This window comes from Rhinatrema bivittatum, chromosome 1 (assembly GCF_901001135.1).
Source record: "Rhinatrema bivittatum chromosome 1, aRhiBiv1.1, whole genome shotgun sequence".
Lineage (NCBI taxonomy): Eukaryota > Metazoa > Chordata > Amphibia > Gymnophiona > Rhinatrematidae > Rhinatrema > Rhinatrema bivittatum.
In genome coordinates this window covers 386,581,260-386,716,192 of record NC_042615.1, presented here as the reverse complement: position 1 = coordinate 386,716,192, position 134,933 = coordinate 386,581,260, and the positions used below count along the sequence as shown (strand labels likewise).

The 134,933-nt window shown below is 44.9% G+C and overlaps 1 protein-coding gene and 1 long non-coding RNA gene across 2 annotated transcripts; one reads left to right on the top strand and one right to left on the bottom strand.

Annotated features, from left to right (window-relative positions):
• Positions 1–26,582: 26,582 nt before the first annotated feature.
• On the bottom strand, positions 26,583–130,920 carry PRAG1 (PEAK1 related, kinase-activating pseudokinase 1). The gene is made up of 6 exons (XM_029601415.1): positions 130,571–130,920; positions 113,137–113,572; positions 101,296–103,115; positions 43,545–43,696; positions 31,944–32,686; positions 26,583–28,083 (listed from the first exon to the last, which is right to left on the bottom strand). The coding sequence occupies exons 2-6, from the start codon at positions 113,476–113,478 to the stop codon at positions 27,046–27,048; spliced, it is 4,095 nt and encodes a 1,364-aa protein (XP_029457275.1). The 5' UTR covers positions 113,479–113,572; positions 130,571–130,920; the 3' UTR covers positions 26,583–27,045.
• LOC115091273 lies at positions 46,712–52,288 on the top strand. Its single transcript, XR_003856655.1, has 3 exons — positions 46,712–46,847; positions 50,747–50,896; positions 52,102–52,288. It is a non-coding gene; the product is annotated as an uncharacterized LOC115091273 (long non-coding RNA).
• Positions 130,921–134,933: the final 4,013 nt, after the last annotated feature.

Here is a 134,933-nt window from a genome sequence, read left to right as displayed (position 1 = left end):
TGAATTTCCTGAATTTTTGTCGAATTAACTAGAACTACTGGATTCACCATATTAAGTTGTTCTTGAGAGCCCTTAATTGTTGTCGTCAAGGAAATAATTGCTTTCTCAAGTAAAGATACAGTGTTCCATAAGGCATCTAAAGTTACAACTTCAGGTTTGTTTAACAATTTTATCTCTGGTATATTTACCGGTATGTTCTGTGTTGTATTTTCCAACTTTCTTTGATACATCTGACTCCTTCCCTGAGCGGTGATAAATGGCAGCGAACTGCCTACACCACTCAATGCACCGATATTCAACTCCTTCAAGGCGATTAAGGTCTCCTCGCCTTGGGTCTGCCCCATCGCTCCCGCAGCTAAGCCTGCCTGAACGCTTCCTCCACTTTATTATTTATTTATTTAAAGCTTTTTTATATCGACATTCGTTTGCACATCACATCGGTTTACATGGAACAAGTAGTAAAAGACATTAAACACGCATAGTAAAAAGTGAAAATACATCTCAATGCTTAAAGAAAGGAGTTACAAATTCAACAAAATGACTAAGTAAGAATAGAGTATAAAAACAAAGGGGGAAAAGACAAGCAACAAGAAGCAGGAGAAATGTCGAAAGTTAAACAAGAGACTTATATGAATTACTAAAGAATGGAGGATGAAAAGGGTGGGGAGGGGGAGGTATATAAAGGCCTGTTTGAAAAGCCAGGTTTTTAGTTTTGTTTTTTTTTAATTTCTATGTGCTGGGTTCCTGATGAAGGTCGGGGGGCAATGAGTTCCAGTTAGCAGGGCCTGCAGTAGATAGGGCTAGTTGAGGTGAGATGTGTAAGTTTAGGAGAGGGTATGTGTAAGGTTCCATTGTAGGCAGATCTGGTAGGTCTGTTAGGGGTTTGGAAGTGTAGGGAGTCATTTAGCCAGTGTATATTTTGGTTATGTAGTGTCTTGTAGAGAAGTGAATCGGTACTGGACTCGTTTCCAGTATCGGGTTCTGAACGCTTTTTCTTTCAGCTGTCCCAAGCCAAAAAAAATAAACCCCCACCCTGACCCTTTAAATCGAATTATTTAGAATCCCCCACCCTCCTGCCCCCCCCCCCAAAACCTTTCTAAAGTACCTGGTGGTCCAGCGGGGGTCCCGGGAGCGATCTCCTGCTCTCGGGCCATTGGCTGCCAGTAAACAAAATGGCGCCGATGGCCCTTTGCCCTTACCATGTGACAGGGGCTACCGGTGACATTGGCTGGCCCCTGTCACATGGTAGGAGCAATGGACGGCTGGCACCATCTTAAAAAATGGCCTTGAGTGTCACATGTATGATATTTTACCCGCCAGGGAGAAGTTGTACATGTGCGTCCGATGCAAAGAGCTCCTGTTAATTATTCCAGTGTACCCGAGCTCTTATTATACCAATCTTATATTAAGCATATTCCAAACATGATGTTCCTTCATTCCCACAAATTATAGTCCCAGACGTTATAATCCTGCATTGCAAAACACTTATCTCTTCATTCTCCCAACGAAGCCACGTTGAGTAGAGTTAATCATATTGGTTCAGTTACCAGTTGACTAAACTCTCTCAGAATGCTCCATGCACGTTCCGGTTTGCTTTGAAGGAAGAACAACCCCTGAGGAAAGACGAAGTCTGAAACGTGGCCTCATTGGGAGAATGAAGAGAAGTGTTTTGCGATGCAGGATTATAACATGTGGGACTATAATTTCTGGGAATTTCCCAGGAGGAGCCCGTAGGGACCCAGGTCTCTTGGTCTTAAGTGGATCCTATGCGACCAAGGATCAGAAGAGCAGCCTGCCGAGGTATCTGACGATGAGATGGCGCCCAGGAGGTCAGGAGAGACTTCACCCTTGGAAGCCCGCAGTCCTCCCGGGAGGAGCCCGTGAGGACCCGAGCCGCTGAGACTTAGGAGAAACCTCCAGGCAGGTGAAGAAGAAGTACCTGCGGCAATGGAGAGAGACGAAGTCAAAGTCCAGAACAAGCCAAGGTCGGGAGCCAGAAGTCAGATGTCGAATGCCAAAACAAAGGACGGAAGCTGAAGCCGGAGTTGAAGAAGGAAGCGAGGTCAGGAGCCAGGAATCAGATGTCGGATGCCAAAACCAGGGACGGAAGCTGAAGCCGGAGTCGAAGAATGAAGCAAGGTCAGGGGCCAGGAATCAGTCGTCAGGAACAAGCTGGGACCGGGAAGCAGGAAGCACAATTAGCTACTCCGAAGAGTGAACCTCGTTGCAAGGCGAGGGTTAGCTGTGATTGCCGGGTTTAAATAACCCGGCAGCGTCTGACGTCATCAGGAGGCTGTCTTCAGTTTTCCCATTCTGGCCCCTTTAAATCTAGAGCCCCTGCGCGCGTGCGCGCCTAGGGGGCGGGGCCAGCAGCAGATCGTCGGTGGCATCTCCCTCATAGGGAGAACACCGTGGTAGGCCGCATCTCGGGCCTGGACAGCCGCGTCTCGGACCTGGATGGCTGGAGGGGAGCTCCCACCGCTGGGGTGGGCCGCGTGGTGAGTGGGGATCCCGGGGCATGGCCTGGGATCACAACATAAAATACTGAATATTGTCGGGCTGCCAATTTATAAAGTACAAAATATGTTGCGCGTCCTGGCCTCGTTGGTGCCCGCGACCGGGCCCTGCTCATCTTGCACTCCCTTCCACCAGCTCCAGCTCCTCGTCTCTGGCCGCCATGGCCAGCTCCCACCGTCCGCGGCTCTCCCAGGCTTCCCCAGGTCTGTCGGGGTCTTCTGACTCTCAGCACTCCTCACACCGGGGCTCGGCGTCCTCCACAGCGTCGGACCCTCCCCTAGCCACGTGCGTGCAGACCGCACATTCCTTTAAAGGGTCCAGCGCGGGAACCCGGTCTGCGGCGCCTGATGATGACATCACATAGTTCCTGTATATAAGGCGAGGTTCCGTCCCCAGAACCTCGCCTTAGCAATCGGATCGACACTTCGGTGTAGCTAGTTTGCTGTTCCTTGTTCCTGTGATCTCCTGCTTCCTCGATCCAGTCTCGATTCAGTGTTCCTGCGTTCCTGTGTTCCTGTCGTGTTCCAGTGCTCCTGTGTTCCCGTGGTCCTCCTTGTGTCCAGCGCCTTTCCTGATCCCTGCTCTTCATTCCTCCTCCTGTCGTACCTGGCATCCCCCTCCCCACATATGGGCTCCCTCTCTCTGAAACCCACACTCAAGCATCCCCCCACCCACCCTCTCTTACCTCCTATGCTCTCTCTCACACCCTCCCCACCCACCTCTCACCAACCATGCTCTCTGTCACCCCCCTCTCTCACATACAAATTCTCTCTCACCGGCATCCTCCCCCCCCCATGCTCTCTCTCACAGCCTCCCCACCCTCCCGCTCACCAACCATGCTCTCTGCCACCCCCCCCCCCTCACACACACATTCTCTCTCACCGGCATCCCCCCCATGCTCTCTCTCACACCCTCCCTACCCCGCTCTCACCAACCATGCTCTCTGTCACCCCCCCTCACACACACATTCTCTCTCACCGGCATCCCCCCCATGCTCTCTCTCACACCCTCCCTACCCCCGCTCTCACCAACCATGCTCTCTGTCACCCCTCTCTCTCTCATGCACATTGTCTCTCACCAGCATCCCCCCCCCCCCATGCTCTGTTTCACACCCTCCTGCTCTCTCTCACCCTCCCATCCCCGACAAACATTATCTCTCACCAGCAAGCTGTGGGACCCGCGCTGTTCACGGCAAAGATGCAGGCCTGGCACGCTGTTCGCGGCGAAGATGAAGGCCCGGCGCGCCATTCGAGACAAACAGGGGCCTTCCATTTTTTGGCGTGATCAGAAAATAGCAGCGTAGATCAGAAAATAGCAGCGGAGACCCCTGCATGCTGCGAACGGAGTGTGTCCCACGGCACATGCTCCGTTCACAGCAAAGATGAAGGCCTGGGCGAGCCAATCACGGCACACGGGGGCCTTCCCTTTTCGCCATGAATGGCACTCCGGGCTTTCTTCCTCACCGTGAACGGAGCGTGTGCCATGGGACGCGCTCCGTTCGCTGCATGCCAGGGTCTCCTCTGCTATATTCTGCCTCTCCCGCGATGGCCGCTGTCCTTCCTACCTGTGCCGTGGTTGAGCCACCTGTGCCATCTATTGGCAGGCTGGGAAATTCAATGCCACTCGAAATTAGACTGCAGAGAAGCTTTAAACTTTTCAAAGTAAGTCTAAAAACCTGGCTTTTTAAACAGACTTTTTATAAGGAGAACAAAGAAAACAAATGGGCGCATAAGTAAGTACCAAGCAATCAGTTTTTAAAATTTTTCTTTTCTATCTCCTAATACATATTAGAGTGTTAAATTTATATAGGAACCATAAAGACGTTTTTTCAACCAATATATAAGCAAAATCAACACACAACTTTTTATATTATAAAAAACATGTTACCGTTCACTAATGGCACATGTATAATATGTAATCTATACCAATCAACTTTTAATACTATTTGTGCCTTTTTGTAAACCGTTGTGATGGTGAATTAACTTAACGACGGTATAGAAAAGATTTTAAATAAATAAATAAATAAAAATAAATAAATATAATAGCGCCATCTATCGGCGGGCTGCGGAACATCCGCGATCACTGACGGACACACTCCAAGCCCGATATATTATGGATGTCTTCCCTCGCTACTCTAAATAAAATAGCAACAAATCTTCCACAGTGAAAGGCAGAATAGGCTCTGTAAGCCAGCAAGTACTCTTAGACCTTGCAGTGGCCACACCCTTGCATGAGTTTCTGTGGTAACAGGAAGCCCTGCATATGGAAGAATTGGAGTTGCTATAGGACCCATGAGCCTGCACTGGCTTACAAGCCCCATACTGACCTGCATTATTAATGCTGTTGCCACTTCACGATCATTGTGGGGAGGCCAGTGGAGCTGTATATGGGCCAGTGGAGATTGTCACTGCCCCTCTCTCCATACCTACCACTGACCCTACCCAAGAGAGAAATGTTGCCCTTGTCATTAACCTGGCCTCTCTTCTCACCATTTATCATCTACCTCTGGCCTGGGGCCCAAAGGAAAATGTTGCTGCTGAACCTGGCCAGGGGGACTGGAGAAGGGAGGGATCAGACACACTAAGGGTGTGAGGGTTGGATCATCTGGAGGGGAACTGACTGAAGGCAATGAAAGCAGATCAACTGGGGGATATAGGAGTAAGAGGGGATCAGCTGTGGAAATGTGAGAAAAGGGCGAGAGGAGGTGAGGCTGGGAGGTGAGAGAGAGGGGCTGGAAGATGGAATGAGAAAGGGATAACAGAGAATCAGTTTGGGGTTATAAGAAGGAGGTTAGAGAAGATCAGGTGAGAGAATGCAAAAAGGGCTGGGGGTGAGATGGGAAGGTGAGAGGAGATGGGAGAGGTAAGGGGGATCAGCTGGAGGGGCAGAGGTGGAGGGGTACACTGCAGGGGATGGAGGATGAGAGAGAAGATTGACTAGAGAGGGTGGAAGTTGAGAGAGATCTACTGGACTGTGGGGAGGGTGATTGTTCGAGAAGGTCCACATCCCTGATAATTTGTTTTGGTCTTCCTCTGAGGTCATGTGAACTTTCAAATACCAAAATGGGGTCACAATGGCTAAAAGTTTGGGAAGCCCTGCTGTATAGAATGCTTTCCACTGAAAAAGGTTTGTTTCTTGAGCATTATACCTTTGAGGTATTTGAATGTTTCTATCATATTACTCCCAGCTCTCCTTTCCTATAGGGCAGGGAACCCCAACCTTTTTAAGGGAAGGGCCAGATAGGAAAGTTCACATTATTATTATGAGGGCTGTGGTGGTGGGGTGTCCCCCCCCCCCTCCTTGCAGTCTTCTGGGCAGGGGCTGGGGGAAGGGGAAGAGTCCACCTCCGCATTTGGTGAGCTGGAGTGGAGGGGACATATCTGGTCCTTTGGTTAATTTAAAATACCAGGAAAGGGAGGAAACAGGGTTCCCAGGACTGTGGCAGGTAACAGACTAGTAATGATATTTCCAGATTTCTTGGCAACCCTGCTCCCTAGCTTCTTGTTCTGCATCTGCTCCCCCCTAGAGGGGGTTGGAGATCATGTGTGTGTTTGTTTGTGTAGGGTGTTCCCCTCCCTTCACATTCCTTTCTACACACCCCTTTCATTCACTCCCTTCCCTGTCACTCACCCTACTCCCCTTTCTCATCTCATCCTCATCCCCTCCCTTCAGTCACTTGTCTCACTTACTCCCTTCCCTCTCATTCCCTCGCCTCTCTACTCTCCCACATCCTCCTCTCATTTCACACACCTCTCATTCTCTTCCTTCCTTCCTTCTCTCACCTCACTCTCTTCCCTCCCCTTCCTCATCCTTTTCATTTACTTCCCTCTCCTCTCACCCTATTTCCCTCATCTTCACTCATTCACTCCTTCCCTCATCCTACTATCCTCTCACCCCTTCCCTCACTCACCCCTCTGCTCTCAACCTATTCCCCTTCTTTTCCTCTCATCTCACTTCCCCTCTCCCTTCTCATTCATTTCCTTCCCTTCATCCCTCTTCTAGCTGTATTCCCCTCCATTCCTTCCCTACTTCACTCATATTTCTCATTCACTCCTTTCCCTTTCACGCACCCCGTTCTCTCACCCTATTCCCATTTCTTTCATTCACTCCTCATTCTCTCCTTTCCCTTCCCCTCGCCCCACTCTTCTCTCACTCTATTCCCCTCCATTCTTTCCCCTGACTTCACTCATACCTCTTATACACTCCTTTCCCTCACTCACTTCACAGTTCTCTACCCTATTCTCCATTTCTTCCCCTCACCCTTCTCATCCACTCCTTTCCCACTCAACCTGCTCTTCTCTCATTTATCCCACTCTCCTCTCTCCTCTCACCTCTCATTCCCTCCCTTCCTTTCCCTTCACTGTCTCACTCACCTTTCTTGTACTGGTGGGGCCTGGCCTCCCTGCCAGTTCTGGTGCTTCCATTAGGCAAATTAGGTGGTTGCCTAGAGTGCCAAGATTTTGGGGATGGCAAAATCCTACCAATATGAGGTCGAGAGGGGTGCTGTATCAGAGCCAGCCAATACTGTCAAAGAAGAGTGCTGTGATGGAGCCAGTTCCGCAAGTGGTTACGTTCGGGGAGGGGGTGAATAACCAATGCCTAGGGCATCAAATATTCTTGCCCCGACCCTGCTCCCTAACAGCAGTGTTCTTCACCACCATGGATCTTGGCACTTCTTGTCCCACTGACAGGGCCTTGTCTCGCCCAGTGATGTCCTCCATTGTGGCAGGTCCGGGCACCTTTTCCTCACTGGTGGGACATGGAAACCCCTGCCAGCCTTTCTACTGATCCTGCCGCTGCAGATTAAAAAATAAACTTCCTCCATGGGCCAAACTCAATCGCAGAAAGGAAAAGCATGGGTGGGGGCTGGCAAATGAGTTCTGTGGGCTGGATCTGGTTTGTGGGCTGTACTTTGGGGATCCCTGCTTTAGGGTATATATATATATATATATTTTGGTCTTATCTCATATGGCTTTTGATATAGATCTTGCATCATTTTGGTAGTCCTCTTCTGGCTCGCCTTTCTATAACCTTTTGCAGATATAACCTCCAGAGCTGAACATAATATTCTAGGCGAGGTTTCACCAACATCCTGTACAGAGAGAGTATTACCTCCTCTTTTCTACTAGTTATATCTCTCCCTATGCACCCTAGCATTCCTCTGGCTCTGGCCACCTCAACAAACTGTTTTGCTACTTTTAAATCATCAGACATGAACACACCAAAGTCGCCGTACATTTGTATCTCACTCCCCCCCATCGTGTACTGGGTCCTTGCATTTTTGCACTCTAAGGGGGGCAATGCAATATCGTACACTCAGGCTAGTGCACGGCTTAACTAGCAATTAGACGTGCGTTTTGGACGCACTAGGCTAACACCCGATGCAATAAGGGGATTAGTGCGTCCAAAACTTACATCCAAACTCACGCGTAGCTAATAGCGCTCATCATATGTAAATGCCATGTAGATGAGGCTGTTAGCTATTACCTCAATGCAAAAAATTGCAGTGCGCCCAATGTGCACCTTTTAACACGGCAAATTTTAACGTCAGACCCAGAGCTGGCGTTACTAAAGGGCTCACTAAAAAAACAAAAATCCTGCTGTGGTTCCTCCTACTTTTAGGATCATCGCGATACTAAGTAGGAGGAACCACAGAAAGCAGCAACATGAAAAAAAAAAGTCTTGATGGCGGCCGGCTTAGGAAAACGAACGCTCAATTTAACAACTTCTATTTTCCTAACCTGTGGCTGTGCGCACAGCCACGTCTCCTGGGCGCCCGATGCCAAGGACACGCTAAGGACGAACAATTAGTCCCTAGTGTGTCCTTTTTAATGCAGCACCTCATTATCATACTGCATCAGGCGCCCAGGAGTCGTGGCTGTGCATGCGTAAAAAAGAACAGATCCCCAGTTTGGACACCTGTTTTTGCATGAAGCTTATTGCATTGGCCCTAAATGCATTTTATTTTTTTATTGCATTGACCCTTATTAGCCAATCACTTGAACACGTCTCCTTTCGCATTCTGTTTACTTCCTCAGGGTGTCCACTTTGTTGCAGATCATCGAGTTATGCACGAAAGGCAAATTTAGTTACACAATTGCAAATATAGTCTTAAAAATATTTGAAGATGGGGTGATTGGTTTTTGGCAACAAACCAAAAGAGCGCAAAAATGATTCCCACTCAAAATGACTACTTCTTCCAAAAAGGAAATCAAAAAATGTATAAATCTCCCAATAGCCATTTATACATTTTTTGATTTCCTTTTTGGAAGAAGTAGTGATTGGTTTTTGACCTTAAGTAATTTCAAATCCACAGAAAGAGAGAATTTTCTGAAATGCAAGCATACTACCAGGGACTTGTGTCTCAATCTTCAGGGGAAAAAAAAGTTATCTCCTTGACAAAAAAACAATTTATAGGTAAAAATCAAAGTTTGTCATAAAGTACTGTTAGAGCCTTAACCAAGATAATACTACAACAGCACAGCAAAATGAATTTTTTAAGATTTACTGTACAAATGTAGTTCATGGGACAGGGCCTTTGTTTGCTATAATTTAAGGCTGTGATGTGCTGCCAATTTTTTATCAAGGGACTCATGCCAATTCTGCTTCACCTGCTGAGACACACTGTTTTTTTATTTTTAAGTAAAATAATTTATGAAGGGACTCCCAGGAGCCCCTGGCAATCCTCTCCAGCACATTACCAAACCAAGATTTGCTTTAATGGAGTTTGCTAAAAAGACTTGTGTAACAGATTCATTTTGTAAAGCTGCCATCATGTAAACATACAGTTCGTAGCATCGTTTTCTGATTTCTGCATGAGAAGGCTGAGAAATGCAACTACAGCATACTGTTAGCAGGACAATTGAAGTGTGGCAGGATGCAAGGCAGTCTGATTTGAAGGCAGGTCAGCTGCTCACATAACTGCAGGTTATTGTATCCCAGATTTTCTGGGAATCGCACTGAATGGTAGAGTGAATGTCTTCTTAGTACCATTCCTGGTTGCTGTTGGCATCACATGAAGCACTCGGTGGGAAAGAACAGCTATAGAGCACTTCTCTGTGTGAAGTTAATACCCCCTTCCCCTCCCACCTGCCACAAGTCTGCAAAAGCTAAATGAGTCTGAGGTCCTTTCTCAGGGATACGTCCATGTCAATCTTGCTTTAGGTGCTGTTTGGTATGGCCACTGGGGGGGGCAAGGCTGATAAACGTTCTTTTTGCTACCCCAGGTAATGATATGCGCTGCCTAAATGATAGCATTGGTCCTGTCTGAGAGCCATTATATTCTCCAAAGAACCAGGGGCATTGACCAAACTGAGGGCTTTCTGTAGCCAACTGCATGCAATGTTTGCTTAATGTGCAATTTTTCTAAAGTCACACAGGTTAAAATGGGGGTGTAAGGTTGAGGCCACATAGAAGAGAGGAAGGGGAAGTTTGGACATGTGCCACCCAGGAGACTTTGCACATATGACAGAGAACCATTTTAGAAACACATACACTGTTAACATTTAAGATAAGAAACTGCAAGGATTCCCCCTCTCTTCCCCAAAAGAAAAAAAATGTTTCAATAAACATTTCAAATTTTGCAGTTTCATTTTTGATGCAGGAAACAGAAATGATCTTTTAGCTCACACCAGCTGCTGCATTAGCTGTAAAGTTTGGGCAGATGCCTTCTTTGATACCCTATTCAGTCAGTACTAGAGGCTGATAAATAGGGCTGCATGGGACTTAGCCTAGAGAGTGAATCACTCAGGAATGTGTGTGGGTGTGGGAGGCAAGGAGAGGCAGAACAGCAGGGACTACCTTGAAAAGAAACACTGAGCAACAGCTAGGTAGCCACAGAGACACAAAAACAAAACAAGAAAACCCCCTTCTCTTTAAATGCAGTCAAGATGTAAAGGAGTGTTCCTGACTAGCCTCTAACACTTGCTCTGAATCCAGCCCCCGAAATGTCCTGGATGGAGCGTGCTGCTGGTTTTGTCATTATTACTCCCACAACCAGGGGCCTTTAGTAGCTGCTCCCCTCCTATTTATGTGTGTGTGTGTGTGTGTGTCTGTGTGTGTGTGTGTCCCACCCGTTCCTGCCAGGGAAGGGCTTTGTCTATGCACAGGAATTTGTATTCAGCTTCTGAAAGTCTTGCCCAGTAGATGGCTAAAACAAACATAGTAACATAGTTATGACAGCAGAAAAAGACCATCTAGTCTTCCCAGCAAGCTTCCCAAGGTAGTAACTGCCGCTTCATGCAGGTTACCCCCATGTTTCCCTTAAGGATAGTAACTGCTGCTTCATGCAGGTTACCCCCATGTTTCCCTTGAGGATAGTAACTGCCGCTTCATGCAGGTTACCCCCATGTTTCCCTTGAGGATAGTAACTGCCGCTCCGTGCAGGTTACCCCCATGTTTCCCTTGAGGATAGTAACTGCCGCTCCGTGCAGGTTACCCCCATGTTTCCCTTAAGGGTAGTAACTGCCGCTTCGTGCAGGTTACCCCCATGTTTCCCTTAAGGATAGTAACTGCCGCTCCGTGCAGGTTACCCCCATGTTTCCCTTGAGGATAGTAACTGCCGCTTCGTGCAGGTTACCCCCATGTTTCCCTTGAGGATAGTAACTGCCGCTCCGTGCAGGTTACCCCCATGTTTCCCTTGAGGATAGTAACTGCCGCTCCGTGCAGGTTACCCCCATGTTTCCCTTGAGGGTAGTAACTGCCGCTTCGTGCAGGTTACCCCCATGTTTCCCTTGAGGGTAGTAACTGCCGCTTCGTGCAGGTTACCCCCATGTTTCCCTTGAGGGTAGTAACTGCCGCTCCGTGCAGGTTACCCCCATGTTTCCCTTGAGGGTAGTAACTGCCGCTCCGTGCAGGTTACCCCCATGTTTCCCTTGAGGGTAGTAACTGCCGCTCCGTGCAGGTTACCCCCATGTTTCCCTTGAGGGTAGTAACTGCCGCTCCGTGCAGGTTACCCCCATGTTTCCCTTGAGGATAGTAACTGCCGCTCCGTGCAGGTTACCCCCATGTTTCCCTTGAGGGTAGTAACTGCCGCTTCGTGCAGGTTACCCCCATGTTTCCCTTGAGGGTAGTAACTGCCGCTTCGTGCAGGTTACCCCCATGTTTCCCTTAAGGGTAGTAACTGCTGATCTGTGCTGGTTAAGCTTTTTTATTTATTCCCATCCTCTAGCCTTTTAGGGATCCACAGGGGTAGATTTTCAAAGGGTTACGCGCATAAGATACGCGCGTAACCCCTGAAAACCTGAAAGTCTTGCCCAGTAGATGGCTAAAACAAACATAGTAACATAGTTATGACAGCAGAAAAAGACCATCTAGTCTTCCCAGCAAGCTTCCCAAGGTAGTAACTGCCGCTTCATGCAGGTTACCCCATGTTTCCCTTAAGGATAGTAACTGCCGCTTCATGCAGGTTACCCCCATGTTTCCCTTGAGGATAGTAACTGCCGCTTCATGCAGGTTACCCCCATGTTTCCCTTGAGGATAGTAACTGCCGCTCCGTGCAGGTTACCCCCATGTTTCCCTTGAGGATAGTAACTGCCGCTCCGTGCAGGTTACCCCCATGTTTCCCTTGAGGGTAGTAACTGCCGCTCCGTGCAGGTTACCCCCATGTTTCCCTTGAGGGTAGTAACTGCCGCTTCGTGCAGGTTACCCCCATGTTTCCCTTGAGGGTAGTAACTGCCGCTTCGTGCAGGTTACCCCCATGTTTCCCTTAAGGGTAGTAACTGCTGATCTGTGCTGGTTAAGCTTTTTTATTTATTCCCATCCTCTAGCCTTTTAGGGATCCACAGGGGTAGATTTTCAAAGGGTTACGCGCATAAGATACGCGCGTAACCCCTGAAAACCTACCTGACTCCCCCTGTGCACGCCGAGCCTATCTTGCATAGGCTCGGCGGCATGCGCAAGCCCCAGGACGCACGTTAAGTCCCGGGGCTTGAAAAAATGGGCATTCCGAGGGGGGGGGGGGCATGGACGGGGCACCTGCCCGGGGGTGTTCCAGGGGCGGGACCGAGGCCTCCGGAAAAGCCACTGGGCGGGGGGATGGAGAGCCGGCGCGCACAAATTATGCCTGCCCAGAGGCAGGCATAACTTCTTCAACAAAGGTCAGGGGGGGTTTTAGTTAGGGCTGGGGGGCGGGTTAGATAGGGGAAGGGAGGGGAAGGTGCGGGGGAGAGGAAGGAAAGTTCCCTCCAAGGCCGCTCCGTTTTCAGAGCGGCCTCAGAGGGAATGGAGGAAGGCTGCTTGGCTTGGCGCGCACAAGTTGCATAATTGTGCACCCCTTTGTGTGCGCCGACCCTGGATTTTATAACATGCGCGCGGCTGCCCCTTTGTGCCCCTTTGAAATCCTTCACAGTTTTAGTCTTCATCACTTCCTCCGGAAGGGCATTCCAGGCATCCACCACCCTCTCAGTGAAGAAATATTTCCTGACAAGATAAAATAAAATTTGGTTTGCTATTTCGAATTTTGGATTACATAATAAAAATGTTTTAAAATGTTGGCAGGAAATACGTGTTATGGTGAACATTATGTTATTCTGCCTTTCAGCACTTCAAAGTGAATAACATTCAGGTACTGCAGGTTTCTCCCTATCCCCAGAGGGCTCACAATCGAAGTTTGCACCTGAGGCATTTATTTATTTATTGCTTTTGTATACCGTCATTCCATATTCAATCATAATGATTTACAAGAAATAAAATAATAAAATCAATAAATCATAAAATGAAATTAAAATTACAATAAATATCTTAGTAAAAAAATAATTAAGAACATAAGAACATGCCATACTGGGTCAGACCAAGGGTCCATCAAGCCCAGCATCCTGTTTCCAACAGTGGCCAATCCAGGCCATAAGAACCTGGCAAGTACCCAAAAACTAAGTCTCTATCCTATGCTACTGATGCCTGTAATAGCAGTGGCTATTTTCTAAGTCAATTTAATTAATAGCAGGTAATGGACTTCTCCAAGAAATTATCCAATCCTTTTTTAAACACAGCTATACTAACTGCACTAACCACATCTTCTGGCAACAAATTCCAGAGTTTAATTGTGCGTTGAGTGAAAAAGAACATTCTCCGATTAGTTTTAAATGTGCCACATGCTAACTTCATGGAGTGCCCCCTAGTCTTTCTATTATCCGAAAGAGTAAAAAACCGATTCACATCTACCAGTTCTAGACCTCTCATGATTTTAAACACCTCTATCATATCCCCCCTCAGCCGCCTCTTCTCCAAGCTGAAAAGTCCTAACCTCTTTAGTCTTTCCTCATAGGGGAGCTGTTCCATTCCCTTTATCATTTTGGTCGCCCTTCTCTGTACCTTCTCCATTGCAATTATATCTTTTTTGAGATGCGGCGACCAGAATTGTACACAGTATTCAAGGTGCGGTCTCACCATGTAGCGAAACAGAGGCATTATGACATTTTCCATTTTATTCACCATTCCCTTTCTAATAATTCCCAACATTCTGTTTGCTTTTTTGACTGTCGCAGCACACTGAACAGACGATTTCAATGTGTTATCCACTATGACGCCTAGATCTTTTTCTTGGGTAGTAGCACCTAATATGGAACCTAACATTGTGTAACTATAGCGTGGGTTATTTTTCCCTATATGCATCACCTTGCACTTGTCCACATTAAATTTCATCTGCCATTTTGATGCCCAATTTTCCAGCCTCACAAGGTCTTCCTGCAATTTATCACAATCTGCTTGTGATTTAACTACTCTGAACAATTTTGTATCATCTGCAAATTTGATTACCTCACTTGTCATATTTCTTTCCAGATCATTTATAAATATACAGATCATTTTATATAAATATACAGATCATTTATAAATATTCCAGATCATTTACAAATAAGCAGAAACTTACTTTTCTGCTTATTTGCTCTGTTCTCCAGTTAGAAATTGTTTAACCTATCCTTTTCTCTAACAACCAAGTTCCACATTCCCTGTTATAATGTAATTTCTTGCTTTCATTGTTAATTGGTTTTCCCCCCTAGTTCATTGTAAACCGGTACGATAAGACCTGGTCTTGAGCATCGGTATATTAAAAGAATTTAAATAAATAAATAAAATAAATATTGAAAAGTAAGGGTCCCAATACAGATCCCTGAGGCACTCCACTGTCCACTCCCTTCCACTGACAAAATTGTCCATTTAATCCTACTCTCTGTTTCCTGTATTTTAGCCAGTTTGCAATCCAAGGTCATAAGGGATTTGACCCCCAGTTTTCCTGGTTCATAGCCTGAGGCTCTAAACACTAGGCTACTCCTGGGAGTCTTTATAGCAATGGCCTGGATATTGACCTGTAATTGCTGGCGACTGCATGGCACTCTTGGAAGGATGACAGCCCTACTCCCACCCCATCCTGGTGATGCTCCTCCTGCTCCTTCCACATCCCTAGATGATTCTCTTCTTCACCTACCCAACAGTGACATTCATTCTCATCCTCCAGTGACCTGCCTCCTCTTCTGCAGTGCACAACAATACTTTTCCCTGCCCCAGTCATGGTTGCACTCCTCTCCTGCTTCCCAGGGATCTTTCTCCTCCACCCCATCCTGTTGATGATTCTCCTCTACTGTTCTCTCCCTTGCCCTTCCCCCGCCCAGTGATACATCTTGTTTTTCTCCCTCACATCCCAGTTATGTTCCTTCTCCTGCCTGAACACCAGCCCATCACCAGTGACCCAGCACCAGTATTCACTCTGCCCCCTTCCCCCCCACCCCACACTCAACAACCCCTTCACAGTGGTGATCCTACTCACCTCCCTCATGGTGCTACTTTCCACCTTTCGTGCAGTGATGTTTCTATTCACCCCCAATGACATCCCTCCTCAGTAAAGTGGCACTGACACATCCCCAGAATGCAGGACATCCCCTTGATAAAAGCCTTAGAAGAAATTACCACATTTAAAAGGTCAACCTTCTTCTTCCTCCCCTCCTCCCTGGTGGTCACATCAGTGGCAGTGACGGTAGGATGGCAGTATGGGTTCACCGTAACCACCTTTTCCCAGTCTCTATGGCGGCTCCTCCTTCTCCCCCAGGCCTGGATTTAGGAATAGACAACATAGGCAACTACCTAGGATGCTAAATTTTGAAAGTGCCAAATGCCCAGGCCTAAGAGGAGGCTTTTACCACTTACTGTAGGGCCATGTGCCACTGTGGCACTGGCCAAACAACTCTCCCCTGCTTTGCAGTCTCTGGTGGTGAAATCCCTGCTGTCCAAGGTCCAGGGGGGGATCCCTGATCTCGTTCTTTGGTACTGTCTATGGGCGCCAATCTCTGATTACAAAGGAAGTGCATATCATGGAGATATAGCAGCTGAGGGGAGATAAAGCACACAGTAACCATGTCCCATCCTGCTGGTCTTCTATGACTCTGTCCATGGTACTGTGCAGCAAGAAACTGAGATGAAACAGAAGAAGGGTGGGAAGGAACCTGGGAGTAGTGTAGTAGAAATCTGAGAAGAAAGAAGGAGATGGAAAGGAACCTGGAAGGAGCAGAAGGATTGGGGGAAAATAAAGAACAGGACAGTGAGAGTTGGAGAAGGGGGGATGATGACAATTCACAACACCAGCTGCACCCCCATTTGTAAGATCCTAGATCTGCCCAAGTGTCACGTATTAAATTCAATGAAATTTCTTTTTCTGCAAATGACCAGATTGATAAACAGGACAATTGTGTATTTTGTTCTTTTCTTTAAAAAAAAATGTAAAAACAAAATAGGACTGTACTAGACAGAGCAGGACATCTGGCCCTATGCCTTCTTGGTGATGTTCCTTCTTCTTCCCACATTAATGCTCCTCCTCTTCCCATCACTATGCTTTTATTACTCTGATCCCATTTAGACAGCTGCAACACTATCCAATCCAGCCTCATGCTGCTCCACATCCTCTCACCATTGTTTCCTCCCCCACAAGCCAACGTTCGCTCCTCCACATGTCCCAGGACATTTCTAATACCCACTGTTGCACTTCCTCCACATCTCTGTCCAGCAGGTCATGAGCTGCTTCTACGCCCCTCACTATCATTGTTCCTTTGTATCCCCTCTGGGAGGATCTCAGGAGATTACTAGGAAAGAGAGGATAGCTCTTTATCCCAAGCGCCCCTCCTTCCCCCCTCCATTATCAAATTCCTCATAATTCCTACACATCTTCCTCTCTTTGCTGATGTTCTTACATTTCCCTGTTTTCTCAAAGGTCTGTAATTTTCCATACACATTCCTTGCCACCAAAGGCTACTCTTCATACACTACCCTGCTGACCTCAACTCTTCTACAGCCTCTGCTCCTGCACACATTGTTGCGGTCCCGACCGCTTTCCCTCTGATCGGGCTCAGAACTGCCTACCTCCGCACCGGCACCCGCAGGTTCCCGCATGGCCCAGGTGCCGGAGCTCTCCCTGCTCGCCCATCTTCCATGTGGCGGACGCCATTGCTGACTCGTCCTTCGCCGGCCTCGCGCGCGCAAGGACGCCCGTCCTGAGCGTCCTGCTCCCGGAAGCCCGGCTCCGCCTACTCTGATGACCTCACGCCCAGCTCCCAATATAACCGGCACCCAGCCGTTACTCAAGCGCCTTGCAACGAGGTTCCCAACTGGTTAGTTGTTGCCAGTTGCGCTTCCTGATCGTCTCTCTGCGTTCTGCTGACTCCGGTTTGCTTCTGACTACGCTTCTGCCTGCTGCCCGCCAAGACTCCGGTTTGCCTCTGACTACGCTTCTGCTTGCTGCCCACCAAGACTCCGGTTTGCCTCTGACTACGCTTCTGCCTGATGCCCGCCAAGACTCCGGTTTGCCTCTGACTACGTCTCTGCCTGCTGCCCGCCTAGACCCCGGCTTTCCTCTTACTACTCCCCAGCTTGCCAGCCCTTTAACCAGGCCACCTGGGTCGCAATCCATTTCGGGCCTTTCTTCAGTGACTCTCTGACTTTCCTGGTAGGCTTCCGGGCGGTTACTGGACTTATATCTCTACTCCTCACTGCAGCTCCTAAGTCCCAAGGGTTCGGGACCCAACGGGCTCCTCCCGGGGGGGGGGGGGGGTCCCGGGCTCCGGGCTCCGGGTGAAACCTAGCCTGCTACTGTCTCTGCCTTCCGGCCTGCCCAGCCATTGGTAGGCCAGCCCAAGGGTCCACCTTCTACCTTCCAACCTGCCTAAACCGGAACACACATAGACACACCCAAATCATGTAGTATAAACAACATGTAATTTTACATTTGACAACTTGAACCTAAACAACCTAGAACAGAACTGGGTATCTCCATGGTATTATGTATTAACTTGATCAATGGTCGCACGTTGGTAGTGATATGAAAAAATGAAGGGGAGATAAAGGAAAGATGAACTACCGACCCTACAGACCACGGGAATGCAGGGTTGGAACCAGTAGGCTACAAGTCCCCAAAACCTACAGTGTCAAAAGTGACTGAATGTTCAGGCAATAGACTCACTCGCTTTGGAAACTGTTCAGAGTTCTACAAAGCTTGGTGTTAAGACATAGAGGGCTGGGTAGTGGATTAATTATGGGAATCAGTCCAGGATGGTAATAAACTAATGAAGAAAACAACCAAACTGACTTGGATAAGAAGTGATATCTTATAAGCCAGGGGTGGTCAACTCCTGTCCTTGAGAGCCACAAATAGGCCAGGTTTTCATGATATCCACAATGAATATGCATGAGATAGATTTGCATATAATGGAAGCAGTGCATGCAAATCTATTTTTGTTATGACGGTCGCTGCCTGACATCTCCACTCCGCCCTCCTTACCTCTCTGGCGACTCCTCCCGCGGTTGACGGATGTTTGGCTGCCGCGGCGTCTGCCTGCCGTCCTTTCAGGCGTCCCTGGTCCGGCTTGGGCGCTGCCTCCCGCCATGCTGTCCAGCTGCCTTAGGGTGTGCACGCCGCGTGGCCCTGCTTCAAATACTTTCTTTGGCACGAACCTCAGGGGCGTCCCCCTGTGATGATGTCATGCATCCCGGATACAAAAAGCCTATACTACTGCTAGCTAATCGAGTTAGCAAGGTCAGGTATTCGTACTGGTGAACTCCTTACGGATGGGATTTGCTCTCCGTACCTAGCTACTCTGCCTCTCCATTATTGGACTTACTCTATTTGGGGTACCCGCTCCTCGGTGGGGCTCTCTCTTCTCTTTCAGGTCGCTGTCTGGAACCAGTACTCGCTCCTCGAGGGCCCATGTTCCTGGACTCGCTGCCTGGACTTCGCTTCTGCCTGGAAAATACCGCTGCCTACACCATCAGTGAGTTACCATCTACTTCTCTCAGAGCTGTTCCGTGGAACCAGGTACTCGCTCCTCAAGGGCCTGCCTTTCCTTCAGCTCCTGTGTTCCCTACCGAGAGAAACCGCTGTGAGTACCCAACCAACAAGGCTCTGTTCCAGAACCCTGCATATACTTCATTGTACTCACTATCTCAGTTTCTCTTCACTACAGCACAGCCATTGTGGGATCGCTGTTCCAGAGCCCTGAGAGACTACAAGCCCAGCCGGGCTTCATCTCTGCTCACTACTGCCACCGCTGGTGGCTCCTCAATACTGTTAATAAAAGATCTATCTGTGTTGTGTGCCCTAAGCTGAGCCTGACCTGTGGCTTCCCCCCGTGGGCGTGGTCAGCAGCCACAGTGTCCAAGGGTCCACCCAAAACCTTACAAACAATAACAATCTTAAACATATTCAATGTGGGTATCCTGAAAACCTGGCCTTTTTGTGGCTCTCGAGGACAAGAGTTGGTCACCACTGTTATAAGCAGTCAGTCAAGCTTATACAGCTGGCAGTTGGGATGCATCCTTTGTGCTGTAGACAAGATTAGGTAGACTAGATGAGCCCACTAGTCTTTATCTACCATTATCTACTACTAATAGTAAAAGTTCAGCCAAAATCAGGGAAATACTGTGAAGAATAGAAAGTGCATAACTGAGATGGGTGGTAGTAGAAAGTGCAGACTGAATGTAGTTGTACTGTGTGGTAACAGAGAGGGGAGACTAGACAATTCACAGAGAGAAAGGGCAGAGCTGGAGAGTACAGCTAGCGAAAGGGGTGGAGCTCAAATTCAATATGTGGTAGTAGATAGAGATGTGAATCGTGTGATCGATCGTCTTAACGATCGATTTCGGCTGGGAGGGGGAGGGAATCGGATCGTCGCAGTTTGGGTTTTTTAAATATCGTGTAAATCGAAAACTGGCACACTAAAACATCCCTAAAACCCACCCCGACCCTTTAAAATAAATCCCTCACCCTCCCTCACCCCCCCAAAATGCCTTAAATTACCTGGGGTCCAGTGGGGGGTGGGGGTGGGAAAACCGGCACACTAAAACAACCCTAAAACCCACCCTGACCCTTTAAAATAAATCCCCCACCCTCCCGAACCCCCCCAAATGCCTTAAATTACCTGGGGTCCAGAGGAAGGGTCCCGGTGTGATCTTTTACTCTCGGTCCTCCGTGCGTTGTAGAAATGGCGCCGGCGCTACCTTTGACCTGTCATATGACAGGTCAAAGGTAGCGCCGGCGCCATTTTGTTTTTTTGTCCCCCGATGTCAGGAGCGTAGGAGATCGCTCCCGGACCCCCGCTGGACCCCCAGGGACTTTTGGCCAGCTTGGGGGGGCCTCCTGACCCCCACAAGACTTGCCAAAAGTCCAGCGGGGGTCCGGAACGACCTCCTGCAGTCGAATCGTGTTGCCGTACGGCCGGCGCCATTTTGCGCAAAATGGCGCCGGCCGTACGGCAACACGATTCGACTGCAGGAGGTCGTTCCGGACCCCCGCTGGACTTTTGGCAAGTCTTGTGGGGGTCAGGAGGCCCCCCCAAGCTGGCCAAAAGTCCCTGGGGGTCCAGCGGGGGTCCGGGAGCGATCTCCTACGCTCCTGACATCGGGGGACAAAAAAACAAAATGGCGCCGGCGCTACCTTTGACCTGTCATATGACAGGTCAAAGGTAGCGCCGGCGCCATTTCTACAACGCACGGAGGACCGAGAGTAAAAGATCACACCGGGACCCTTCCTCTGGACCCCAGGTAATTTAAGGCATTTTGGGGGTTTCGGGAGGGTGGGGGATTTATTTTAAAGGGTCGGGGTTGGTTTTAGGGGTGTTTTAGTGTGCCGGTTTTCCCGCCCTCCCCCCCCGATTTACGATTTTTTTACGATAAATCGGGGGAATTGTTATTGTATCGCGGCTCTAACGATTTTTGACGATTTAAAATATATCGGACGATATTTTAAATCGTCAAAAAACGATTCACATCCCTAGTAGTAGACACTAGACAGTGGATTAGACCAGTGCTTCTTAACCCAGTCCTTGGGGCATACCTAGCTAGTCAAGTTTTCAAGATATCCACAATGAATATGAATGAGCTAGATCTGCATACAGTGGAAGCAGTGCATGCAACTCTATCTCATGCATATTCATTGTGGATATCCGGAAAATCTGACTGGTTAGGTGTGACCTGAGGACTGGGTTGAGAAGCACTGGATTAGACAATAGAGAGGGGTAGAGTTGGAGAGTGGGGCAGAGCTGAAGAGTACAGGGAGAGAGGGGACGGAGCTCAATTCCCATACAGAGAGAGAGGGATCGAACTGAACAGTGGGACAGAGCTGGAGAGTATGAGGAGGGAGGGAGCAAACAGTTTGCAAACCAGCAATGCAGATCACATGCAAGCATATGATGATGTAATCTCTTCCTCCTTACTTTCTTCATGTCCCCTCCCCTTGTTCTACCTTCCCCCCCTGAACCCCTATTCTTCTGAGTGTGCTGCAATGGTTTATCTTCTTTTTTGGTGATAGATCTCATAGAGTTATAGGCTTAGATTCTTAGGCTTAGTTTAATCACCTCTGCTAATCAATACCTAGCTCTAGTCTATTGATAGATTAATACATTAGCAAAGTGTAAAATGTCAACCATGTGCTGACTATTTTCAAGTATACCAGTAACTTGGACAAAATCATGATAAGGGTGTGGTGACATTGCACTTCCATTAAAAATAATATCTTGGAATGGCTAGGCTGTAATAAATTAAAACTTAACCTTAAGAAAACTGAGGTCCATGAGTCCATAAGAATACCACATTGGTTCTGATTCCTCAGATTCTGTTAGAGGAGGCAGAACTCCCAGTAAAGGATGAGAATAGAATTGGGGGGGTAGGGGGTCAAGTTGAACAGTGAATTGATTATGCAAGCACAAATTTTCAGTATGGTTAAAGCTTGTTTATTTTTCCAGCTACAGCAGACCTGAAATTTAAGCCCTTATTTAACTCACGATGATCTGGCTTTTTAATTCATGCTGTAATCACTACATGCTTAGATTATTGTAATTCTTGATTTGCTGGTCTAGCAAAAACCCAACTAGCCAGATTACAGCATATTCAGAATACTACCACCCAGTCACTGTTAGGACTAAAGGCTAGGGACCACATTATACCAGCATTGGAGACTCTTCATTAGCTGCCAATAGCTTTAGAGTACAATCTTATATATGTAAAAAAAAAAATAAATATATATATATATATATAATGCACTTAGGAGGAAGCAGTGTCTTTCTGTAGCACAGGACTGGAAGGCTCATCTGCATATTTTCCCATTGATTCCCAGCACAGGACACTGCAAGCTGTTTATGCTTCATAGCCTCACACTGTTTCGGGTGGCAAAGAATTGGAAAGCTCATTTGCATACTTTCCCCAGCAGCCCCAGCAGAGAACTCCAAAGGACACTGCAAGCCGTTTCAGTTTTCACAGTCCCTGCACTCTTTCTACTAGAAGACCTGAAGGTTCATTTACATACCTTTCCCAGTAGAGGGCACTGTGAACCATCTACTACGTTCTAGTTTTTATAGTCCCCTACATTCTTTCTAGTAGCAGAGGTCCTAATTTATATACTTCCCCCAGCAGAAGATTCCAGAGAGTGCTATAAGCTGCCTAAGCTTCAGTTTATACAGTCCATATATTCGGGCCGATGCAATACAGTGCGCGCTCAGGCCAGCACGCTGGTTAACCTGTGATTGGACGCGTGATTTGGATGAGTGGCAACAAACCTTTATGCTATAAGGGGATTAGCGCAGCCAAAATGCACGTCCAATAACCCGCGAACTAATAGCGCTCATCACATGCAAATGCATGTTGATGAGGCTATTAGCTATTCTCCCCAGATTAAAAAAAAAAAAAGTGCACCCGACACACGCATTTTTACCCTCAGAAATTATCGCTTGCCTAGAGCAGGCGTTAATTTTTGAGCAGCCCAAAAAAGTGTACAAAAAAGCAGAAAATACTGCTTTTCTGTACTTCCTCCGACCTAATATCATGGCGACATTAAGTCGGAGGAACAAAAAGGAGGACAACCTTTAAAACAATTTTTTTTTTTTAAATGTGTCAGCATTCAGGTTACGAAAAGGGATGCTCAATTAATGAGGGGCCTCTGGGGAATTTCCACAGGTGTCAACTAGTTTAAGGAGTTGTCCTTGGTGTTTATATGCTATAAGAGATTATACACTTTGAGTAACTGCTCTCTTCCTTCTTCTGAAGAGGCCTTTCTCTGTTTTCCAATAGTAAAGGAGGCTAAATTAGAACAGCTCAGAAGGAATGCATTGCGCCTACTCTATGGAATGCCTATGGAGTTAAGAATTATGCAGGATTATTTAGGTTTCTAAAAACAAAGTAAATTTGTTATCTTTAGCATATTATCGATACTTTTTTCTGGACTTATTTGCTGTCGTGATATTGTGCTTTTGGCTAGCTTTTATCATTTTTTGTTTGGTGTTTGTATCTTAACTATAGATATGTATGATATTATAGATGTAGATATGTATATGTATAGGTATGTATGTTATTAATTGTGTACTATTTGATTGCTATGTTATTTAATTTTGGTTGCATTTTTTGTTTTTGCTCTGCTCTGTACTTTGCCCAGAGCTGTGTTGGATGAGCAGATCATAAATCTAATAAATAAATAAATGTCAGCACCACACCTCTGATATATGATATTCATTTATTCTTTTTCTTTTCTGTTTCCATCCATTCTCTCTCATTTTCCTTTATTTTTAATACATTTTTCTTTCTCCTACTATACATCTCTCCTTTCCTCCAGTCTCTTAACTATCCCTTGCTCAGCCTCTCTTTTCTCCCTCCCTTGTGCATTTTTCCACCTTTTACTCTCACTCCCCTCCAGTTACCTTTCCTAGTGCTCCTTGTGGCAGCTCATGCCTTCAGCCCTGGCAGAGGATCCTTAGTTGTGACGTGATGGGAAAGTCAGAGATCAATTGTGGTCTATGTCCAGAAAGTAAACTGGACAGCCAAGATGGACCTTATTTGCCATCATATTCTGTTTCTGTGTACTCATTATGGAGCCAATGTAATAAGCCGCAATGAGCCTACCCTGGGTTTTTGTTCCAATTTTAGCAAAGGTTTTTCAGTGTTAAGCTAACTCTGGCATGTAATATTGATTTTAGCAGCAAAAAAACCCATGCCAAGAAACCGGCAGTAAACAAAGCTACAAATCTATTAGCTATTAAAAAGCAATGTAGAGACAATTTAGTGCATGCTTTTTATTAATGCTGGAAATTTAACAACAGGTTCAGGATAGTCACATTTCTGGTGGCAATTTTAGTCTATTGTGTTCAGTCTATAGGTGCTTCTCTGTGCTAAACATGGATTATGTATGTTGTTTTTATTTTTATTGTTTGGTACATTTTGTGGGTTAGCCGAAGATTTACAGCAGCAGAAGCTTTAGAGCAAAGAAGAGAAGGATGAGAAGGAAAGAAGACATTTTAGCACTGAAGAAGAAAGGAGAATCCGAGAGGAGCAGGCTGTCCTGGTTAAAGCTGTTCGCAGAAGGGCACACAGGCAATGGATATTTCAGCCCACCCTCTCAACAGCCCAAGCCCAGGCACTGTAGGCACCACGTCAACAGATATTGACTCTTGCCAAATGGTAATCATACATGTGGCATTCAATGCAAGAGACTGTATAGCCCCCTCTCTCCTTACAGGGCCATTTTATTCAGGTGTTAGCACTTTAAAATTTCTAAGGGATGTTCAAACTAATCTAAAGTACTTTTAATCTATTGCTTTATGTTATATTTGTCTATCAGTGATCCTCCAGAGACTACAATGAATCTACTTCTACCTACTCAGTTACAGACCTCATTGACATTGCTTTTGAACTAATTCCGTTATTGTAGGAAATAAATAAGTCTGGCATTTTAGCACATGCCTTCTAATATGGTGTTGCTCAGGATGTGGAAGCTGGGCTGTGGTTGCTGAAGTCTAGAAGGTTTGCAGTGTCTTACTATATTACTTAACATTGCTATAGTGCTCTAGAGTCTGCTGCTAGGAGAATTACAGATGAGTCTTCAGGTCCTAAAGCTGCTAAAAATAGTGGAGGGGCTGTGAAAGCTATAACCAAGATGGCTCACATTGTTCTCTGGAGTCCTCTGCTGGGAGAAGTAAACAAATAAGCCTTCAGGTTTGCTGCTGCTACAAAGGGGCCGATGCAATACAATGCGCTCACATGAAACCCGCTGTCAGACACGGGTTAAATAGGCAATAGGGGTATTAGCGCCTATTTAACCCGCGTCTAACGCGGAGTGAATGAGATAACATTTGCATGTGATGAGCGCTATTTCTCATTCACTCCGCATGCAATAAATGTGCGTGTCAGGCGTTAATAGCCGAGTGCATGTAAAAGAAGTACAGAAAAGCAGAAAAAACTGCTTTTCTGTACTTCTTCAGTAAAAAAAACCAAAACAAAAATACCTCGGCAGACCGCCGAGTTATGAAGACCGACGCCGGTAAACTCGGCATCAGTTTTCATAACCGGCCGTCTGCCAGTAATGAAAACGGAAACTGATAAACTCGGCGTCTGTCTTCATAACTGGCAGCCGCCGCGGGGGGGGGGGGGGGGGGGGGCGGTGTGTGTCGCATCAGCAATGAGATGTTAAGGTTGCGCAAGCGACCCTAGCGCCTCCTTGCTAGCGCGACCCCCTAAATTGCCTATTGCATGGCACCACCCCTTGTGGGCGCCAGGCGTGCGTTAAGAAAGCGGGCGCTGAAAAGTCAGCGCCCGCTTTCCGCGAAAATTATTGCATCGGCCCCAAAGAGCACAAGGGCTGTGAAAGCTGAAACCTAGATGGCTTGCATTGTCCTCTGGAGTTCGCTGCTAGGAAAATTATGCAAAGGCTTCCACAGTTCTCTGCTGTTGGAAGCTGAAGCCTGAACAGCTCACAGTGGTTGGCATCTTCTGCTGAGGCAAGTATGCAGATGTGGCTTCCGGTCCTCTACTGCAGACAGACACTTCTTCTTCCTCCTAAACACAATTATATATACAGAATGGGCATATTTAAATCAGACAGAATAGTAAGTAAAGCATGGGCAAGATTTCTGGGCTTCTTGTTCCAATTTTAAGGTAACATGATGGTGGGTTTCTTCCACCCATTCCAGATGTTGGTGAGTAACTACATAAAGGGAAAAGAGATAATGAGGGTCCAGTATCATATAACAAACCTGATAATGCAGTAGATTTGATTCTGGCAGGGACCTATCTAAAGACTTATATAAAGAAGGTATATTCAGTTTCCTCAAGATATACAAAGCCTCAGAGTTGTGTGCCTTTTGGACATAGCTCTTTTGAAAAAGCCCAAACACCTATATACTGTATATAATTTTAACTTACATTTTGGATCAGGCCTTTGTCCAAATGCCTGACCCAAAATTCATGCAAGTTAAAATAAGTGCATACAAAAATAATATGCACTGCTTATAAGAAAAAAAACAACATTGTTTTTAGTATATTAGTGCGTTTGATCCAGGGGTGTAGGCTTCCGAAAGATCTGCAGTCTCAGGACCAAGAACCTAGCAAGCTCCTATAAGAGGAAGCAGAGATTCTGACGCATGCTAACCCTTAAAAATTTTTAAGAAAATAACTATATAAAAATTACTGTATTTTCTTCTGCAAAAGAGGTACAGTATAATACAGGATTTTAGTTCTGTAAGTCTACAACCCTAGCAACCTCAGGAAGCTGACATGTTGCTTTATGAAAGACAGAACCAAGAGACTTTGGTATAAAAACACAAATGCAACACTGGGCCTTTCATTCTTTATTGTTAGCAGTACCTGACTGGCATATTATTTGTAGCATATCTGCTGCTAGTTTCACACATACTGTATGAACTCTGAAATTTCAGAGGAACTTTCTTTCCATTAAACAAAAACACTAAAGTTTTTGGCAGAAAAAGCAAAAACCTTTACGGCTGTAAGTTAGCAAAAATACAATTCTGTTCACATTTAACAGTGCTCACAGTGATACCAAGACATCTACAGAGTTTCATCTTTTTCTTGAACTCAGAATTGGATTTAGTTTTGTTCTTCACCACACTTTCTTTTAAGATTACGTGTATGTGGGTTATTTTTTTTTAGGACCTATGAAAATTGTAGTAGCCTAGATTTCTTGCGAGAAGAAGAGTGTGGAGCAGAGAAGCTGCAATTTCAGTGGTAATATATTGTTCTCAGTTTCTGCAAGCCTCATTTGAGGCCTGCAGTGACAGGTCACAATAACTGAAGCACTCTAAGCGTGTGGTACAGGAAGCATGGGTCTGCAGAAGCTAAATACTGACAGCATAGCCAGTCCTCCAGCTCAATGCCCCGCTCAGGGTCTAGGGCTCTTTCAGCAAACTTCATCATCAGCAATGCCCGTTTCACATCAATCCAGTTCTGCAGGGCATTGTGGAGAGCTTCCTCATGACAAAAGGGCTGACTGGCTAAGTCTTTCCTAGGACCCCAGAGAAGGCACTGCAGGATCCTTTTTGCCTCTGTGATCCGGATGCGTTTGATTGGGTCTGCCTCCAGCAGCAGGTGGGCGAGTTGCTGGAGGCCCTGGGAGTAGATGGAAAGGTTGGGTAGAAGAGGGAGATCTTCGCGACTATACTCCTGCTCTCTGAGGTGGGTTCTCACCTCGAATGGGTTAGGCTGATGGAGGAGTTCATAGATGAGGATACCCGTTTGAAATTCATCAAACTTTTTGTACTGGGAGGCAGACACAATCTCCGGAGCCAGCCGGGCCTGATCCTTTTTCAGCCTGGAGTCAGTGGTACCAGACCTCTGCTTGGCTTTGGAAAAATTGCTGATGATGAGCCTCGGCAAGTGCTTTTCGACCTTGGGCTTACTACAGGCAGCAGAAGGCTTGCCGTGAATGAGCAGCAAGTTTTCGAGGCAGAGGTCCCGGTGTATAATGCCATGTTCCTTCAGGTGCTCCAGGCCATTGCAGAGCTGCAGCAACAGAAGGCACACTCGCCGCTCATACATCTCCGGCAGGGCACCATGGCCTGACGCGGAGTCCTTTACATAATCTGCTGTGGTCTGATATGGTACCTCACGAGTGATGACCACCACACACTCATGTTCGTTGGTGGGGAAAGAAGGGAGAGCGCTGCCCGTAGTCGAAGTGCTTCTTAGTATTTCAGGTGACTGGAGCATGCTGGAGGGCACGGATGCTAAAAAATGCCCACAGTCCTGCTGGATGTTAAAGTGAATCGGCAAGGAGAGGCTGCAGTAGGAAGGTGTTTTGGATTCTTGCATTTTACAAATCTGTTTAACAAAATATGAAAACAAAAAAAAAGACAAAATACATGATTCCAATATCCATGGAAGGAAATATATAACATATAAGAGAATGGTACTTAAACAACTGAAACAGGACTAGTTTTTCATAGCAGAGGGTCCTAAGCACAAAAGTTAGCTTGCAAAGATAGTTTGTGTAGAGTAGAGCTTCTGACAGTCAGGCTCAAATGTGTTCTCTGTTTACTACTTAACTCAGTATGAAAAAAGTGATTTATCACAGAATGGGAAAACAGAATCTGAAGCTGGAGATTTGTTCTGTCTGGAGTGGATGTCATTGATCAATAGGAGAGTCATCATCTAATGATGTTGACAATTTTCTGGTGATATCACGTCCAGAAAAAAAACAAAACAAAAAAAAAGTTGCATTGTATTCACTGTTCAAAAACAAATATAGAAAAACAAATATAGAAAAAGAGCTATTTTAACTAGTAAATGGAGCAAATATGAGGTAGGAGTCCTAAAGAGTGAGTCAAAGGTCACATAGGATCTCTCAGTTTTCTCATACACAGTTTCACCAGATGGAACATTAATATTTCTTAGGGTTCACTGGCCTCTTGCTGATGGGACCTCTAACAACAGGTTTCATCTCATACTAAAGTAGTTTTGATCTCAAAGAATTTGTCAAACCAATGTCATTTCCATTTCAAGAAATATTTTGGATATACTGTGAAAGTTTAATAGAATTGTAAAAATGAATTTGACAAAATTTCTCCAGACAGAGGTCCAGAGGGAGGTGAAAATGCGTTAGCTAAGTTTGGTTTTGACCGCTGCTGTGCAGAGGCTCTGCAACCATACGGGTGGCTCAGAAACACGGATTCCTTGCTGTGCAGAACATTTTTCTTGTTGGGGCTGAGAAAAGACAGCACAGGAAATGGGATAATGCAATGAAACAACATAGCCTTCGGCATCTTGCTCACAGAGCTCTCCTGGTTTTAAACTGATATTGCCCCAGTGTCGTTCCTCTCACCACCACATCACTATTCTATAATACGTTTATGGCTGATTAATTTATGGCATATTAAAAAAGTCACTGCTTTAAGTCTGAACTTTGATTTTAGTCCTAGTTTTGCAGTTCATATTGTCATTTTCTGGGAGGGGGCAGAGGAATGGTATATTTCCTTTCTTGGTCATTAGTCTTGGCTGTTATCACAAAGGGCCATATTTAAAGCCTGAGTCACAAGCATGGCAAAAACAATGAAAAGAGCCTGCAAGCCTGCTTCCTGGTAGTTTTAAAATGACATCTTTTGTCCTAGCCAATGGTGCAAATTCCACCCAAGCAGTCCCTGTGGTGTGTGTATGTGGGAGGGGGCCTGGAGGCTGGCTGCCATGGAACTGCTGACCGGGGCCAGCAGATATTTTCAGGCAGTGGTGTGATAGCAAGGAAGAGGCAAAATCAACATGGTGGCCTATCAGAGCAGACTGGATGAGCCAGATGGCTCTTTTCTGCTATTTACTATCAGATTGATACAGTAAAGTGCGGCCGCGGTTACCCTGCTCCTAACTCGCCTTCTACTCACTTTCCGGCCGCGTTAGGCCTTCCCGCGATACACTATCCCCTTTAACTCATCCCTACCGCCTCTTAAAATCCCCGGGTAACCCCTTCCGCCCACGGCATGTTTATTAAATGTAAACGAGCGAATTAGCTATTCCCTCCCATACAGTAACGCGCGCCCCGACTATCGCTTTTTTACCCTGCCGTTTTGCCGCGCGTTTAACCTGCTAACTTACCACCTACCCTTACCCCTGCGTTAGAGGCAGGGGTAAGGGTAGGCGGCAAACTTTCCCCCAGCCCCCGCTCACCTGCCCTGGCGCGTCCGGTCTCCGGTGCAGCCCCAGTCCTGTCCCCTCCTCCCCGAAAAAAAAGTAGCAAGAGAGCGAGGGGAGAGACGGGCAATCCTACGCTCGGGCCTGCCAGTCCCTTGTCCTCTCCTCCCAAAGCAGGGCGCGAAAAGCAGCCTTGCTCTGGGAGGGGGGGGGGGGCAGTTTAAAGCGACGAAGCGACTTACTTTTGCAGGAGGGGGGCTCCGGACATCGGCGACGACCTCGGCTCCTGCCTCCAGCCGTCAGACAGACGCATCGCACGTGGGAAAGTGGCCCCTATGCGTGCAATTGGCTGCTCAAGACGTGACGTCACATGCCGTGACGCCAAACGTCGTGACGTCATGTCTTGAGCAGCCAATTGCACGCATTGGGGCCGCTTTCCCACGTGCGATGCGTCTGTCTGACAGCTGGAGGCTGGAGGCAGGAGCCGCGGTCGTCGCCGATGTCCGGAGGGGGGGGCTGCAAAAGTAAGTCACTTCATCGCTTTAAACTCCCCCCCCTCCTCCCGGAGCAAGGCTGCTTTTCGTGCCCTGCTTCGGGAGGAGAGACGGGACTAGCAGGCCAGAGCGTAGGATTGCCCGTCTCTCCCCTCGCTCTCTTGCTACTTTTTTTTCGGGGGTTTTTTTTTTTGCTTCGGGAGGAGGGGACAGGACTGGGGCTGCACCGGAGACCGGACGTGGCCAGGGCAGGTGAGCGGGGGCTGGGGGAAAGTTTGCCGAGCATCGGAGAACATAACTGTCCACTTCCTGGTATCTGTCATTTCAAATGTCATTTGAAATGACATTTGAAATGACAGATACCAGCGTGGCCATGAAGCGTTAGGCCCGCACACCCAGGATACTGTATAGGCGCTCTATACAGTAAAATGGGTTGCGCGGGCCTAACCTTCGCCTAACGCTTCGCAGACGCGGCATGCATTTGCATGCAATTTGAAGAGAGTATCGAGCGGTAGGTGAAGAGAACTGTGCGTGCGGGGAACGAGGGTGCGCCTGGCACTGCCACACTCTAACGCGGCATAACTGTATCAACCTTTTTTGTGTACTCACAACCCTGCCCCCACTCCTCCTGCACAGACCTCCTGCTACCAGGGAGAGCTGTGCGAGGGGCAGGCCTACTTTAGGTCTCCCTTCCCTATGCTATTGTGCTTTTTCCTCCTCTTGCAGCTGCCACTTGGCACAGGACTAGCCAAATGAAGTAAGCCAAGGTGAGGGGAGGGCAAAGAACCCAGGACGAGCCTTGCAGCAAGGGGAGGGGGGGGGCATGCTAGGAACTATCACATGAATGGTTGCAGTCCTTTTAAAAGGGAGTCTGATGGGATGATCCCACCTTTAAAAAAAAAAAAAAAAAAAGAGGCAGGCTGTCCAAACACTGACAAGAAGAGCTGGATCTTTGAAGGGGATCCCCTATCCAGATTCCCTGGGAATGAGCTTGTGGGCCCAGAATTTGAACTTAAGTCATGGGTATAAGCATTTACATTTCTTGCAATTCAGGAAGGGGAAACAAAATCCTACAGAGAAAAAAATAGTTCAAGCAAAAGTTACTGCTAAAAGCCCTATGGGACTTCTCTTCATCCTTAGAGCTTAAAGGCAAAGGTTCCACAGCATTTTTTACAGAAATTTGTGTACAATTTTTGAAGATTATTTTCCCGTTCCAGAAGTCGAAGAAACTTAAATCACTAGGTAAAAATATTATTTATAAACTGCAAGAAAATTAACTGGAGGTTTTTTTGCTCTTTATTTGGCTGAAATTTAAATCTAGTCCAAAGTCTTTTTTATACACTGTGAGTGGGCAATCTCTACAAGACCACTTGTATGCGGTTGTGTGCGTTACTCATGATGTACTAACAAAAAAAAAAAAAAAAACAGAGCCAGGTATACTAAGTGGTATTGCCCATTTTGGGAAAAACACATTTATAGAGATGATTCATGGAATCTAACCGTAATTAATCTCCAGCTGCTAAAGTCTAAACATGAAACACAATAAAATAGTGAACCTTGCGTACATACCTTGACAGCATAGTTGTTGTGGGGGTCCTTGGCACAGGTTGCACAGTAATAAACGGCATCTCCGGAGTCACAGCAGGGCTTGTTGCAGGTTAGCTTAAAGAGCGACCAGTTGGTTTCATCAAAATGCAGCTCAGTTTTCTGGTCACGCATGAAACAGTCCTCACACTTGGCCACCAGCCGGCGCATGGACTCAGCATACAAGCCCCCCAGTTTGGCATACACCCCTTCCTTGCTGTCAATGTTGCTGAGGAGATGGTGGAGCTGTAGGCTGGAGCCGGAAGTGATGTGGCTGGACACGCTGAGCTGAGAGGATGAGAGGGAGGGCGCACCTCTGTTCTGGAGGCAGGCTCTGGTCCTGTGTCCTGGTCCTCGACAGCTTTTCTCCAAGGATTCACAGGAGGAGAACAGGGGGTGATTATCTCCTGGGCTTGAGGGACAGCTGAACTGAGAGGCTTCTTGGCCGTAGACATTGCTCTCAGAATGACTGGAGTTCAGCTTGGGGCTGCTGGCGTTGGCCGTTCTCCTTGCTGGAGAAGCCTGGCTCCAGAAGGAGTTGTCCGGTGCAGAAGCAGTTCGACTCACAGTCTTCTTCTGTGGTAAAGGAGGAGGCAGCTGGGTCCGACCCTGTTCTGCATCTTCACTGGAAACCGTGGGGAAAGATGCAGAAGGGGAGAGTTTCCTCATGCTGTGAAGAGGAGGAGGAGGGGTAGGAGTGGGTGAACGAACCACTTCACAGGTCAGTCCTGAAAAAAACCATGAACATTTGGGTTAGAAACTCCAGAACTGCCTGAGTCCAGGCACCAAGTATTCAATCAGCCCAAGATGGCTCACCACACATGCACCCACAATTCAATAATCGCAACAAAATACAGGTTTTCAAGAAGTAGGCTGTAAAAAGTCCAGAGATCAGTAACTTGCTCAAATGCTAGATGTCAACATACCCAAGGCCATCTCTGCATAAAAGGTGGAAACAAGTAGATGGCAAAGTCAGGGACATGTGGAAAGAATAACTTCTTAAAGCAGGGCTTCCCAAACTGTGTGTCAGGACCCCAACTGGGGTCACAAGTGCCTCACATAGCTCATGAAACGTTTCATGAGCTTGAGCAGCAGCATTAGCAGTGAAAGTCAGCATGGGACTGTGAGCCAGCATGCATTCACAATTCCTGCAGTGGCATGGCCCTTGCATGAGTTTATGTGGTAACCGGAATCCCTGGATGAAAAGGAACCAGAGTTGAGACAGTGCCCATGAGCTTGCATTATCATACAGGCCTTGTGCTGAGGGGAAGAGAGGGCAGAGCATGCATGGTTGGTGGAAATTGCCACTACTTCTCTCTTATAACCCACCACCTATCCTATCCAAAAGAAAAATGTTGGCCTTATCGGCCTAACAATTGTCAACCACTTTCAACCCAGGACCCAAAGGAAAATGTTGCTGCTGACCATGGCCAGAAGGGGCTATTTAAAGAGAGGGATGAGAAAGAGGAGGGGGTTTTGCGGGTTGAATAAGGTGGAGAGAGATTTGCCATGGAGGGTGAGGGCGGGGAATGACAAGATCAACTGGGAAATGTAAGAGGAGGTGAAGGGCAAGAGGGAATCAACTGAGGGGAAAATGTAAGGAGGGGAGGAGAGAGGAAGGGGACAACAAAGGATCAGTTGGGGGATTATAAGACAGGCTTGGGGTGAGAGGGTCAGCTGAGGGATATGAAAAGGGTTGGAGAGTGTGACAGAGAGGGGATTGTTTGGGAAGGTAAGAAGAGCAGAGGGTCTGCTGGAGGGAAGGAGGTTCAGAGAGGATGTCCTTTGGTAGGGGTGGAGGTTGAGAGAGGGGATCAGCTGGAGTGTGGGGAGTGGGACTGCATCCCCTGCTATTCTGGGGTCATGTGAATTTGAAAGTGCTTAATTGGGGTCACACTGGCTCAAGGTTTGGGAAGCCCTGTGCTAAACTCTCAGCACAATGGCCTGTGAAAGTAGGGGTAAAATTATATGTGTTTTTGTAAACAATTGTGGAATTAATCTTGGGTGTTTACAGGCTAAGCACTTACTGGCGTCAAAAGGTACTGGAATAAAACAGCAACACATCACTGCGGGAAAGCACTTACAATGTTCCTGTCAAGTGCAGGTCCTGTGCAAGCAGAAAAAGCACCAGTAGGGGAGGACAGGCAGGGGAAAGAGACTAGCTGTGAAAAATGTGCTGCACATACCTTTCCAGCATGGTGGATCTTTTCAAAAAGAACAATAAAAATGATTGATCCTATCTACCTGAACTCACAAGTATCAAAATAAATCTTAAATTATCACTAGTTTCACTGCCGGGGCAGGGGCGTTGAAATTCTATGAAACATTTTAAAAATGGAAGTATAAAACTTGTAACATAGGTGATGGTTACCACTTGTATATGGAAATGTAGACTGCGGGGTGTTAAGGTTTTAGGGACATCCGCAATGATGCCTGTAAAATACTCTGCAGGAGTGTTTCTATCATTAAAGAGAAAAAAAGGGTCCTGCACAGCTGTGCATTTACTTTCTGTGATACTAAAGTAATCATAAAAAAGCTAGAAAACTAAAAAAAAAATAAATATATATATATATATATATATATATATAAAAAAACTCTAGACTAATGACTCTATTTGGTCTCTAAATCACCCTGACGGAATGCTAATAATCTGATAAGGTTTTATCACTTAGCTTGTCACTCTTCCATAGAGTATAAAGTGAATGCCAGTGGAACACCTGGGTAATAACTCCACGTCTAGCCTATCTCAGAAACTGTCCTGAGTTCATGAGAGATGAGAGGTATGAGTCACTAGCATTACTGAGCGTTCATGCAACCATTCAGACTTTCATTTTAACAGATGTCTGCCCTGAAAAAAGGGGACAGGAATACTATTAGTTTGAAAATATTTGGTTTGAATGGGTCTAGCAGGGGAATGTAAGAGGAGGTGCAGAGCCAGCATGCCACTTTCACCGTCCTTGCCTCCCAAGATTGTGTCTTGGTCCCTCGTGATACAGGATTTGTAGCGTGCTTTTGGCATGTTTCTGCCCCTGTAGAAACTGTGCTCATCACTGTGGCAACGCTGAGGCTTTGACATGTCCTTCCTTTCAACTCCTGATTATTGATTCTTTGGCTTCTTTGTGAGGGTGATTGTATTTCCATTAAGTATGGGGTGTTCATTTTGGGGGCTGGATGGTATGTTGCTCCCTTATTCTATTCACTCCCCCGTCCCAGTTTCAATCTCAGGCCCTGCAGGGACAATTCTGCACTCAGTGGTCAAAGACTGTGGCCTCCTCTGCAGCCTGCCTGTCACCCTGAGGACCTAGAGCCCGAAATAAGTGTCAGGCTCAAGACCCCCTTCACAGTAGCATGGAAAGATGTCACAGGACTACCTAACAGATTCCTGGCTAGCTAAATGTTGAAGCACTAATATTTCCCCAAACATGTTTTTTTACACTGCTAACACCAGCAATCACTATTTTGTTAATTTTGAAAGGTCTTTAAAGTAGTGATGGATTTTTCGAAGCACATAACACAGGGCCAAATGTACTGAAGGCTTTTCGCCATGTTGCATCTATGCAAAGAAAAAAAAAGCTTAGTTCAGCTGACCCAGTCATAATGTACTGAATTGTTCTAAATGTTTAGGGCTTCCACTTAATTTCTCTCTCTGAATATGCAGGTTAGTTACTTCAGGCCTGAATTAACCTGCAAAAAAATAAAAAATAAGTTTGTTCCAAAGGCTTGTTCAACTATGCCTCTTTAGTTCTTTGGGGGGGGGGGGGGGGGGGGGTGTCTACCGCTACATGAGACAATTTAAATAGATCACATGATAGACAATTATATAAAGCACGAAAGCAATCTAGAGCCAGGATTAAAAAAAAAAAAAAAAAAGGTAAAAGGGAGAACATTGGTCCCCAGCTGCTGCAGGATAAAACTGCGCTCTAAGGACAGAGACCCCCCCCTCCCCAGTTCACTGTGCTGGGCTAACAAAGCTGTACATTCAGCTACGCTAGCATATCCATAGGTTTCCATGCTACAGGAGGAGAGCTGCTGATCTGCAGAGAAGAAAAGCACCCGCTGAAGCTAGGAGGATTTAACCTATTACAATGTGGTTTTAGCATCTGCTTCCTCAATCATCCCTAATCTAGGAAGGTTATTTTATCTTAACACAAATGTCCATGAGGTAGAGTCAGGGCTGATTACAGTCTGACCTCAAGACTGGTTAGCAATGAATGAAAGAGCAAGCAGAGAAAACACTTGGCAGAGAAGGAACAATAACCTAGAGAGTGAAACGGAAAAACGAGGAGACTAAGACAAGGGCAAGGAACAGCCTTAAAGTAGCAGTACCAGCCAATAGGTTTTTCAAATAATTTGTCTTATGTTATTGTATATAGTGTGTCATGTTATTGTTTTTATTGTGAAATACTATAGATGTATTACAATTATTTTGAAAATCCTACTCCACCTTGGGATTTTGATTGGATAGTCAGAAGCCGATATTCAAAAAGGTCTTAGCTGGATAAGTCTGACATATCTGGCCAAAAGGCATCACTGAATATCCAGCTACGGTCAGTGTTTGCCACTTACAGCTCGATCCAGTATCGTCCGCTCGAGGATTGCCCGTCTGTAACGTGCTCGTAGCGCACAATTCGGGCGCGCAAGGCAGTTTGGCGATACAGTGTCCAGTTTCACGCGTCCGTATCGCTTCTGAAAACAGACGCATAACCCTTTCCGCACCCGGCATGTAAATGAACGAAAAAGCTGTATAATGAAGGAATTAGCTATTCCCCTGCGATACTGTAACGGGCGCTGATATTATCTCCTCCGTAACCCGCTGTTCTGCCGCGGCCTTAACCTGCTAGTTTACCGCCTCCCCCTAGTAGGAGTTAGTGTAGTGTAGTGTAGGGTAAAAACATTGCTTACCCGCCCTGCAGCCCCGTCCGGACCGGACGGGGCTGCAGGAGACCGGACGGGACCAGGGCAAAAAAAAACAAACGAAAAAGTAGCAAGGCTCGGGCCTGCTATGGTAAGTGTAAAAAGTGTAAAAAACAAAAAAACCTGTGTGTTATATAAAAAAATAAAACAATTTTAAATACCTGTCGGAGGGCCGTGGGTCCAGGCGGCCGGTGGGCAGCCATCAGCGGCATCCGGTAGTCCCTTCTCCCTTCCTCCCTCCCTCCCCTGCCTGGATGAGCGCCAAAATCGCACGGGCGGGTCGGCAGCGGGGGGGGTGGGGGCGGCAGCAGGATCCGGGAGCGGCGGGTAGGCAGCAGCGGGGTCCAGGGGGTCCGGGGCAAGCGGCAGCGGGGGGGGGGGGGGGGGGGGCGGCAGCGGGGGGGCGGCAGCAGGATCCGGGAGCGGCGGGTAGGCAGCAGCGGGTCCGGGGGTGGCAGCGAGATCCGGGGAGCCAGCAGCGGCAGCATGTTCGATCGCGCAGGCAGGTAGGTGGCAAAGTAAAGATGGCCGCCTGCACGGGAAAATCGTGCAATTGGCCGCTGAAGACGTGACGTCACGACGTTTGGCGTCACGGGGTGTGACGTCACGTCTTCAGCGGCCAATTGCACGATTTTCCCGTGCTGGCGGCCATCTTTACTTTGCCACCTACCTGCCTGCGCGATCGAACATGCTGCCGCTGCTGGCTCCCCGGATCTCGCTGCCACCCCCGGACCCCGCTGCTGCCTACCCGCCGCTCCCGGATCCTGCTGCCGCCCCCCTGCTGCTGCCCCCCCCCCCCGCTGCCGCTGCCCCTGCCCCCCGGACCCCGCTGCTGCCTACCCGCCGCTCCCAGATCCTGCTGCCGCCCCCCCCCCCCCGCTGCCGACCCGCCCGTGCGATTTTGGCGCTCATCCAGGCAGGGGAGGGAGGGAGGGAGGAAGGGAGAAGGGACTACCGGATGCCGCTGATGGCTGCCCGCCGCCCACCGGCCGCCTGGACCCACGGCCCTCCGACAGGTATTTAAAATTGTTTTATTTTTTTATATAACACACAGGTTTTTTGTTTTTTACACTTTTTAAACTTTTTTACACTTCCTGGTGCCTGTCATTTCAAATGTCATTTGAAATGACAGGTACCAGCGCACCCAGGTTACTGTATAGGCGCTGTTACAGCGCCTATACAGTAAAATGGGTTGCGCGGGCATAACCCTTCCCTAACGCTTCACAGCCGCGGCATGCATTTGCATGCGATTAGAGGAGAGTATCGGGGAGTTAGTGAAGAGAACTGTGCGTGCGGGGAGGAAGGGTGCGCCTGACACTACCTCACTGTTTTTACCGCGGCCTTACTGGATCGAGCCGTTAGACAGCTAAGTATTTAGAAAGATAACTCAGGGGCTGGGAATGGGTGGATCGGGGAGCAGTCGAGTTAGCCAGATATCTTATTCAGCCCATACATCTGTCCTAAAGATAGCCTGATAAGTTTATCTGGATATATTCAGTGCTGTGGCTGCACCACTGAATATACAACACTAGTTAGCTGGATTACCATCTTTTGTTTGTTCTCTCTTTTAAAATTTCATTTCCCAAGAGAAATGTTTATAAACACTGCCCCCAGTAATCCACTCTCAGAATTATAAAGTATTATTACAATAATAAAGTTTGGCAGATAAGACTGGTGGGAGGGGGCTGTATTAGATTAAGTTTGGGAACTTGTATGCCCACCAGCCCAGGACGGTAGGGAACCAAAGAGGACAACAGCAAAAGGTGACTTTGTGAAGGAGTGAAAGAAAGCCTTCTAGAGCTGGTTGCTGGTAGCAGTGTAGACCAGAGTAACTGGGCAGACTGGATAGGTCAATTGGTCTTTTTCTGCCATCATCTACTATGTTACCATGTTGCTTTATTGGTAAATCAGGAAGAGTTTATGCACTGATCCTTACCAGAGCCCCATGGACACATTGCACTGATACCTGTAAAGTATGAATACAGCATCAATAGCTGGAGAACTATTTGGGGATGGACATTTATTTGGATTTAACTCCAGCCTTTCGTTGGTAGCTCAAGGCGAGCTACATCCAGGTACGTAGGTATTTCCCTGTCCCCAGAGGGCTTATAATCTGTACCTGAAGCAATGGAGGCTGTATAGAGTTGCCCAAGGTCACTGGGATTTGAACCCTGGCTTTGCTAATTAGAACATAAGATTTGCCTACTGGGTCAAGACCGAGGGTCCATCAACAGTATCCTGTTTCCAAGAGTGGCCAAGCCAGGTCACAAATACTTGCCACAATCCCAAACAGTAAATAGATCCCATGCTGCTAACACCCAATAACTTGGTTAGCAACGGTCACTGCCCTAACCACATCTTCTGGCAATGAATTTTCTCCAATTTTGTCTTAAATGTGCTACTTTCTAATTTCATTGCATGCCCCTTAGTCTTTGTATTTTTTGAGAGTAAATAACTGATTCACATTTATCCTTTCTATTCCACTCATGATTTTATAGGCCTCTATCATATCTCCCCTCAGCTGTCTCTTGTCCAAGCTGAAGAGTCCTAACTTCTTTAACCTTTCCTCATATGGTAGCTGTTTCATTCCTTTTATCCTTTTGTTGCCCTTTTCTGTACCTTTTATAATTCGATAATATCTTTTTTGAGAGGTGGTGACTAGAAATGTGCATAGGTGTGGTCTCACTATGGAGAGATACAGAGATATTCTGCTATTCTCCATTTTATTCTTCATTCCTTTCCTAACAATTCTTAACATTTTGTTTGCTTTTTTTTTTTCTTTTCTGCTACTGCACACTGAGCTGAGGATTTAAAAGTATTGCCCATGACGACGCTTAGATCTTTTTCCTGAGTGGTGACTCTTAATTATGAAATCTAATATTGTGGAACTACAGTGTGAGATCTAAGATTGCTGCTCTAAAAAAACAAACAAACCCAAAAACAACACACACAGTGAAACAGGGGATGTAGCCATAATACAAAATTTTATAAAATACATCCAAAAATATCAGGAACTACTAGTGGAAAATAGACTAGAGAAAAAAAAAAAGACCCAGAAAGGAACAGAACCACAACAGAAGAAAATGATACTCTGGCAGCCGAGGAGAAATGATAGAGGTCTATAAAATCATGAGGGGACTAGAACGGGTAAATGTGATTTGGTTATTTACTCTTTCAGATAATAGAAAGACTAGGGGGCACTCCATGAAGTTAGCAAATAGCACAGTTAAAACAAATTGGAGCAAATTTATTTCATCTAATCACAATTAAAGTTCTAGAAATTGTTGCCAGGATTGTGGTTAGGGCAGTTAGTGTAGCTGGGTTTAAAAAAGGTTTGGATAACTTCCTGGAGGAGAAGTCCATTAACTGCTATTAATCAAGTTGACTTGGGGAAAAGCCACTGCTATTACTGGCATCAGTAGCATGGGATCTAGTTAATGTTCTTGCCAAGTACTTGTAACTTGGATTGGCCACGGTTGGAAATCAGATGCTGGGCTTGATGGACCCTCAGTCTGACCCAGTATGGCAACTTGTGTTCAATGCTAGCATGCACTAGTATCTTAATGCTGCAGTGATTTTATGCCTGACGTCAAAAAACACAAATTTGTATTAAATAACTGCCAGCTTTACTTTTTCCTTCTCTGAAAACTTATCATGCTTTCCAAGATCCTACTGGATGTAAATTCTGATTTTTCAGCAAGTATGAAGCCCAATTTTTTATTTTTGTTTGTTCTTTTGCTTCTTCTCCCTCTCTTCAGACAGCATGGCCTGGTAGAATAAGCTACATTTTACCAGCCTGAGAGGTACCTCCTCTTTATTCTTACTTGATTAATAGCAATTATTACAAATGTAATTATTACAAATGTAAAACAAAGTACATGTTCCTCAGTCAGTAGAGGAAGTCACCCAAGGACCAACTGTCCTCCCTCTTCAAGGCTCAGCGCAACACCTCTGCATAGGGTCAGCTTTTGAAATGTGCAACCTATGCAGTCACACAGGGCACTAAGCAGTAGGGGGGAGTTAGTGCCCCTCCTAATGCAGCCACTGGGCCAGAGACTGGTCGCTTTCCTTCCAACAGTATCCGTGGGGGCCCAACACCTCCCCCACCCCCCCACTAGCATGGGGCAAACATTTCCCCAGTGCCTATGGGGCCAAAATGCTGCTTCCTTCCCCACCTCCCCAAATGACAGCAGCACTGGGGAATGCAGCATTTATAAATGCCTCCTCCTGCCTCTGGCGACTCTCCCCCCCCCCCCCACACACACACCATGGCTTGAACCGCACCGTGAAAGAGGAAAAGGCAGCAGGAGGAACATTTAGAAGCACCAGGGCTGGGCCGTGGGGACAGGGATGGAAGGTAAAGGAAACAAGTCCAGGTCCTGTCCAACTCCTTTCATCTGTATAGGACTTTCCCCCTCTGTTGTCAGGCACCTGCCTCATACATTGTGCTCCGATTGTAAACTCCCCACTGCACACCCAGATTTCAAACTACCAAGGTCAGCCTGCTCTTTCTGCCCTTTGCTGCCTAATATCTGGAAAGTTACTTGAGGTTTTTTGCAGGCTGTTTTAGGCTAAGAATAACTTGCACTTAAAGAGTTTTAAGCGAGTTATTTAGGCAACTTTAATTCATCATCAGTTTTTTTAAATTCTTTGTTTTTTGAAGGGGGTGGGTCAAAAATGGAAGCTGAGGGAGAGGTGTGGGGGATGGGTGCCAGTTTGGGTTTTTGCACAGGGTACAACGTTGTATTAACAAACAGCACATCTGATATGCTAGCTCAGGGGGTCCCCAAACAATGGTCCACAGGCAGGACTGGATTTATATATTGAGCCCTCATACGCAGCGGGGGAGGAGGGGGAAGGAGGCTCCGACTCTCACCCCCACCCCGAACTCATCAGCAGCATGGGAGGTTTGAAGGGGAGGGGGCGAGGGACCTCTGATTGCCCCTATTTCCTCATCTCTCTGGTCTGTCCCCCACCTCCGAGTTTCAGTGGTGCTTCTGCTTCAGCAGTTGCAGTAATGCAATTATAAAAAGAAAATTCAGCATGCTGGTCCTGCTCTCAAGGCTTTCCTGCCCCCTCCTCCTTCCACATGGGCTTCCTGTTACTATGGAAACCTGTGCGAGGGGCAGGGCGACCACATTGTAGGCATTAGCATTGCTCACTCAGGCAGAGCCACTTCAGCTGAAGGCAGGGAGAGAAGAGTTTTCAGTCGTTGTGGTGCAGCCCACAGGGCGGAAGGCAATAGCTTTACCAAGCTGTGGGTTCTGAGGAACTGCCAGGGAATCCCAGGTTAAGGATGGTGGTTCCTGGAGCTCTCGACCACGTTGCAACCTCTTCAGAGCTGGGGGGGGGGGGGGGCATGCATATCATCCCCTAAAAATGCCAGCTTTGGAGGTGCAGAAATATTCATTATGATTACCCATATACCGAGTCCGAGCATCTCTTCCTGGGCTGGGGTCTGCAGAGTGGATTGTTTTGCTCACACTATGAACCTAGCTTGTTGCAAAAGATGATAGGAAAGAGAAGGGGAAGGGACGAAGAGGAAAGAAAAGAGGGAGAGCAATCATTTAAGTGGAGGGGTAAGAGCAAGAGAGGGTGAACCACGCACACAAACACCCCCCATTCATCCATCCCACCGGTCTGGGGGGAGGCAGGGTTGCCAACTTTGGAGAAATTTAGAAATATTATTAGTGACACACCATCTGCTGCAGCCCTCCCCCTTTCCCTAGCATTTCAAATCACTGAAAGAGCCAGACATAGTTCACCCCCTTCAAACCATTTTCAGCTAACAACTCTGGAAAGAGCTCTGCCTCTTCCCCGAGCCTCAGCTCAGCAAACTCCAGATGGGGACCCATCCCAACAGTCTCAGGGATTTCAAAATGTCCTATGAGGCCCTTCTCTTGAAAATTCTGGGCACCCCTTATGCTAGCTGGAAGGAAAGTATACTTAGTTTATTCGTTTTACAGCTTATACGTTTCAAATTTGCAAGAACACTCAGATTTCTTTTTCAGGCTCTTCATGGTATTGGCAATACCTATCCAGCTTCCTCACCTAAGCAGGTCCCCTGAAGTAAGCTACTGCAGTGTGGTTAGAAATGTTATTGCATTTTACTTACAGCATGCATGTGATGAAGAGCTCTAGTTTTTGTTCCCAGCTAGTGTTGCTGTTCTTTCAGCAAGGCGGGTGTGCGAATGCTTCTGAACGTACGCTCAACTCTCCCAGAGGGCAAGAAAGGAAGGAGCATGCACAGTGCTACAGCCCTGCGAACATCTAGCAACAGGGCCAAAGTGCAGCACAAGAGACAGCTCAGAGGGCATCACTAGCCTCCTTCCCCAGACCTAGGAGAGTGTCGCCAGTAGAAAGTACGGGCTGAGCAGGAGGATTTCTTCATGGAAGCTGGATGAGGAAGTGTACGGAGAGAATGAAAAACCTTGTGGGAGAAGGTTTGAAAAATAAATAGAGGGGGGAAAGATTTTGTGCATCAGAAAATAAGCCACAATGAACGCTTAACTTGTGTCAAGCAGCCTTATTAGCACTGAGCAGAGTATCAGCAAGTTATCTTCTAACGTTAACCTTAAAACAGAACTACTAGCCCCATTCTGTTCGGTAAGAGAGCCTCGCCTGGCTCTGGGCCTCTGCAAGAGATCTGGAAGCGGAGTGCAGCGTTCTCACCTCCCTCGGTCCTCGTGTCGGAGGTCAGGCTGTCTGTAGAGCCGGCCGTGAAGTGAACAGTGGTTGTTCTGGAGGGCGAAGTCAGGCTCTCGGTAGAGGCGTGACTGAATTTCTCCAACTCTGAGCTGCTCTTGTTCATTTTTAAGAAATGCCTGAAGAAAACGAAAACAAAACATCAACTAAATACATTTCCCTTTGTTGTAACAGGACACATCCAGGTAAGATCCTCATTGCTAGAAAGGCCTGGTTTCAGACTCAAATTATTATAGTACAGAATTTATTTTGCAGTGTTTCAATTGATGACAGAACTGAACAATGAGGAATTTTTTCAGATTCTCTGATATAATGCAACATTCCTCTTAGTCTCCAACCTACCACACTACCAAGTGCACACTGACATAAGCACAGGCAAATTAAAGAAGCTAAAAACACACACTTCTCTGACAGACCCAAATCCAATAATCAGTTCATGCTGAAAGAATCCACAAAAAGAACACAGAAGCACCACTGGAGAAGAAAGGAACTATGCTTTAGATGAATATTTCAGCAGATTCAGTTCTAATGCAGACATGAAGGAGCTGTAGCCCTCTTGGCAGAGAAAGAAGAAATCCCAGATTCCAGCTTCTGATTGTAACTCATATTTCCGGAGAATAATCAGAAATTATTATTTAATTTCTTGCAACTTGCACTGCTTGATTTCCTCAGTCCAAGCTGTAATGTTTCCAGTGTCTGATGCTATTCATCAATGTTGTTACACAAAGTAGGTGGGAGGTGTAAACTGAAGTTACTCCAAGAAAGGGATTCCCAAGAGAACCTGTTCTGGAGCTGGAATAATGCTGGCTCCCATGATCTTGCTAATTGTACAAGATACATTTTGATGCATTTTTTGCACGCTGGCTTTTATTCCATGTGTTTGCCATTATTGCTACTACTGCTATTTATGCCATTTGCAATGACTTTTGATAAAATGAGTATTTTAATGAATCATTAGCCCACCTTTTTGTACAAATAGCCTCATTTTTTTTTTAACATGGCATCTATGTACTAATTGGTATTGGGCATATTCTTTTAAGGCATTTTCATTGAAGAACAAACCACGAGTAAAGTAAAGTAAAAGATTAGTTATAAAAACTACATGAACATTTATTACTTCACAGGGTTTTTTCCCTCCACCAAAGATTATCATCCTTTATTGTACCAAAAGCAATGTGATGACATCTTCTCTTAACCTGTTTCTAACAATTATTCTGCACCAGAGATAAATGCTCTTATAATTTAAGTCTACTTATTAATTATGTTTATCTTTTATACATCTGTGGACATCTCTGTCCATGCTAGGACTGTCCGTGTAGTATAATTTTCCTAAGTTCATTGTATAATGTGTTAGATATGTCACTGGTTCCAACCTGCAGCATACTAGATAGTAGGTTCATTTTGGGCACACCAAAGTTAATACAATTTAATAATTAAAAAAAATGAAATGAAGAATAAAAAAAACCCACCAAAAATCTAGAAACAAATTACAAAGTATATTAGAAATAATGAATTGATTTTCAACCATAAAAATAGAAGATTTACTTTAAAAAAACACTGATTATTTATTCTTACCAAGTTAATGAGAGATCTGTGCCTTATCTCCAGTTTTTCAATCCAAAATCGAATGGTTGATAAGTAGGACTCAAAAGCAGCTTACTTTCAATATTAGTTTTGATCTATTCTTTGAATTAATTGCTCCTCCCCCATTCCCATCAGCACACATGCAGACTGTAGAAGACACATGGCGAAGCAGAAAACTCTTGCAGCCTTCTGCAGATCCCTCCCACCTGTTCCTTGCACACTATCTAAAGGTGAGGGGCTGAAAAAGGAAGCAGAACCTGCCAATGAACAACACACCTGCACTTCTGCCAAGGCACTTGGGTGGAGCAACCTTGCTATAAAAGCAGCTTCTGTGAGGTCATGGACACCTGAATTAAAGACTCTTCCTACCAGAAATAGCGTGTGCAAATATAAAAACTAAATTTTACTGGTGAAACAGGATCTACGCCAGTAGGCAATTTCAGTCCTAGAGTGCCACAATGGATGGGCATGAGATATATTTAGATAAACTGTCTATCATATGCAAATATATGTCATGCCCACTCATTGTAGATACCCTGAAACCCAGACTGGTTAGTACTTCAGGACAGGAGCTGCCTACCCCACTCGTGGGGAACCGTTCCCAAATGGCTTTCAGAAAGAAGAGACGTAAGACACCCAGCAAGAGAAAAACAATTTTTTTTTTTTTAGGACAACAGCTTTGAAGAAGATATCAAAGTTTTGCTCCTGTGTAAAAACTGCACCAGTATTTCTTCCCCCCCGCCCCCAGTTCATGCAAAACTAAAAAGAAGGGGATTTTTTTCATTAACAGATTTGGAGCAAATTTTTGGTACATCTGCCCCTTTCTTGGCCTCTGGCAAAAACGTTTTCCTCGTTGCTGTTCCACACGTGCTAGAATTTAATTGCTGATTCCTGGTGCTTGGGGATATGGAAGATTAGTTTTATGCATTTATCATTAACCAGTTATTATTTGCCACTTGTGAACAGGATTCGTCAGCTGCTGAGACTTTGCTCCAGCCTGGTGCAGATACTCTGCCGCTTAGCTGCGGCAAAGGACTTCGCTAAATCAGTGTAAATCATTTGAGAAACAAATCCTGAAACTGATACCCTCCTTGAAGTTAGTCCTCCTCTTCTCCCAGCCACGTGTACCAATGAACCGTTGTCAGCCTGGCCAAGAAGAGGAAAGAAATGAGATACTAATGGCTTAACTACCCTCTGATTGGGAGGCCAATTAACCAGAACCCGAGGATGGGAAGACGGAGTAGTGAATTACTTTAGTGCCTCACGGGCGCGACCACCTCACAAATTACCTTGGGTACCAACTGGCCACTATAAAAATGTCTTTATGTGCCTAGTTAAAAGCACGCGATTTGGAGAAGTTCGAGAGGGTGAAACATACACAGTGGTAACAGCAAAATCAGCAGAAGCGCGCGTGCGGTTAAAGTTCATTGGTGGGTTCTGCTTCCTGCTTCAGCCCCTCCCCTCCGGGCAGTTTGCAAGGATTAGGGGGGCGGAGCCTGCATAAAGCAGAACGAGTTGTCTGCTTCGCTATGGCTGCTCCAGTTTTACCTCTTTTCCTGACAAACAGATTGCGTGTGCACTGATGGGAGTACTTACATCAAAGAGTAAATAAAAACTAATATTAGAAGGGAACATTTTTGGATTGAAAACTGGGGAGCAAATGAGGCCCAAAATCTCACTGACTTGGTAAGAATAAACAATCTGTATTGGTTGAAAATCAATGTATTTCTAATATTTTGTAACTCTTTTCTAGCTTTTGTGATTCTTAATTTCATTTTTTTAAATTATTAATATATTAATTTGGTGTGCCCAAAATGAACCCACCATCAAGAATGCTGCAGCATGGAAAAGAATGGGAGTCAGTGACATCCAACACAGAGTGACTTTAGGAAGATTATACTACACTGACAGTCCTAGAATGGATAGAGATGTGTGCAAAAGATAAACAATAAGCAGACTATCGTCCTTAGTAGTGACAGGTTTAGGATTTTGCCACTTCTAGGCACTTGGTGCTGTCCACACACCCCCACCCCTGCAAGGGGCTGTAATGTACTTATCCTGAATAGAAACATGGGGTAACCTGCATGGCACAGTAGAAACTTGCTGGGCAGACTGGATGGACCAGTTGGTCCTTTTCTGTGATTATTATTGTGTAACGCAGCGTAAAAGGTCTAAGGTACAGCCTCATAGTTTATAATAGTAGCTCAGAGAGAGATTCTGTGGGAAGATAAATTGAAAATTCTAAAAGTACACTGATTCCCAACCGCACAGGCCACTCTCCTGTGCGCGCGATTCAGGAGGGAACAACATGCAAATGAGGGCCCGCGATAAAGGGAGGCGCTAGGGACATTAGTGCGTCCCTAGTGCCTCCTTTTTGTCAGAAGCGGCAGCTGTCAGCGGGTTTGAAAGCCGATGCTCAATTTTACCGGCGTCAGTTCTCGAACTGATGCCGGTATTAAGTCAGAGGGTGTACAGAAAAGCAGTTTTTACTGCTTTTCTGTACACTTTCCCGGTGGCAGGCGTTAATTTCTGAAAGTAAAATGTGCGGCTTGCCTGTACATTTTACTTTCTGTATTGTGCGGGAATAACTAATAGGGCCATCAACATGCACTTGCATGTTGTGGGTGCTATTAGTTTTTTTTTGGGGGGGGGGTTGGCAGCGTGTTTACGATGCGCTATTACCCCTAAAATAGCGCGTCGTAAATGCGTGGCCAAACGCGGGCTAACAGTGCGCTCTGCTGGAGCGTACTGTACTGTATAGGCATGTAGGTGAGGAAAAGTGATCAAGTATCAGTATGAGGGGATCTCAGGGATTTATTTATTTATTTTTATATACATTCGATCTGAGATATCACATATGTTTACATTCAGGTACTGTAGGTATTTCCCTATCCCCAGAGGGCTTACAATCTAAGTTTGTACCTGAGACAATGGAGGGCAAATTGACTTGCCCAAGGTCACAAGGAGCGACAGCAGGACTCGAACCCTGGTCTCCTGGTTCATAGCCCACTGCTCTAACCAGAATTGGAGATGAGGATGCGAGAAGGTAATCAGGATTTTGAGGAGGGCTTCAGGATCTGGGGAGAAGGGAGAGGTGGGAAGGAGGTTCCAGGATCTGGAGGGATATAATCCAAGATCAAAGGAGTGAGAATCTGATGTAATTGGGGGAAGGAGTAGTAAAGAGATCGGTGTTCCTACTATACTGCTGTCCCCTTGCATCGCCTCTCTAATGTCCCACCGATCTTGTAGAAACACATGCTTCCTCTTTCACCCTGCAGTTCCCCTTTCATCCTCCAGATTTCTTCACTCCCCACTCAGCCTCTCTTACCCTCCAAAATGGAGTTTGCTTTTGGCTCAAATGGCTTCCCCCCCCCCCCCCTCTCTTCATGCTGCTGGGGGGGCTGGATCATGAATCAAAGGGCTATTCTCTGAGTTAGAATTAGCACAGCTGGAAGGCAGCTATTCTTTAGCCAGCCTCCTGCCCCCAGATTTTTGCTAACCTAGGTACAGGCCTAATGTTCCTACTTGACAAATCCAGGCCTGAAAAAATAAGCCTTCATTCCAAAACAGAATTAAAGCAGTGTGGTCGTCTTGCTTCCACTTCTCCATTCCCTCACCCCCACACCTTTTTATGTTTTCCATCCCAGCGAGAAGAGTTACATGTCATCTTGTAAATACCCATCATGGTGGGGGCTGCCTGATATGCAGAGCAGAAAAACTGCTGAAAACCTCTCTACAACTTGCCCAAGAGTGTGCACCCAGCACAGAGGCTAGGTTACTCATTGAGTGAGAGGAGATCTAGAAGCCTTCAAAATTATGAGTGGGGTGAAGCAGCTAAGTAGGTGATGGTTATTTACCCTTTCCAATAGTACTACAACTAGGGGACACTCCATACAGCTAATAGGTAGCACATTTGAAATAAATCTGAGTATTCATTCAGCGCACGAAATGTGGCATGTGCTGTCAGAGGATGTGGTGAAAGCAGTTAACACAGCTGGGTTTAAAAGGGACAAATAATGGTTTGTGGGCTTTCCCAGAGGAAAGTCCACAAACCATTAGCCATGTATAGTAGACATGCAAAAACCACTGCTTATTCCTTGTTATGAGCAAGAAGTACTGGATCTATTATTTGGGATCTGCTGGGTACTTGTGACCTGGACTGGTCGCTGTTGGAGACAGGATGCTGGACTTGATGGACCCAGTATGATACTTAAGTTTTGTTGAGGGCTGGTTAAGAGCATATCTTTTCTCAAAAGCATTTGCCATCCCAGATGCTGATCTTTCATAACCTTATTATATGCAACATTTTCCATTTTGTACTCCAAATCTATGTGAAACTGACTTTCTTTTCCTATCTCTTGTTTGTAAAGTTAGATATTTATTTTAAAACATTTGTTTTATATAATTTGATTTTATTTTTTCTATTTTCATTTTTGTTTGCTTATGTATATTGTACACAGTTTTGATCAATATTTTATTGTTAGATGGTATATAAATAATTTTAAATAAATAGATAAACAGCTACACTGTCATTCAGTTCCTTGTGATCAGCTCTTTTGTAAAACCATTTTCAAAGGGTGGGGAGCAGTATGCAGACTACAGATCACTTCCTCGTTCTACAAACTACCTATTCAGAAATCCACCCACAAAAATGATGATCTCTGGTAGGCAAAGTAGCAATTTTAAAGCCACACTAAATATTTTGGGATTTGTTTCATTTTTTTATTCTCTTCATGAGAAAAGGATAGCCCTGGCACTTTGCTGTGAAACCATAATGAAGTACATCTACACCGATAAACCAGAACAAATGTCAGTCCTACTTCCTCAAGAACAGAAATAAATTTAAACTTAACTAGGTAGGGTCAGATTTAAGGTTTATGTAAAAACCCTGCAAGTCTATTTGCTTGCCCAATTTAAAGGAGACATAAAGGTTAGGAAACGAAGCCGTAGGGATACTGTTTTACTGGACTGACTTAATACATCTGTGACATGGTTTCCAGATCTAATGCCCCACAAGATTCATTCCCTGAAACAGAGATGAGAGCACAGAGCAGCCCCGCACACTCCTCCTCTCCCTGTGGAAATGCAAGGCAGCACCCGTGAGGACAGTCAGCATGCCTACCTTGTATCTCTGTCCTTCATGCCACTGCGCTGAGCTGCCTGTCCTTGCAGCTGACTGGCTGGGGAAGAAGGGAGCTCAGGGCTGCATGAGGTGGAAGTGATTTGGGAAGGGCAATGAGAGAGGGGGACACCGAGGGAGCAATGGAGGTAAAGAGATGCTGAGAGAAGGGAGGCATACGAAAGACAGAACAGTAACACGAGAGAGTAGATGTCGGGAGAGATGGAGAAAAGATGCTAGAGAAGATAAGACCAGATGAAAGCAGAACAGTAAAATGAGGGGGGAAAAATTTAATTTAAATTTTGCATTATGACAGCTTCACATCTTAAAATTGTATTATAAAAATTATTTAAAATCACTTACATTATATAGTTTATTTTAGTTTTTAATATATAGGCAGATCAACTGCTCTACTTTTTTGTTAGCACTGTGTTCTCTACTATTTGGCAATTTTTTTTTTTCCAAGGTTGGGATAGTTTTGTGTGCTTTAAATTATTGCTCTCCATCCCTGTGCTTGAAAATCCTCCAGTGGACAAGAAGTCATTGCCAATCGCTAGAACAGAGTGTTAGCAGTCAAGATGGAACCCTTCATAAAGGCAGAGAACCTAAAGAACAGGTGAGGGGGTTTCTGGCTTCAAGATACTTACTTACTTGAGGACAGACGTGGCTTGGCTAGATCATGGGCCCAAAACTTGTATCAGCCATGGGGGACATGGGGCTATGCATGCAGACTTGTCAACAGGGATCACTAGGAATAAGGATGCAGTTAGGCACACTCCCTGTGCTACCCATACCTTATCTAAGCATAGGCAACATAGGCATGTGCCCTGGGTACCAATGATGTCAAAAACTGGGACACCCTCTGCCACAGTCTGATTTTGGGGGGGGCAAAATCTCCGACCCCTGGTCTTCTGCCATAATCTTAAATCCTTCCCTGCGTGCTACAGCTAAAATGGATTAATTTTATTTGTTTATGAAGGTTTGATAGTCTGTTTGGTTTCCCAAACTTGGTCTCGAGGTGGATTACAATAAATCTAAGTTTACCATCCAATCAGAATATGCAATTAATGAAGCAATATATTCATACAACCCCCATATTTGTTCACACAAATATACTTACATGAGATCCCGATATTTTTTCTTTTCTTTTTTTCTGTGTTCAATTAGTTTTAACCCAATCACCACATGAAGTGGTTGGGTTAAAACTAATTGAACACAGAAAAAAATCGGGGATATTTGTGTGAACAAATATGGGGGTTTTATGACTATTTTGCAGTATTAAGTGGAACAACCCTTTCAGTGGAGATTTAAATAGAAGTGTTTGTTTATTAATGAAACAATGGCACCCCGCCCAGGAAGTCCTACTTGTGAATGGTCTCCAGGCCCAGTTGTGTCCCTGTTGGGTACAGCAGACCCTCAGGAGTTGAGGAAGCTGGCCTGAAGATGTGGGTCTTGGGGGGAAACCATGCCTTGGCTTTCTTCCTGAACTTATGGTTGCACATTTTCATTCCTTTTGCTGCTTACACACTGTTCTTTTATATATAAAGTTTTTAGCCAGGAATGCTGGAAGATACACAGGCAAATCTCAAGAAGGGAAAGAAAAAGTTAGCATCTCAAATTTTAATGGTGGGGGTGGATCTTAAAAAATGTGTTCAGTATAGTAGTAATTTTGGCAATGCTTTAAATTTTAAAAGGCAGGAGCGTTCCCATAGGTATTTTTGAACATAAGCTAAATATTTATAGATAGTCCTTCCCATTCTAGTGCAATATGTATTTATCATATCCTTCTGTAATCCTAAAGCTGTCTACCTTTTTGTACAGCAGCTATGGCCTCGACTGATCTGATCTCCCAGGACACCATTTAAGGGCTTCAGCGAGCCTCTGTTTACAACACAAAGCATTTGCAGAACCCCGGCTGCCCGGTGCTGGCATGGAGTCATGTACACACAGTATGTGGATCTGTCTGCTGTAAAACAGTACAGGACAAACAAAAATGCTGCTTTTTTAAAAAAATTAAAATAATCCACAGAGTACTTCTCTCAAATGTTAAAACACTCAGTGCTGCATTTAGGTGTCAGTTTCACACTGCTCTAAGGCAGGAGCCACATATGACATTGCAAGTCACAGAGAGGGTCAGGAGAGGAGATGGGGGAAGGTCATCCTCATAGTTTAGTGAACTGGAGGTTGGGGGTGGGGGCAGGAAGTCCCTCTGAGTTGTCTTACTCCTGAGCACAAAAACTTAAAATTCTGCAAACTTTTTATTTTGGTCAAAATAACACAATTCACATGACAGTCTTATTAATTACATTGTAAATTAATACAAAAAAAGTTATTTTAAAATTCTGCATCTTTAAGTATTGTGAGCAGAATTGTCCTAGAAATTCACTGTAAGAGTGTCCCTTCCATTCACTCTCCCTACTCCCCTGGCCACTTTGCCCTCTCAAGCCCCAAGCCAATATCTCCCCCTTCCACTCTATCACCAGTCCCAGAGTTTGACCCCATTCTCAGTACTGCCCCTCACACAGGCTCCCTCTGTCCCTTTCTCTCACACACATGCTCCCTCTCTCTAGTGTGCACAGACACCCACATCCCCTCATACAGGGTCCCTCTCTCTTGCATACACACCCACACAAGCTCCCTTTCTCTCACACATACAACTTCTCACATGCTACCTATGTCTCTCTCAAGCACACACACATAAGAACATGCTATGCTGGGTCAGACCAAGGGTCCATCAAGCCCAGCATCCTGTTTCCAAGGTTGGGATAGCTATGGAAAATTCCCACTGCTATAAGTACCTGGCAACCCCAAAAACTAAGTCTATTCCATGTTACTGTTGCTAGTAATAGCAGTGGCTATTTTCTAAGTCAACTTAATTAATAGCAGGTAATGGACTTCTCCTCCAAGAACTTATCCAATCATTTTTTAAACACAGCTATACTAACTGCACTAACCACATCTTCTGGCAACAAATTCCAGAGTTTAATTGTGCTCGCTCTCTCTCACACACACCTCTACACACATTCACTCTCGCCGAGGTCTTAATCTTTGCCTCGAGTGGAGCACATCCTGCTGGGGCCTTTATCTTCGCCATGAAGGCGCGCCCTCTGGTCGCAGCCTGCCAGGGTCTCCTCTGCCATTTTCTGCGCAGAATTTGGCAATTCTGTACGGGGGCAGGGAATTCTATGTGCCGCAGTATTTCCCCCAGGACTATTGTTTGCTGAGAAGGGTTTGAGGAGGACTGTTTGGCCCTTTTAGTGACCTGAAATGCTGTGGGGAGTTAGGAGGAGGGGGGCAGAGTTCCCAGGGCTGTAAGGTTGTGGCAGATGAGTCAGTAATCTTTCTAGATTTCTCCACAGCTGACAGCACCTTGATGGAGAGCAGACTTCCCTAGGGTGTACAGCTTTGCCATTAACATTTCCTCAGGTATATAGAGTGGTACATTAGAGATCCCCAGAACAAGGGTGGTACTAGAGGCTGTACTTGTATGAAGACCCCCTCCACTAGTATGCTACTTACAATAGCCACAGCGTGTGGAGGAAGAAGGCTATTTTTTCATACGTTCTTCCAGCTGCTACTGTGGCTGCAGGGCCCACCACTTGGGCCAGTGCCATTACATGGGCCTCAATAGTTGCCCCTTCCATAGTTGGGCACCTGAGCCCATACTTCTGGGTTAGTCCATGAAAGGGGTAGGTAACATACCTTATTTGGGGAGGGGTCTTAATGCCTGAACCTGCCTGCTGTGATTTCCCTTCATTTCTCCTGGCAGAGCCACCAGCTGCTGCACCTGAAACAACCGCCACAGCATAATATCTAATTTGCAGCAGTTTGACTGCGAATGCTATAACGGGGGAGGAACTTGGACCCTGCTCTTTATCTTTTCTGTGCGCTGCTGCCACTGAGGTGTAGTGGTATTAGCAACAGCCGGGACACAGCTTGTTTCTCTGGCTGGCAGTGTAGCTACCTCAGGTGGAAAGAGGGGTCTTGCCAGTCAGAATGGTTGCCTCTGTGGATGGAGCTGAGGCAGCAATTGTTTTTGCAGCAGCTGACAAAGTGGTGCCAGCTATGGAACATTCCCACGAAAGATGGGTCTCTGCTCTAGTGGTTGACAGTGCTGGGGCAGGAGTAGTAACATGTCCAGCAGCAGCAGAGCTGGTGCTATTCTCAACTGCTGGAGTAGAACTTACCCTCTTGTGCTGCTGCAGCTTTAGGGGAGTCCACCAGAAGTTAGCAATGCTTGATTTAGGTATTGACTTCTAGCTGGCATCTCTCTCCCCCCCCACCCCCGAGCTTTCTTGGAGCCTGCTTAAGGCTGCCTCTTCCTTATTGCCCAGGCTATTTTTTTCTCTCTTGATCTTGAAGATTGGGGACTGGTTTTGAAGTAGCCTCTTAGATACTGAAAAAGGGAACTAGAGTCCCTTTTGAATGTCTTTGTTTTAATTTATGAAATATGACAGATGAAATCTGCACGACAATCTAAATGAAAAAGTGAATGCTCCATAGGGGAGTGAGTGTTTTAAAAAAGAAAATGAAACTCTCATTTAAAGTGTGCTTGTTCATTGGTTGCACAGGGAAGCGTGCAGCAGGTGTGGCTAGTAATTAGTGCAGTCTCTCAGAACTACAAGTCCCTACATGCAGGATCAGACCAACCTGTCCTGAAAATCTGGAACCAGTTGGCAACTCTACTTCAAGTCCTTAGAGCAGAGGTCCCCAAATTGTTGTTCTGACGGTTGGATGTGGCCCTGGGCTGTTTCATCTGGCTCCTGAAAGCAACAGCAGGAAAAGTTTGACCTGGCCCACAGCAGTGACGACAGGAGCCTGATCTGCAGTGCAAGGCGACGGCAGCAGGACTGCATTCTACTGCTACCGGCAACTTGGATAAGTGAAATCTGAAGTGCAAGTGGCAGAGTGGTGATGGCATGCCTGCACAAGGCCGCATCATGCATTGCTGGTGTTAGTACTGCTTGTGCAGGCAGAGCCACTTGGGCTGAAGTCTGGGAGGGAGGCTACAGCACTGCCATAAGAGTGTTCAGCTGCTGTGGAAGGCACTAACAGTACCAGGCCTTGGGTTCTGCAGGGCTGCCAGGAAAGCCAGCCGAGGCTAGTTCCTAGAGCTCCCAACCATGCCACCATCTCTTCAGAGGTACGCAGGAGGGGGCATGGACATCATCCCCTAAGGATGAAGAAAACCTCATAACTTTGATACCAAGCCAAATGCCTATCCCTGGGTTAGGGTCTCGAGGGGGTTGTTTTGCGCATACCACAAACCTGGCATGTTGGAAGTGATGAGCGAGGGGAGGAGAAAAGGGACAAGAAAGGAAACACATCTAGCATGCATGGGTTGGGAGTGTGAACCATACATACCTCTCTGCTGCCGCCTTCTCTAGGTGGGCAGACATTAGGGAAGGGAGGAGGCAGGGTGCAAAGATCCGGCCCACCAACTACCATCAGGGCTCCGAAGTATCAGAAACCCTAGCAGTTGCACTGTCTTCAGGTTTGATCCCAGGAACACCACCTCTCTTGGGTAGAGAAAATCCCCCAGCAAGTTTCCTTTTGGGGGAAATCCACCTACTGCTGCCATGGCTCAGGGGGACAAAAAATCCTTCTCCTAGCAGGTCCACTAAGCAAATCACATGCCCCTCTCTCCAACCACCACCAGCCACCTGCAGATCTCCAAATCTTGGGAGAGTGGAGGGGGAAAGCACCTCAGGGTTAGCACTTGGCCACAAACTGTGTAGTGTGTGGCTAAGAAATACTTTTTAAATGCATAAAAACTTTATGGGAGGAGCTTCTCGTGGTCAGTCAGAGTGACAAAGTGGCTGGATAGACCTCTCAGTCTGGCCGAGCTGTCTGATGGCCTGTAATAAGGTTCCCGTCTGGATGGGCTGACAATGGAATTCTATTGCCACTTCTAGACTGAGCTAGTGGGAACACTGAGAGGAGAGGATCACCTTGCTGGTGGCTGAAAGGAATCAGTAAGTTTTTGCTTGGGACATTGTCTTTTTTAAAAGTATTGGGGCAAAGTTAACTATTTGGGAATATTATTTAGTGTGTTTGTGCCTTTAATAGTCAGAAAGGCAGTGAATAAACAAGTTAGACTGTTTGTATTTTTAGTCAGTAAATAAGGTTGCAGTAGGTATTTGTTTATTTTTAAAAGTCTGCAGAACTGAGTGTTCTCCAGACTTTTAAAGAGTTGAGTGTTTGTATTTAATACTGAGTGCTTGTATTGGGGGGGAAAAAAAAAAAAAACCAACCCCAAAAAGTAGCCAGAAGCTAGAAATAAATTAGGAGCAGTGTATACCAAAGTAAAAAAGTTGAATAGTTCAGCTCAGTTACTCACCTTCCAAAGGTGTTGAGGTAGTGTGATTGGGTTTGAATAGGGACCAACATTTGTTAATCAAGGGAGCAGTGAGTCACTCAGGCTGACTAACTGAAGTTAGACTGTTTGTATTTCCCAACCCTCGCCCATCCCTTAATTTATAGGCAGGTGCCACTTTCACAAAAAAAAACAAAAAAACAAAAACTTTATTGAGAACTCAATCAGACCCTGGTAAGCCACTACCAGACACATAGTGAATTCACTAATACATTTAAAGGAAGTTAGACACATTCCTACTCCCATAGCAACCTAAAACTTAACTAGGAACTGATCAAAATTGAGATGAAGGCAGCAGAGGGGGGCTTCCCAGTCTTTTGCATCGAGTGTCACATGTATGATTTTTTACCCACCGGTGAGAAGTTGTACATGTGCATGCGATGCAAAGAGCTCCTGGCTCTCAGAGAACGAGTCCAATCTCTGGAGGCTAGAGTGGCAGACCTGGAGGAGCTGAGGCAGACAGAGAGGTATATAGATGAGACCTTCAGGGACATAGTAGTCAAGTCCCAACTTCAGACTGGCAGCCCTGGTGCTGCCTTGGAGGAAGAAGGTTCATGATGGGAGAGCACCAACCAGGTGTAGCAGGAAAGGATCCTGTAGCAAGGACCTGCTCTCAGGTGATGCATTATCCTTTCGCACTGAGGATATCTCCCCAAGGCCTACTGCCCAGGAGGGAAGGGTTAGGTCGGCCGTCATAGTTGGTGATTCGATTATTAGGAATGTAGATAGCTGGGTGGCTGCTGGACGTGAGGATCGCCTGGTAACATGCCTACCTGGTGCGAAGGTGGCGGACCTCACGCATCACCTAGATAGGATTTTAGACAGTGCTGGGGAGGAGCCGGCTGTCGTGGTACATGTGGGCACCAACGACATAGGAAAATGTGGGAGGGAGGTTCTGGAAGCCAAATTTAGGCTCTTAGGTAGAAAGCTTAAATCCAGAACCTCCAGGGTAGCATTCTCTGAAATGCTCCCTGTTCCACGCACAGGTCACCAGAGGCAGGCAGAGCTCCGGAGTCTCAATACGTGGATGAGACTATGGTGCAAGGAAGAGGGATTCAGTTTTGTTAGGAACTGGGGAACCTTTTGGGGAAGGGGGAGTCTCTTCCGAAGGGATGGGCTCCACCTTAACCAGGGTGGAACCAGACTGCTGGCGCTAACCTTTAAAAGGAGAGAGCAGCTTTTAAACTAGAACAAAGGGGAAAGCCGACAGTCACTCAGCAGCACATGGTTCGGAGAGAGGTATCTTTAAAGGATACTAATGATGCATTAGAATTAGGGCATCCCGACAGTGAGGTTCCAATAATTAGAAAAGTAGTCCAAGTGCCTGTAACTAAAAACTCACCTGAGCTAAAAAATTCTAACTTATCCCTATCAATTAAAAAGCAGAATGAAAATACAAACAAAAAACAAACTTTGAAATGTTTGTATGCTAATGCCAGAAGTCTAAGAAGTAAGATGGGAGAATTAGAATGTATAGCAGTAAATGATGACAGACTTAATTGGCATCTCAGAGACATGGTGGAAAGAGGATAACCAATGGGACAGTGCTATACCAGGGTACAAATTATATCGCAATGACAGAGAAGAGCACTCGGGAGGAGGTGTGGCGCTTTATGTCCGGGATGGCATAGAGTCCAACAGGATAAACATCCTGTTTGAGACTAAATACAAAATTGAATCTTTATGGGTAGAAATCCCTTGTGTGTCGGGGAAGACTATAGTGATAGGGGTATACTACCGTCCACCTGGTCAAGATGGTGAGACGGACAGTGAAATGCTAAGAGAAATTAGGGAAGCTAACCAAATTGGTAGTGCAGTAATAATGGGAGACTTCAATTACCCAGATAAACAGGTGCAGGAAAGAAAATAGGGTCCCATTCAAAATTCAAAAGTATATTTATTATATGTCCAAACAATCATAGTTCATTCAATAAGGCAACTCCTTCAGGTGAACAAAGGGTATTGTTTATAAATGTCCCCCGACACGGTCCGTGTTTCGTGTTAACTGCATCAGGAGGGACCACAGCATATTATAATCTACAATAGAACAACATTTATCAGGAATGGACCAAGTAAGGCTGCAAACAGACAAGTGTAGCATGACAAGTACATACCTTTGTAGTTAATCACAGGAGCGCAAGCGCCCTATAGCAGTGACAGCCATTTAAAAGGCAAAAAGGCGCGAAAGGGGAAACCACTCGCAAGATGCTGAAAACGACAGGAACACACAGCAACACACGTGGAATTAATGGCCAATTAATAAAATAGGTACCATTCTATCTCCTTGTTGAGGCCATTGGGGAAAACCGTATCCAAGGTAAAAATCCAGCGTTGCTCTTTTCGACCTAGTATCCCGGCAAAGTCTCCCCCCCGCCAGGGACATGAGACCACCTCCAGGACCAGGAAGGAAAGAGCACTGATGGGGTGGCCAGCCTGGAGCCAATGCGATACTAGGGGCTCATCTATTCTAGAAGATCTAATGTTACAGCAGTGCTCAATGATCCTTGTCTTAATCATATGCGAAGTTTTGCCCACGTATAACAAAGGGCAAGGACATTTAACCACATAGACCACTCCTCTGGTGGTACAGTCAGTTTCAGAAAAAGGTTTGAACACTCGTCCAGTCTTGGGGTGCGTGAATACTGTAGACTGTTCCGTATGCCGGCACATGGAACAGTGACCGCAAGGGGAATGATGACCTCTCATATCCGATCGTGAGTCATTGGATCGACTCGCTGTGTGAACCAGCCGGTCCCGTAAATTTGTCCCTCTTTTAAAAGTAAACCGGAGTGATCCGTGCATGAGTGTATTGAGGGAAAGGGCTGCCCAATGTCTTTTGATCATATTGGCTATAGTCCTACCAACAACAGAGAACGGAAGAATACAATTAAGGGACGTGTCCTCAGTAACCGTGGGTGATATAAAAAGCCATTCCCGGTGCGTGTATAATGCTCTCTTAAACGCCTTTTTAATAACCCTAGGTGGATAGCCCCTTTCTGCGAACCGAGCGGATAGAATTTGAGCCTGTGAGAGAAAATCAGCCCGATCGGAGCAAAGATGACGGAGTCTTAGAAATTGCCCCGTCGGGATATTCTCTCGAAGAGCCCGGGGATGACAGCTATTATAGGCAAGTAACATATTCCGGTCAGTGTCTTTACGATACAATGAAGTCTCAAAATGGTCCCCCATCCAAGAAATGGAAACGTCCAAAAAAGAAACGTGTGTGGGATGGATGTTAAAATTAAATTGAATGTGGGGGTTGAGGGAGTTCACCCAGTCAAAAAATACATAAAACTGCATATCAGTGCCCGTCCATATTATAAAGACATCATCTATATAGCGTAGCCATATATGGATGAATGAAGACCATTCCGAGGGGTAAATCTGGGATGTTTCATAATCATCCATATATAGGCACGCAAGACTCAGTGCCATCGTTGCCCCCATCGCAGTCCCCTTGTTTTGTTGATAGATTTGATCCTGAAATTGAAAAAATTCTTCGTCAATGCTATCTCCGCGAGTTGCACCAAAAAGGCGGTAGTATCATTAAAATCATCCATTGTACCTGAAGACTGGAGGATAGCAAATGTAACCCCAATATTTAAAAAGCGCTCCAGGGGCGATCCGGGAAACTACAGACTTGTTAGCCTGACTTCAGTGCCAGGAAAAATAGTGGAAAGTGTTCTAAACATCAAAATCACAGAACATAAAGAAAGATATGGTTTAATGGAGCAAAGTCAGCATGGCTTTACCCAGGGCAAGTCTTGCCTCACAAATCTGCTTCACTTTTTTGAAGGAGTTAATAAACATGTGGATAAAGGTGAACTGGTAGATATAGTATACTTGGATTTTCAGAAGGCGTTTGACAAAGTTCCTCATGAGAGGCTTCTAGGAAAAGTAAAAAGTCATGGGATAGGTGGCGATGTCCTTTTGTGGATTGCAAACTGGCTAAAAGACAGGAAACAGAGAGTAGGATTAAATGGGCAATTTTCTCAGTGGAAGGGAGTGGACAGTGGAGTGCCTCAGGGATCTGTATTGGGACCCTTTTCAATATATTTATAAATGAGCTGGAAAGAAATACGACGAGTGAGATAATCAAATTTGCAGATGACACAAAATTGTTCAGAGTAGTTAAATCACAAGCAGATTGTGATAAATTGCAGGAAGACCTTGTGAGACTGGAAAATTGGGCATCCAAATGGCAGATGAAAATTTTTTAATTTTTTTTTTTAATTTTTAATTTATCACTTTTACAAATTATAAACAAAGAATCCTTTGCTTTCAATCAAGAGGAATTACAAAAAAGAAAATTATTATTACATTATTAATTGCAGTTACATCACTACTTTATGTGCAGATTTATTTATCCTCATTTATTCTAGGAAATATTGGAAGAGAGGAAAAGAAAAGGAGGAGTATTAAAGAAAATCAGTTTAAACAAGACTCCCATTACAATTATCCATATCTATATGTTAATACGCGATCCAGATCTTCTAGGTTGCTGGGGTTTCTTTTCTGGCATCCAAGAATCCCCTTAATTGCTCAGGATTATAAAATACATAGGTATTCCCAGAGTACTTTACTACGCACCTAGCAGGGTAACGCAAAAGGGAACTTGCCCCTAAAGTTACTACTTCAGGGCGCATTATTAAAAAGGATTTCCTGCGTAGCTGTGTAACCCTGGAAAGATCAGGAAATATACGGATTAATCCACCCAAGTATGTAATATTTATAGCCTTAAAATAATATTTCATAATAAGGGCTCTATCAAATTCTGAAAACAAAGAGACAAAGAGGACAGATCTCTCAGCAATCTCAAGTCCAGAGCTTTCCAAGTATTCAGATTATTGAAATTTCCCATTTCCCCTACTGGGGATATCTGTATCTGGCTGTCTTTGCTTTAAATACAAGATCTTTTTTAACAGCTGGCATTTGTTCATCCGGAATCTGCAGGATTTCTTTCAAATATCTTTTAAATGTTAGTAGTGGTATCTCCCCCACTACTTTAGGAAAATTCAAAACCCTAAGGTTTAATTGTCTCAGATAGTTCTCAACAGATTCCAACCGTCTCATTAATATAACCTGATCTCTCACACATATGGCGTTAACATCAGACACTTGTTTTAAATCCACTTTAACCTGCTGTAATTCTTGTACTTGTTCTTCTCCCTTCAGCTGTAACTGATTTTCAACAGAGTCCATTTTATGGGAGATTTCCTCCGTTTTCAGGGTTTGTTCATTGAATGCCTTTGTTAACCCCACAATCAAGTCCCAAAGGGACTACATTATAATTACCGCCAGTCTTTTTATCTCTATGGGGTTTCTTGTTAGGTTACCTGTTACCTCTCTTCCTCCCATTGGTAATGCTGGTCCCTGTGGCGTCTCCTCTCTCCTTTCTCCATGCCGCTGCCGTCAGGGGACCTCTCCCAACTCGCAGCGCCTCCCGGCTGTCCACCCACTAGAGTCGCACCGGCGACTCCACTAGCCCGGCTGCGTTCGATGAGATAGCATTCGGCGGTTCTCGCAGTTCCGGAGGGGTCAACTATATTTCCCCAAGCGGAGAAGGGGGGACTCCTCCTGATCCGCTAGTGGGGCTCGTTACCCCGATTTGTGATATGGGGGATGCATATTGCAAAATTACACGCTGACCAGCGGGAAGTGAGAGCACGGGTGGATAAACCCTCACCTTCCCCTTTCTTTTGTGAGGCATTGGAAACACGAAGAAATCAAAAAAGGTAAAGCGAAATGCAGGAGCGTTTGAATATGCATCCGGTCAGGGAGCCATCTTGAATCCTCTCCCAAATGGCAGATGAAATTTAATGTGGATAAGTGCAAGGTGATGCATATAGGGAAAAATAACCCATGCTATAATTACACAATGTTGGGTTCCATATTAGGTGCTACAACCCAAGAAAGAGATCTAGGTGTCATAGTGGATAACACATTGAAATCGTCGGTACAGTGTGCTGCGGCAGTCAAAAAAGCAAACAATGTTGGGAATTATTAGAAAGGGAATGGTGAATAAAACGGAAAATGTCATAATGCCTCTGTATCGCTCCATGTTGAGACCACACCTTGAATACTGTATACAATTCTGGTCGCCGCATCTCAAAAAAGATATAGTTGCGATGGAGAAGGTACAGAGAAGGGCTACCAAAATGATAAGGGGAATGGAACAACTCCCCTATGAAGAAAGACTAGAGGTTAGGACTTTTCAGCTTGGAGAAGAGACGACTGAGGGGGGATATGATAGAGGTGTTTAAAATCATGAGAGGTCTAGAACGGGTCGATGTGAATCGGTTATTTACTCTTTCGGATAGTAGAAAGACTAGGGGGCACTCCATGAAGTTAGCATGGGGCACATTTAAAACCAATCGGAGAAAGTTCTTTTTTACTCAACGCACAATTAAACTCTGGAATTTGTTGCCAGAGGATGTGGTTAGTGCAGTTAGTATAGCTGTGTGTTAAAAAAGGATTGGATATGTTCTTGGAGGAGAAGTCCATTACCTGCTATTAAGTTCACTTAGAGAATAGCCACTGCCATTAGCAATAGTAACATGATATAGACTTAGTTTTTGGGTACTTGCCAGGTTCTTATGGCCTGGATTGGCCACTGTTGGAAACAGGATGCTGGGCTTGATGGACCCTTGGTCTGACCCAGTATGGCATTTTCTTATGTTCTTATGAGCTAGGGCCTGACCTTCTGCAGGTCATAGAAGAAGCCCTCAAGACCAGGCAGTTACCACTATCATGCCATTGCATAGTATTAACTCTAATACCTAAGAAGGAAGACCTGTGTGGCATGAAGAACTAGTGCCCAGTCTTGCTGCTCAGTACAGACTATAAAATCGTACAAAAACAATCTTGCTGAGGCTTAAGTCTGTGATAGCTAACAGGATTCATCCTGACCAGTCCTACACAATCTTGGGCCAGACCATAGTTTGATAAAATCTTCCTGGTCTGGGATATCATCCATCTCGCTTAAAGGACTAGTCTGCTGCTTGCTTGTCTTGTGCTAGATCAAGAGAAAGCATTCAACAGGGTGAATCACAGATACTTTATGGAAACCCTGCAGATGTGGGTTTCAGCCCATATTTCTTGGGTCTTCTCCTGTACACAGCTCTGCAGAGTTCCTCGTGAACGTCAGCTAGTCCTGTGTGGCACCTCTGGCATTCAGGCAAGAACACCTTGTTGGGGCAACTGTATGCACTGGCCATCGAACCTTTTCTGCATCTCCTAGGCAGAAGGTTCGCCTGGCTAGTGCTGCAGGAACCTGAAATGCAAGTGATCCTTTCAACAATGTGCTCCTCGTGGCCCAAGACTCAATTGATCTGGAGAGGATGCAGGTGTGCTAGCAGGTGCACTCTGATCCATCCTCAGCAAAGATCAACTGGGCTAAATGGTCTGGGCTCCTAGAAGGACAACAGGTGGACAAGCTCCCTGATACTTTCTGTAATCTAGTATGGAGTGGGAAGATGCTGAAATACCTAGGAGTCAACTTGTCAACTGCAGAGGCCATAGCCTCTAACTGGCATGAGCTGGAAGACAAGGTGGCTGCACGCCTGTGATTGTGGATGGGTTTCCTCAAGCTGCCATCTCTCAAGGGAAGAACGTTGGTGATCAACCAATTGGTGGCATGCATGCTCTGGCACCGGTTGATTGCCTTGAGTCCAATCCTAGAGTTCCTAGCCAGGAACTAGAAGGAAGTTGCTAGATTTCTTCTGGGCCTGGAAGCACTGGGTCTCTGCAGATGTTCTGAGCCTCCCTTAGAGAAAGGCAGATATATATATCCATACTTTCCCCCTCGAGACTCCGCAGAGTCTCTTCTACACAGATCCACCTCCGCATTGGTACATACTGGCTTGTTACTATCTTTGCCAGATGCACAATTCACAATATGACCAGTAGCTCTTCTGTATCAGAGGGGTTTTGGCAGAGACTTCTTGACATTGCCAGTCTACTATATGTATTGGGACCCTTACTTTTCAATATATTTATAAATGATCTGGAAAGAAATAAGACAAGTGAGGTAATCAAATTTGCAGATGATACAAAATTGTTCAGAGTAGTTAAATCACAAGCAGATTGTGATAAACTGCAGGAAGACCTTGTGAGGCTGGAAAATTGGGCATCAAAATGGCAGATGAAATTTAATGTGGACAAGTGCAAGGTGATGCATATAGCGAAAAATAACCCATGCTATAGTTACATAATGTTAGGTTCCATATTAGGTGCTACTACCCAAGAAAGAGATCTAGGCGTCATAGTGGATAACACATTGAAATAGTCTGTTCAGTGTGCTGCGGCAGTCAAAAGCAAACAGAATGTTTGGAATTATTAGAAAGGGAATGGTGAATAAAATGGAAAATGTCATAATGCCTCTGTATCGCTCCATGGTGAGACCGCACCTTGTGTACAATCTCTGGTACAGAGAAGGGCGACCAGAATGATAAAGGAAATGGAACAGCTCCCCTATGAGGAAAGACTAAAGAGGTTAGGACTTTTCAGCTTGGAGAAGAGATGGCTGAGGGAGGATATGATAGAGGTGTTTAAAAGCATGAGAGGTCTAGAACGGGTAGATGTGAATTGGTTATTTACTCTTTCGGATAATAGAAAGACTAGGGGGCACTCCATGAAGTAAGCATGTGGCACATTTAAAACTAATCGGGGAAAGTTCTCTTTCATTCAACGCACAATTCAACTCTGGAATTTGTTGCCAGAAGATGTGGTTAGTGCAGTTAGTATAGCTGTGTTTAAAAAAGGATTGGATAAGTTCTTGGAGGAGAAGTCCATTACCTGCTATTAATTAAGTTGACTTAAATAATAACCACCGCTATTACTAGCAATGGTAACATGGAATAGACTTCGTTTTTGGGTACTTGCCAGGTTCTTATGGCCTGGATTGGCCACTGTTGGAAACAGGATGCTGGGCTTGATGGACCCTTGGTCTGACCCAGTATGGCATGTTCTTAAGATCTGATTAGAGCATGGAACTTGATTGCCTCTGAGAGAAACCCCTTGCAACTGTAAGCACAAGCCTCTACTGTACAGTTCTTGCCTGGCTGTGAGCATGCTCAGATCCCCAGCAGTTTGCCGTCAACTCATCTTGGTTTGGATCACAGTGGTCAATGATCTTCTGGACTATTAGAGTCCCGGATGGGTGACCTCAGACCCTTGCAACCCTCTTGTATCACCTGTCACTTGCTTCAGGAGACCAGGCACACCATGTCTCCCGACCAATGCTCCTTCTTTGAGGGGGTTCTGCAGACCGAATGTCCCACCCAACCCAGAGCCCCGCTCGTCCGGATCTGCTCATCAGCTACAAGCCCTGCAACCTTCCTTGACCCCACCCTGACAACCGATCAATGTTGTCTGAATTCACCCAAGTTTCTGCACCGTGATAAGGAGTATGATCTCCTTATTTATGCTGCACACTATACACTTCCTCACCTGCATCTCCTGTCCAGACACCATATGGCTATTTGAGGGCAAGGAAGCCGGTGGATGTTCTTTTATTCCCAACAACATATGGCTATTTGAGGGCAAGGTAGCCAGTGGATGTTCTTTTATTCCCAGCACATCCTGAGTCCCACTGGTGACCTGGGCTTGGAGAATCCTGCATGGTGCTCTCAGGATGGGTGACCTTTTAGCCCAAGTCATGGATTTCTCATCTTACTCTTTGTGGGAGGACGGAGGCAGTTTTACCCCTTTTTCTCTTGTGCCAGGCAGCAGCTCATTTTTACTTTTGCTTAAAAACATGCTCCTGTGCTTCTGGTTGCACATGTTTATTCTTGGGTGCATCACGTCCAGGGCCCCAGTGAACAGGGCGAGGGTCCACCTGCTCAGCCTCCTCCTGGCTCTTGCCAAAATGTGTAGGAGAAAGCAACTGAATGGGGAGATATCCTTGGATGTGGGGTCCTGTTCTGAATGATGAACTCCTGCCTCCAAGGAGCAGGGCAGTACATTGTGGTATCTACTGGCTCAATGGGCACTGAATAGTATGCTCTATCCCCTACCCCCACTGGATTTTTTCTTCATTGCAGTATTTAATCATTTATCCCTGTCCACTGTTTTTCATTTTTGATTTACAGGCACATTTATACCAGTTTTCTTTCAAATTTAGTTCAGATTGGTTCTTTTCTTTTCCTTCCTGTTAAGGAGAGCCAAGTTCTATGTAGGCAGAACTAGATCAAAACAATCTAAAATAGATCTGATTTCCCTGTTGCATGTCCTAAAGAAAATTGACTACACGTCCCTGATTGCAGTGTCATAAAACCCAGAACTGGATCAACTTGTCCTGAAAATCTGGAGCCGGTTGGGAACCCTAACTTAAACAGGCAGGGCTCCAGTCAATAGAACTTCTGATTTGTGATTCTTCCATCTTGCTCAAGTCTCACAGATTTCAGGCCACAGCCAGTGGTTCTGGCCATCTTCCATCTTTATAATTCCTCACCTGCTTTCTCCAGCATTGAAGGGGCTGAGTGTCCTTTTTTTTTTTTTTTTTTTTTTTAAAGGTGGCACGGTTCTAACTGCCATGTGGGAGATCTGAGTTTGATTCCTGGGTCCAACTTCTGTTTCTTATGCTAGCAGGACTGGCAATGCTGTAGAGGCAGTGCTTATAGCCCTCTAGGAGGGGAGGGGAGATAAGTGGATGTGTGTGGAGGAGTGAGGACCCAAGAAAGTCCTAGCTACATCAGAATGGCAACACCCAGTAGCCAGATATAGAGTGCCCATTTACCAGCTTCAAAGGGAGACACAATTTGTTATGCCTGGCTGTTGCAATGGATGGGTTACACCAAAAGGCAGGATTTAAAAAAAAAAAAAAAAAAAAAAAAGGAAACAAGTTGGAAGATGGCTCAGGCTATTGTGACTGAGCTAGAATCCTAAAGCAGCAGAAAAAAAACTGTTGGGCCAAGAAGATAAAATAAAAATATGCACTGTACTAGCCAATTGGGTCCCTCAGCTACCCTGCCATTCAAGAACCAAACCCTAAGCCTCCTGCCTTTCACTGCACTTATCCAACAATCAACACCTAAATGCCTTGAATTATTTTATACTTCACATACCATGCGCAGGACGTGTCAGGCCACACTTTCATTTTACATGCAAGCACCCAAGTCGGGAAAAACTATACAGAACATTATGAGAAGGCCATTGATCATTAAGGTATGAATGCAGTGATTATGGCGCAGACGCTTGCGCTGTATGAAGAGTCAACAAATTGAGAGAGAGAAATCCATTACAATTTCAAGATGGCATAAGTAAATTTAGGGTTACCTGTTTTAATGGAAAAGAGAGCCATATTCGCCAGCACAGACAAGACAGCTACACAGATGAGGACCATGAATGATAATATCAGAACATTCCAGAGGCCAGGCCACCCAAAGCCTGATACGTACTCAAGGAGAGTCACTGCTGGCCCCAGGGAGAGTAGCCACTGCCACTGGGCCCAGGCCTGGGTTCAGAGTCCAATGAGGGCTGCCACCACCGAGCCCCGACCCAAGAAAAGTTATAACAGATGAGACTAAAGGGAAGACGCTGAAAGAAAGAAGAAGCTGGGGCAAAGGTAGAGCAGAGACAAGACTATAGGGGGGAAAAAATAAGCACAACGTTCTCTTCCCCCTCCAACATAAAATGATGGGGAAAAATATTAAAAAAAAAAAAAGAAAAAGTTAAAGGAAAAAAATGTCCCCAACTTAAATATACCTTTACCCATCCATCACCACGGGAGCGTCACTCAGGGTTTGGATGGAGCTGGCACATTTAGGGGCTTATCTGTTCCAAGATCCCCTCTACCTGGCCAGCACAGCTCTGAATAGGGGATGAGGGGAGAAAGAGGCCTACTAGGAGAAGGGAAGAGAGGAAAAGGTGCCATTAGAGAGGAGCAAGCCACAGGAAAGAGAAATACATAGATACAAAAGGAGAGAAACACTGGGGAAGGGGAGAGGCAGGGGAGCACAAAAAGAAGAAACACATTACATGGACCAAAACAACTTATAAGCAGGCAGGTCCCCACAATTCATTGAGAAATGAGCCTTTGATACCCTTCACTCCATCTACAATTAAGCCACTGCAACTAATTCAGAATACAGAAGCTCGAATGCTAACTGGTATTTCAATGAAACAACATATTACTCCTGTTCTGTATAAATTACATTGGTTACCAATCAAATATACAATACTGTCTCTAATACACGCTCTGCTAAATAACCAAGATTCCATTTGGCTGTGTACATCTCTGCGTCTCTACAAACCTGCAAGAGAACTTAGATCCACCAATATGAATCTTACAGATCCCTTCAATTCGACTAGCCAGACTGCATATAACAAAATAGAGGGCTTTTTCTGTAGCAGGTCCCATTTTATGGAACTCACTACCAAATGCTTTAAGACAAATTTCAAACAGTTAAAGAATTAAAAAAAAATCACAAAAACATGTCTTTTTACAGAGGCGTTTGGAATCACAGGCCAATAGGCTACATATTTAAACCAGAACGGAGAGGGCATTTTTGTTCTTAAATCTGTCTTAGGTTTTTCGATTCTTCGTTTTCTTTCTGTACTTGAATTATGTAAATTGTTAGGGTTTTTATTTTGCAATGTAATAACGTTAGATTAGTATATGGATTTGCAGTTTAATTGTATTTCTCTCTAACCTTTATTTTTGTTTTCATTTTTTTTTAATTTTTAGGTATTTATGTTTATGCATAGATTTAACTCTCAATCTATGCAATTTTATTTTTATTACTTTTATTTTTTTTTTACTTTGTAAACCGTTTTGGTCAATTACATAATTAAGATGGTATAGAAATATTTTAAATAAATAAACTAAGCCATAAACCAGCATTTCTCAATGCATATGTTAGGAATACTTCAGGCCAGCAAAATTTTTCCTCTCTCTACTTCCTGAGGATCCACTACTCCCTCTCTTTCTGATGTTTCCCCTCCCCAATCTTATTCCTTAATGGAAACATTGCAAGCATTAAGTCCACTGTCTACATTTTTCTCTCCTCAGCCATTCTGTCTTCCCTTTCTAAAGCTCTTGAGCCACACAATATTCTGTTGTGCAGCCTTCACCTCTCTTTCTGAGAGCGTCTTTATTCTCATCGCTTTCATCACACCTCCTGCTTCTCTCTGTACTCTTACTCCTCTTTCTTTCAGCTGATGATATCAATCCCAATCCTGGTCCTCCAAGGTAATCCTTACCTTATCTATGTACTTCTTTTCTATGTATTTCAGCCCATCACTCCTCCATCTTTTTATTCCTATCCCTTTTCTTTTCTCATGTTCCTCCTGGAATACCCACTCATTTCCTGTAAGCTCTTTCCCTTCATCTTCTTGCCTTGGCTTTTTCCTGAGGACTCTTCTTCTGTTGCTCTTTATCATGGAGGTTATTTCTCCCTTGGTGGCAGTATCCTGCTACTACTCATCCTCCTGTAGGTTTCAACCTCTTCCACCTCAAGCCCACTCTCACTCTGAATAGCTGTCATTGCCCCCCCCCCCCCCCCCCCCCCCCCGCCGCCCCCCCCCCCCCCAGACTTTTCTTTCTGATTTTGACTAATAGCTTTCCTTCTTCCTCAAAACATTTTTCCCCTACCATTATTCCTGGGAACTTTAATCTCCATGTTGATGACTCCTCCAATTCTGTTGCCTCCAAGTTCCTTTCCTTAATCTCTTCATTTGATTTCATTTTCTACTGCTTCCAGTCATCAGCATGGCCACTGACTTAACCCAGTCCTTTCTTCCAATCGCACACTCTCAGGCTTTTCCACTTCAATTCTTCTCCTCATCTGATAACTTTTTCAGTCTTAACCACCCTTCGGTCACCACCACCACCTTTAGGAATATCCAAACTACTGACCACAGCATCTTCTCCAGTACTGCCTTGCCTTTCCTCTTTCTCTCTCAAATTCTGTTGATGAGGCAGTTTCTTCTTAACACTATGCTCTCTTCTGCTTTACTCTCTTGCCCCCACCCATCCCTGTCCTGTAAGGCATGCCAAAGTTCACTTCCTACCTTCCCATGGCCTACTCTACAGAATGTCTTTGGCTGAAGTCCCATTCCTCTGACTTAATTCATTTCAAAATTCATGCTCACCTCCTTCCAGTCTGCTATTACTATAGTTGTCAAACAAAATTACTATGTTCATGTGATATACACCCTTTCCTCCAATCCCCACCGCCTTCATGCTCATCTCCCTCCTCAAACTGCCTCTTCCTCCCATTCCCACTTCACTCTGCCCAGACTGTAGCTAACTTCTTCCATGAAATAAGACAGAAAAGATTAACCGTGAATTCTCCTCTTGGAAAGCGGGCTCCTGCCATGCTTTCTTCCTTTTCTGGAATAATGTAAGGGGAATACCTATTGCCTCCTTCTCCAAATTCACTATTTGTACCTCTAGCCCCATTCTCACCCAGTCCTCAGTTCTACTTTGCCTGCAGTCATCACTCTTCCATCTGTTACATTCTCAATCAATCACTTGCCATTGCGACTGTCCCCTCTTTCTTCAAATGTGCTGTGATCCTGCCATTTCTCAAAAAAAAACCAAAACCTGCATAGGATCCTTCCTATCCTGCTATCATCCCATCTCCCTCCTCCCTTTTGCATCCAAACTATTTGAACATGCCATTTATCTTTGCTGTCTTGACTTTCTTTCATCTGAAGCCATTCTGGATCCACTGCAATGTGACTCTTGTCCTCCACATTCCACAGAAACTGCTCTTGCCAAAGTCTCCAATGACCTCTATGGCCAAGGTCCTTTACTTGATCCTCATCCTCCTTAACCTATCTGCTGCTTTTGACAACATTGATAAATCCACTCCTTGCCATGCTGTACTCGACTGGATTTCGGGACTCTATCCTGATTTTCTCTCTCCAATTGTATTTTTACTGTATCCTCTGGCTTTTCCTTCACCATCATTCAGCTATTAGAATGCCTCAAGGCTCTCTTTGGCCCTCTTCATTTTTCTGTGTCCAGCGGAGTTCCTCCCAAGGCTTTCAGTACCATTTTTTTTTATGCTGATGATTCCTAGATCTACCTCTGTCAGAAATTCAGTCCAGTGTTTCAGCCTGTTCATCTGATATTGCCACCTGAATGTTCCACTACCATCTTTAAAAACTTCATATGGCCAAAGGGGAACTTCTTGTCCTGTTCCCCAACCCCAAGCCTTCTCTTCTAGCCTTTTTTCTGTCTCTGTGGATCACACAGTCATCCTTCTCGTTCTTTCGGTTCATAACCTTGGGGTCATCTGATACCTTCTTCTCTGTGCACATCTGAAACTGCTAAAGTGTGCCAGTTCTTTCTTCTATACTACTGGTCTACTGCCAAAATGCTTCCAAAATGACTGTAGTCAAACTTTACTAAATTTTGGATTACTGAATGAAAATTGGCTTTAGTTTTCAAGATATGCTGCTGGGTCAGTATATATGATATTTGGCTTGGAGTTGCAGAGGATAAGTGAAATAACAAGGAAAATGATCTCAAATCAGCACTTGTTGAATCAAGAAAGACTTGACCACCACCCTTTCACATCAAACTTGATCTGATGAAGAACTTTGTCAAGGCCACGGACAAAACTAAAGCAGCCTTAAAGTACCTCTGTAGTAAATTTCCAATGTTAAGTGAAGTTTAAGACAAAAGAGGTGTTTTTGTGGGCCTCACATCAAAGAAATTCATGGATCTATTTAACCATGCAGTCATTGTGTGGCAAGGAGAAGATGGTGTGGAAAGCCTTCCACATAGTGTTAACAAATTTTCTTGGAAACAAGAAGGCAAACGGCTACAAGGAGTCGATATAAGATTTAAGAAATAAACGTGAGACGCAAGACCCAAATTAGGGTTTCACATGGCTCAGTAATAGCACAAATGGTTACAATTGCCCATTTAAAAGCTGAGTTTGCCCTGCACTGTGGAAGGTATTTATTTATTTATTTAACACTTTTTTATACCGACCTTCATAGTAAATAAACCATATCGGATCGGTTTACATAAAACAAGGGTATAACAGAAGCAATAAATAAAAGTAATTAACAAGAAAAGAGAATAAGATAAAGTTACATTTAACAAGGAGTAAAAAACTTGGGAAGCTTAAGAGCTGGAAGGAAGTTAAAGGCCAAAAATAATTAAAGAAGCATAGTCCAAACGGAATTTGGATTAATGCAAAAGATGCTTTATTCAGTAAGTGCCAGAGTTCGTCGTATGTAGGATGGATGTAGGACTTTAATCTTCTACGTCCAAGTGAGGAAAAAGAAGACTAAGGGTTGTCTGGAGGATCATCGAAGGTAGTATCCCCTGCATGGCTGCTGCTGTCAGAGATTGCTTTTTTAGCATCTGTTTATACACATGAAAATTTCTCTCCCCCCTTCGATCTTATGATTGTTTGAGTTTTTTGTTCCTCGGGGAACTGGGTAGTGGTAATTTTTTTTTTTTTTTTAACAATATACTATAATAGCTAACTAGAGAAACAGATGAATAGAGTGCACGACTTCTTTAAGGTCAAAGGTACATGGCATTTGTAATCGGGTCCCTGAGACTGTTTGCTCTGGATGTGGCTTACTGTTTGACAAAGTCTGAGCAACACTGCTGTTTAAGATTGCAAGTTTCCCTTCATAAAAAGCTGCCTTACAACAGCATTTATAAAATGCAGAGTCACAGGAGTACATAACTTCATGTTACAATTTTCGGAATATTGAGTAGCAAACTTAAAGTGATTAAACCATTTTTTGATGCTTTTGTCCCTGTTTTTTTGTTTGTGCTCCTCTCAAGCTTGGTTCTGTCTCATCTTCTTTGTCTTATACTTAGTTAAAGAATTTATTTTTTTATTCTATTCTTTCTCTACAAAATGTTGTGTGCTGTCCTCTTCCCACTGTGAGCCCATTTGTTCCTTTTCTGTTCTCATTCTCTACTACTATTCGTTATTTCCAAAGCACTACCTAGACATAGGTAGTGCTGCACTGATACACATAAGAGACCGTTCCTTCTCTGTGAGCTTACAATCTAGTTAAGGCAAAACGTACATGCCAAACAACAAGAATCTGTGGGAAGTATATTAATCATAGATAAGCCCTTGATTTAAAAGCAACTTCCAAAAGGTGAGTGTCAAGACTGGATCTGAATACAGATAGTGAGGGAACATTAAGTTAGGAAGTCTATTCCAGGCAATGGAAGGGCAAGATAAGTATGGTGTTAGGAGTCAGCAGAAGAGTACATGAGTGACTCGCTGGATGAATGGGAGTTCCCAAGAGAGGGTGGAGGGAGAGAGAGAAAAGACAGGTAATGAAGAGCTGCAGAGTGCATGCTCTTGCAGGTATATAAAAGAAGCTTGAACTATAGGCAGAAGTGGACAGGGAGCCAGTGTAGGAACTTGAAGTTACATGGGCATAGTTGAAGGAAGATAAGTCATGTAGCTGAATTTTGAATAGACTGCCATGGAGAAAGACACAGTTCAGCAGAGGCCCACACAGAACAAGTTATAGTACTCTAAGTGAGAGGTGATAAGAGAGTAGATGAGCATTTTGAGAGCATGCTCAGAAAGGAAGGGATGGATTTTAGTGATGTCCAAATGGAAAAAGTTGAAGACTACAGTGACTCTAACCAGGTGCAGTCGTCCTGCCACAATCATCCCAAAAGCAAAGTAGAAAATCATTCACCAAGTCAGAAAGAGCCCCAGACTAATATCTGAAGAGCTACAGCCCTCTTGCAGCAGTTGAGACAAGGGTTCATGTGTAAATCAAGAAAAACAAATTGGAATTTTGTTCATGGGAGGATAACTTGGAAGAAACCACTATGCGAAAAAGAATATTGCTACCTGCCTCAGGCTCACAAAGAGCATGTAGATAACTTTTTTGGTCACAATAACAAACATTTTGTTTGGTTTTCAAACACTTGCCTTCTAATGTAAGAACCTCATTCCTAATGTTAAACATGGTGGTGGAGATATCCATGGTGTGGGGCTTTTCTGCTACAGCAGGAGCTGACCAACTTGCCATCATTAATGGAACCATTTAATTCTGCTCTGTATCAGAAAATTCTAGAAGAGAATGTCAGGCCATCCATCTATGAGCTGAAACTGTCATGCAGCAAGACAATGTCCCCTAAACATTCAAATACATCAACTACAGAATGGCTAAAGAAGAAGAAGACATTTCATATTTAGATTAGGTTGGGACTTTTGCTTTAAACAAACACTACTGAAATATTGTGGCAAGACCTGACATGAGCTGTTCATGCAAGGAAAGCCAGAAAAGTCAGAGATGAAACGGTTCTATATGGAAGAATGGGCCAAAATTTGCTCAAGGGCGATGTGAGAAACCGATCAACAATTACAGGAAACATTCAGGTGAAGTTACTGTTGCTCAAGGAGGTGTCATCAGTTGCTGAATGAACTGTTCACATAATTTTTACACATCTCTTGTTGAATCATTTTGTTGCATAAATCAAAATTTATTTTGATTTATGTTAACAAACAAACAAAAGTTTGTTTGTTAACTTCTCCTTCATCTGCTCCCAATTTTAGGAACCTTCGTTCCTTGTAAATAGTTATCCAGTTTCTGTTTGCTGATGTTCTTCTTTTGTATGTAAAGTTTACTGTTCTATGTAATGGCAGTGCCAAAAGTTCTGTTTAATGACACTGTCAAAAAGTTTTAGTTTTCTGGAAACCGATACGATGTGCAAACGGCTATCGGTATATAAAATCATTTAAATAAAATAAATAAAAAAAATAAAATATATCCTTGTGGTCCAAGTTATTTATTCACTGATGGTGTTCCTTTCTCACTGATCAGGGTTTAGAATTAGGTTCTAATTAGTACAGTTTATTCTCCAAATCTAAAGTACAGATCATCCTAGAGCAGGGCTTCCCAAATGTTTAGCCAATGTGACCCCATTTTAGCACTTGAAAATTCACACGACTCCAGAGGGCAACCAAACCTAATTAGGGGGGGTGTAGGTCTCCTCCAACAATCCCTCCACTCACCATTCCTGCATTCTGATTCCCCAGTTCCTCTCACTCACCCACTCCGGCTTTTTACATCCTCCCCACTGAACCTCTCTCACCTCCAAGCCATTTTTGTAACCCTCAATTGATAATCTGTCATCCCCCTTCCTCTCTCTTTTCTCACATACTCACTTTCCACAACCAATCCCTCTCACACTGATCTAACCCTCAAACCCTGTATCTGATCCCTCCCTTCAAACATGTCCTTGACTAGGAACTGCAGCAACATTTTCCTTTGGGCCTCAGGAGATAAGTGGATGACAACTAATGGGAAGAGAAGGCAGGCTGATGACAGGGGCAACATTTTTCTCTTAGGTAAGTTCAGTGATGGGAGAGGATAGAGAAGAAGTGACAACCTGTGTACACTCTGCCCAATGCCTGATGCTGATCTGCAGCATTAATAATGAAAGTCAGCACAGGATCTGTGAGCCAGTAAAAGCTCACAGGCCCTGCAGTGGCCCTAGTCCCCTCTTCACACATGGCTTCCTGTTAATGTGGAAACTCAAGTGAGGGCTTGACCATTGCAGGACCAGAGAGTGCATGCTAGCTCAAACATCTCATGTTAATTTCCACTACTCCTGCTGCTGGTAATGTGTAGAGAGGACTACCTTTTGAGGCATTTGTGACCCCATTTGGGAAGCTCTGTCCTAGAGGCATCACAAACTTTCTCAGTGCTGTATTCTTGTAGCAAAAAGAGAATTCTGCAAAAAAGTGATTCCAGGTTTCACAGAATTCTTTAAGATCCTGCTCAGAAGGTTCACAAAACCTGGCATTATTGCAGTCTACAATGCTTGATTAAAGATATAGAAAATCCTTCAACGTAGTTAGAAAACTAGAGTAGATTAGATTCACAACCAAATAGACTGTAAATCCATCTACACAGACACCAAGAGATGTAAACAGGTTTTACACACATGACCAATTTCTGCATAGCAGCTGCTAGTTATTTTCAGCAGATGCCAATTCAAGATCCCATTTTTTATAAAGAAGCAGCTCAGATGCCTGCTATCCTCACAATGAATGGAAATAACCTTTAAGTCAGCTTTCCTGTTGAAAGCTGCTGCAAAAGTAGAGCAGTGACCACAAGAATTCAATGATTAGCAAATGCTGCAGGGCACAGGAATGCAGAGAATCCGAACCGAAGGCATGTTACCTTCCCTAGACAAGCTATCATTTGCAATTTCTCACATGAAAATTGCTTTCTCTGGGTCTCATAACTTCCCTGTCTTACGGAAGGCTGGTAAGCATCATTCAGCACAACCACATACCAGTGCTGGCAGACGGTGTATTCGCAATGATAAAGACAAATACAACTGAATAAAGAGCTGCACTGTCTTCTGAATGTACCTGGTGTTCTCTGATGAAATGTAAGGGGAATATTTTCAAGAATAACTGTCACTCCTTTAACTAACTATGCAAATGCTATTTTGCACCAGGCAAAACAGTCAACCTATATAGATAATCACCAGCAGCAACAGGACCAACAAAAGATGACTGAAGATACAGCCACACGTTCATTCTCCACCCCTATGCGCCAGTAAAATCTTAGTACATGTTTAATAAGTGATTCACTTCATGTTTAGAATGGGGAAAGAGTCTATGAAGGCATCCCTCCACCTCCCCCATCTTCACTAATCTCACAAGCTGATGCAATAAAGTGCACTCAGCCTAGCGCACAAGTTTTGGACGCATTAGACTAGCACCCGATGCAATAAGGAGATTAGTGTGTCCAAAACACATAGCTGATAGTGCTTATAACATGTAAATTCCATGTAGATGAGGCTGTTAGCTATTACCCCCGATGCAGAAAATTGCTGGGCCCCCAACGTGCATTCTTCTTAAAGTGGCAAATTTAAATCCAGCCCCGGAGCTGGCGTCAAATCAATCTGCAAGTCAAGGGCTCAGGAGAAATTAAAAAAAAAAGTGTCCTGTGTGGTTCCTACTTTTTATTCTTAAACACCTACTGCTTGCACTGTTTAAAGGTATAACATAATGGCATGATTTAAAAAAAAAAAATCTGGATGTATAATATACACATGCACGATAGAACGCTCCAGGCTGACTTCACCCCTTGCTATCGTGCATGCATATTGGGCATCCAGAAATCAACCTGGAGCAGGATAAAACGGATGCTCATACTGAGCACCTGTTGCAATTGTGGGCATACAGCCATGTTTCCTGGGCCCCTGATGCATTTGAGCGCTAGGGATGTATAATTCTTCCCTAGCGCTTCCTTTTTAATGCAGCAGCTCATTAAAATTATAGCATCGGGTGCCCAGGAGTTGTGGCTGTGCGCACGTTAGGAAAACGTATGCTCAATACCAGAGGCTGTTCTAACATGCGTGTTATTGCATCGGCCCCTCAAAGTAAGCAGGACTCAAACCAGGGCCGTCTCTAAGGCAAATGGCAGCCTGGGCAAATATTGTTGATGGTGTCCCCCCCCCTCCTCTCCATCCAGGCATTCTCCCCTTCTCCCTCCATCTATTCTCTCTCTCCCTGTAAGCATTGTCCCCAAATGTATTTATTTTATTTATTTTGAGTTCTTATATACCGACATTCCTGTATGAAATACAGATCACACCGGTTTACAGTACAACAGAACAGTCGCGGGTAGGCAAATACATTTAAACATTAAGTTAGGATAAGTTACATTAACTAAACATGAATTCATACAATAGAAACGATTGGGATAGCCATTAAACATACTAGCATTAAAACACTGGGGTATTAAACATTGGAACGATAAAACTTTAAAGCATTGATCATTAAACTTTAGAGACCATCACTGACTTCAGAGACGGGTTAAAAGGAATGAAAACAATGAAGAAATTATATGTGAAAAATGCGGGGTAAAAAACAGGGGGTCGGGACAAAAAAAAAATGTAATTGATAAGAGAGGTAGGCATGGGTAGGAGGTCATGAGATAATGGGTGAGAAGAACGGATGGAAGTAAACAATTAGGGGACCTCCTTGAGCCCTGGTTCAGTCTTTTGATCGGTGTCAGAGAGATCTTATGTTTCAGGAAAAGCTTGTCTGAAAAGCCACGTTTTTAGGTGTTTGTTAAATGTTTGATGGCAACGTTCTTGGCGTAGATCCGGTGGCAGAGTGTTCCAAAGAGTAGGCCCTGCAGTCGATAATGCCCGCTTTCTTAGAGTGGATTTGGCAGGAGGGGCATATAGGGAGCCTTTGTATGCTCTTCTAACTGGTCTGTCTGAAAAATGTGGACGTAATTGAGAGCTAAGTTTAAGTGGGGTGATGTTGTGTAAATCCTTGTGGATCATCATAAGGACTTTAAAAGAGATCCTCAATTTGATGTAGCCAGTGCAGGGAGTGAAGGATGGGAGTGATATGGTCTCTTTTATTTGAGTTGGTCAGTATCCTAGCAGCGGCATTCTGGACCATCTGTAGGGGTTTACTAGTTATCGCAGGGAGACCTAGTAAGAGCGAATTGCAATAGTCTAATTTAGCGAGGATAATAGACTGAAGTACCAAACGGAAATCTCTAAAATGCAAGAGTGGTTTCAGTTTTTTAAGAACTTGTAGTTTAAAGAAATTCCCCTTTCAGTGTTCTCTCTTCTCCCTCTCTTCATCCTGCCCATCTGCCTTGCTTCTTCTCAGTTGCAGCTGTGCTTCTCTGACCTAGATGCAGGGCTACTTTAACCACTTATGGGATTCTGGTCAAATGTTTCTGGGTCGTCCCCCTGCCCCATCTCATACTACCTACTCAAACCCTCAGACAATCTAACATTCCCTATTCAATCACAGTCTCCCCTCAATCCCTGCACATCCTCAAAGTCCCAGTTCTCCCCACTCTTCCTCCATAATCTAAGAGCTGTTCCTCTAACCCCCACCCAGTCCATGCCTCCAGTTTCCAAAGCTCCAATTTCACTCTCTTCAAGCAAGCCTCTTCATTTGCTTCTTATAAGTTTAAAAAAAAACCCAAACAAACAAACAAACTGTATTTTAATAGAAATGGCCACGTTAATGACTGTTCTGAAGATGCAGGGGTGTATAGGCCAGCAGCGATTTTAATGCATCTGACCCAGAATACCTGTGCCTTTTAAGAGGGTGGACACGCTGCAGCCAGCATTTGCTCGAGTTGCCTCTCCTGCATCTGGTCCATGTCCAGCCAGCACTGCTGTTGCCTGGTGTACTGGATGATCAACCCAACAGACAATGCAGATGGTGTTCATGTTGCCCCTCCGAGTCCCATAGAGGCAACCGTCAAGCTCCTCCTACCCAGAGGCCAGCCCTCACTCAAAATGTTCCCAGGTATGGTTAAAGTCTTGACAACCCACTCAGTGAGAGCATTTGATGGCTATTCACACTGATTGGTCAGTGTGACACCAGCAGAGCAGGCAGTGTTGCTAACTTTCAGCACCAGCACATAACACAAGTATATACAACATCCTCGCACACAATGTGCAATTTTTCAGAAAGCCAAATTTTCAGTACAAATCCTCACCAAGTGGAAAACTAGCTGAATTTTGTATATTGGGAAGCTTTAATAACTTGTTTTTTAATACTATAATTCTTTTTCTGAAGGAAAAAAAAAATCATCATGTGGAAAATGGACAATTTTGCTAGTCATAGTATTTGCCAAGTACTGCCCTAAACACTCAGAGACTCCAAGACTGGAAGGTGATTGGCTGAGCATTATGGGGCTAGTTCTGTAACTGTCAACGTAGATTCAAAATCAATTAGTCGCTGACTTTACACCACTCCTCAAAACAAAAGTATGCACATGCTTTCCCATTGAAAATTATCCCCCCCCCCCCCCCCAAAAAAAAAAAAAAAATTACTACTGCACACATTTACACCTGCTAAGAAGTGCAGTTAGCTGGAGGAAAAACACACACAATTTTGAAAATGCAAAAGCGTAAATGCAAGCCCTGCCCCAGGGATTGCCTCCACTCACTGTGGGGACATACTCACGTACACAGATCCTACATCCACATGTCTACCCAGAGAAAGGGCAAGAGGTTTTCTAAAAACCCATTTCTGCAAATAAAGCACAGGTTTGTCCACTGAAATGGCTCTGAAAATTATCCTCTCATTCAAAATTAACCTCCATGCTCATATCGCCATCACCCATGGAAACAAAATTAAGTGTTGCAAAGGAGTTGGAACTGTTTTGTAACAATTAATTTAACCTCCTTCAATTCAAGATGAGATACTTGTTTTGTAAATGAACTACACACAGGAAATCTACAGAAAATAGTTTCATTTTTTTTAAATTGAGCTTTGTAATTCATTAGCTGGAAAAGCTGACTCTTTATGAGACAGATTTAATGTGAAGAATCATCTCCTCTTTAATAGATCATAAGAACATAAGAAAATGCCATACTGGGTCAGGCCAAGGGTCCATCAAGCCCAGCATCCTGTTTCCAACAGTGGCCAATCCAAGTCACAAGTACCTGGCAGGATCCTAAGGATTAGATAGATTCCAAGCTGCTTATCCCAGGGATCAGAAGTGGATTTCTACAACTCCACCTTAATAATGGTTTATGGCCTTTTACCTCCAGGAACTGTCAAAATTGTTTTTAATTGCAGCTACACTAATAGCTTGCACCACATCCTCTGGCAACTAATTCCAGAGCTTAATTATGCATTGAATTAAAAAAAAAATTAGTTTTAAATGTACACCTTAGTAACTTAATTGCGTGTCCCCCCTCCAAAACTGTACTTCTCCTTTTCACCCACAACTATACCCCTCTCCTCCCTCTGTCCCCCCTCCCTCCTCCCCTTCTTCCCACTTACTCCACCAAGCACGAAGCCTAGGAGTCACCCTTGACTGCAACTTCAATTTCAAAAAATTTATTAACTCCACCCTGAAAGACTTATTATAAACTCCATGTCCTTAACATAAACGATTTCTGCACTGTCCTCCAAGCAGTAATCTTCTCCAAAATCATTACTGCAACGCAGTCCTTCTTGGCCTTCCTGCTGCCTCTCTCAAACATCTGCAGATGCTCCAAAACTCCACTGCCCGTATTCTCACTAATCTCGAAAACAAGATCACATCACTCCCATCCTAAAAAACCTACATTGGCTCCCCTAGAATTCAATACAAGACCCTCACCTTAATCCACAAAACCCTCCACAACCCAGACATGCAATGGCTAAACAAATCCTTATAATTCCACCAGTTTTTTTTCTAACAATTTTTCTCATTTTATCAAAGTTTCCCTTTTGAAAGTTTAGCACGAGAGCCCTGGATTTGCATACTGTTCCTCTTCCAGTCATTAATTCAAATTTCTTGATGGGGGAAGCTGGACTCTTCCAGATGTGTAAAGGCAGGCACACAGGAAAACAAACTGAGGGATGTGCCAGGAGGTAGTCTCCCTAGGTGCACAGTTTGTTAGTCCTGGAAATGTCTTGTCAAGCTGGAGAATACAACCTCTATCTTATTTTGACCCCACACAACTTTGTTTTGCTGCACTAGGTCATCCTGGAAGCTGAGATGTGTGTGTGTTCTGTGGAGCACTAAAGTTCTGGGTAAGGGCTTGTAATAAGTTAAATAAATAAATAACTTTTTTTTTAAATTTTAGTTTCCTTGATGCCATCCCCTTGTGGTCTTTATTTTTGGGAATCCCTTTTTAGTGGGCTAAACAGAACATAAGAACATGCCATACTGGGTCAGACCAAGGGTCCATCAAGCCCAGCTTCCTGTTTCCAACAGTGGCCAATCCAGGCCATAAGAACCTGGCAAGTACCCAAAAACTAAGTCTATTCCATGTTACTGTTGCTAGTAATAGCAGTGGATATTTTCTAAGTCAACTTAATTAATAGCAGGTAATGGACTTCTCCTCCAAGAAATTATTCAATCCTTTTTTAAACACAGCTATACTAACTGCACTAACCACATCCTCTGGCAACAAATTCCAGAGTTTAATTGTGCATTGAGTGAAGAAGAACTTTCTCCGATTAGTTTTAAATGTGCCACATGCTAACTTCATAGAGTAACCCCTAGTCTTTCTATTATCCGAAACAGTAAATAACTGATTCACATTTACCAGTTCTAGACCTCTCATGATTTTAAACACCTCTATCATATCCCCCCCCCTCAGCCGTCTCTTCTCCAAGCTGAAAAGTCCTAACCTCTTTAGTCTTTCCTCATAGGGGAGCTGTTCCATTCCCCTTATCATTTTGGTAGCCCTTCTCTGTACCTTCTCCATCGCAATTATCTTTTTTGAGATGCGGCGACCAGAATTGTACACAGTATTCAAGGTGCGGTCTCACCATGGAGCGATACAGAGGCATTATGACATTTTCCGTTTTATTCACCATTCCCTTTCTAATAATTCCCAACATTGCTTTTTTGACTGCCGCAGCACACTGAACTGACTATTTCAATGTGTTATCCACTATGACGCCTAGATCTTTCTTGGGTTGTAGCACCTAATATGGAACCTAACATTGTGTAACTATAGCATGGGTTATTTTTCCCTATATGCATCACCCTGCACTTATCCACATTAAATCTCATCTGCCATTTTGATGCCCAATTTTCCAGTCTCACAAGGTCTTCCTGCAATTTATCACCATCTGCTTGTGATTTAACTACTCTGAACAATTTTGTATCATCTGCAAATTTGATTCTCACTCGTCGTATTTGTTTCCAGATCATTTATAAATATATTGAAAAGTAAGGGTCCCAATACAGATCCCTGAGGCACTCCACTGCCCACTCCCTTCCACTGAGAACATTGTCCATTTAATCCTACTCTGTTTCCTGTCTTTTAGCCAGTTTGCAATCCACAAAAGGACATCGCCACCTATCCCATGACTTTTTACTTTTCCTAGAAGCCTCTCATGAGGAACTTTATCAAACGCCTTCTGAAAATCCAAGTACACTACATCTACCGGTTCACCTTTATCCACATGTTTATTAACTCCTTCAAAAAAGTGAAGCAGATTTGTGAGGCAAGACTTGCCTTGGGTAAAGCCATGCTGACTTTGTTCCATTAAACCATGTCTTTATGTTCTGTGATTTTGATGTTTAGAACACTTTCCACTATTTTTCCTGGCACTGAAGTCAGGCTAACCGATCTGTAGTTTCCTGGATCGCCCCTGGAGCCCTTTTAAAATATTGGGGTTACATTAGCTATCCTCCAGTCTTCAGGTACAATGGACAATTTTAATGATAGGTTACAAACTTTTACTAATAGGTCTGAAATTTCCTTTTTTAGTTCCTTCAGAACTCTGGGGTGTATACCATCCAGTCCAGGTGATTTACTACTCTTCAGTTTGTCAATCAGGTCTACCACATCTTCTAGGTTCACTGTGATTTGATTCAGTCCATCTCAATCATTACCCATGAAAACCTTCTCTAGTACGGATACCTCACCAACATCCTCTTCAGTAAACACCGAAGCAAAGAAATCATTTAATCTTTCCACGATGGCCTTAGAGAAGATAAGTGCCCCTTTAACCCCTCGATCATCTAACGGTCCAACTGACTCCCTCACAGGCTTTCTGCTTCGGATATATTTAAAAAAGTTTTTCTGAGTTTTTGCCTCTACGGCCAACTTCTTTTCAAATTCTCTTTTAGCCTGTCTTATCACTATCTTACATTTAACTTGCCAACATTTATGCATTATCCTATTTTCTTCTGTTGGATCCTTCTTCCAATTTTTGAATGAAGATCTTTTGGCTAAAATAGCTTCTTTCACCTCCCCTTTTAACCATGCCGGTAATCGTTCTGCCTTCTTTCCACCTTTCTTAATCTGTGGAATACATCTGGACTGTGCTTCTAGAATGGTATTTTTTAACAATGACCACGCCTCTTTGCACACTTTTTACTTTTGTAGCTGCTCCTTTCAGTTTTTTTTCTAACAATTTTTCTCATTTTATCAAAGTTTCCCTTTTTGAAAGTTTAGCACGAGAGCCGTGGATTTGCATGCTGTTCCTCTTCCCCGTCATTAATTCAAATTTGATCATATTATGATCACTATTGCCAAGCGGCCCCACCACCGTTACCTCTCTCACCAAATCCTGTGCTCCACTGAGAATTAGATCTAAAATTGCTCCCTCTCTCGTCTGTTCCTGAACCAATTGCTCCATAAAGCTATCATTTATTCCATCCAGGAACGTTATCTCTTTAGCATGTCCCGATGATACATTAACCCAGTCAATATTGGGGTACTTGAAGTCTCCCATTATTGCCGCACTACCCAATTTGGTTAGCGTCCCTAATTTCTCTTAGCATTTCACTGTCCGTCTCACCATCTTGACCAGGTGGACAGTAGTATACTCCTATCACTATAGTCTTCCCCGACACACAAGGGCTTTCTACCCATAAAGATTTAATTTTGCATTTAGTCTCATGCAGGATGTTTATCCAGTTAGACTCTATGCCATTCCGGACATAAAGCGCTACACCACGTCCCGGGTGCTCCTCTCTGTCATTGCGATATAATTTGTACCCCGGTATAGCACTGTCCCATTGGTTGTCCTCCTTCCACCATGTCTCTGAGATGCCAATTAAGTCTTTCATCATTCATTGCTATACATTCTAATTCTCCCATCTTACTTCTTAGACTTCTGGCATTAGCATACAAACATTTCAAAGTTTGTTTTTTGTTTGTATTTTCATTCAGCTTTTTAATTGATAAGGATAAGTTAGAATTTTTTAGCTCAGGTGAGTTTTTAGTTACAGGCACTTGGACTACTTTTCTTATTATTGGAACCTCACTGTCGGGATGCCCTAATTCTAATGCATCATTAGTATCCTTTGAAGATACCTCTCTCTGAACCATGCGTTGGCTTTCCCCTTTATTCTAGTTTAAAAGCTGCTCTATCTCCTTTTTAAAGGTTAGCGCCATTAGTCTGGTTCCACCCTGGTTAAGGTGGAGCCCATCCCGTCGGAAGAGACTCCCCCCTTCCCCAAAAGGTTCCCCGTTCCTAACAAAACTGAATCCCTCTTCCTTGCACAATTGTCTCATCCACGCATTGAGACTCCGGTGCTCTGCCTGCCTCTGGTGACCTGCGCATGGAACAGGGAGCATTTCAGAGAATGCTACCCTGGAGGTTCTGGATTTAAGCTTTCTACCTAAGAGCCTAAATTTGGCTTCCAGAACCTCCCTCCCACATTTTCCTATTTCGTTGGTGCCCACATGTACCACGACAGCCGGCTCCTCCCCAGCACTGTCTAAAATCCTATCTAGGTGACGCGTGAGGTCCGCCACCTTCGCACCAGGTAGGCAAGTTACCAGGCGATCCTCACGCCCACCAGCCACCCAGCTGCTTGTGCTGTAATGCATCTTTTTGTTTTCAAAATGTCTCGATATATTGTTCTTTAAAGGGCAGAATAACAAAAACCTAGACACAGGGTTAAGCTGAAAGAGTTGGGGAAAGCAGTCAGGATGGCAAAGGCAGGAGAGGAAGATAGCTAGAGGGTAAAGTGAAGCAGCAAGACTTTTTTTTTTTTTTCCAGGGATGTCAGTTGAAGGAGTAAAGGCAGAGCTGGGACTATCAAGATTGATGGGGAGGGGAAAAGAACCATGTGCCGATTTTTGGCAAAGATAGAAACAGTAGTGAGGTAGTTTCTGTGCCATTTGTGTGGGACTAGAAAATCATGGTGGTGAAAGCTACAGGGCCAGAGGGAGTCATTCTAGGACAGTGGTTACCAACCTTGTGTCATGGCACACCTGGCATTGTGTTCACTTCATCATGGTACACCATCTCCTTCCTTATTCTCCACCCCTCTAGCATCATCACTTTTCTTCCTTCCCTTCCCCCCCAACCTCCGGCATCATCACCTTTCTCGTCCCTCTTCCCCCCAACTCCCACCCTCTCACATTACCATCTTTTCCCCTCTCTTCCTTCACTCCACTGCAATCCTCTTCTCTCCATCATCATTTTCTTTTCCCATCCCTCTCCCACCCCACCACTTCTGGTACCATCACTTTCTCCTCCCATCCCTCTCTATCTCTGGCAACATCACCTTCTTTCCTTTTCTCCCCCCTCACTCCCTGGTATTCTTTTATTTTTTATTTTATTTAATAGATTTTTTTATACTGATGTTCATTTGGAACTAGCCGTCACAACGGTTTACAATAAAAACTAATTCATAGTATCTGTAAAATAGGTGAACATAAAAAGTAAATAAAATCATAGTAATCGGTAAGAGGAAGAAAATACATCATCAGTTGATAATCCTACTAAACAGATTTTCTAATAAAATAATTAAGTAAAACCTCAAGTAAAAGCTCTAAGCTTAAAAAATAGAACAATAAATAGAATGGATAGAAATAATCCATAAAAGACTTATAAACAGGTTGTGCAATGTAATTATGGTGATAGTTTATGGTAATGGTTTAACCAATGCCTGCTCGAATAGCCAGGTTTTTAGATGTTTTCTAAAGTACTTCAAATTAGCCTGTATCACCTTCCCCTCCCTTCTCTCTCCCTCTATCCTCCTGGCATCACCATTTCTTCCCCTTCCTATCCTCTATCTCCATCACAATCCCATTTTCCCTTTCCTACCCTCTCCTTCCACCCCTCCACCAATATCTCCAGCAACCTTACTCCTACCCTTTCACTCGATCACCTTCCCTTTCCCACCCTCCTTGGCATCAGTACTTTTTTCCTTCCTTTTCCCTCTCCCCACTACTTCCAGCAGCACTTACCTAGTGCTGCTCTTTTCTCCTCTGCCTGTTTCCCTCTATAATTGGAACTGCTTGGGGCCAGCAGGACTTGGGAGCCTACAGCGTCCCCCATGCCATTTCAGCTGCAGAGGGGGAAAGCAGCAGCTGAGCCCTGCTCTCTGACTCTCCCTGCTGGTGGGAGGATATCTTGCAGGCCAATGTTGGCAAAAGAGCAGCTGAAGACTGTCCTGGCACAGCGGTTGGGGAAACACTCTTCTAGAGGATATTAAGGGAGCTTATGAAGATATGGCAGACCTTCTGCAGGACCTGCTCAGAAGGTCTTTACAAAACGGGAGTGGCTGCACGGGACTGGAGAAGGGCAGATTTTGTTGTCCCTCTTTATAAAAGTGGTAACAGGGAGGAGGTTGGAAATTAAAGACCAGTTAGCCTGACTTCAGTGGTGGAAACTTAATGGAGACACCTCACATGCCAAGCACAGAGAAGCATCTTGAATGCAGCAAATTGTGTGATCCAAGGCAGCATAATTTTACAAAGGAGATCATGTCAGACATCTAATAGATTACTTTGACTGGATGATTAGAACGCTAGATCAGAGACGAGTGTTGGATGTGGTGTATTTAGATTTCAGCAAAGCTTTGTGATACTCTTTTTTGACTAGTATGCTCATAACTAAGCGGAGCAGTCTAGGAGCGGGACTTAAGGTGGCCCAGTGGATTAGAAACTCACATGACCCACGTTCTAAAACCTTTTTTTCCATGGAAAAATGTTTTGATTTTTGGAAGTCATTAATACCCTCTACTTAATGGCTCTCATAACTCAATCTTTCTTCTCCAGGATATAGAAATTAAGAGATTTTTAACCTCACTTCACGTGGCTTTATGCTTCAGAGCTTGCTCTCCTTTTAAGTCCCTCTAGAGATGCAGTCTCCAGCTGCCGCTCAGATGTTCTTTGATGGTGTGGAATATAAAGTTTATTAAATAAACTAGACTATGTTCAAGGGGACATTCCACCACTGACTTGTACAAAGTTTTTTTTACTACCTCCTTCTCTCTGCTGGTTATATATATCTCCCTATGTATCAGTATCCCAAGGCCATCTTTACATATTTTATTTTTAATAAACTTTTAAATACAGCTTCCCTGAGCAGCCAGAGCGGTGCACAAATTAGGCCAGTGGTTCCCCGATACGGGGTTCATTCATCATGGCTCACCACCACCTTCACTATCATCACCTTCTCTTCTCTTTCCTCTCCTCCCTACCCAGCACCATCACCTCTTCTCTTTCCTCTCCTCTCCTCTCCTCCCTACCCAGCACCATCACCTTCTCTTCTCTCTCCCTGTGGCACATATGCAGCTGCCCTCTCTCGCCTCCCTCCGTGTCCTGGAACTGTCAGAAGGCTGAGCGATGCTCACCTGGTGCTGCTGATGCTTTCTCCTCTGCCAGCTTCCCTCTGCAATCAGAACTGCAGGGAGCCAGCAGGTTTCGCAAGCCTACAGGGCTCTGTGCGGTTTCAGCAGCAGAGGGGAAGCAGCAACAACCCCTGAATGCTGCTCTTTGAACCCTCCTGCAGGCCAGGAAGGGAAGAGAAAACAAAGGCTGCAGCAGTGCCTTAACTCTTCCTATTCACAGGCTGGGAAACACTGCCCTAGACTTTGTACTCCTGCTAGGGACCTTATCGGGGGAGAAGCAGGAGCTGGCAGTGCCAGCACCGTGCCTAGGAGCAGCAAAATCCTAAAGTTGTCACCAATAACTTATTTAATTAATGTTTGTGTTAGATCAGGAAAAGAAAATCTAGTATTAAAACAATTTCTTTACAATCTAATCTAATCATTCAAGCCAGTAGTGGCAGAAAAGCCTCCATCCATATCATCTGCCTGGAAGCAAACTATTTCTTTTCCAACTAGACAAATGTCTGTAGCATAACACCTATCCCCTCTCCATCTTGAGATCACTGGATACGGTTCCACCTCCCACCAGGTCTTTCTCCTGTTTGGTGATCATTGGTATTTACCTCCCAGTTATGTGCTAATCTCCTCTGGGTTTCCCATCCCTAAAATGCCCAATGAATTTCACCTACCAAACCATTCCACTCTCCCTTCAGCGTGAACCCTGCCAACTGCACAAAGGCGCATCCCTCTGCCAGGAAAAAGGGTGCACCTAACTACGACACAGGCATAATAATAGGACACTCCTGCACCGGGTCAGCACGTGAGTTTTGGTCAGCCGTGCTGAAAGGCTCCTTTCAGTTCTTGGAGCTCAACATAGAAAGAGAGAAGCTCTTTTGCAGGGGCGCCACTGCCCCGCAGGCCCTTTTATTCTAGCGCTTTCTTCATGGATGGAAACTGTGCTGGAACTGCACTTTGTACTGAGACTTGTAAAAACTTCCTGTAACGAATCTGTGTTCAAACCACACAATCACTTCCTCTTTGCTTCTTAGACTGTTGGCTGGAGGTGGGGGTTTTTCTCCAGATTGTAAAATTAAAAATGAGATGAAGCTACCGTAAGTTCTTGTATTCTTTTTCCATCCTCCTTCTGGCTCGTCTAGCCAGGCAGCTCCAGACCAGGGGTAGACAATGTCTGTCCTGGAGGGCCACAGCCGGGTCTGGATTTCAGAATATCCACCATGAATATGCATGAGGTATATCTACATGCACTGCCTCCAACATATGCAAATATATCGGATGTATATTCACTGTGGCGCTCCAGGACCAGGGCTGCCTATCCCTGCTCTACACCCTTGCCGCTGCAGCCTACATGGCAATATTTATTTTGCTATGCTCGTCACAGCAGCAGCAGCAGCAAGCAGGAGCCTGTTCCCTTCTCAAGCCATTCAGCGTTCCACATTTCAACAGCACCATAAACCAGCGTGCTCTGCTCTATGATGAATTCCCTATAAAACAATGACTCCCTGCCCCAAACTTCTCCTGCAGGTTATGAATCTCCAGCACTCCCAGGACCTCTTGCATCCAAGGAGCAAAAGACAACTCTGAGCATGAACCTGAATTTCCTGCATGGGAGCAAGTAGCCCTCAGGAAGGTATCCACACAAGTAATACACCTTACAATAGCATTTTAACATAGCCAACCAAAGGTTTGGAGGAAAGCATAAATTCCTCCTTAGTTTTATTTGGCAGAGGTTTGTGGTGGTGTGTGGGTTTCTTTTTTTACAAAATAGTGTAAGAACATCAGCTGTTCTTGTAGACCATGCTTTACTTCTATAAAAGGTGCTGGTTCTCAGATACAAGGCTTTCCTTGAGGTGGGAAACAGAAGTATACAGAACCCCAGATTTTGGGGGTGCTGTACCCCTGTGGTAGCTCTGCTCCCCGTAAGCAGCTGTACAGCACAGATGCAGTGCAATCCTTTTCCACCACCACTGGCAGGAGACATAAGTGAGCTGTGCTCTTACCTGTCGGTGTCTCCTCTACTGCTGTCAGGGCATAAGAAAAACACCACTGGGGGAGGGAGGAGGAAAGCATCAATGTGGAAGGGGAAAAACACCTATGGTGCCCCTCTCTCTCAAACTCCCCCCACCAAAACCTTCCACTCTGGAACATCCCCCTCTCCATCTCTCTCCTGTACCCTGCTGGCAGTTGAGTTCCGAGTCCCAGGGGCACAGAGAGGTATGGGCCTGCTGCTGGGTCCACTCCAGCCACTGGCCGTGCCTCCTAGCAAGGGAGAAGGGAAATGACAGGAGAAGGTTGGGGAGCAGAGGACTGTTCTGAGTGAGATTTGGGGCACGGGCTCTCTGTGCCCATCCCGTGGCATGGAAACATAATTCTGTTGGCCTGTGTCGCAAATCTCATTAGCAGAGAAGAGCCCTCTGCTCCCTTTCCTCCCAGGCAGCTGCAGGGAACGAGGCGTTGGGGTAAGCTTGGAGGAGGCAGATAAGGCTCAAGAAGAGTTATTCAGCTCCCTAATCTAGCCCCTCCTTTCCTGTCATTTCCCAGGGGCTGATTCAGGAGAAAAAAGGTGCCAGTACTCAGGCCCAGCAGGACAAAAGAGCCTTGCTTGTGCCCTTCAACATGGCCAGCTATGAATGGAGTAGGTTGAACTGGTGTTCTGATATCAACAAGAAAACCAAACCAAAATGGAATAAAGAAAGCAGGGCTGGAAAAATAATTAGAAAATTGGCATTAGCCAAAAATGTTTAGAAGCTAGGGAAATTTTTTTTTCTTTTAATTTAGTTTTTGATTTTAAGTCTATATTTTTACTTATTTTTGTCTTTTTGTTTGTTTTTTTGCTTTTTATGTTCCTTTGCTTGCCCCTTCCTCCAGTTTCTTCTCATCTTCCCTTCAGCAGTGGCAGCTCCTCTGCCTAGGCCAGGGCCCAATAACAGCAGTGGCTCACTTTAAGCTGGGTGCAGTGGAGATTCTTCAGGGCTGGGCTGGTGCTAGGCACCAAGTTTCAGGTGACCTGGTGCCCATGAATTTTCCATCTATGAAGGAAAAAACTGTTTCTCTCCAAAATACAGTGAATTGTGCTGCTAAGGAATCTCTCGTGGAATACAAGTTACTTCTAAACCAAGTTGACCTATCTCATCCAGAAGCTGCCAAAGTGTTAATTTTCTTCTTTTAATTCATCTCCTAAATATAAGCAATACAAAGAACATAAGAAGTGCCAAGCTGGGTCAGGCAAAGGTCTTACTGAGCCCACAATCTTGCCTGTGATAGTGGCCAGTCTGGGTCACAAGTACCTGGCAATTCCCCCAACAGGTGATTTTTATTTCTTGTATCTCGCTCCCAGGATAAGCGCAGGCGTTCCCCCAAGTCTACCTGGCTATTAACTGTTTATGGACTTTTCCTTCAGGAACTTGTCCAATGGTCTTTTGAACCCCTTGATCACATCTGGCAACAGACGCCATAGCTTGATTGTGCCCTGCATGAAAAATACTTCCTGTGATTTGTTTTAAATCTGCCAGTTGCTAGTATCATAGAGTGTCCCCTAGTCCAAATGTTATTTGAAAGGGTGAATAACCATCCCTATTTACCCATTCCGTTCCAATCATGATTTTATAAATCTGTCACATCATCACTCTGTCATCTCTTTTCCAAGCTAAACAGCCCTAATCATTTTAGCCTTTCTCCGTAAGGAAGCTTTTCTGTTTCCTTTATCCTTTTTGTCACCCTTCTCTGTACATTTTCTATGTCGCTATGCCTCTTTTGAGATGGGGCGACCAGAACTGCACCCAATACTCAATGTGAGTCACTCTATGGAGCTATTCAAAGGCATTGTGATAGAGGATGAAACTGAGACTACTCCTCCTTTCCGAATAATTCCTAACGTTCTATTTGCCTCTTTGACTGATGCAACAGACTGAGCTGAAGATTTCAATGGATTGTGCCCAAGGGCTCAGAGGTCCTTTTCGACTCCTAACATGGAACCCAGCATGTATACTCTAATTGGGATTATTTTTCCCTACATGCATTACTGTGCACTTGTCCACATTAAAATGCATCTGCCATTTAGAAGCCAAGTCTCCTAGTCTCACAGGGTCCTTCTGCAGTTCCTCCCAACCTATTGCTATTTTTAAGGACTCTAAACAATTTGGTTACCTCACTCGGTGTTCCTTTCTCCAGATCATTTAGGAATATGTTAAATAGTACAGGTCCCAATACAAATCCCTGGGGCATTCCATTAACGATCTTTCTCCATTTGAAAAACTAACCATTTAGTCCTACCCTCTGTTTCCTGTCTTTTGTAATTTACTCTGCTCCATGGCACTGTAAGAACTTTGTAGTTAAAGAGAGCCACGGCCTGTGTTAGTCACTGGAGCAGACTGCTATAAACACAAGCAGTCTGCTTTTTACTCATCAGGGTTTACTAAGTAAGGGTAAAACAACAAAAAATACATCTTGGGATCTGTGGACAAGAGAGAACAAAAAATGATCCTTTTCTCAGCATCTACAATATCTTCTATTTTCAGTTCATGAATCCTATGGATTAACACAGGTAGACTATGCCAGTTACCTCTGGTTACCTCTGTATGTATCTCTCTTTACTACTCTAGAGGTATGAATATGGGTTCTGTATAAAAAAGCACAGGGCACAGTATATTATAAACATTCCTACATAATTTGAATAGATACAGATTAAATTGCACCTGTAACAAGAGCTACTTTTGCAACGTGGATCATGCAACTTTGAAAGGATGAACTTAAGCAGATTGAATTACCACGAATGCCCCTTGGTGGCCAAGGGTGCAAAACGCAGCTATGCCCCTTGGTCTTCATGCTTTAGTGTGTATTAGCATAGGAGACACAACTCCTAACTGTTGGGAGGGTGGGAAGAATGGTAGGTGGCCATAAACTAGTGGGGTGGTGCTGGCCTGGGCACCCAGTAGCCTAGGTCGAGTTGGTTAGTCAAAAGGTGGGGGCAGGTTAGTTTGAGCTATAAAAGTGCAAGAGTAGGGAGGAGGGTGCAGAAATTATTAGCAAAGGCAGCAGGAAAGGTTAAGAGCGTCAGAAGCCTGAAGTTCCCGGAAACAAGTTGTACAGCTGCAACAGGGGGAGAGAGGTACCCAGAAAGCTTCAGCCAGATCCTGGGCAAGCAATTTTAAATTGAGTCTGTAGTGAGCAAGGGGCTATAAAGAGGTAAGAAAAGGTACTGGTGGCTACATCGGTCCCATAGTCTGGATGCTCCATTAAGCATTTGGGGCCCTTGATCTGAAGGGTCCGTTTGTTGGGTACATCCCAATCATTGGGGAAAGAATTAGCACAGGTATATAATGTCTGGCGCTTCCACAAAAAAATTAATTTTTACTTTTCCCCTGGTCCCCCCCCCCCCTTCTCAGAGAACGCTTGCGAGCTGCCTACTGTACGAGAACTTTTCCGTTCTAACCCTTTGAGTATTTCTCCCAGCACAACCCGCCCCTCCCTCGACTGCTCCCACCTCAAGTTGCAACAGGCCCAGGACCCTGCTCCGCGCTTCAGTTCTGGTGGCCATCTTGTACAGGAAACCTCGTGGTCCCTCCTTCAGGATCAATTTGCAGGTCAGAGAGGTCACTTCCTGCAGCCACCTTGAGGTCTGCTTGGGGCTTTAAGGCAGACGTATTGTGTGTTCCTGGCCTATTTAATTCATTGTACATCTTGGGACTGGCTTTAAGTAAGTCGGAGTGCCCAAGTCAGTAAGCGGACTTCATTATAATGGCAGCAACCTCAGAAAATAGTTGTTCCTCCCCTCATGTGTCACGGAGGGGAGGATCCCACTGTACCTGCCCCCCCCCCCCCCCCCCCCGGCCTTAAAGAATGGGAGACAGAATAATAACGGAAGCAACTTCCACCACCACCCCCCCCCCCCCCTCGGCCAGGTGCTATAGTTCCCCATCACAGCTTTGCGGGGAGGGAGCAAGGAATGAGTATCGGCAAGGAATGAAGGTCATGCACAAGAAGAGATGTAGTGCCACTGATGCCAAATACAAGGGAGGAGAAGGGGGAAGCAGGATTCACCTCCTTGGCCTGGCCTGACCCCCCTCACCCCACATCCCTTTGCAGGATCAATGGAGCTTAGTTCAAGCAGCCTTCCCAACTGCAGCAGAGATTCTGGACTTGGCTGTAAGGAACCATGGGCCTGGGGGCACCACTCTAGGAGCAGTACCCACTTTCCAAGGGGAGCCTTCGTAGTCACTGCAGCCCCCATGGCTCCTGACCATTCCACTGCAGCTTCAGGGACAGCAAGGAGCAGCTATAGCACAGGCACGGACATCACCACATTGGATACCAACACAGGCATAAAGGCATAGCTGGACAGCTTCATCACGGCCATAGGATCCAGCAGGCCTCCACTGGGCCCAACAGTCAGAAGTAGCAATGTTGGCCACAACACCGAACCCCATGGGACAAGAAGCACCGAGAAGGATGGGGCTAGTAGCATCTCCGGAGTGGAGATGGAAGAAAAGGATGCTCCAGCCCCTGCACCGAAAAAAGAAAAGAGTAAAGCAGCGGAATTGCACAGACAAGGACTCTGGTAAGCGTTTACCAGAAAAAGAAAATTCCAAGAAGTATGGTAAAGAAAAAAACGAAAAAGTGGATGCAAGAAGGTCATGAGCAAAAAGGAGAAGAACCTCAAGCTGCCACGGACAACATGGGCGGCAATCCACTGCAGAGACTGGTATCCGGGGCAGGCCAGCAGCTCATGGACCTTATAAAACTATGGAGAGCCGCAGCAGCCGTTCACGGCACGGAATGGCTGCAAAGCCTCATTGCTGCTGCACCGAGGGCGCCACCAACCCTGCCATCCATGACTAGGGAGGCTGAGCAACCAGAGAGTACCCAGTCCAGAAGAAGGCTTAGAAGAAAACATGCGAGGGAGAACCCAACAGTGGAGTGAGAGCGAGTATTTCATTTTCTTTTTCTTCAGTAGCTCAAATATATCAAGATATTCATAGCTCGCTGGTCGTCCATACCAGTTCTGCCGTCTCCACTGACCTTTTTTCAACTGCTTCTTCGGAAACCGGTTCTTTACTTTCCCTTTCATTTGTCGCATGGCCCCTGCCTGTTTCTCCCCTTTTTCTACCTGTGCCTCCTCACCGCCTTCCTCAGCAGCTGTTGTGCTGCCTCAGCATTACTTTCCAACCCTTTGCTCTGCTCGCAATTGCTAAGCCCTCCTCCATCCTTCCCCACCCCCACCGGTGCCATCTGGGCTCTTCCTGCATTTCCAGATGTTGGCAGAACAATGAATAAACTGGCACAACACAGAGTCAGCCCCAGCTTGCCCTCTGCTACCCTGCCACTCCTCCGCCCCACCTGCTCCAATGACAGCTCATCCTCCCCTGCCTTAAACTTATCCCCTTCCCCTTAAATGCTCTCTCTCCAGGTGTTCTTGCATCTCCCGAATGTGTGGTACAGATTAATACACTTTTTTCTTTACAATCTAGTAAGGCACAAAAGCATGGTGATAAAGAGCATAGTGACTTGGTCGGCAGCATTCAGGGTAATGGCCAGTATCACAGAAGAACGCCACCCAGAAAAGTGCTGTGCCTTATTTAACTACATGGGCGTTATCAGTGAGGCATACAAGGTTTATGGAGGAAAGGCACGGCTAGATTATGACTAGCGTTTTAAATGCAATATGGCGGGTAAGAGCAACATAGACTGGGACAAAAAGGGCATAGATTTGTGGCTAGCAACAATGACAAGGCCAGCCCAGAAGCAATAGGGTTATGACTGGCATCAGGTGGACGGCACCCCACAGCATGGCAAGAAGAGTAGAGGTTATCAGTTTTTTTCAAGGCCCAGGAGTGGACACCTCACCAGGCAAATAGGGCAGGTGCCACAAGGGACTGGGATAGGCAGGTCATATAACACAGGTAGCTGCAGATTCAAGCATATCCGTGGTGAGTGTAATGGGAATCGCCCATAGGCAAACTGCTTTAGGAGAGCGCGTGGAGGAACAGGGACATTCTAAGCAAGAGTTGGAGGATAAAAATGCTAGCTATGAGAGAGTTCCTCCCCAATCTGCAGGGTCATTCATCAAAATGCATTATGGCATTAATGAACATGTTAACACCATAACACATGCGATAATGCAAGCGCAGAGAGAAAGTGCCTCTGGGTAGGCCCTCACAGTATGCAATTATTTATATGCCTATAGGAGGGCCATCTAATAGCTCGAAGTGAGGTGTTGGTGGTGGTTTAGGGGCCAGTTTTTCATGTAGAGTGAGATGTATGAACAGCACAGTACACCTCTGTGAAGATTTGACGTCATTTGGGGCGAGGAAAGTCTCACAAAGATGACATTTTATACTATGTTATCTCGTCCTAGCTTTGATACAGTTTACCAAGGTGTTCTGTGCTGTTCGTACGTCTCACTCTTCTTGTAAAACTGGCCCCTAAACCACCACCACCACCTTACGTTGAGCTATTAGAGGGCCCTCTTATAGAGAAATACTTGACTACTATGAAGGCCTTATAGAGAGACTATCTCTCAGTCCGAGATGCGAAATAGGAATTGTCGTGGGGTGTGAAAAGTTTACCGCACCACGAGATACTACCGATACAAAGCACTATTTTACCCCGTGCTGCTGTAATTCTAAAACTTCCATAAACACGCCCCTTCTTCTTAGCGTGGGCATTATTATGGCATTTGTGAGCCCAAGTATGGTATGGTAAAGCCATTCAGAATGAATTATGCATCTGAAATATTATAATCCTCTAATTCCTCCCGGAATCTAGCTATTTTAACCCTAGACTCATCAAAATGCCATAATAATGCATGGATAACGCCCATGCTAAGAAGAAGGGGCGTGTTTATGGAATTTCTAATTCAAAAGAGTAATGTCAAAGTGCCTGGAGGCTGCGGGTGAGAATCCCAAGTTATAAGGAACATCCTCATTTTAGGATTGGGGCTGCATTCCTGGCTGGGGATTTGGGTATGGAGGATAAACAGAGATAGCAAATTGGGCGTTGGACATCAAGCAGGTTTAAGGGATATGTTAGGGGGGGAAGTATTGGCAATGATTATCATCTGTATTCTTACCTTGTTGTGGCAGGATTATCATCTGTATTCTTACCTTGTTGTGGCAGGATTTATCCTGCCACAACAAGGGCAGAAAGATGGTGTGGATTGTAGGCCATTCATCTGTACATTGGGCAAGAAAGAGCAGCAAAGAAGCCAGGTGGAGAAAAGGCAGTGATAAGATGGTTGGGGAAAAGGGGTATGAAATGGGATCAGCTGATGTCCAGTCTACGGCAGGAGGCCAGGGCACACCCTAAGCCTGATATAATCATTATACACCTGGGGAGTAGTAATTTGGTGGCTCAAAAAAAGGGTCAACCTGATTATAGCAAAGAAAGATTTGACACTGATTACAGCAGAGTGGCAGAGCGTGATAATCGGCTGGTCCCAGATAATCCCTAGATTGGTGTGGAAGGGAACCAGGAGTAGACGAGGAATAGAAAAGAGCAGAAAATGTGAACAGAGAAGCAGGTTTATAGGTGAAGGAGCTAGGAGGATGGAAAACTCGGCACGAGGAATTGATAGCTCAATGTAAAGGTCTATTCTGACAGGATGGGGGTCTCCCTAATGGATATAGCATTGGACATTTTTAATTTAAACATTCAAACTGCAATAGAGGCCCAACTAGAATCCTAAAAGGGTTGGGGGTGGGGTCAGGCCTTAGTTCCTCCTGTGGCAGCAGCTCACCAGCCAAAAGGAAGACTAAATGGGGGCACCTAGGTGCCATTAGACAGAGGGACACTTGGGCTGGTGGTGGATATTAAACGTTTAGTATCTTGTGAATAGCCCCCAAGTAGGAAAGAACAATATAAAGGAATGAATAAATAACCCCAAGGCAGGAATCTGGCCAGCCTGGGGAGTGGTAGAATAATACAGATGGTGAGGACACCACAGTATGACTGTCCCAGCCCCGAACATGTTGCATAGTATGGCTTGATGAGGGGCAAGGTGGTGGATAAAATAAGTGAATAAAGATGGGAAAGGAAATGGTCAACAAAGTATCGCCGGTTGTGAGTGCTGCTTTATTGTAAGGTTGTTAGGTTATACTTTTATTTTATTTAAAAGCTGTGGCCTACATTTTCCACTGTGTGTTGGTTACAAGCTATGTTGGGGTCGATGCAATACCATGGGCTAGCCGCTGCGTGCAGCTTAACATGTGATTGGATGCGCATCCATACCCCCTGATCCAATACGGGGATTAGCGTGTCCAAATCACTGCTTAGCAGATAGCGCTCATCACGTGTAAAGTCATGTAGATGAGGCTATTAGCTATTCCCCACGATCCAATATGTTTTCTGCACGCCCAATGCACCCGGGGCTGGCATAAAAGATATGCCACAGTCAAGAGTGCATTGAAAAAAAACAAAACCTGCTTTCTGTGATTCCTCCTAATAGTTCGTCATGATACTCTGTAGGAGGAACCAAATAAAGCAGTATTTAGTTAATTTTTTTTTTTTTTTGGGGGGGACGACGACTCTGCACGCCCAATATATCTATAAGGTACACAGTCAAGGCCATGTATGTTGATAGCTTGAGCGTCCGTTTGCCCAGGCTGCTTGACAGCCACCTCTTCTGCGTGCCTGCTGCCGAGGAGGTGCTAGAGATGCATTTTATTCCCCTAGTGCCTCCTTTTTTAGCACGACCCCTCATTTAAATATTGAATTGCACAACCAGGAGAAATTGGCTGGGCATGCGTTAGGAAACGGGCACTCAACACAGAGTACCCGTTTTCTGCACCCAAATTGCATCAGCCCCTTGTGTTTGAAAGAATAAACTCTGGCTTTGGTTAGGGTGTCTCTGTGTTTACTGGAGGGAGAGGGAGTGTGGGGATTGCCTTTGGGTATGGGGAATGAGAGGTGCGGCGTGCCTGCGCTGTGTGTTTGAATGGAATTCACCTTGTGAATCTAGAATACGGTAACTCCATGATCTCTTCTAGAAGATGAAGACCCTTAAGCCATTTAAGACCTTCTTCAGAAGGGAGCCATTCCATTATCATTTTTGTTGCCCTTTTTCTGTAGCTTCATAAACTAAAAATAGAACAGTGAAAGGCAACAAAAATGATAAACGGGATGGAGCAGCTCACTTATGAAGAAAGACTAAATGTGTCTTCAGCTTTGAGAAGATGAGAACTAAAAGGTGATGTTCACTCTCTCATCTCTGCCTGCTTAGACTATTCCAACCTGTTCCTCACCGGTCTCCCGGCAAGTCATCTCTCTCCAATACAATCTGTCCTAAATTCAGCTGCATGACTTATCTTTCACCAAAGTCGCTATTCTCACATAACCCCTCTTCTGCAGTCACTGCATTGGCTCCCTATCCACTCCCACATACAGTTCAAGCTCCTCTTACTCAGCTACAAATGCCTTCACTCTGCAGCACCTCACTACCTCTCCTATCTCTCTCTACACGCCTCGGATAAGTCACTCCTATCTGTGCCCTTCTCCTCTACCACTGATTCCAGACTCCGTGCTTTCCACCTGGCTGCACAGAGTGCTTGGAATGGACTTCCTGCGCTGGCGCTTTGCTCCCTCTCACGCCATGTTTAATTTCCGTCTAAAAATCCCACCTTTTTTGAGGCTGCTTTTAAATCTTAAGCCTATTTGTCTGCCTTCAGCCTCATTAACTAATTTTAACAATTGTTTGTTGACCTGTCTGTCTTCATTAGAGTGTAAGCTTTATTGAGCAGGGAATGTCTCTTGTGTTTGCTGAGTAACACTATAGAAATGTTAAGTAGTAGTTTACAAAATCATAAGTGGGGTGGAACAGGTAAAAGGGAATAGTTATTTACCCTTTAAAATAGTACGATGCTTAGGAAACAATGAAAAAGGTGGTAGGTTTTTAAAAATCTGAAATTTTGTTTTTTCATTTATTCAATGCACAATCAAGCTGTGGAATTTGTTACTGTGCGATGTGGTCAAGGCATCTAAGCATAGCTTGCTTTAAAAGGAGTTTGAAGACGTTCCTGGCAGAAAAGTCCATAAACCATTATTAGCCAAGTAGCCCCCCCCTCCCCCCCACACCACACATTTTGGGCTCTGCCAGGAGTGTGTGACCTGGATTGAACACGGTCAGAGGGGGAATGGATGCTGGGCTCAGCACTGCATATCTTATGTTCTTTCATGGACAGCAAGTTAATGAAGCAGATATCACCAACATGTAGTTTTACACTAGAAAGAATAGAGTGAATAACAGAGTTAGCCAAACGCTATAAATATATATTGGGGAAATGATGAGAAGGGTGATAGAATGTGGGACAATTTATGATTCTTCCTATGCTTAAGGGTTACAGAGCCTCCTACTTCCTAGTCACCGCCCTATTTTCCAGATAGCCTTTGGAATCCTCCTCTTAGCTTTCCCTCCATCCTGCCCCAATGCAACTCAAATCTTCAACCTTGCAGCCAAGAGCCCAGTCCTGCTTTGATTCAGCCTCGCTGTTGCCCAGGCACAGCCACAGTCTAAGCCTTGCTTGCTATTACTGCCTAGGAGGAGTCGCATGTACACACAGGCACCCTTCTTCCTGTACAGCAGAAGCGGGAGACCCTAAGCTTGTTCTAGGATACCTACGGTTATGATATGCACATACCTGGACTGTTTCTTTGGAGGTGGTGGGGGAGGAGGTGCAAACTCTTCTGTTTTACTCCTGCCCTTGGTGAGCTCAGAGGGACAGGATGCAGATTTGCTCATCCCTACCCTGGCTTTACTCCCCTGCAGAAAGCTGCCCTCAGCATGGGGCTGGCTGGTGCTACTGAAAGTTAAAGCTGCTCCTTTCCCCTTGATTTGTGTCTTCGTCTGATGGGGAAATGTCTGCTCTTCCTCCTCCTCTTCGTCTATCCTGCATTGTCTTATCCATGCTGCAGCATGATACTTGTGCCTTCTGTCAGAAACCAAGGATGGGAGACACTTGTCAGTCTCCTCCACAGACCTGTTGGGAGCATGATTTGGTGAGCGAGGCATGCTACAAACACTGGCATCAGAACCCAGGCAGGTGGACCTTGTAGAGGATGGAGTGCCACTCATACCCTGGCTGGTACTGTCATGAAGGTCCGATACAGGAGAACTGACCAATGGCACCTGAGAGCCTTCACCAATGAGCTGGACGGGTTTGGACATCTTAGCGGGTGCCACTGGGCTTCTGATGGCTCTCTGGGTGTGAAAATCCTGGCCATCTTCACTCTGGCCCATTTCCTTGCTTGCTTGGCAGCCCTCTCCCCATGGGAAGGAAGGAGACAGGCTGCTACATTCTGGGTTAGCGGCAGGGCTCATGCAGGACCACTGGACACCAACCGCTGAGTCTGGGCTGCTCAGGTAAATTGTCCTATTGTCCTCCTCTGTGTGGGCTGCCATAACTGTGATTTTTGCAGCCACTTGTGTGGCCGAGTCCTGGGGCTCCCTCTCGCTGCCCCAGTGAGGCATGCTCAGTTCACAGCTGCCATGGACCGCCTCCTTACAAGGGCTGGACGGTGGAGGCCCATCAGCCTTTGCTGGTGTTGGGGCATTAGCTGTTGGCACTTTTTTCCTTTTTGTGCTCTCAGCATAAATTGGCTCGCCCTTGCTAGGCGAGCCCGGAGGAGCTAAGGGAGATCCAGTTACTGTGTCCTCTGCACAACCCCCTGCTCTTGCTCGAGGATGGCAGCCGGCTTCATGAGGGGAGGCGAGGGGGCTGTCCCTGCTGCCATCGTACGACAACGTGTCCGACAGGCTGCTCGATTCGGAGGCGAGAGATCCCTTCTTCCTATCCAAACACGCATTCTGTAAAGAGCGCTCCCCTGGAAAATTCAGCTCCAGGTTCATAAAGTTAATTTCCTCCTCACTGGGCTTCAGTGCCCTTCCCGTCTTTGCTCTTGAATTCACAGATGTGTCCTGGTTACAGAATACTGGCATGGAGCTGGCATTTCCACGTACGAGCGCTTTGGTCTCCCCTGATGCGGTGCCATGGAGGAGAGGTTCATTTGCGTAACACTTTGAGATCTGACAGTAATCGCCACCTTCGCCCTTAAGGCCAGGGGAGTGGCCATTGGTGCCACCTGGTGAAGCCACTGAGCCTTCTCTGTGCTGGACGTGAAGGCAGCCGACAGAATCCTTGCCGCAGCTGGCAAGGCCCAGGTCCTGGGGAAAACCCTCCTGAGGCACGGCTACCGTTTCCTTGCAAGGCAAAGCAGATCTGTTGTCCCGGCCGCCTGCCTCGCTTCCAAATCCCTTGCTGTGACAGGCGACGTTCCTCTCCATCCTATTTCCGGGACTCTGTGGTCCCATTGAGGAATGACCCAGGGAATAAGAAGAATCGCTGCTGCCATCAGCTGCACTGCGAGCATGAGACTCTCTTCTCTTCCCATTGCTGCAGTTCCTCGGTGAATCGGAGGACTTCAGAATGGAGTGTTTTAAGGCCGGCACTCTCCAGCTGACCTGTGCAAGCAGAAATAAAGAGAGCTCATTTTCAAGTCACAGTTGTAACAAGAAAGCAAAAATAAAAATCACAACCCAAACCACCCCAAAAACCTCTTCTGTATCAGAGGTGCACAATTGTGGTTTTCAACAGGGCTCCAGGCAGGACAGGACAAGCATTCTGTGCGCTCAAACAAAAGAAAAAGCCACTAATTGCAGCAGTGCCATGGTTGCTGCTGACTTCCTTCTCCTTTGCTAGTTGCCAGACCCGCTGACTCAGCTGTATAATCTCCACATTAGTAACTGTTTGGGGGGGGGGGGGGGAAGAAATACAGCAAATCACTGTATCCCAGATTTTCTGCATCCTTTCTTGCCTTTGGTTCTAACGAATCCAGATTCTCTCTCACTTGCAGGCCAATACAATATCCACGCACAGAAAACAGGCACTCATGATTGAGCGCCTGCTCTCCTAATGCGTGCCCATCAACCTCTCCGGGGTGCCTGATGCAATGTGCAAATGGACTGCCACGGTAAAAAGTAGGTGCTGGGGAAATTGTGCACCCCTAGCGCCTCCTCAGCAGCGGGCGCTCAGGAGAGGTTTTCCTAATCTTACTGCCGGCACACTTTTTTCTTTTTGGACAGTTATAGTTCCTCCAACTTAATATCACCACGTGGAAGTACATAAAAGCAGGCATTAATTTTGGAGAGTAAAAGTGTGCATCAGGGGCAATAGCTTATTAGCTATGCTCATTGGACGCACAAACCCCTGCTTTGCATTGCAGGTTATGGACGCACATCCACAACACGTGTTTTATTTGTATTTAGTTTTTTTATACCACCTTTTTAGGCACTTCAAAGTGCATATTATATTCAGATACTGTAGGTATTTCTCTATCCCCAGAGGGCTCACAATCCTAAATTTGAACCTGATGCAATGGAGGTCACAATGAGTGACAGTGGGACTTTGAGCCCTGGATCATAGCCCACTGTTCTAACCACTAGGCTACTCCTCCACTCCGTACTCCATCGGCCTCAAGGTGCATACTGGGAAATGAGAAATTGCTATTTACTGATAATTTCATTTTCTTTAGGACAGTCAGATGAATCCAGAACAAGTGGGTTATGCACCTCTACCAGCAGATGGAGATGGAGCAAACTGATGTCACAGTACATATATCACATGCAGTGACATCAGCCTGTCAGTATTGTCTTCAAAAGCAACTGTGGACAGACTAGCAAAATTCTTGATTTAAAAACAAGTAACCATTTCAATACTCAGCCAACAGGCAACACTGAGTTCAGAGAAGAATGTATAAACATAAATCTAGGGACTGGATTAACACTTACCAGTAATCCCTGTAACACAGTCACACGAGGTCAATAATGCAATCATTTAGCAGCCACGGGAGGGAAGATGGATTCATCTGACTGTCCTAAAGAAAAGTAAATTATCAGGTAAGTAGTTTCTCATTTCTTAGTGGCAAGTCAGATGAATCCAGAACAAGTGGGATGTACCCAAGCTACTCCTGAATAGGGCAGGAGGCTGCCCACAGTCCAGTCAAAACCGCATGTGCAAAGGCTGTGTCCTTCCGGGCCTGCACATCCAGATGATAATACCTGGAAAAGATGTGTAAGGTGGCCCATTTCAGGCAGCTCGGCAAATTTCAACAGGGGACCACAATCTAACTTCTGCCCATGACACTGCTTGAGCCCTAGTGGAATGAGCCCTAATCTGCTAAGGTAACTGCTTTCCTGTATCCACGTATGTAACCGTGACTACCTCCTTAATCTAGTTAGCTACTGTAGCCCGTGAGGCCGGCTCTCCCCGTCTAGTACCGCCGTGAAGAACAAACAAGCGATCCGTCTTTTCTGAACTCCAAGCCGCGTCATGCCCTGAGTCATTCCTTCAGGTGACTCCAGGAGAAGTACAGCTGCGTACCATTCCTTCCTTTTTACCGAAGGTGGTCTTAGAGTTTCACTTGAATCAGTCCATCTCCCTGCCATCTGTGGACAGAGAGAGAGACAGATGATATTCCTCTGCATCTCTCTCTCTCTGTCCACAGATGGCAGGGAGATGGACTGATTCAAGTGAAACTCTAAGACCACCTTCGGTAAAAAGGAAGGAATGGTACGCAGCTGTACTTCTCCTGGAGTCACCTGAAGGAATGACTCAGGGCATGACGCGGCTTGGAGTTCAGAAAACTTATGCGCAGAGCAAATTGCCACAAGAAACACAGTTTTCAAGGTCAGTAACCCAAAGGACAGGGTACGCAGTGGTCTAAATAGGGCCTGCCAAGAAATCCAATATCAAATTAAGACTCCAAAAGGGCATCAGAAACCGCAAGGGAGGACGAAGATGGTTCACTCCTTTCAGAAAACGGACCACATCAGGATGAGCTGACAAGGATCCACCATTTACCTGACCTCAAACAGGCAAGAACCGCTACTTGCACCTTCAAGGAACTGAGAGCCAAACCTTTATTCAAGCCATCCTGCAAAAAATTAAAAATGAGTGGAATCTTGACTAAGGAAAGAAGAGTACCTCAATCCTCACACCAGGCCTCAAACACTCTCTAAACCTGCACATAGGCCAAGCAAGTGGAGAGCTTTCTAGCTCTCAGTAAGAAGGACAACACCGCCACAAAGTATTCCTGCTTCAGCAAGCGAGCCCTTTCAAGGGCCATACTCTAAGACAAAATAGAGTCTGATCTTCGTGAAGGACAGGTCCCTGCCACAATAGGGTCCTGTGCACCGGAAATCGAAGAGGCGAATCCACAGAAGCCTCCGTTGATCCGCATACCATAGTCTCCTGGGCCAGTCTGGAACTATCAAAAGCACCATCCCTCTGTGACGCTTGATCTTCTGAACCAATCTGCCCAACATGGGCCATGTAAGAAAGGCATACAGTAGCTTGTCTTCCGGCCACTCCTGCGCTAGAGCATCAGTCACCGATGACTTTGGATTTCTCCTGCAGCTGAAGAACTGCAGAACTTTCGTACTGTGTGAAGTTGCTAAGTCTAGGAATGGAAGACCCCAGTGGTCCAGAATCAGCTGAAACACCTCATCTGACAACACAGACCCATCCTGGATCCAGCCTTTCCCTGCTGAGAAAGTCTGCCCTTACATTGTCTCTTCCTGCTATGTGTGAGGCTGAGATCATCTAGAGATGCACTTCTGCCAATTCAGTAAGATGATCTATTTCCAGAGACACTTGTTGGCTCTTGGTACCTCCCTGCTGATTGATGTAAGCCACAGTCATTGCATTGTCTGACATTATTGGGACTGATCAACCTTGCAGCATGTCGCTGAACTATAAACATGCCAACCAGACTGCCCTGGCTTCCAGCTGATTGATGTTCCAGAGAGACTTTTTGTATTCCAGCGCCCTTGCACCGTCAACTCCTGACAGTGAGCTCCCCAACCAAGGAGACTCACATCTATTGTCAGTACTAGCCAGTCCGGTGGTGCTAGGGAAACTCCCCTCCTTAGACTATCCACCTGCAGCCACCACTGCAGTTAGGAGACCTCCATCGGCAAGTGGAGCCAAATCGAATAGTCCTGAGACTGTAGGTTCCACCAAGACAGGGAGCACTGCAGAGGACGCATAGGCGCCCTTGACCACAGTATCACTTCCAGGGTTGCCGCTATTAAACCAAGTACCTGCAGGTAAGACCACTCAGTTGGGCACAGAGTGTTCATCAACAGACTGAGGTGCTTCAGCAACTTCCGAATTCGAGCTTCCAGCAGGAAAACCTTGACAGCTTCGTGTTGAACTGAACCCAGAGTTATTCCAACAACTGAGCAAGCTGAAGACTGCTTTTGGTCTGGTTCACTACCCAGCCGTGCTCCCACAACATGAAATCACCTTGTGAGTCACCAGGCAGCTCTCTTCCAGCGACTTGGTGTGAATCAGCCAGTCATCCAAATACAGGTGTAGCAGGATTCCATCTTTTCTCAACTCTGCCCCAACTACTACCACTACCTTGGAAAAGGTTCTCTGAGCAGTGGCCATACCAAAGGGCAGCACCCAAAACTGAAAATAGGGTCTGAGAACTGTGAACTGCAGGAAGAACTGATGATCTAGTTGTATGGGAATGTGGAGATGCTCCTAGACAGATCAGAAAGTCCCCTGACTACATGACCATTATCAACGAGTGCAATTTTTCCATGCGAAAATGCTTGACTCGCAGATGACAGTTGATGTCTTTGAATCCAGGATGGGACGAAAAGAGTCCTCCTTTTTTGGCACAATAAAATAAATGGAATATCGCCCCATATTTTCTTGAGACATAGGCATTTTGCCCACAGCCCTCAGCCTGAGGAGGCTTGCCAATGTACCTTCCACTGACTGCTTCTTCTGCGGGGAGTAGCAGGGATTCTCCATGATCATGTTCCAAGGAACACTGCAAAACTTCATCACAATTTTCTCGCATCACCTCCAGGACTCACTGATCTGATGTGATCTCAACCCACTTCTGATAAGAGAGAGAGAGAGAGAGAGGCATTCCCCTAGCTCCTATTCCCGGGGGTGGGTCTGCAAACCTTCACTGGGAGGCTCGGGAGGTTCCACTACCTGAGCCTGCACCTCTTCTGGGTTGTCAGGGACGAAAGGACTAAGACTTACCAAAGGGTCGAGCCTTCTGAAAGGTTGCTCCTCTACAGGGTCAAAAATGCTTGGATCCTGTAACACAACCTCTCATGTTAGAATGCTGAAACCTGCTTTTTTATCCTCCGGTAAACAAGGAACCAGAGATTCACCCCACTTACTGGCCAGTTTCCCCATCTTGCTGCTAAACAAAAATGAGCCTTTAAAGGGCAATTTGGTGAGGTTAGCCTTGAAGATCGCATCTGCCGACCAGTTTCTCAACCATAACTGATGCCCGGCTGCTACTATGGAAGCCACCCTTCTGGCTGAAGTGCACACCAAATCGCAGCCTGTATCTGCCAAGAAGGCAGCAGCTAGTTCCACAACTGCCCTGGAGTTTACCCCAGAGTCATCAACCTCCTGGGAGAGGAGCAAACAAGAGTGAGTCACCAAGGAACAACAAGTTAGGGGAGTTCCAAAATCAGGCACCCCACCTGAGTTGTCTTTACCCAGCCCCACATCCAGCTGGGAAGAACAAGGCTTAGTCAAATCAGAGAGAGACAATTCTCTCTGAGCCTCCAAATAGCCCTGGCCTAAATTAGCAGGCACTCCTAGCTGAGACAAATGAATATGACAAGCATTGCAAAGAGAGAGACTCTTGGGCTTCTTAGGTATAAGTGCCATTATGGCCAACAGTGAGCTAAGCAGCGGCCAGAGGAGTGCATCTAGTCTTTTTTTTTTTTTTTATTATTATTTTTTTTTTATATGCTCTCAACCTAGGCGCCCAAAAATTATGCATCCAACACTTAAGTGTTACACATGTAGGCACCCAAAAAACTTAAGCGCAAAGGAAAGTAAGCTGCCACTATGGCATTGCTTAACGTGGACGCACAGACTACAAGGCCCGACTGTGCCGCCAAAAATTAGGTGCACATGCTGGACCGACAATCCTGTAGAAGGTAGCCTTAGAAAGTGTGCAAAATGCTGTTGCGGCCTCCCTCACGGTGTGCAGGGCATAGCTTAAGGAGGCTGTTCAACCTGCTAAGCTGCCCACATCCCTCGACCTCCAATGGAGCAGGATGAACATTGGCCCACCGGGCCAAGTATGGAGAGCAGGGGAATGAAATTGTCTAATTCGTCCTGGTTCGGAGGACCCAAAAAACTATCAGAATTTTCTCTGAAATTTCGGAAAAAATATTTTTTCGGGTTAGCTTCCATTAGTGCACGCTAACCCGAAAATTGGGAGTCCCTGAAAAAACCGCGGTTAAAATGAAATTTCCTGTGGCAGGCCAAATCCGAAACTCGAAACGAATATTTTACCCAATGTACATCTCTAGGATTTATGCAGAAGTATGCATTTGAAGCCATACCCACACAAAGTTACACGTGCACCTTTGTGTTATGTATGCTGTGCTGGACTCTGTGCACCCCCACAAATTTTCAAAGCGGATTTAGGCACCTAAATCCACTTTGAAAATTCAAGCTAAAGTCTGCAGGTAAAGAAAGAACTCGCATGCTTTGGCCCTGTGGAGCCCGCTGAAAAATCACCTTCCCTGTGTACATCTTCGAGTGCATTCCTTCATACAAAGCCACAACCAGGATGGCAGTGCCTGGTGTCCTAACCTTCCCCCTCCTTTTAGTATATCTGGCCCACAGCGAATTATACCAGTGTCAGCTACCAGTTTTAACACCTACTGTAAAGAATATGTACAGATGCATTACTGATAAAGCATATCTTGCTCACAAAACATAGCAGAGGGACACAATTCCTGAAAAATGACCATTCACAAATCTACTTGGCCAAGGAAAACCATGAAAGTCAGCAGACAGTATCTGGAAGAGAAGAGGAACAATCAAAGTTGGAGAAGGACTTTCGAGAATTCAGGCAGAATGAAAATGAGGATACCTATAAGATACTGCTTAATACTAAAGTTCAGCAGTTTCTCCCCCCTCCCCCCATGCTTCTTTACTGGTTCACCAGAATCAGATTCACAATAGGTAAGGCCAGATTTGCAAAATGGAACACCACCTTTATGCCCATGGCTCCTGGCATATCCACTCGTTTTGCTGGAAACTACAGGCAATAGATTTCTTGCCGAGACTCCTCGAGTGCCAATACCAAGATGTTACAGGGGACACAGTTTTCGCAACCTCATTTCCTAGCTAACATTTCGTCCTTGACAGCAAACTCCCCCCCACAAAAAAAACCACTCATGAGAAGATAGGAAAAAGAATGAGAGCCAGCATACCAGCATGCATTCTCATTTCATCTAGCTTATTTTCACTGTTCCTTTAGGTTTCCTGCCCAGCCTGTGCTTTGGCCTTCACAGGGAGGTTGCAGTTGCCTGACCATGACATACAAGTTGCCTGTGTTTGTAAGGGGGATTTAAGGCCAGAGTCATTTTACTACCATCAAGCATGGCTTTGGTTCGGTTTCTCCCTCCTCTTTCCTCAACTTTGGAAACAAAGCAATGCCTCTGATTCCTCTCAAATAGTGTGTAATGCCATTCTTTGATCAGCCTGCAGGTGTCACACTACAAGAGATGTCTGGGCAGCACCCCCTGATCCAGCACAAGGAGCCAGAATGAAAGATAGGAAGCAGATTCAAGCACCTCCTAGCACGGCAATGATGCTATACCATGAGATAGACTCACACAATTTTTTTTAATTTTAAATAGTTAAATAGTTATAAGCTGATATAAAAGAAAGCGGAAGGATGGCGGGCTGCTATCTCCAAAAAAAAACAAAAAAAACAAACAAAAAAATAAAAACAGGGGTGGGTAAGAGTATGGGGTAGGGTGTGGCCTACTTGTTACAGCAGTTGCTACCCCTAATTGAGCTGGACGTTCACTTGGATGCAGATACGGCGCTGCTCTCTAAATTGGTGGTGGGGTGGAGGGGAATTAGGGCTGGAGGGTACTGGAAGCAAATAGTAACAGGTGGGAGAGAAAAAAAAGGGGAAAAAAATGGATAAAGTGCGTAGCTTGCTGGGCAGACTAGATGGGCCATTTGGTCTTCTTCTGCCGTCATTTCTATGTTTCTATGGAAACAACTTTAATAAATCGAGAATAAAAAAGTAAAAGAACAAAGAAATAAGTTTAAATAGCAATGAAATGCTGACAGGAAAAGTGGCCATCTTTTTAGTTTTCAAGCATCCCATACTCCCATAGTGCTTTGCAGGTGATGTCATCAGAGTGCTTAATGCACAGGGTCAGAAAGGATTGGATTGGCTGCAGCTGAAAAATACTGTGATTAGTGTATAAGACATTTCTTATAGAGTTGCCAACCAAACCATAACATTATGAAATGAGTCCAATCCTGGTGTTTGAACTCCAGTGGAGTTTGGCATCTTCTAGTCTCACTGAGGGCTCGCTATAATCAAATAGATGAACGTAACTCAGCCTGAGCTGCCAATGAAAAGTCCTAAGCTAAATAAAATAAAATAGTAAATGTAAGGGATAAACGTGAACTGAATTTTAGCTCACATTTCCTTTACTCATGCGGTTAAAAACTTAGTTAATGCATTAGGAGTTAAGAAAGCAATACTAACCCAAACATGTAAGCAAAAAATATGATTTATGAGCATAAAAACTTTGGTTTTCTGCAGAGAAAACATTTTGGGGCCTCACTTACTAAGCATTTTTTCCATGGACACAGAAAGGGAGAAAAAGCAGTATCTATCTTCTGCACATAAAACAAGTTTGTATCGGTGCAGCTAAATTTGTACATAAGAAAAAATGTGTATAAAGAATATTCTCTGTGCAGAAAACGATCTGTGCACAAATTGTGTTTTTTGCACATAAATTCCACATATAGGCAGGGCCGGTGAGTCCCAATCGATAAACTAGGCGGTGGCAATGAACAGCCATGTGAGACCACGAGCAGAGCCCATCCCGCTCACAGCTGAGAGGAGTAGAGACTCAGAGGGCTGTGAGGAGCACTCATCCTGCTTGCGGCTAAGAGAAACTGAGTCTCAGCAGGGTGTGTGTATACATGTAAGTATGTGTGCACACGTAGTATGTATGAGATAGCAATGGTGTTAGTGAGAGACAGGGAGGGAGCATGTGTGAATGAGACAAGGAACTTGAGTATGTGTAAGAGAGGGGTGTGCCTGTCTGAGCGAATGAGGTCGGGGCCGGAACCGGGGCCTGGACCGGTGGGGGAGGGGCAGACGCAAGGCAGAAGGTTCGCCAAGGGTGCCTAATACCCTTGCATTGGCCCTAAGTATAGGATCCTGGCACCAGGGACTTCTGCTTCTACCCCACAGACTAACAATAGCTTGAGTAATTTTACTCCAATTCTGACCAGGAGTTAAATTTCCAGCGTTAAGAAACCACGAGTTAACCCTATGTACCCCTCTGCATCGGGCAGTAATGGCTAATGCCTTAACTGGCACGAGAATTAAATGGAGAAGCACTAATTTGTGCGTACACTTTTTGCACGCAAAACTCCTTGCTGCATCATGTAAACTGCACACAAAAAATATGCACTCATTTGTGAATAAAACTGTGCACACAGCCCAGCACACTTTATTACATCAGGCCCAGAATGTTTTGGAAAGGATGCTAAAAATACAGAACAGGATTAAAATAATCTTAAAATTGCATAACATTTGAGTGCAACACTGCAAACTCTTCAAGCACCAAAGAGGTTAATTTAAGTACCATGCCCGGGGCACCACAGAACTCTACCTGAAATGGAATAGAGCCTGACTTTAGAAGCTGACAGCAGATCAATACAAAAGAAGCAAACAGTAGAAAGTCCCTTGAAAAACAGAGATCCATTTTAGATGCTACACAAAATACTGTACGTAAAAAGAGAACCCCCTCATGTTTTATGGTACTCTTTTTCACATGGTGACTAAATGCCACTCTTGTGAATGAACATGAGTGTGCGACATTACCGAAAATATGGGAAAGGCATATGAATGGAGAGCTGGGGTGATAGCAGGTGATATAGTAGCTAGCAGCTTTAAGTGGCCCTTATAAGCCTTAAGAAGGACCTAAACATGTCTACTCTGGAGGAGCACAAAAACATTCTAATACCTCAAAGGATATAAATAATGCTCAAGCGGCAAACAATTGTTTTGGGAGAAAAGAAAGTTCTAGAACCAGGGGTGACCTAAGGCCCCTAGCCTTATAGATTCAGGAGTAATCTAAGAAAATTATTTCTTCACTGAAAAGATTATAAATTTATGGAACTGCCTCTCCAACTGAGCTGTAAATTACCATACTTCAAGAAAACGAGGCAAGGACGGACAACTAATAGTTTAGGAAAGCAAGGACAAAGTTAGAGTCCAAGCAGTGTTTGCAGCAGGAAGGGAAAAAGTTAAGACTAGATGGGCCTGTAGTCCTATCTGCCATCATAAATTATATTATTGTTCCACAGTATTTTTTGTTATTTTTTATTAAAATAACTCCCAGTTAAATGCGCTACTACTCTTCAGTAATCATTTACCTGTGAAATATTATCTGCATTCATATTCACTTCTACCCATGCATCAGAGGCATCTGAGCTCATCATGGTAGGCTTCACTGCAATGGTCGGCTTGGAGTAAGGCAACACGATCATGCAATCATCCTCCAGTGGCACAGCCTCACACTTAATCCCAGTCCCATTGAGGCCACGCGAGACAGGAGGTCCGCTCACTCCGGGGTCACAAAGTGGCTGCAGCAGCCTGTGGGAACTCTGTGGGTAGAAGCAGTTCTTGCAGGAGCCAGGCTTCCAAACGTGTTCCACAAAATCGCCACACGCAGACATCTTCGCACCCGCTCGGTTCAGTGCAACAGCTGCGTGCATCCTGGTGCCTGGGTGCTCTCTCTCATCGTGCACCCTGTTTCTCAGAGCTGTGCCGTCTCTTCTGAACTTTCAGGGTATCCAAACCACAGATCACCTGTGAAAGTGAAAGAAAGAAGCACTTGAAACGCAGATAGAAAGAGAAGCTATGTAAGCGTTTTCACATTTAGTGAAAAAAAATGCAGCAGTTACACATGTAATTTTCTCATGACAAAGACTCATTGTTCCTACAGGCTTTTCTTTTCAGATTAACTAAAGCCAATAAAAGTATTAAAAGGACGGCAGTTTCCAAGCATAGCTGTATAATGAGGTAGAGGGCACATCAAAGAGGCAGCATTTTTTTTCTGGCATTAGTGTGCCATGTATAGGTACCACAAGAACATCAGGGTTTGCTACGAGAGTATTTAGTCTGGGTCCTGGGCAGCTCCATGCACTTGAAAGGAAAGAGAGGGAGAGCAGAAAGGAGGAATAAACAAGAACATAAGACCCAAAAGTTCCCTGCTACTGCTCTGTATACCACAACAGGAAAAATATACACAGTCAGGCCAATACAGTACAGTGCGCTCCGATGGAGCGCACTGTTAACCCTTGATTGGACGCGCGTTTTCCCTTACCCCTTATTCAGTAAGGGGCGGAAAAAGCACGTCCAACCCGCCGAACCTAATAGCGCCCTCAACATGCAAATGCATGTTGAGGGCGCTATTAGGTATTCACGCGCGATTCAGTAAGTAAAATGTGCAGCCAAGCCGCACATTTTACTTTCAGAAATTAGCGCCTACCCAAAGGTAGGCGCTAATTTCTTTGGGCACCGGGAAAGTGCACAGAAAAGCAGTAAAAACTGCTTTTCTATGCACCCTCAGACTTAATATCATGGCGATATTAAGTCAGAGGTCCCGAAGGCTAAAAAATGTTTAAAAAAAATAAATAAAAATTTGAAGGCGGCTATCCGGTCGAAAACCAGACACTCATTTTTGCCTGGCATCTGGTTTCCGAGCATGTGGCTGTCAGCGGGCTCGAGAACAGACGCCGGTAAAATTGAGCGTCGGCTGTCAAACCCACTGACAGCCGCCGCTCCTGTCAAAAAGGAGGCGCTAGGGACACGCTAGTGTCCCTAGCGCCTCCTTTTGCCTGTTTCTACTGCCGGGCCTAATTTAAATACTGTATCATGCACACAGGCGAGTGGCCTGTGCGCGCGCCGGGAGAGCGGGCATTCGCTCGAGTGTGAGGTACACCTCCAAACACTCTATTTGCATGGCTGAAAACTTTTGCAGAATTGATGCTCAACCAGAAGTGATGGTATGCATCCTATAATCCAAAAGGCCAAAAAAGAGGCTTGCATGAAAACATTAATATTGTTCACACGCTAATAGTATATACAAAGGTAATCCATTCCAATCCAGGTTGTAATATGGTATCAACAATGAACCATCAAAGGACATAGGCTTGACTTAGTTATAATCATTTACTTTTGATATGAATAATTACAATTGCCCTTCCATTTAAGTCACCAGACGAAAATGAAATTCTTCTAAATAAGTCTGTAATAAAAAAAAAAGAAAACTTCAATCCCTCCGATAGTAAAGTTGTCCACATGAAATATGGATGTACAAAGAGTTGCCTACTTCTCTCCTGAACGAGTGTGGTATCACTGAAGAAAGGGCTAGACGGAACTTGCGGAACAGTCATCAACAAGTAAAAGCAGACCCTGATATTTCAGCAGTATTACTGCCCACTTCAGGGGTTATACACATACAGGCAAATTTTAAATTATTGTGCATGCACCCATACACGTGAGTGTCGGTGCACGAGCAGAGACACCCTGGAATTCTAAATCCTGGTGCGGATGTCTGCTCCTGATTTTAAGAAGTTACTTAAGCAAACTTTGCAATTTTTCCATAGGACTTTGCCAGCTTTAACGCTCATACTATAAGCAGATATACTGTAAGCGGATTTTAAAACATTCCCTGTTTTTCCAATTGGTCCACCAGTTTCCCAGACAGGGTCATCCAGATCTCTCTGGTTCTTCATCGTGCATTGCCCCCCCCCCCCCCCGGTTAACTCAGACCCTAAAATATGAGATCTGGAGACTTGCTCCTCATCAGGTGCAGCAGTAAAGTTACACGGCTAACAAGCCACCACATGCTGAGGCCTCCAGTTTTAAAATATGGAGTTATGCACTTAGCCGCTGGTCACACCCCGGAATACCCATGCCTCACTTTTTCCACCCCCGTTATGTTTTGCTCACGCACAAGCATATATGCGCATATACCGAGGCTTTTAAAATCCACCTTGCTCATGCGCAGCCCACATAGGCTCGTATGTGGGCATTTTTGCACAAGCAACGCTTTTAAAATCAACCCCAAATTCTCTCTCTCTCTTTATATTTAAAAATTCCTATATACTGCCTACATAAGATCTAAACAGTTTACAAAAGTGTACATACATAAAAGTTGAAACAATACATACAATTAAAATCAAACATTAAAAGATGAGATAAATTTGCAGGTAAAAATAAATACAGAGAATTATAAGAATTGAAAAGTATCGTAAAAGAAAAGGAAAATTTTAGGATTCTTTGGATTTACCGAAGGCAAGGATGCAAAAATACATCTCGAGAGCTTTTTAAATTCTTTTGAATTTGGAACGAGACAGATTATAGTCTGGAAGTGAGTTCAATAAAGTTGGACCAGCGATCGAAACGCGCGCCTACTGCACTCAGCTGGTGAAACGTGTCTCCCAAATCCAAGGGGATAACAGTGTGTGATACCATTAGTATATGGACAATATTGATGTTGCAGTTTTCATGCAAGCCCTATTTTTTGCCTATTGGAATTTACCTGTTTATGAGGCTTTCGGGCTTCCTTGATATGGATGGATCCTTTCAGTTGTATATCATTTTATTGCGGCAACTCCTGTATTTCAGAACAAATCAACTTTAATTTGTAGAGACCACTCATTTAAAGTTGATTTGTTCTGAAATACAGGAGTTGCCGCAATAAAATGATACACATAAAACTTTAAAATTCTTCCAGGATCTCACATTGTTTCTTGCACTCGTGTTGATGTGTTCATAGTTTAGTGCAAGCTTTTCTCCAGTACTTTGTTGGATTTACTCCAACACCATTGTTACATAAGCAAGAGACCTAGGGGTAGTAATAGACAAACACTTGAATCTAAAAACATTTATTAACAATACAACCAAGAACTGCTTCTACAAGCTGCAGGTAATCAAAAGAATGAAACCACTCCTACACTTTCATGACTTCAGAACAGTCCTACAATCAATAATATTCTCCAAGATAGATTATTGCAACTCTATCTTACTAGGCCTCCCGTTCTCATCCATCAAACCACTTCAGATGCTCCAGAATGCGGCAGCCAGAATCTTGACTAATTCCAGAAGAAGAGACCACATCTCTCCCATTCTAATAAATCTACACTGGCTACCAATACACTACAGAATCCTACACAAGTCCTTCACCATCATCCATAAATCCATCCACTCCCTAGTCCCCCTCAACCTCCAAATCCCCTTCAGACTTCATTCATCATCCAGACCCTTCAGAGAAGCATACAAAGGATCACTTACTGTTCCCCCCAATTAAATCTACACACCATATTACACTCAGAGACCGGGCCTTCTCTACAGCGGGCCCTGCTCTTTGGAATGCCTTACCACCTGATCTCAGACTTGAACCTTGCCTGCTAACTTTCAGAAAAAGACTTAAGACTTGGCTATTTAAACAAGCCTTTCCCAAGTCTAATATCCAAGGAGAAATCCTACGGCAAGCGAGCCCTACAGAATCTACCATCCATTGAGAGACCTTACGGTACAATGTAAATAATAACCACAAAAGACATTTACTGCAAAATGTAAATAATCTACCTCTGTAAAGTTTATATTTATTCCTTTCTATTCTTGTCTCCTTCATCCCCCAGTTTCAACGACCTTGTTATATTGTAACTTTTTGCCTCTTCTGCACTGGTTAAAAGAACAAAGTTATTACACACCCCTGTTATTTGTAAACCGGCATGATATAATTGTATCATGAATGCCAGTATAGAAAAGCCTTAAATAAATAAAAATAAATAAAATATGAGCATAGGGCATCTTTCAGATCAAGAGTGCACATCCATTCTCCCTTCTGGATAGATGAGAGAATCTTACTGATTGAGAGAAATTCAAAATTAATTTAGTGTAGATATTTGTTCAGGAGTCTTAAAGAATGGGCCTCAATTCTCCTGATTTCTTGGGGATAAGGAAACATCAGGATTAGAAGCAATGTCTATGCTGGGATACTAGAGATGGCTCTATCGCTCATTGTTGAAGAAGCAACTACACTTCTAGACAAAGTTGTGTCAGGTGAGATGGATCTGGATTGAGAGTCGAGCAATGTGGAAAGGATGGTAGCCAGAAGAACGGTATCAAAACTCCATAATCTTGAGTACCAAGTGGTCCTTAATCTGGTTTGAATCCAAGAATGCCTAGATTCTGCAGCCCCCCCCCCGGGATGAAGGACTGTTGAGAGTGTTTGGAGAGATCCAAAACTGGATCCTAGCTTAGGCTTGGCTTGTTGTGTCTTCTTGGGTTGACTGTGCTCCTCTGGCAAGGTCTGGCCAGACGTGGTGGTGGTTATTGAGCCAGAAGAAGCAGGAGGCAGAACTGTTGAAAAGGATGGAATGGGCACCCCTTACAAAAAAAAAAAAATATGGTCTTTTGTAAGAGAAGAAGCATTTCAAAGAGGAAGGCTGCTCAGGCGCTGTCGAAAGGGATTGAACAGCCACATTTTTAACAAGAATTTTACTTTATTTTAGATAATTCTGTAGTGCAGGTTATGCATGTGATTTGTGTTTTATAATATTATGTATGTACACTATTTAAATTGACTAGAACTTTGGCAATTAAGCAATTAACAAATGCAAATAAATACTAAATTCTGTTCTTTTTTCTGAGTAACCATTTCTCTGAGGTTTTCACCAAGTTGCCCTCAAGACATGAACTTTTCGATGCTAAGCCACGCCTTATGATGAGCTCCACTGGAGGCTGCTGATTGTATCTCACCTACCTCAGTTGATTCATAGAAAGTGTCTTATGCATTCTTCTGCATCCAACAGCAGTTGCGCGTAATACATGTTGCCATTAACATGTTGTAGAAAAGGCTCTGAATGCAATCATGGAGATACTGCACAATATCACACTAGTGCGAGCGGTAAGCATGGCACTCTGAAACTATTTATTTTCAAAATTTTCTAGTAACCTATGGTCTTTGCCTGGAAGTGGATTGGAGTGAATTCTTGCCTTTTTTAATGTGGACTTGACAATGACACACTGGTAAGAAGTTGGACTCCTCCAAAGCCTGGTGACTTCTGTACTTGAAGTCTAGTTTCCTACTGTATGAATGCTAGAAATAAGTTTCCCACATTCTCATCTGTAACAGGTTCAGAATGTTATGGGCTAGAACAACCATAGGCACCGATGGCATGTCCAATATTTGGAGCATTGGGAGTCTTTATCCTTGCATACATTGACACCCAGTGTCTTTCCCATTATTTGTACGAATTTTGAATAGGCAAGGTCTTCTGGAGGGGGAAGTATGATCAGGAGGATCTGGAAGTGGGGCAGAAGAATAGCTGTAGTTCCCTTTTCTGAACCTAATAGCGAGGGTTCATTGATCCAGGACCCTAATGATGAAGGCAACATGGGGGATTCTCCCAGTTGCCCGGGGTGGGGAACACCCTAGTCTGCTAGCTCTGAATGATTCGACTGCATTAGAATTGAATGGGATGATGAAGAACCTTGAAGCAAGGGTTTTGAATATGTATTCACAGCAATAGGTGAAACTGGGCCTCTATTCTGAAGGATCGCCATAGTGGAGAGGAGAAGCTGGAAAGTTCCTTCTGTCTCCCAAATCAGAGAGGTTAAGAAATTCTTCACCATATCTGCAACCTGGTTAAATGACTGATGTATCCTCTGACCTGGTGTGGTAGTTGGTACATCCTCTTCAGAGGCAAGAATGGGTTCCTATTTAACAATAGGAGGTCTACTGGAGCCAAGTGCACCAAAGTGCCTAGTGCCCCAATGGTACCAATGCTTGCTGTTTTGATGCATCTTCGACTCAGGGTCTGACAGCTCCAGAGAGTGGCAGGGTAACTTGTTCCACTGAACCCCCCATGGCTTCAGCCTATGCTAATTGGGGAGTTTTGGAGAAGTTCTTGCTTAACGCCTTACCTGGTGTGGCAAACAACGTTGCACTATGGGAAGAGGTGCCAAAGAGATTTACACAAGTCCTCATTTTTGCTGGCCCTGGAATGTTGGGATCATTGGGACATTGATCCACAGGAGTAGCAGTTTGCTTGATCATAGTTCAGCCCCAGACATCGAGAGCAAGCTCATGATCATCCGTGAAGAGTATTATCTTGCTGCAGATGCAACTCTTGAAGCACCAATGATAGATTTTGGTTTGCCAGACATGTTAACTAGGCAAGTTGTGTTTTGTTGTTTTGGAGGGGGGGGGGGGGCGGTAAGTACTGAAAAGTGTTGTTCTGGGTGCTCCAAGGCAGTGAGGCAACCAGAAAAGGTAAAAGTTGGAAGAAAAATATAGAAAATAGTGAGGTTTTAAAGTTTTTAGAGAAAAATAACTGGAGCGAGCTTGTGCTCAGACAAAAAATGCCTAAGGCAACTCCTGCACAGGAACTCCCAGACATGATCAGTAGAGCTTAAAGTTCTACTAGATAGGAGAGACAAGTCTGCTTGGTGCTGCCAGACAGTATCACCCACATGTAACAACTAATTCAACTTGCTTATTTAGGGAAAAAATAGTATCCACACCATAACATGGGTATATATATATATATTCTGCTCATAGGCAGTCTGGCCAGGTATAGCCTAAAAGCAAACACCATTAACCCTAGAGTATATTTACAGTGCTGTTTTTAATACTACTACAGGGGCTTTTTTTACACTTTTCTTTTCCATTGCTTGGAGTGCACATCTCAACCCCATACACATAGCAATTTAAAGAACGATTTATCTACAAAGTAGGTATAATTTTTATTTTTTTTTTTAGGTATACCTTTAGGACTACCCTGTAATCAAAAGTCATGTTTGATTGTCTTTTTCAAACTAAACAAAGACAAGTGAAAGGGCTCATGTGCACCCAGGTGCTACTCAAATTGAAAGTCAACTCAGTGTAGAGATCCTGTTGTGTGGAGAGTGAATACAGTAAACATATGAGTAGGTAGCTCCCCATATGGGAAAGTGTGTATGGTGTGTTCCTTTGATATAATTACTCTGACTACGATTTTATGTTTTGGATTTTCTGTTTCCCCTCCCAGGGGCACCATGCAATGGCTGTCCCCTGATTTTTCTGTTGCTTGTTTTTAATACCTCCATGGAGCCAGGGCATCCCAATAGGCAAACTAAGCACCAGCCATTCGGGGACAGCACATAGCAGCCATATGGGGCCACGAGCAGGGCTCATTTCACTTAAGACCGAGAAGAGTAGAAATTTGGCATGCCGCAAGTGGAGCCTATCCCACTCGTGGCCGAGAGAAGCAGAGACTCGGCAGGCCATGAGTGGCACCTGTGTGTGTGTGTGACTGAGAGGGATTGCGTGTATTTGAGAGTGTAATGGTGTTAGTGAGAGAGGGAAGGAGCCTGTGTAAGGGTGCATGTGTGAATGAGACAGGAACCTAAGTGTATGTAAGAGAGAGGGCCTGTCTGAGTGAATGAGGTCGGTGCCGGCACAAGGCAGAAGGTTCACCTAGGCTGCCTAATACCCTTTCACCGGCCCTGCACAGAGCCTCTTATTTGGGATGGGAGTTTCTTTCCACCCGCCCTACCCATTTTATATTTTTTTTATGCTGATTTATTTGAAATTAAGGACTTAGCTAAGTTTATTTATTTTGCTGTTCTAACATTAATGGGAGAAGTTTCTTCACTGAGAAGGGACCTGAAGATAGTCTATATCTGGAGGACGGATAACTTTCAGCCGTCCAGAGGAGAAGGAATTAGGAAGGACCCACACAATGGCCCAGGAACATCTACTGGAGTATTTTTGGAGAAGAGGAGTAGTGACAGTATCAAGCTGATACTTTGAGGAGAATGGAGTTTGGAGCAAAGTACTACATGGAGAGGTAGGAGATAGACTTGTATGTGGACACAGATCTAAATTGGATTCAACATTCTCTTTACCAACCATGTGGGAGGGAAACTAAAAAAAAACAAAACCTTGTCTAAACCCATGGGGAAGGAAAGAAGACAAAATTGGTTTTACCATCTTAAACTTTAAACAAGACTTTGGGAATTCACATTTATTCAGAAGCACTTTGTAAGATTAATAAGTGAACCAAACTGCTGTAAAGAGTATTTTCATCATTTCATACCATAATCAGTAAACAGCAAAAAGCACACTGGAAGTTGACTTGACTTTTACTAACACCCATCAGTGCTGTTATCACTACTGTCTGCAAGTACTGGAAAATGGGATTTAAGTAAAGTATTTGCAATGCACAGGGCCTTGAAGGTTATCTTCCTTCCATCCCCAACCCCCACTCAGGAAATCCTGGTGGTTAAGGCAATTAGACTTATCAGGGATGGTTACCATCAGAGACTGTATTTGAGATATGGCCTCTGGCTCCACCACCCAGGATAAACTTTGGCCTAGGGGTTACCACAGCATGAGCACAGATAATAAGAGGGTTCAAGCCTTAAAAAACCCAAAAAGTTGTACTTTTTTAAAATTTCCAAATCATAGAAAAATACAAGACAAAAAGTATCTCTGTTCATAAAAAACAAAAAAAAAAAAAGAGTTAGCTGGGCAAGGGACCAAAAGAAGGCGGCAGAGTGCCAAGAAACAGGCTAGATTGTAGTCTAAGGAATGCAGGAAGTGCTGCTTGCTGTACAATGTAATCAAAGGTGCAGTAGTTTAGTCCACAATGGTGACTGATGGAAGACCTTCCGGGGTAATTATTTGACCACTTGCCAAGAAGAAACTATTACCCGATTAGAGTTTCCTTAGAACTGACATGTCAAGTTTATTCCAAACAGATTCTGCCAGTAAGGATGAAAAATAAGTTGCAACTGTGAACTTTTCTATAGTTATATTTTATTTACTGATTTTTTTTTTTTCCCCCTAGGGAGAAATGAAAACTTCCCAGAGGAGAAGAAAAAAAAAAAAAACCAACAACAAAACTCCTATTCAGGCCTGGAACCTTATCCTACTAGTCTCACCAGGGCTGTACCCTGCTCCTTGGACTCTGGCTGTGCGAGCCATGATATGGGTACGTCATTCGTTTGATAACACAGTAATTAATGATCACAGATGGGCTACCCTAAGCCTGTCTAGTTCTGGGGGAATTCTGTGCTACTAAGGAGGGCAGAACTGCCATAGAAGATTAAGGCCCCGGCATACCATGAACAAAGCGTTCCGTTCGCGGCAAAGATGAAGCCCTGGCATGCCATGTGCGGCAAAGATTAAGGCCGCAAATGGAGCGTGCATGTTCGCAGCGAAGATGAAGGACCCATGTGCTGCAGGATGCGCTCCACTCGCGGCATAGATGAAGGCCCCGGTGAGAATGAATGTGTGTAGAGAGGTAGGAGTGTGTATGAGAGCGGGATGGGGTGTGAAAAAGAGAGCATGGGGGTGAGCAGGTAAGGCGAGAGAGACCAGGGAGGATAAGCAGGGAGGTGTGAGAGAGCAGATGGGGTGCTTGAGTGTGATTGCCAGAGAGAGGGGGCCTATTTGAGATTTATTGTGAAGGAGTGTGTATGTGTGTGTGAGAGCCGGGGGGGGGCTGGTGTGTATGAAAAAAGGATTGTGTGTATGTGAGGGTGCTAGCCTGTGCGAAGGGATTGTGTGTGTGAGAGAGCCTATGTGAAGGGGTGCGTGAGAGAGAGACATAGGTAGTCTGTGTGAGGATGTATGCATGAGAGAGAAAGGGAGCTAGTGTGGGTGTGTATGCAAGAGAGAGGGCCCTGTATGAGGGGATATGTGTGCGAGTGAGTGAGGGAGCTGTATGAGGGTGTGTATGTGCAATAGAAAGAGGGAGCAAGTGTGTGAGAGAGGGAACCTGTGTGAGGGGCAGTACTAAGAATGGGGGCAAACTTTGGGAGTGGTGATAGAGTGGAAGGGGTTGAGCCTAGAGGTGGAGGGCGGAGATACTGGCAGGTGGAGGAGTTGGGGCCTGAGAGGGCAAAGTGGCCAGGGGAGTAGGGAGAGCGAGTGGAAGGGACACACTTACAGTGAATTTCTAGAGCAATTCTGCTTCTTTAAGTAATAACTTTTTTCTATATTAATTTAAAATGTAATTACTTAGACTGTCATGTAAATTGTGTTATTTTGACCAATATAAAATATGCAGAATTTTGCAGAATTTTAAGTTTTTTGTGCAGAAATTCCCCAGGAGTAAAGCCTGCATGCTTCTGCAGCATTCCTGATACTGTATAGTATAATCCTGCTGGTGCCCACTAATTCCAAGCCTTCCTGAACAGTGTCAGCCAGCCTGAGCGTAACATCCATCTCTCAGGACTCTAGGATATGACTATCCTGCCCAGAAGGCAGGACTGCAAATCCCATGATATTTGATCAAAAAGTCAAAACATGTCTAATTTAAGTGGTCTCTGAGAATGTGCAGGTGAGTTAGCATCTTAATGATTATTCACGGTGCCATTCTAATCTAGCAGTGTGGCCTAGGCTAAGAACACCAGCTATATAATAAGCCCCTGGATGCAGGACTTGGACTGGTAAAACTCCCAGAGGCTGAGGCCTTTTAACCATGCAGTCCATGTTGTGCAATACTGGATGAACAAGAACTATTCTAAAGCACTACATACAAAAAGAATAGCCAAAGAATCCCATGATATACCCTTTGTGTTTTCTTGCTAAGACCCAGACCTATGAACATGACTGCTTTTACACAAAGGAAAAATAGTTAGGCCACCCTACTGTGTGCTTCAGCTATAGTTACTTTAAATACAAGTTACTTATGCATCCAACTCAGGGCAGCCTTAGCAGGCTGACACAGCACAAAAAAAATCAGGTCTGTCAAAATCCCAAAAAAATGCACTCAAATTCACCCTAGCATGTTTGTAATCCATTCAAAATGTATGCAATTAGTATTTAAAAAAAGATTTTTTTTTCAATTTTCATGGGAAATGGACTGATTTCCCATCAAACCTCCTTTAGAAAGCTTTGTACATCTTCACTTGCAGCCCTGTTCCTAGCACAGAAACATCTACAAATCCCAAGGCTCAACAGGGTGGGGTTTCAAGGGCAGCAGCCAAAAACCAAGACCATAATAACTTGGATCATCCTACACAATCAAAGGGAAAAATACATTTTAGATTTTCAAGATTTTTAAGTTAATTTTTTTTATTAAATTCAGGAAAATTACAAGAGTAAATCTTGATAGAACAAGTACACCTATAATCCCATTAATAAGAAAGGGAAAGAAAAGAAACATTCAAAAGTCAGCAACAAGTGGGGGAAGAGCCAACATAAAGGCAGGAAATTCTAAAATCATAGCACAAGTAAAACTAGACTCCCTCCTAGAAGTGAGTAAGTGCTCAGTCCTATAGAAGAATTAATCCTCAATTTCAGATGGTCTAGCCGGCGTAGATCTTAAATTAGCACCTTCTAATGACTTGGCATTTAGGGAGCAAGCTGACTGGGCTAAAAAAAAACAAACCCACAAAATAATCATTTTAATATTCCTGTATCCAGTGGCTTAGCCAGAACTGAGTTTTTGAGTGGGCTGTAGACATACAGGTCTGAGACCTATTAGTTGTATTCCTATTGATAAATAATGCCATATACTGCTCCCTACAATGACTTTCTAAGTAGTTTGCATCAGCCATTATGCATCATGTGTGAAATTTTAAAACATTTTACCTCCATTATTGCAAGCACTTACCAGCAATAAAAATTCCTTATTAATCTGTATTAATTTTTATATTTTTTGCAGTTTATAAATGCACAAGTATATCATTAAAAAGCAAAGAAAACAAAGATCCAGTCAATCATGTAATAAAACAAAAATTAATGTATTCTTTCATGAATCCTCTTTACAGAAAGCCAGAAATCATCATAATTACAATAAAATATCATTAATCATCAGAACAGGTGCAGAGCTAGGACAATTCACATTACAACATTAAAAAAATATTCAAATTCTGGTGTCAGCTCAGTAAAACTTTTATCCCTCCACTGCTATTTTGTGAAGTAACACAAGCTCCTGCAAAGAGAAATGTCTAGGACCTTGCCATACCATACAGTCACAGCAGTGAATCCCAGGGCTCAAATAACAGTAACCTTATGAAAAAGCAGCAATGCAAATACTACACCAGGCCCTAGACCTAGAACATAAATACATCACCTAGTGGAGTAACAGAACAAGCTGGACTGCTACAGCGAAACTACATGCTGGCAGAAATACTGCACCTCAGTCACACTGGCACAAGAGACCGACCCTTATCTAAATATAGAAATAAGAGACTACAAATTAGAAACTGAAACACGCAACCAAAACCGAAATAGAAAGCCTGAGAAACCAGACTCTGAACAGTAGAATACTGAAGAAAGAGCAAAATATAAAAATGCACATTCCCAAAGATAGCATATTCAAATTGCTAAAATCTCAATCAGTTGGTCCCGGTCTTTTTTTTTTTTTCCCCTATTTTCCCATTGTCACTCCTTTCCCAATTCCTTTTCCGTGTCTCTCTTCTCCTACTGTCTTCTTCCCTTCCTCCCTCACACACACTCACTCTACATGCTCTATCATACACACCCATTCTCACCCACACAGGGCCTTTTCATTAGGTACAGATGGAAAGGGATCCCGCAATGGCATTGGAGCTCTGGCCCTCCTCTTCGCCGTCGCGGGGATGAGATCTCGCGACAGCATTGCTCCAACAGGCCCCTGCCTGTTGGATGGGCCTGAAACAACGTGAGTGGGACACTGCCTGTATCTAATCAAACATTTAGCTGGATCCTTAAAAAAACATAGCTCCCAATTGTAAAATTGCAAGCTCTACAGCTGAAAGACTAGCAACCACATTTAGAAATATCCTAATTTTACATTTAAAGAACAAATCAGCTCTGTGTCTGAAGAAAAACTTCACAATCCAGTCACAATCAGGATCCAGAACTAGGTAAGCAAAATAGTGTGCTTGTCCCTCTCCTGGTGAGTCTAGATCAGTGGTCAAGTCTAAACCATCTGGAGAAACTAATATCATATCTAGGGATGTGAATCTTGTGCCCGATCGTCTTAACGATCGGGTTCGGCTGGAGAGAAAAAAAAATCTGATTGGTGGAGATGTGAATCTGAATCATTTCCGATTCACATCGTTAATTTTTTTTTTAGTGAGGCCCGACCCTTTAAAATTGACCCCTTACCTTCCCGCCACCCTCCCGAACTCCCCAAAACTTTTTACGAGTACCTGGTGGTCCAGTGGGAGTACGGGGACCGATCTCTCGGTCTCGGGCCATCGGCGCCATTTTGGCTGCCACTCAAAAATGGTGCCGATGGCCCGAAAAAAAAAAACCAAACCCACCCGACCCTTTAAAAATGACCCCTTAGCTTCCCCCACCCTCCTGATCCCCCCCCCCAAAAAACATTTTTAAATTACCTGGTGGTCCAGTGGTGGTCCAGGGAGCGATATCCCGTTCTCAGGCCGTCGGCTGCCACTCATAAAGAAGGCGCCGATGGCCCTTACCATGTGACAGGGTATCCGTGCCATTGGCCGGCCCCTGTCACATGGTAGGAGCACTGGCTGGCCGGCACCATCTTTAAAGCGAGAACCTGGACCTGTTCCCGCTTCTGGAGACCTGGTGTGCGGCCTGTTTGGCGGCGTCCCCACGGGGGCCGCACCACCGGGAGGCTTCCCATAGACGCCCTGCTGCTAGGCGCGCGCGTCACTTGGGCGCTTTTCTAGGCTGTTTCCCGCCAGTGGTGACTCCGCCCAGTTCCTGACGTCAGACGCCGCGGCCTTGATAAGCCGGCCGTGGACACCCAGTCTTTGCCTTGCAACGGGTTTACCTCCTGGTTCCCTGTTGCGTCGTGCCCCGAAGTGAGCTGCCTTGGTACTCGCTCCCTGCTTGCCTGCTACAGTACCTGCTTGGTTCCGGCCTGGTTCCAGTACCCGAGTCTTGCTACAGTTCCTGCCTGGTTCCAGTACCCAAGTGGTGTTACAGTACCTGTCTACTGTTCTAGTCTGGTTCCAGTTCTCAGTCCTGATCAACAACCCACCTAAGTCCCAGCGGTCGGGCCCCTATGGGCTCCTCCCGGGGGGGGGGGGGGGGGGCTTCGGCTTCCAAGGGTGAAGCCGCCTAAGTCCCAGTGGTTGGGCTCCTATGGGCTCCTCCCGGAGGAGCACCAGCTTCCAGGGTGAAGAGCACCTCTACGTCCTGCCTGAACATCTGCCTCCCGGCCTGCCACATACTAGAGACATTGAACACCTTTCCCAGTCTCCTGCAGGTAGGCCCAAGGGTCCACTAAATTGAGACTCCATAACAGTTATGTACTGATTATATTATTTCAATGTTTAGCAAATTACCAAGAGCATTCAACTTTTTATTCTTGCTCATGTTGCTTCTTTGATAGTGCATGTATATTGCAAATGAGTACAGCTATAAGAAAAGCGGCGCTCTACCAAATGGATCTCTACTGAAATAAGGTCATGTTGCAATGAAATCGTTATTCAACAAAATCTATCTTTCCATGTTCACAGGAATGTATATTAAAAATTAAATTTAAAAATATTTGAAGACAAGTGTTTTTGTCTTCCACACTCTGCGTGCCTAGTCCCAGTAAACTGTGGTTCTCCTTAAGAAAATGAAAATTGAATAGTCTGAGCAGATTGGGCTCTCTAAGGGTAGTTTTCAATTCAGTCATCCATCCTAATTTAGGCTGCAAAATTGCATGTTAAGGTATACCAATTTATGTGCCTGGAAAATTATCCCACCAAATTTTCCCCCACACACAAATAATACTTATCATATGCACAGAAATGTTTTATGATATTTATGTGCATTTTGAAAATCCCAATGTATTTGCTTAAGTGCAATTTAAAAGAAGACACATTGTGTAAGTTTACCCACCTTGCAGGTAAAAACCCAGTTATACAATGTCTTTGAAACGTCCTCGCTATAGGACTATAGCTTCTCCCTGCTAGTTACACTAGGGTAAAAAAAATACCTTATTAGGAAAAAATTATTTTTATATTAAACTTCCAAAAAAAAAAGTCTAACAAAGCAGTAGAGTTCCTTTTCTATATAAAGTAAAGCTCGAGAAGCCAAAAAACAAAAATAGAAAAATTAAGTTAAATATTGCTGTATGTTTATAACAACGAACAAACATTTATGAGGCCAGTCACTGATTCCGACACCATTTATACAGATTTTGCAAACGCTTATAGCATACCCACCAACTATTTAACAGCTATTTGCAGGCTCCTGTACCCAATTTAATTTTTTAATTACAAGCCGCTTTGTGCCTTTTCTGAGGGTTCAAAAACTCAGCCGAACAGACTCAGGAAGTTCCCATGAAATGAGCACGTGCAGTGTTTCCGGAAGCGACCGAGCATTCTGCTAACTCTGCTACTGCTCCCTTCCCCAACTTCCCTCGCACCCTTTCGCTTCGACAAAGAACACAATCGAGCAGTGCTTCCTTCCCTCCCCCCCCGGCTCGGGTTATTTTCTTGCTCGCTCGACCTAAGCTGTTTTTTTTTTAAACGCGGCTGGGGGGAGGTGAAAGGCTACGCCATGGCTACAAAGGTGCCAGACAGACGAGTGCTTGCCCGGCTGCATCCACCTCCCAGTGCTTCACGTTCACAAAACGGTGAAAACCTCGGAGCGACCGCAGCAATACGAAGTGACATTTAAACCACAGAGAGGGGGAGGAACCGATGGACACCGTCTCACTTGCGGCTCCCCCTTATCTAATCTGTTTTAGGAATGCAGTTGAACGCCTCCACCCCCGTGGGAGCCGCAGCTCGGCGGTGTCCCCTTGCACTAAAAATACACTTCCCGACCCCGGGCAGCTCCCTTTGAAATTCCCCGCATGTCCTCCCTGCAACAGGTTGCCGAGCAGCTGCCTAAGGAACCGGCTTTGAAAAAGCGGGGGCTGAAGAAACGGAAACCTTGGCGTGCGCGAGATCCGCAAGGCGGCTTCCCTCGCCGGGCCGGGCCGGGGGGTGATCGCTCCTGCTGCAAGCGCTTCTCTCTCTCCCACGAGAACGAGCCGTGAGGGGGAAGCCTCAGATCGAGATGCTGGACGCCTTCTTCCCGGTGCAACAGCCACTAGAGTGCGATACATAACGAAAGCACACCGTCCAATCTCCGAGAAAGAACAGGAGCTGACACCATTGAGTTCGGCGTCCTGTGTGCGAGCAGATAGATCTGTTTGTAGACTCTGCACACTTGCTAGCAACGGGATAAAAAAAACCCAACAAAACATTCACAGGAGGTGCTTTCTGCATCAAAGAAAACCAAGTCACCGAGATCCGAACTGTTTCCGTTGACTGTGCCTCCTGGGGCGAACGCACATGGGTCTCCTCCTGCCCGTCCGCCTTTCTCCCCGGGCGGCTCGCCCGCACTTCAGATTCCGCCCGCAAGTCTATGCGAATGGTACCCCTCCCGCCATGCTTCCACGTCCAGACTAATCGCTCGCATCAGAAACCGGGGGCAGAGTTGTTTAGGGTTTTTTTTTTTTCACCCGACCCCCCCCCCCCCTTCCAACTTTCACCGGATGGGAGCAGGCCAGCGGCTGCACCGCCCCGGGCAGGGAGACCCGCGTTTAACCAGGAACAAAATCTTTGTAACCGACTCCAGCCCTAGCTGGTGAATAGCAGCAACGTGCGGAACACGCCGGGAGCTACTGCGGCAGCAATTCACAGCCGGGAAAGGCTGATCCGCTGCTTTGCCTGGACAAGTTCCTAGAGTTGTCCGTCTCCCTCCCCCCCCCTTCCCTGTATTTATTTATTTTTTTAACTTTGCAAGTTCAAGCAAAATACTGAAAACAACAGGGTATAAAAAGCAAGCCATTCCCGATGAAGGCAAGTTTTAACGTCTCTCTCAACAAAAGAAAATGCTTTTACCTCGCTGTCCTTTTTTCAAACAAGTTCTGTAGTTTACATCTTGCTTTTCAAAGATGAGGCAGATCCAAACCCGTGGGCTTGTAGCCTCTCTCACTGGAAAGAAGGAAATCAACAATGAGGGCAGGTACAGCGCTTGCAAACTGACAGCACCATGGGGACTGTGCCTACTCCCAGAGAAAGGGTGTGACCTGCCAGAGCCCGAAACAAGGAAGGGAGGTGATGAGGGCTTGGGGGCAGGAAGTTGGAGTCAGATTCTTCCGTGCACTTAAAGCCTTTAATTTCATTTTCAGTTTTCATTTCCCTTTTCTATACATTTCCTGGCATGTTTTCAATGTGCTTAAAAAAATTTTGAAGAAAAGCTTTTCTGTTCTTAAATACCCATATATATTTATGCACAAAAAGGTTTTTTCCTCCATTTTCTATCAGGTTCTAGGATTGTGATCGGACAAGCCCTGCCAGCGGGGACATCCAAAGATGTAGGAGTTGCATCCAAATGTGCCATTCCTAAATTTGTGGATTTTCCCATCAGCAGGGTTTGTCTGATCACAGTCCTAAATCCTGATGAAAGACACAAAATGGGAAAATACTTGTAGCGCCTCAGGCCCAAAGTGGATTCATTTCTGTTCTAGAGGAACATACCATAACTAAACATGTTTTGCAGATACTTTATTCAAACGATTGGTAAGAAGTCAAGATTCAACTGCTTAATATGTGCTATGTGCCTCTGCCATCTTCCAGGGCTCAGTGTAAAACAAAGGGGTTTTTTTTGGGGGGGGGGGAGGGGTAGCTTGTCTTTTACTTTCCTAATCAACAAATTTAAAATAAACAAATACATAAACCAATCACCAGCCACTGGAGCCCTTCCCCCAAGAACAACAAACAGATCCACACAGAAGGGCTGATGAACTAAAATGTGCCCAGCTTAGCGCACAGTTTTACACGCACTAAGATGGGTGTTTTGGACGCCCTAGATTAGCACCCGATGCAATAAGGAGATTAGCGTGTACAAAACGCACACCCAAACATATATGTAGCCGATAGTGCCCATCACATGTAAATTCCATACAGATGAGGCTATTAGCTACCCCCCCCCCCCCCCCCCCCGATGCAGAAAATTGCTGGATTCCCAATGCACACTTTTTAACACGGAAAATTTAACTCCAGCCCCAGAGGTGGCATAAAGTCAATCCGTGAGTCAAGGGCTCATGAGAAATTTAAATATACGGACCTCTGTGGTTCCTCCTATTTAGTATTGTTGTGGCACTTAAATTACTGTTTGCGGTGTTGAATAATACATGTATATTGGCTTGATTTAAAAAAATAAAATTCTTCTTGGTCCACAATTTAGATGCCCATAGCAAGGGGTGCTTAGCTGTGGGTGTCTTCAGCAAACTCGGCCAATAGAAGCGGGATAAAAATGGACGCTCGTATTGAGTACCCATTGCAATTGTGGGTGTCCGATGCATTTGAGCACTAGAGACGAACAATTCTCTCCCAGCGCATTCTTTTTTTATGCAATCCCTCCTTTAAATACTTCATCGGGCGCCAAGGGAATGTGACTCTGTGCACGTTAGGAAAATGGGCACTCAATACGAGTGTCTGTTTTCAACGTGCATCTAATGGCATCAGCCCCAGAATTAGTCAATTGGTCTGATGAGCCTCACTATTAGTTGGCCAGACAAATAATTCAAGTCAGCCCCAAAGTTTTGATGTCAGTCACAAGGTGAAAAAACAACCTCAGAGGACACTGCTTACTCCTTGGCTGATTCTGGTGACACCCAACTAGAAGTCTGGTTTAGGGCCCTTAATTAGGAAGTAAAAAATAATCTGTTTTTTTGCAAAATAAGAACTAACGTGATTTAAATAGTTTGGAAGTGCTTTTATATGCTATAAAAGAAATTTTGCTGTTTTCCCTGATAGCTCTTGAAAACCTCCCTTCTTTTATGAGAGGAATTAAATTCTGTAGCTTTTTATTACATTGTTTGGGGACTATGAACCTTTCAAAAATGTGGTTAAATAAAGTGTCACATGTCATGGCCTTGGCAGTGCTTCACAGCCGCCCATGGACTGTGGGAAACCCGTCATCCTTAGCTCTGGGAATAGAGACAGTGCATCTTGCGTTGGCGTGAGAGACTTAAAAAGAGGTACAGGACAGTAGCAGGCAGGAGGTGCCTACTGATTAAAGCAGCAGGCGGAGACCCAGGGCAGCCAGGGTTCAAATCCGGCTGACACTCCATGAGCAAGTCCCTTCACCCTTGATCGCCTCAGGTACAATTGCCTTAGACTGTGAGCCCTCTGGGGACAGGGGCATACCTATAGTACCTGAAAATAACTTGCTTTGAGCTGGCAATGAAAAGGCCTGAGCTGAATCCGCAGTAAAAATTGGGTCACCCCAGTGGCTTGTTATCAGTCCTGCGCACTGCCAGGAAGAATAGACGAGTTTGATTCCTGGGCCCAGCCTCTGCTCTCTGGCTGGCTGAATTTGGAGATACCATACAGATAACCATACAGATACTGACAATAACATTTGGCAACTCACTTTATTTCCTCTTCCTGCAGGTGTCCACATCAAGTGTAAGCCCTTTGAGGAATGGATTCCTTGTACCTATATGCCATTTGTTGTATGGTACCCCGATTTAAGCTGTCATATAAATGTCAAAGTCAATAAAGTTAATTATCTCCAGACATCCCCGATAAAGCCATGAGCAATGAAAGCATGCTAAGCTTAATATAGTAGTTTGTTGAAATACAGGTCTGCAAAATAAAAAAAATCCTTTTGGAAGTTAGTAATAGCATCTTAAAGGCATTCATTTCTGGTGGAGTTTGTGCACAACAGTTTGGATTTAATTAAAGATAGGACCACACAGGAAAAGTCAGTCTGCAGCTTCCACGGCTTTTCACCAAGATCAACAAATTCATTCAGTGATAGTTTTTCATTTGATGGTTCAATATATCACTTCCCTTCTTCTTTTATGAGGGGGATTTTTAGTTTGTAGCTTTTTAACTACAATTTTTGGTGGGACTCCGAAGCCTTCAGAAAAGAGGTTAAGTAAAGTGTCACGTGTCAGGGCTTTGGCAGTGCTTCACAGCCGCCCATGGATTGTGGGAAAGCCGTCATCCTTTGCCCCAGAAGAACAGAGGCAGTGCATCTTGTGTCAGCGTGAGAGACTTAAAGAGGCATTGCACAGTAACCATTTGGACTTCAGCAGCTCAGTAGCATTCTACTGAGAAGCTCAGTGCATTTCCATTTATAAATGAACAGTCATTGAAATAAACCCAGAGCATTCTTATTGCACTACCCTTTTTCAAACGAGGTATCAGCACTAACATTGCACTTATGTGGCCACAATGAGTAGAGATGCCTCAGTGAACTAGCCCATTAGGCCATAACGTGGCCACGTGGGTGGACCAGCATGGTCTGTATACAAAAGGGGCTGAAGTTGGGTAGGAATTTGCTGATGTGGTAGGAGGGGGGGCAGAGCGACATTGCAGGGAGATAAAAAGTACTGCTTCCTCAGAGGCGTTCTCTGCAAGCAGATAAAAAATTGTCTGCTGACCCAGCCCTTGATCGTGGTATTGGCTAGTTAGGTAGGTCTGTGGCAGCTCAGTAGTGGGAGAATTCAGATTCCAGGTTCGGCATGATGGTAGCAAGATGGACAAACGTAAGGGGACAGATGACTACTTTTAGGGCCCCGCCAAACTGGGGCAAGAAAAAAACGAGTATATTGTGTAGCTCAAGCTGATTCAGCAGCCATGTCGCCTGGCAACTTGTGTGCACAAGACGTTTGAAGCAATTGAGGGCAAGCATGGCCAGGTTGGTGTGGTGGGCTATGCACTCCCTATATCAGCCGAGTCTATCGAGCAGGTCAATAGTAACTGAGCAGGCATGCCAGCTGCAAGTGACAAATTAAGTTGACTGATTAATGTGATGAAATATTATCTTTGTACAAGCCGAATCTTTGGAAAGTTAGTTAGGGTTCAAGAGACATATTATATTTATGCATTGTTTATAAATGAAGCTGTGGCCAGAATTCTTTCACAGAGACTGTCTGATGACTTTTATTGTATTCTGGGGGAGGGGGGGGGTGAGAGGTGGCGGGCAAGTTGGGGCTGTGCTAGGGGAGAGGCATACGGTGCCCATATTATGGTCTTTTGCAGAAGAAATGCTGTTCCTAAATTTTCCAATAGGGGGAGCCTCTACTGGCAGATTCCCTCTTGTTAGTTTCAGGTGTCTCACCTTTGTGGTTCCTGCCCAGCCCTAAGGCCATGGAAAACTCAATGACACTATGTTACTAGACGCATACAGTATCTTTCACGTGACAGTTTTGCATACTATTGCCCAACTGCTGATCTTTCCTCACTC

What these genes read in the sequence shown, in the direction of transcription:
- PRAG1 (XM_029601415.1), bottom strand. Translation starts at nt 113,478, where the DNA reads ATGCACGCAGCTGTTGCACTGAACCGAGCGGGTGCGAAGATGTCTGCG. An exon ending in CCTCCAAAGAAACAGTCCAG is followed by an intron (nt 43,697 to 101,295) that starts GTATGTGCATAT and finishes CGTTTTCTTCAG; the next exon opens with GCATTTCTTAAAAATGAACA. An exon ending in ACAACAACTATGCTGTCAAG is followed by an intron (nt 28,084 to 31,943) that starts GTATGTACGCAA and finishes TTTGTTAAACAG; the next exon opens with ATTTGTAAAATGCAAGAATC.